General features: G+C 40.3%; 4 protein-coding genes across 16 annotated transcripts in view; 2 read left to right on the top strand and 2 right to left on the bottom strand.

Annotated features, from left to right (window-relative positions):
• LOC148676033 (gap junction alpha-8 protein-like) overlaps positions 1 to 4,469 on the top strand; it is a 15,849-nt gene extending 11,380 nt beyond the window's left edge. For both annotated transcript variants that reach the window (XM_088600642.1, XM_088600634.1), the window contains 2 exons: positions 1 to 45; positions 240 to 4,469. The exon at positions 1 to 45 is cut by the window's left edge. In XM_088600642.1, coding sequence (XP_088456768.1) covers positions 255 to 1,361 — 1,107 coding nt within the window. In that variant the 5' untranslated portion in view covers positions 1 to 45; positions 240 to 254 and the 3' untranslated portion in view covers positions 1,362 to 4,469. The remainder of the gene's footprint in view (positions 46 to 239) is intronic.
• A 40,036-nt stretch (positions 4,470 to 44,505) lies between these two features.
• Positions 44,506 to 55,602, top strand: LOC148676032 (uncharacterized). The gene is made up of 6 exons (XM_088600711.1): positions 44,506 to 45,589; positions 45,974 to 46,049; positions 46,657 to 46,965; positions 51,366 to 51,474; positions 52,123 to 52,168; positions 54,502 to 55,602. The coding sequence occupies exons 1-6, from the start codon at positions 45,584 to 45,586 to the stop codon at positions 54,604 to 54,606; spliced, it is 651 nt and encodes a 216-aa protein (XP_088456837.1). The 5' UTR covers positions 44,506 to 45,583; the 3' UTR covers positions 54,607 to 55,602.
• On the bottom strand, positions 55,566 to 84,566 carry LOC148676031 (nectin-1-like). Of its 6 annotated transcripts, none has more exons than XM_088600662.1 (7): positions 84,062 to 84,566; positions 80,994 to 81,087; positions 64,504 to 65,609; positions 64,050 to 64,152; positions 63,345 to 63,490; positions 56,756 to 56,882; positions 55,566 to 56,533 (listed from the first exon to the last, which is right to left on the bottom strand). In XM_088600662.1, exons 3-7 carry the CDS (start codon positions 64,877 to 64,879, stop codon positions 56,374 to 56,376), a joined length of 912 nt encoding a protein of 303 aa, XP_088456788.1. In that variant the 5' UTR covers positions 64,880 to 65,609; positions 80,994 to 81,087; positions 84,062 to 84,566; the 3' UTR covers positions 55,566 to 56,373. The 6 variants fall into 6 exon arrangements, with proteins under 6 accessions (XP_088456788.1, XP_088456815.1, XP_088456795.1 ...); XM_088600689.1 differs by having other exon boundaries at positions 64,504 to 65,604; XM_088600669.1 differs by having other exon boundaries at positions 80,994 to 81,083.
• Positions 84,567 to 88,413: 3,847 nt separating this feature from the next.
• Positions 88,414 to 136,364, bottom strand: LOC148676030 (nectin-3-like). Of its 7 annotated transcripts, none has more exons than XM_088600537.1 (9): positions 136,103 to 136,358; positions 113,277 to 113,370; positions 101,787 to 102,119; positions 99,078 to 99,371; positions 95,328 to 95,436; positions 94,103 to 94,251; positions 90,639 to 90,752; positions 90,407 to 90,438; positions 88,414 to 89,981 (listed from the first exon to the last, which is right to left on the bottom strand). In XM_088600537.1, exons 2-9 carry the CDS (start codon positions 113,326 to 113,328, stop codon positions 89,868 to 89,870), a joined length of 1,197 nt encoding a protein of 398 aa, XP_088456663.1. In that variant the 5' UTR covers positions 113,329 to 113,370; positions 136,103 to 136,358; the 3' UTR covers positions 88,414 to 89,867. The 7 variants fall into 7 exon arrangements, with proteins under 7 accessions (XP_088456663.1, XP_088456690.1, XP_088456700.1 ...); XM_088600564.1 differs by lacking the exon at positions 136,103 to 136,358 and adding an exon at positions 110,342 to 110,463; XM_088600574.1 differs by lacking the exons at positions 113,277 to 113,370; positions 136,103 to 136,358 and adding an exon at positions 107,058 to 107,079.
• Positions 136,365 to 144,179: the final 7,815 nt, after the last annotated feature.

The following is a 144,179-nucleotide window of genomic DNA, read 5'->3' as shown; positions in this document are numbered from 1 at the left end:
AGAAAGGCCACCACAGGCTACGTGGTTTTTCGATTCAACCTTGCAGTAAGTAGCCGAGATCAAAAACAAATTCATCAGAAGCAAATGTTGTCCTGTAGCTCTGTGGACTCCAACGTCATGATTGGTATCTATTGGAATGATTTTTCTGGTTGTAAATGAATCTGAATGAGTTCGTAGAAAGGAATTTGAGTTTCTGTAACGCCATTTTTAATATCTTGTTCTTCTTATCCCCCTGACAGGACTGAAGATCGAAAATGGGTGACTGGAGCTTCTTGGGAAACATTTTAGAAGAAGTAAATGAACATTCCACTGTGATAGGAAGGGTATGGCTAACCGTGCTCTTCATTTTTCGGATTTTAATCCTTGGCACGGCAGCTGAATTTGTGTGGGGAGACGAACAGTCGGATTTCGTTTGCAACACCCAGCAGCCCGGTTGCGAGAATGTCTGCTACGATGAAGCCTTCCCCCTCTCCCACATCAGACTCTGGGTCCTCCAGATCATCTTCGTCTCCACGCCCTCGCTGGTGTATGTGGGCCACGCCGTGCACCACGTCCGGATGGAAGAGAAGAGGAAGGAGAGGGAGGAGGCGGAGATGAACGAGGAGAGGCTGCCTCTCGCTCCTGACCAAGGCAGCGTGAGGACCACCAAGGAGACCAGCACCAAGGGCAGCAAGAAGTTCCGCCTGGAGGGCACCCTGCTGAGGACCTACATCTGCCACATCATCTTCAAAACCATCTTCGAGGTGGGCTTTGTGGTGGGCCAGTACTTCCTCTATGGCTTCCGCATCCTCCCTCTGTACCAGTGCAAGCGATGGCCCTGCCCCAACACAGTCGACTGCTTCGTTTCCCGGCCCACCGAAAAGACCATCTTCATCCTCTTCATGCTGGCGGTGGCCTCCGTCTCGCTCTTTCTCAACTTTGTGGAGCTCAGTCATCTGGGCCTGAAGAAGATCCGCTTCGCCTTCAGGAAGCCTCCCCAGCTGCAGGGGGACCTGGGTGCCGAGAAACCCTTGCACTCCGTCACCGTCTCCTCTATCCAGAAAACCAAGGGGTACAAGCTGCTGGAGGAAGAGAAACCAGTCTCCCACTTCTACCCCCTCACAGAAGTGGGGGTAGAAGCCAGATGCCTCCCCACGCCTTTTGAAACTTTCGAAGAGAAGGTCAACGACGTGGGCCCATTGGAAGACATCTCAAAGGTCTACGATGAGACTTTACCCTCGTACGGTCAGACTACAGAGCCAGAGGAGGAAGTTCTAGAGGAGGCGCCTGCAGAAGCCACTGAGACAATAGAAGACACCCGACCCCTGAGCAGACTGAGTAAAGCAAGCAGCAGGGCCAGGTCAGATGATTTAACAGTATGAGCCTGACAATGCAGCAGGCAGAGAAAATTGATAGTACGTTTATTGTAAAACAGATCTCAATTTACCAAAATGAATTTAAGCACCAGCTAGGTCCAATATTTTCCAAGAACACAAAATCAGTCTCGTTTAAAAAAAAGGGGAAAAGCGCAAGCTCATAAGAAAACTTGAATCCTTTTTAATAAGATTACTTCAGTAGCATTTTTTGGGTAACACTTTCATTGACAAGAATACAATTGGGTCAACTAAAATGTCAGGACAGCGGTAGAGTATAAGACCCAAACAGTTTTTAAATTAAGAGCTAATGTGCTGTTTTTAAAATTGCCTCCTTTTCTATCAGAAGATTTTTAAAAAAAAAATCACAGATGTCTGATGTTTACATTTTGAGTGAGTTGTGAGTAAAATGTGTTTACAGAATACTGAAGATGAAAAAGCAGGGGATTACCGTTTCACAGTCAAAACAACTAGTGCTTATGTCTCATGGATTTCTAACTCCACCTCTACATTTATTGAACAGTTTACAGCTGAATAAATTAAATTGAGTACTCCTTCTGTACTACTGTAAATAGGAGAAGATCATTCCATATTACATATTTCCATTATTAAATTATGGAAACTAAAATTACAATAGTATGCTTTGGTCATAGTTTATAAGAATACAAGAGTTAAGTGACCAACACACACACATTATATAAATATTAGATAAATATGTGTGTCTATTTATATAATATTATCTATCTTTCCACTCGGAATAGACCTTTTCTCATTTATATTGCTAACTATTGGAGCTGGAAACAACTGCCGGCTGAATCTATTTTTTTCTCCCTGCACAAACACCATGTAATTCTGACAAAAATCTGCTTAATCAGCAGAAAACACTGAAAAGCCAGACTCCATAAAAAAGACCTCATCACAGAAAACACCTTTCCCTACTGTAAAAAAATATTTTAAAATGCTTTTAATGGTTTGTTCAACCTATTTGTATTCTTTTAACTTAATGCACTTCCACTTCTTAAAAGATATATAACTGGAGATGAATCTGCTCGGCCAAAACATGTCATATCAAAGACTCCTGCTATCTGTGACTAAATACATGCTTCCAAGTGTTTTCAACTGGATAATTTTAGGAAATGAGAACACCACCAGAATGGACACCTGATATTTAATTTCTAAAATGTTTTTTAAAGGAAAGGGGCAAAAATATCTTCCTGTACCTCACAGCTCTTTTACTAAGGTGAACTGACAGAGTGATACATTAGACACAACACATTTTTCATTTTTCAAGAATGCTTTTCATACACTGCAAATTCCAACTGTGTTGCTAAGGTGTGTATGGAGACTCTGGTGGGATTGTTTCTCCTTTTCCTCATCACCTTAACTTTCATCTCCAAATGTCCCTGTGTAGAAATATTAAATAAAGCAGCTGCACTTATTTTCCAGAATACCCCCATAACATAGCAATTGCAACAGCGGGCTACCATAGAGCACTCTAATACAATCCAAACTTATTCATTTAAAGAAATATGAGATAAAACAACACATTCACCATGTCCAAATGCCTGAAATACATTTGAAATACATAGTGCCTATTTTTTTAATGAAAAAACATTGTATAATGGAAGGAAACCTTTACTAAGAGAGGACAAATGCAAAATATGTTACAATGTTATATTGCTGCTTTTTTCAAATGTTTCTTAAAACGCTTTGAAAATGATTTTCCTAAATGTTTCCCTAGACAATGTGACCATCACAAATCACAGATTTCTCTGGGAGAATTAAAGTTCTGTGTACTTATTTTTTACAGTTGAGCAAAGAGAAAAACAGACGGTATCTGGAAAGTGGTGACAAACAGTAAATGTAATTGTGTTATATATGCTCACTAAAATGTCTTCCTGAGTTAATGCAGTGGACTGCTCAGAGAGGCATACCCCATAAAAAGTCATGAACATTTCAAGTGCAGCAGAAAAGCAACACTGTCATTTGTGTCTGCTGTCTTCAGCTGATCTCAGAGCCATAACTAAACCAGGAAAAGGGGCTAGCTTCCTGATTAACCAAGACCTGAATCATTTCAAATAGAGAAGTAAGCTTGCATAAATGGTCGATTGTGTGTTCAACAGCTGTACTAAATTGTGTGCCATGACCAATTTTAATGTTAATTTTGATATTACTGCTTACACAAAGCAAAACAAAACACCCCTGTCAGTCAGCATGGCCAAGGATCCTCAGATATGTATAATTTCATTCTGTCTATATCGGAAAATGTTATTTATTTAAGAAAATATCTGCATTATTATTTATTGTTAAATCACTGATGCCTTGCCTTCAGCGCTCATTTGCTATTGGGGAATATTTATGTTGTCTGTAGGAAATATTGGGATAAACTGTTGTCTAGTCTACAGTACAGCACTTGGTAGAGCCCAGAGCTGAAACGTCTAAAAAGTAGCTGACTTGTACATTTAAAGGGAGAACAAGAGCACTTCTTCAACTGTGAACTCCATTGGGTTTGTAGTTGAAAAGAAGGAAGCAATATCAACAGCTCACTGTTAATCACATGGTACAGACATGAGTAGCAAATTATTTTGCAACAGCTCTTCTCAGGGTATGAACACCCAGCAGTATAAGGGTTGCAGAACAAGTAATGGCAGTGATCCGTAGCAAAGAGCAGACTGAGAGAACTGCAGACTGCCTCAACACAGCCCAGTCAAAGAATGTCCCAGTGAAAACCTCTACTAATTCAGTGACCTCTGTCAGTCTTGAATCTTAACATTTGTAAAATCCAGGAATCCTGCAAGTGACAGCTTGGGTAGAAGGGTAAGAGATTATACTTGGTTGATCTTTTTAGCTATATTTATGATTTATTCTGTAAGGCATCATGTGACAAGAGAATGGCATAAGAATGGTACTATGAAAGGCATTTCGATATCAAGCCTCATGAAACCCACACTAAAAGTTGTTAGACTCTTTAGAACACTTTTTTTAATCAGAGCAAAACTGATTTTTACTAACCTGTAGCCCTCTTTGATCATAGTTGTGTGCAAGTATCTTCCTTTGAAAAACTGTGAATGCAGCCAATAAAGGTAATAAAGATTATACAAAATAAAGAGTGTCATGGACAGGTGCTTCTTTGTCTTGATTTTACTGCAGCTTTGCTCCCAAAGGCCTCCTCTTGGAAACAGAAACTTGTCCAGTTAAGGCCAAGTTGATGCAGGTCCTTAATATCTGTAATGAAAACCCACAGACACGCCGGACCAGGACTAGACGGCACTGATCTTAAAGTCTTTGGAAGGAGCCAGTCCTATCACGCCTTCTACATCTAGAGGGCGCTCCTTCTCTGTCCTGTTCCTATTGTCCCTGTGCTTTACTTGTCCTTCCGGTGTGTCTTGTTGTTTGGGGCTGTACATTTCCGGGTCTGCCTTTCCCTATTGTTCGCCATTGGGATCGGTTGTCGAGAGGCTCGTCTCACCTTTCCTACCTGAGGTCTTCTGTCTCGTCCCCGACTCCGCCCGATACCTGGAGCCCGGAGCGAACCCCCGCGTATGCTCCGTTCCTGCCGCTATGCATAGGGTCTTCCTGTTCTGCCGGTCTCTCCACGGATAGCCTCCGGCTTCCGCGATAAGTCCAGGCTTTCCCTGTCCTGGATCTTGTCATTCCAGAAAAAAATGCTGCTTTTCCAATCGGCAAATTCTCACGTCATTGAACCCTTAACTGCACTAGTAATTAAATTGATTAATTGGAGTTGATTAAAAAGAATAACACAGCTCCCTACAACGTGCAGCTTTCCAGTTACTTAGTAGTTGATTAAAAACTCCTACCAGTGCAACAAAAGAAAACTAACAGAACAAAATCATCAATTTATGAGTTAAGTAACCAGCTCAGGTTGTTATGAAATCATTAGGCATTGGAGTCATGGATTCCTGCTCCAGTAAGCAACAGCAACATGACATTGTCCTGCTGTACCAAGGATTATTTTTCATCGTCAGCTGTAGGTTTTATTGGGCACCATAGTAAAGTAATTCTGTATTAATGGCCTGTAGGGTAGGACCCAGAGACTGTACTCCCGTGGGCTGAACATTATATCAGTTAAAGACATGTGAACTGTGTTCAATTGTTCCAGCTGGGCATTCATGTTCTCAGTTTGAATGAAAACCATCAGTCTCAAAATATGAGTAGTAAGTATTGTGTGTTGTGCTTTACATTCTAAGTGAAGTATCTTGCTCAAGAGCACAACTACAGTGTCCCGTCTAACCCCAATTCCATCACACTGTTGAGTTTGTCGAAACAGAAAACATGGTATATTTCTGTTTTGTGCTTTCATATCAGAAGTGCCATAACACAGATTAAGGAAATGAGGATCCTAATATAATTGCTAAAACATAAAACATTTATCTGAGACTTCCCTGAGAGATGCGAATTCTCACAATACTGAAAACACCCAAATGCTTTTCACTGCTGGGTAATCTTCTGAAACACTCAGATAATAAAAAACCATCAGGAAAATATCTAGCATATTAAGAAAAGTATAGTCTTTTAGGAAAGGAAAGTCTGGTTATATTTTGCTGAGCTGCAAACAACTACGTTTTCTTTGCCTAAAGAAGAGAAAGCTGCATTTTTAGTAATGTCTAAAATATCAGCTGTTTACTTGCACCGTGTTTATCTATCTCGTGTCTTAAAAACGTACAGTATGTGACTGCCTTGAGGAAATACGAAGTGAATTTATTTGCGGGGAACTAGACCCTGGAACACTCAAACACAGGTCGTTCTTTGAGAGGAGTGGCAGATCATTAACACAACTCTGGCCATTCATGTCATTTTGAAAAGAGAAAGCTACGAGTAAACCAGCATTGTGATCGTGAGATTATTATTCTCAAAATTTAATTCATATTCAGATACGTTTTGAGCCACTGTAGTTTTAAAAATTAGACATACAATTTACACAACACTGGTAGTGAGAAGAAAAATATTTTGAAGGAAGCATAGAGTAATTACGCCTCCAATTCCAAATTATAAAACACCGTGGTTACAAAAACACATTCAGGCCAGCGCTACACTACAATAATCCTTTATTTTTTATGTTTATTTTTGTCATGGTTGCAACATCGTGGAGAATTTCTTTTACAAAGCACGTACTGTACAAGGTTAAGTAACGTAAAAAGTGTTTCAATGCCCTCTAGTGGATCTGGATTTTTATGATGAAGGTCTTTTTATAAAATAAACACCTCTTTCTCACGTCACAAGATGAAGAAATTTCGCTTTTAATCAAATGTACTGTATTTCTATTCATAAAAACAAATACAGTGGTGAAAACGACATGCGTTTAACCCAGGAATGCTCACTGACAGGGTGTTCAATGAAGTTTTTCTGAGGTAATGCAACTTTATTTTATGATTGCATATATATTGCAAAATATTAAAGTAGTAGGTAATATTGTTCACAAATGAATGATCGCGTTTTAACGCAATACCATTTTAGGGAAGCGCATTGCTGCCATCAAGAAAAAAACTCGTTTATGCGATATAGTATCTCGTTTATAGAGAAAAGTATCTCGTTTATACGAGAACACATTTAAAACACAGTTTGTGAACAATTAATTAATTATTACACTTATATAGCGCTTTTCTAGACACTCCACTCAAAGCGCTTTTAAATGTAATGGGGATCCCCTCCACCACCACCACCAATGTGCAGCATCCACCTGGATGATGCGACGGCAGCCATAGCGCACCAGAACGCTCACCACACATCAGCTATCAGTGGGGGGGAGAGCAGACTAATGTAGCCAATTCATAGAGGGGGATTACTAGGAGGACATGATTGGTAAGGGCCAATGGGAAATTTGGCCAGGACGCCGGGGTTACACCCCTACTCTTTTCGAGAAACACCCTGGGATTTTTAATGACCACAGAGACTCAGGACCTCGGTTTTACGTCTCATCCGAAGGACGGCGCCTGTTTACAGTATAGTGTCCCCGTCACTATACTGGGGCATTAGGACCCACGCGGACCGCAGGGTGAGCGCCACCTGCTGGCCCCACTAACACCTCTTCCAGCAGCAACCTTAGTTTTTCCCAGGAGGTCTCCTATCCAGGTACTGACCAGGCTCACGCCTACTTAGCTTCAGTGGGTTGCCAGTTGTGAGTTGCAGGGTGATATGGCTGCTCATCAATACAGTAGGCTAATGTCGCCTACTGTATTAATACTGTATATTGCTTTGTACTGTATATGCAATAATATTGGCCCATGCAAAGTAGCATTGACTTTAACAACAGTAGAATATCGTCACACTCAAAAGGAGCACATGTTCTGTTTTTTTTTGCATACATGAAGTACAACGCCGTGTCAGTAAGCATTCCCAAATTAATCGCGTAATGTTTTCTCCGTTTCTCTGACAAGTAGAAATGACACGGCTTGATATGAATGCATTTTTGCATTTTAAATAACTTTGATTTAAATCAATTTTTCATTTTTGTATTAATTGTTCTAATTTGAAATTTATTCAATAAAACTGAAGTTTTTTTCCCCAATAAACTCTATATCCCCAATATATATGTACATGTATAATTATTTATATGGAACATACGTTTCTCTACCAAAACGGGTAAAGAACACAAATTCGGGTTGTGAAAATCACCTGGCCGATTCCTTTTGCTGGTCACGTGGTGCTGCGAACGTTTTAGATTAACAGTGGTTGCAAATCCTGTAGATCAGATTACTTCCTTGTGCATAAATGGAAGAGACTCCTCTTGTGCTGCTCTTTTGCACAAAAAGTAATTTCTCTAGTAGATAATGAACTTTGTGGTATTTGGTTGGCATGGTGGTGCATGGGTTAACATTGCTGCCTTGCAGTGCTGGGTGTTACGACCGCAGCCCCGCAGAATGTCTTGACTCACAGTTGCCATGGCAAACCATCGCATTCACAAGAGGGCTCACGCCAGGGCTTGCCGCCGCTCTGACCAGACCTGGTTGGGGTGACCCGACCTAACGAGCAATTCTGATTTCAATTATTCCATTGCTCTGTATCCCAGAGGCACCACTTAGGCATCGATTTGTCGTCGTTCCTTCCAGTCTCCACTGTTCTCTACGTTCTTGTAGTACTTGCCTCTACGTTCTCCATTACTCTCCCATCCCGTGGGCTGTAAGCTTCAGCGGCTTTTCACGCGCAGTCATTCCACCCTGGAGTACCACACCTCTGCAGCCCCCTTCTCATGGAGCTCGGCAACAGGAGTCCACTCCGAAGCCAAGGGGGCGACACCCCACGAGCCAAGACTCCCCTCTTCCTGTACAGGCTTCTGAACTCCAGGGCTCCTCGCCAAATACCCTCGCCCTTCTCCCCTGAGATAGCCTGCAGCTCCAGTTCCAACTCTTCACTCCGTTACACACTCCAGTTTGTACGGCGGCTCCTGGCCTTCACCCTGGAATCTATGCCACTGGCCCTCTCTTATCTGTTGATCATCCGGCTTAAGTCGGGGGTAGCCTTTGTCGTCCAGCACCCCAGGGCTCTCTCCGTGCAGTCATCCTCCCTCAGACTAGCAGCCCCATTCCCGTCCTGTAGTGGGTCCTGTACACTGGCCATCCCTCAGGCTGTCTTCACCTCTGCCCTGCCTTTATGGCTTCTCTTCAGGGAAGCCTTTCTCCACTTCTCCAGTGCTCTTTCCTTCTTCTCAGCCTCTCTCTTCAGGCTGCCTGTGTCATCTTTTTTTTTCTATTCTGTCCTTCTTAGCCACCTTTCAGCTTCCAGCAGAGCCCTTGCTTTGCTTCCTAGGGAGCCAGGCATTATGAATGCACTCCATGGCAGAAAGAGCCACACCCCGTTAGCCTGGACTGGGAGCCCCCCGCTGCTCCTGTGCTGAACATGGGTTCCAGGAGATGAGAGGGGCCTTGAGGAGGGGTCACTTTGTTACCCACTCCCTGCAGACGTCTCCCTAGGTTGGGAGTATCCAATGTCAACCAGACTTGGAGCGATGAACACAGGAGATGAAGCTGACAGCATACACCTGCCCCGGCCTGGCCTGGCCTGGCCAGGCTTGGAGCAGACCCCACCCCAAGAGAGCGCGCCTTGAATCACTGGCTCCTGAGCCCTCCACTGAGGGCGGGTCTCCTGCCTTCCCGGTATTCGGTGAGACCTCTCCTCTCAGTGAAGCCTTTTGGGGTGAAGCCCAGCTGTGATTCTAGGAGCTCGGTAATAGGAATTCGCTCTAAACGACACCTCCGTGCTCAGTGCTTGGAGGCTCCGAGTTTCTGGTTAGAGAGCCAAGCTGAACAGTTTAAATTGAGGCTGGCGCTGTGCTAGGCCAGCCTTTTTCTTTTTTCACCAGGGGTTCAGAGAGCTGGTATTTCCTAAGAACATCGCGCCTCACCTATTCTTTTTCGCCTCACTATCTTCGCTCCGCTGGACAGTATTCCTTTTTTTATTTTTGTTAATTGCCGTTCGCGTCGGCCTGACAAATCTGCCTGACTGCACCTCAGGCTATTTAGGAAGGCTGTCCACCAGACCTGTGTGGCTCTTTTCCCAAGAGCCTGGGGACAGGAATCTGCTTTGAGTGACAGCCCGCGATCAGAAGCTGACCGGCTGTGGTGGGCAGATTCTCTGATGGCTGGAAACTTGCTATGCAGCCTTTCTCATTTTTTCGCCTGGGGTTCATTCGGCTTTGCTACAGACTGTCGCTTCTTTGCCTTTTTGCTTTCATTAGTGACTGGCTAGGGTTATCTAAGCCCCACTGGCCAGTAATTGATTATTCTATTAGCAGTTCATTTCACTGCACTTTACCTCTGTCCTCTGAGCCCCAACCACTCAGGTCTCTACGGGCATCTGCGCCACTCTCCAGTCTCTTGAGCTTGCATTCAGTCCAATCACCACCCCTATGGCTACTGTATATTCAGCTGCTTAGTAAAACTGCGGTGCCGGGCTCAATTTCTGGAGTGCTGTCTGTGTGGAGTTTTTGTTCTCCTTGTTTTTATGTGGGTTTCTTCTGGGTTCTCTGGTTTCATCTCACAGTCCAGAGACATACTGGAAGCTTCAGAGAGAACTGGCCCTGGTGTCAGTGCATGCATGTCTGTGTTTCACTTCCCTGAGATTAAAGCATTCTACTTTATTTTAATATTTAAATGCACTCCCTGACTATTTACTGTATTAGTTATAGTTGATTTAATAGTTCATACTGTATATGAGTAGTGTGCTTAGTGTAACATTAATTATTAACATTATCACTGTGTTTGTACCCAGCCTTAAAAAGTGTCACTATAGAACTATTGGCAACACACGGTGCAGTAGAATTATTTTACTGTTAGGATTACACAGAATTATCAGGATTTGAGTTAAAATGCCTTAGATTGTCCCCTTCATGGAAAATGAAGGCTTTTTGTCATTTTCAGAGAGCACTGTTTGGTACATAAGTATATATAAGAATATAAAGAATAGAATTAAGATAGGGGATTTCAGCCCATCTACTTCATTTATCTAATTCTGCTGAAGACCCTATCAGTTTTTTTCTTTAAAGATATTAGTGCATTGGAATCGATGAAAGGGTTGAAACATGTTTAAGACCCTCCCAATCCTTTATGTAAAGAAGATCTCAGTCTTCACTGCATATAATTTCCTCTTGTGGCGCCTAGCTCAGCCAGAGAATGTATCTGGTTGCTGTTCTCTGGAATGTCTTGTTTGCTACAGTGCCTTGCGAAAGTATTCGGCCCCCTTGAACTTTTCAACCTTTTGCCACATTTCAGGCTTCAAACATAAAGATATAAATTTTTTATTTTATGTGAAGAATCACCAACAAGTGGGACACAATTGTGAAGTGGAACGAAATCTATTGGATTTTTGAAACTTTTTTAACTAATAAAAAAATGAAAAGTGGGGCGTGCAAAATTATTCGGCCCCCTTGTGTTAATACTTTGTAGAGCCACCTTTTGCTGCGATTACAGCTGCAAGTCGCTTGGGGTATGTCTCTATCAGTTTTGCACATCGAGAGACTGAAATTCTTGCCCATTCTTCCTTGCAAAACAGCTCGAGCTCAGTGAGGTTGGATGGAGAGCGTTTGTGAACAGCAGTTTTCAGCTCTTTCCACAGATTCTCGATTGGATTCAGGTCTGGACTTTGACTTGGCCATTCAAACACCTGGATACGTTTATTTGTGAACCATTCCTTTGTAGATTTTGCTGTATGTTTGGGATCATTGTCTTGTTGGAAGATAAATCTCCGTCCCAGTTTCAGGTCTTTTGCAGACTCCAACAGGTTTTCATCCAGAATGGTCCTGTATTTGGCTGCATCCATCTTCCCCTCAATTTTAACCATCTTCCCTGTCCCTGCTGAAGAAAAGCAGGCCCAAACCATGATGCTGCCACAACCATGTTTGACAGTGGGGATGGTGTGTTGAGGGTGATGAGCTGTGTTGCTTTTACGCCAAACATATCGTTTTGCATTGTGGCCAAAAAGTTCGATTTTGGTTTCATCTGACCAGAGCACCTTCTTCCACATGTTTGGGGTGTCTCCCAGGTGGCTTGTGGCAAACTTTAGACGAGACTTTTTATGGATATCTTTGAGAAATGGCTTTCTTCTTGCCACTCTTCCATAAAGGCCAGATTTGTGCAGTGTAAGACTGATTGTTGTCCTATGGACAGACTCTCCCACCTCAGCTGTAGTTCTCTGCAGTTCATCCAGAGTGATCATGGGCCTCTTGGCTGCATCTCTGATCAGTCTTCTCCTTGTCTGAGCTGAAAGTTTAGAGGGACGGCCAGGTCTTGGTAGATTTGCAGTGGTCTGATACTCCTTCCATTTCAAGATGATCGCTTGCACAGTGCTCCTTGGGATGTTTGAAGCTTGGGAAATCTTTTTGTATCCAAATCCGGCTTTAAACTTCTCCACAACAGTATTACGGACCTGCCTGGTGTGTTCCTTGGTCTTCATGATGCTCTCTGCGCTTTCAACAGAACCTTGAGACTATCACAGAGCAGGTGCATTTATACAGAGACTTGATTACACACAGGTGGATTCTATTTATCACCATCAGTCATTTAGGACAACATTGGATCATTCAGAGATCCTCGCTGAACTTCTGGAGTGAGTTTGCTGCACTGAAAGTAAAGGGGCCGAATAATTTTGCACGCCCCACTTTTCATTTTTTTATTCGTTAAAAAAGTTTCAAAAATCCAATAGATTTCGTTCCACTTCACAATTGTGTCCCACTTGTTGGTGATTCTTCACATAAAATAAAAAATTTATATCTTTATGTTTGAAGCCTGAAATGTGGCAAAAGGTTGAAAAGTTCAAGGGGGCCGAATACTTTCGCAAGGCACTGTATGTACAGTACCAAACCAAATTGTATACAACGTCTTTCTAATATATTGTACAACTTAATTCCTAACAATTTCTCTAGATTCAAACTCGAAGCTTTTGACTGTCTATACTAACATTTTGCTCTGTCTCGTACCTTGCATTTATAGTGCATATGTTTGCTTCTTGCATGTACCACTCCTCACTTACCTACAGTAAATATCATTTGCCATGTGCGTGATATATCTTGTCTCAGTCTTTTTGAATTTCATTTGTTGTTTCTGCTATACCTATTAAAAAAGGCAAGTTTCTTAACTAAACAAGAATGTAACAGAAATGAGGAACACTATCATCCACAGTACGAACCCCTGTGGACTACACTGAATGCATCATTATCTATTATAACAATGCAGGTTCTTGGGAGGAGCCATGGCAAACATCGGTAAAAGTCAACACCCCGTTTGAGAGATAGGAGGCACCGGTGTGAGGTTAGGAAAAAGAGAGAAACAAAAAGGGATAGAAGGAAAAATACACCACTTGGACTGTCCCTATTTAGCAGGGTCCAGACTGGAGTAAAAAGAGAATGAGTACTAAAAACTCAGCCTACCCTGGTGAGGATACATGGAGGGACAGGGGAGGAAAGGCACGGCCTGTATCAGTAAGGATAAACGACATGACAGGGGAGGAGGAGAAAAAAACAACAACGACCTTACGTTCTTTCTCCACAATCCCCTACAGGACTGTAACTCTAATATTCTTCCCTTGCAGGGAGAACTAGAGTCCTGCTATCTGGTCCCTCTGGGGAGGTGTTCAGTGTGTTCTTAAACAGTTCCCAAAGCTGTGGCTCATTCAAAATTAACCGCAACAGCTGTGGTTGTCAAGGCAACGCATCACCCTTAGCCAAGGGCTCCACTTCCACACTGAACATGCCCCACTTAATGCCACACTGTCCAGTATTTTCTATTCATGAACCATTTCTCAATCCAAATAAATGCAGAACTTGAATGTCTGCAGCTACAATTTCTATAACATTGCATGTAATTGAAGAAATATGTGACTTGACTTGGTCAGCTTGTTTGTGAGTGGGTGCTACAGTACACCTGGAATTGTCAGTGTTATGACCCCTGCACCGCACTGAATAAATTAGCCTTGATATAATGTGTCTGTAACAAAATACCTAATTTCTTATGATGTAATTTGGAGGAACATTTTGCCTTTCCATGATCTGAGGAATCCCAGACTAAATATTTTAGAATTATCATATTCTTGATTTTGTCTTACACACACATATGAACAAAACCATATTTTTTCTGTTTCAGTAGTGTTGCAATCCTTAGCCAGCTCTCGTTTTTTTTATTCCCTGACAGTTGTAAATATAGACAGTAGTTTTGCACATGCAGTTTTTCAGTTTTCTCCTCAGAGAAAAGCACAAATGTAAATTAACGAGTAACTTGTTTTTATTGTGTACAGTATATGTGCTTTTTTGCTTAATTAGACTTCTGTTTAATTTTAAGTTAGGTTTTATAGAGAGGAGGACAATGCCTATATTTGTAAGGATTATAAGGATGTTGTATGTGTTGTGAAAGCAAGTATTTCAGGTATTACCCCTATTCATGCAGGAAATTAGCGGTTTTGAAGAATAGTTACGTTTACTCATTAAGAAGCTACAGATCAGAGATCAGACATGCTCTGAAAGTGGTTTATACCTTATAGTGTTTAATGTCATTGTACTGTTCTTATCTCATCCTGCTTCTGTCCTGGTAATGTATTTTGTCTGTGTAGCCATCTGGCTGCCTGGGTTTAATTGTCTTTCAATTATTATTTTTTCTAAAGAGCTTTGAAAAATCAATTGAAGATGGAATGAGGCACTTCTGAAAACAAACTGAAGAGTATGGACTGAAATTAACAGTATTGATTAATCTCAATCATGCTTGGGTAACTGATGAACAACACCTTCCCTGTTTAATGAAGAGAACCCAAATAAAAAAATCTAGGATGGTGCACTAGCAAAAAACAGTTTTGGTAAGCAATCAATCATTCTATTATTTCCTGTTAAGTTATTGTTAATTTTTTTTTACCATTAACAAGCAACTGGAAAGAAAAAAATCCATCAGCTTAGTGCCACAGTTGTGAATAATTTCCAAGTTCTGTACCCGATTTCACCACTTGACAGTTTTACAGGTGGCAAAATAAAGGGCAGACAGTGTGCAGAATGTCAGGTGACATGGTGTTTTGTCTTCCCTTGCTCTGTCCCTGGCTTTCTCCGTGTTCCAGGTGTAGTTAGCACCCCCAAACACCTCAGGTGTCACTTCCGAGTCTGTGGGTATCGAGAATAGTTAATCAATTAATTGATGGGCATGTACTCAATCAGTTTGTCTCTCAATTTTGTAAAGATTGCTGTGTGCCATAGTGTCTGCACCAGGGCTGCAGGCAGATCCTAAAAGCATGGGAAGCAGACACAAAACAGAAAGAAACAAACTGTACCATACCCAATAAAAACACTTGGCATTGTGTGCAGGACTCAAGTGAATACAGACAGCAAGACATTGTCCTCCTTCATTTCCTTTGTGACACAAGCACTGCTCTTCCATTTGGACAAAATACGATATACAAAAGACATGCAGCTGTGACATGTTTTAGGATATTATTTTTCCAAGAACACACAAAAAAGAAGCACTCAATTCAACTAATCTTTTATTGACAAAAGTGTTTTCACTTAGATAAGATGAAGGTCTATAAAAGGCTGTATTTTTTATTTTTTAGATTTTTTATGCCAAAGTAAGAATACAGATATTTTTAGTTTTTCTCCCACAATAAGAATACTGCAAAATTCATTGGGGAGTGTCTGTTAATACCCTCCAAAATGTCAGATGTGAAGACACATGTAACTGTTTTCTTTAAGAAATAAACACGTTTTGTTCTAAAATATCTTTTCATTGATTCAATTAGGTTCAATACACTCAATAATATATCTTTTGAGTTAGATAAACGCTGATGGATTTGCTTTTGCAGGAGGAAAAATACCAAGTGAATTAACAGAGATCAGAAATACCTATAAGGCATGAAGGAGCTAAATGAGAAGTATAATAGTTCAGTCAAAAAGTTAATTTGGGGAAATAAGTACTTCTAACTTCTAAACTTAATAAGAAATCATGTGACTCATGATGTTCAACAAGTGAAGCCACTAGCCAGCACAATTTAATTCATATGGGATCACTAGCACTACTCCATTTAATCATATTTTGCAGTTATTTCTTATTTTATTCCAACATAATCTGGAATTGTCTATTTTCTTTTCTCTATTTTTTTTTAATATTGAAAGAAAATAAAAACATTTGTTTCATAAGGGTGCTCTTTTGTTTTCTTTCAAATACAATCTGGGTCATGAAAACAATTTCACTAGGAATGACAACACCCAAGATGAAAGCGTCATGGAGCGAAATTGTGGCTTAACCCGTTTCTCTGAGGGCTGATCTCCCGGCCATAGGACAAGGAGACCAGGACCCCCAAAAGAACCAAGCGAGACCCCAAACCACCAATGCAGAATTATGAAGCATGGAGGAGGTGAGAAGAATTTGTGGTGTGAACTGTGGGTAATCGCAGAAGTTGGATAGCAACTGAGGTAGTCTTTGTTTAGGGTTACTGTATGTAAAGAAGGAAGGCTTCTTCAGACCTAGGCGAGTTGCTTATTAAAATAAACACGCATGAGCAGCAAGGAGGCAGCCTTGAATTGGATGAGACGTCTGCAATAGCTGGATTTGCGAGAACTTTGTAAAAAGGGAAAGGAAGTCACTGGTATTATTAAATTGACCAAAAATGACGGTGTTATTTGAATGGATAAGGGCCCAAGTTCCCAATTGTACCCCCAAAAGCAATAATGGAAATTGGAGACTCGTTCACTGTATTCGTACTGGGAAAAGAATGAGGGACGGAGGTAAACGGTAATGTCCTCTCTCGGTATCCTATGCAGAGTTAAGTATAAGGGACTAATAGCTTGGATGCTGGAACGGAACTGAAAGTGCTGTTGACCACTCAATGAATCCATGTGGGCACTGTGGGGAGGAAAACAAAAACTCCCGTTGGGAGAATGTAAACCTCTGGGGGTCCAGGCCCGTTTGCCGAGAGCAGCCCATTTTAAAAAAAACAGGAGAAGTAACTGGTTTGTTGAACGCTACAGTAGGTGTTTTCGAAAGGATGGGTTGACAACGGTGGGTCTCAGCCTTGGGAAAGGCATGACCTGCAGATGAAGCTGGCAGATGTTGAAAAGCAATGAAGAGTCAGATCAATGGCTGGCTGGTACACAGAGAATGAGGAAATCTGCGGTTCCTGGTTGAGATCAACTGTTCATCGGAGCAGCAAACAGGAATAGTGATCGTATGGTGTCGGCAGCATCCTAGTACTATCTATACAAGGACGCACATGAGACAGCGAGATAGCGAGGCTCATGCAAGAGACATGAAAGGGAGAGAGAGAGGGATCTCGGAGGTATTTACAGTATAGTGTTTGGGAGAGGAATGGATTGTCAGGAGTGATTGCTAATTACTGACAGCTGAGTCTGATTGAATTTGGTTGTTGTCATCCCTCCCAAACTTTTGTTATAAATCCATTAAATCCCAGTTAAGCCCAAGCCTGTGCTTCAGGCCTCAACACAGCAGATCAGGGAGGAGTCATCAGCCGAGATGATGAAGTAAAAAATGAGTGGGTTGTTAAAAGATGGTCGGGATTTAATTGTTTATGTTTTTTGGGGAATACATTTCATGCGATCTTTAAGAGAATTTGTAAATGTCGGGATAGATATCAGGTGATTACGACTAGAGTGACTTTTAATTTTTCTGATTACCCTCTTTTTTCTTTTTATAATAAAAGTTTGGATTTGCCATCGCGCCGCCTGCTTAAGGGCCCTCCTCCAGAGGAGAAGGAGGACTTCCCGAACGGACTGCCCTTTTTTTTTAAAGACACAGTTGCCACAGTTGGAAAAAAGTACTGTGAATGAGACAGAGATGGATACAGTTTTGTTTAAGATTGTTTGGTTAATGTTTTTGTTTATTGTGTTTTTTGTTTGTGATGCATTATTAGAAATAAATGATGGGAAGAGGATGTTTAACAATATGAAACATTCTACCAATATTGCAATGTTGAATCCTATGTCTATCTCTCTTGTGTATAAAAAAATAATCAATCCTTGAATATACTGAATGAATAATAGACAAACCCATGATAACATTCGACGCACATTGCACATCATGAACCATATTCAACAATATAATTTAGAAGCTTCTTTGATGAGCCTAGATGCTGAGAAAGCTTTTGACTCTGTTAGTTGGAAATACCTACAAAGGGTCTTAGGTAGGTTTGGTTTTTGTGAAAATATTATCAAAGGTATTCAAACCTTATATGATAGACCAACAGCACGAATTAAAATAAATGGTTATTTATCTGATAGAATAACTTTAGAACGAGGGACTAGACAAGGCTGCCCTTTATCTCCATTTCTTTTTGCTCTAGATATAGAGCTACTTGCCCAGTGGATATGACAAAATAGCAAAATAAAAGGTATTTCTAGACAAGAGAATGAGCACAAGATAGCACTGTACGCAGATGACGTTTTATTATATCTGGAGGATCCCACTAGTTCAATTCTAGAACTAATGAAACTTTAAGATAGCTTTAGCTTGCTAGCAGGCTATAAGCTAAATGTTCAAAAAACACAAATTCTAACTTTTAATTACAGCCCTCCTGATTTTTTAAAAAGAAAATACCACCTTAAGTGGGAACAAAGTTCAAGGAGATATCTAGGGGTCCATTTACCAAAATCTATTTCTGTATAAACAACAATTAATTATGGACCCCTTATAACTAAAATTATAGCAGATATATTGAAATGGAACCTAATCCCCTTTATGAGTTTCAGTTCTAGAAATGAATCTGTCAAAATGAATCTACTGCCTCGATTACTCTTCCTATTTCAAGCTCTCCCTGTCGAAGTCTCTGCAAAACAATTTTCAGAATGGGATAAGATGATTTCTATGTTTATTTGGCAGGGGAGAAAACCTAGAATTAGATTCAAAACATTGCAACTTTCAAAAGATAAAGGGGGTATGGCTTTACCAGATTTGAAAGATTATTATTATACATCTCAAGTTAAACCTCTCATTAATTCTTGTAATCCAGAATATCAAGCCAGATGGAAAGATATTGAATTATCCCTTGTAAATAGCCCTCCAATTCAGGCATTATTAGGTAATAGGAATGTAGACAAAATTACTGTATTCAATCCATCGATAAAGTCTTAACTAAGGAAATGGTATAAGATCACAAAAGAACATAATTTAGGTAAGGCAGTAAACATACTCAGATGGTGCGCCTATGAAACAGAGTTTAGACCAAATAAATTGGATAATAGATTTAAAATTTGGATCACAAAAGGAATAACTGCATTTTGTAATATAATGGAAAAGAATCAGTTACAAGGTTTTCAGTATTTAAAGGAGAAATACAATTTGGAGTATTCAGATTTTTATAGATATCTTCAAATGCGCCACTATTTTAATAAGGAGATTATATTGAGAGATTTAGATATTGTTTATGATGGGGTAGTGAAAATAGTTACAGAACCCTACAAATAGAATTAGGTAAAGGTATTATATATAGATTATATTAAAGTTTTATATAAGTATATGAAAGATAAATGGGTGAAGGAAAGTGAAGTTAGAATTTCAAATAAAGAGTGGCTTACAATTTGTGAATTTCAATGGAGATGTACTAACTCACATTTATAGAGACAGTTTTGCTGGAAAAACATTGTTCAATTTTTCATTACTCCAAATCAGAAGGCGCACCATACTGAGGAAAACTCTAAGTGTTGGAGACAGTGTGGAAACCAAGGTAATCATTGGCATATATTCTGGAACTGCCCTAAAATAAGGCTTTTCTGGAAGGAGTTACATGAGGCCCTGGAAACTATATTTGAAAGGAATGTACCCTTTACATTTGAGGCTTTATATTTTGGTAAACTGGATTTTGTTTGGAGGGGAACTGATGAATATTTGTTTGGAATCCTTATATCAGCAGGGAAGAAAGCTATAACAAGAAAGTGGCTTCTCCCAGATTTACCAACAATGAATGATTGTAAAGGAAATATATATATTGGAAAAATGAACATTTTCACTAAAATTACAAATGAAAAAAATTGTCAAATATGGGTCTAGATGGGATCAGTACATTAAACCTTAAAAGTCGGATTTTTTTTAGATACAAAATAACTGATCTCCTCCCTTTTCATACTCATAAATGTATATATCTTCCTTATTTTGAATGTATATAGTTTTGTTTAAAAGTTATATAATTGTAAAATACTAGGGCAACAAACAGGAATATAACATTTTTGCCTGTGATGTAAGGCTGAATAATGGTGAGTTATATGTAAAATGGTTTTGTTTTGTTCTCTAAAATAAAACAAAATCATGTACTGTTCATAGGGAAATGTATGTCCCCGTATGTTATATGTTTATGTAATATAGTGTGTTTATTGTCACTGTTAATACATATTTGTTTAACCAAGAGCTACAGAATTATTAGTCTTCACCCAAACAAAGAATTCACGTGCCTCTAACTATACTAACCCACCTGGGTATCTTCTTGGCAAAATCTTTACGTTAGGGGTTATTGTGATTATTTTATTTATTTAATTTGATTGATTTCCTTCATTTTTATAACACCCATTTGTGTCTATATATATATAATATGGTTTACTTACTATTTCAGAGTAGCATCCTTTTCCCTAATGTATTTTTGAGAAGGAATGTGTCTTTCTTTCTTAATGCGCTGAGATTCAGGTTTCCTGATTCATAGATTTAATGGTTTTGGAGATACCTTTAACATTTTCAAACATAATTTTATGTGAACTAGGTTAGGTATTATTAGTTCAGAAATAAGTCCAAAGAGTGCCCCTTTTTTTCTTCCTTTTCTGCTCAAATATTTCAAAAAAATGATCATATACATCCTAAAAGATTGCATTGGTTAATTGAACAATAAAAATATGTGAAGTTAGTTTAATGAAAGGCACAAGAGTAGCAAAACAGTCTTACAAAAAATACTACTAGATGGAGCAGGTAATAAAAAAATTAGATACCCACTTAAACACATGGAGCCATGCTTAAGGGCAATGAAAAACCTTTTCAGAACTGAAAATGTGATGTACTGTATGCTTTCCAGATGAGGTCAAATTATTCCCCTGACTAAAACCTTACACAACTATTAGATTTAAACATATTTGGTTAACGAAAATAAAGACACTGGATAATCAAGAGATCTTTAAAGACATCGTAATTGATTATTACAATGATGATTGATTAAATTATCAAACAGACTGACAAATAATAAATCAATAAATCCGATACCCTGTGCTACTTTGAGGCAGATTCTCACTTACAGTATTTTGGATGTCCTCATGGGGCTGCATCTGCTTGCAATCTCTGTAGCAGTGATTGTACAAAGGTCTGGATGCACCTTAAATGACTCAGGTTCATGACCTGGGAACCTATAAATACAAGAATGCATGCAGGATCTCACAAAAAGCCTGAAGCTTTGTTCATATTCTTGCATGGTCCAGACATACTAATAGTGCCATAGCGAAGCTTTATCTGTAAGTATTCTAACAGGTGAATCATTCTATTTACAAACTTTATAACTGAAATTTCATTTGTTGTTTGGAAGATTGCTGATTTTTTGCTTATTAATGTGGAACATACTTTGGTCAGCTGAATAAAACTATGAAACATGGGAACAGAGGAATCAAATATTAATTCTGTAAGTACTGAGTGAAGACTCTGGAGACTGCCAGTACTATATTAATGAATTCATATGATGGCTTATTTTGCAGATGTTTAAATTAGACCATTAAAGACATTTTCAATGTTTTTTTTCTTTGCATTCATAATACTTTTATTCATATGCATTATGTAACATTTGATGTTACACAGATTGCTGTGTATTAAAGCTTAAAGTGGTGAAAAATTGTGGTTAATAAGAGACAAAATGAAGGTAAAATTAAGAAAACTTATTTAGTTGAACATTTTATGTCTTAGTATTTGATCTTCGTTTGTGTCCGGTGATAAAGGTTACCATCAGTTTTTGTTGTTTGGGCTGCTATGGTGAGATGATGGTCAGGACTATTGCTTCACACCTGCAGGGTCCTGGCTGTGATTTCGTACTGGGGTGCCTGTCTCTGTGGAGTTTGCAAGTTCACTTCTTGTTTTTGTTGGCTTTGTTGCATTGTTCTGAGCTTTTCTTGGTGAGCCATAATTAATGACAAATCAGACAACCTGTCCTGTTTCGAGAAAGATTCTAAACCTTCTGAGGTGGAGATGGATGGAGGTGACAGAGTCACATAAGTTAATACAGAATGCAAGCTTAATGCATAAAAGTTATTTACATTGAAAGTGATGCTTCAGTTTAAAAAAAAGCAAATTGAGTATCACTCTACTCACAGATAATATGGTGTATTAGTAAATAAATGTTCCAGTCAGAGGTAGCATCTGAGTTTCTGTGGCAGGCTGAGAATCAGATCAGAAGATCTTAGAAGGAAAGGTCTGAAACTCCATAACAAATATTATTGTTACATGTGTCTTGTTGCCAGTAATGCCAATGGTTCTGTAATTAGATATTTATTTGTTTCCTTCATGAGAGGAACCTTAAATAAATGATAAATGACAAGAACAAGCAGAGCTGTAGTGCAGTTTCCTCACCCTGCAGACAGTTTTATTAACTTACTCAATAGTTTTAGTTTCTCCCTTGGATTTTCAGATTATGCTAATTATAAATGCCAATTTATTTCTTGTTTTGTTAAATACATCAACATGTAAAAAAACCTCTTAATTCTAGCATAATAAAATAAAACATTTATTGGAAAATGCTGTGATGAATTCACCACTGCAGTCACCACTGCTAAATAGCTCAGGCTGTGTATTCATAGTGTTACAGGCTGACATACTGTAGGTGACATGGTGGTGTCTAGGTACATGTATTTAGATAAAGTGTGTAACACCTGGCAGTTTAAACATTTCCTTCACCAAAGCAGAGGAGGTGTTTGCTGAGTTTACCTTGGGTTTACCTACAGTACGTTAATTATGTTTTGGGTAAACGATGAAGTGTCAATCAACAGTCCAGAAAGAGGCCATATACGGAGAGGAAGCACAAGAGAGAGGGAAAGAGAGACCAGAACATGGAACAGAGAGGAGAGACAGGAGAAGACTGAACATAAAGGGCGTACCAGGGGATAGGTCCTTGTCCAGATCATGCGAAAAGACCAGTTTGAGCTAAATATTTGAACCTTGTTAAGAGAGCTTTCTTTTCTGTAGCTTTTAGGGAACTTGGGAGTTCCCTCGGTTTCAAATTGCCTCTCCTATTTAGTGGGTGCATTTTAGAATAGGGAGATAGGCTCCCGTTCATTTTCTGGCATCTGGGTTCGAGAGAGATGTAATCTTAGATGGTATTCTATTTAGGTTAAGAGGCACTTTATACCTTCTTTGACCTTTTTAGGCATAATTTAAGAGTTAAATACTTGGTTGCAGCCTGGGTCGTCTAGTAGTAGGACTCTAAAACACCTTGTCTGTAAACTTGTAAATATAGAAACTTCTGTGTGGTATATGTTAGGTATAGTGCAGTGTGTGTCACTGTCATTGTTAATAAACATCTGTTTAAACAAGTGTAACAGAGTTACAGTATTACTCTTTTCACCCAAACTGTGCTGGAGAACAAAGAATTCACGTGCCTCTAACTACTGTATACTTACCCACCGGTGTATATTCTTGGCAAAATCTTTACAAGGTATGGGTTATGATTATTTAATTTATTTATTGACTAATCTGCTTGGTCGTTTCCTGATTTCCTTCATTTTTATAACCCCATTTGTAACTATATACTGTATAATATGGTTTACTAACTATACCCGAATTGCATCCTTTTCTCTAATGGAATGTGTCTTCAGAAGGAATGGTGCCCAGACTGCTCCTGCCCTGTCAGTCTTAAGACACAAAGTCTCTGCATCCAGTCAGCAGCCTTAAGCGGAGTTCCCTCTGCCTCAGACACGGCTAATGTTAATTGCTGAAAGTGTGCTCATTGATAAACGTACAGTTGTGCTCCATTGAGCAAACATCTATCTGAACAGAGGAGCAGTACTGTTTACAGAACCTGCTTGTTCAGCCTCTTCTCCTCCCTACAGTATGTGCATGTGTTTGAATTCTCTTTTTGTGTTGTTTTAATGTTTCTTATGCTTTAAATGCACATGGCTATCAATTTTTGCATCAACCTGAAAGCAGCATGTTGTAATATACAGTATTTTTAATACAGTGACAGTGGCACCTATTCTGGCAGCACAGTGGTAGTGAACCAGTTCTGAATTCTAGAATTCAGTGGCAAAAAAAATGTGAACAAAAAAATACAAGGAACATATAACGAACAGTTCTTTCAGACCCTATGCAGACGACACGATCCAGGTAAAAGTGAAGAAACACGGGGAAAAGATCATGCAGGATACGGGGATGAAAACAGGGGGCGTGTCCTTGGTGCGCTGGTGTTCGGGGGAGGTGTGGCCAAAGCAAACAATCCGGGAGAAAATCCAAAGGGGAATCCAAACGAAAGCAAAAGTTCAAAACCAGGCGGTCCATCCAAGACAAACAAGATTTAAAAACGGGAACCGGATCGGAACTGGTGGGAGACAGGAACAGGAACAGAGAATAAAACCTTAACAGGACCAGGCGCTTCCAGGTCCAGGACTCGCACAATACGGAGATCAAATGCAGAGCCCTGAATAAAGTGAGCAACTGGCTTTAAAGGAGAACTGAAAGGGGGTTAGAACAGGGAGCAGGTGCAGGTGATGAGTGGAAAACAAGGAAGGGCTGGAGCCTCCTTAAGAGGAGATGTCTATGAACGTGACAGAACAGTGATGAAGTACTTAAGGTACTTTTGTTTTTTATTTGTTAAAAAGCGACATTGACATTACTGTTTGGATGTTTATATTAAGAAAACCTGAACAGCCATATTTTATTTCTGTTAAAAACAAGCACCAATAACAAAAAAATACTGTAAACACAAATATTTACAATATGACAGACTGGACACTGTTCCCTTTTACTGTCTCTACAGGAATCTGCACTTTACGGTTAAGTGATCATCTGTGTGGATTGTCAGTAGGAACATTGAACTTCTGATGATTTTTGCACTGCATGAGAAATCAGTCCCAATCACTATACAGGGACATTAGGACCCACCAAGAGCAAGCACTCCCTACTTGGCCCTCTAACACCTCTTCCAGTCGCAACCTTAGCTTTTTCACACCTGCTTAGCTTTAGTGGATTGCCGGTTGTGAGTTGCAGGGTGATATAGCTGCTGGCAATGTAGATTAGTGCACAGTCATATTACTGCCTCACAGCCAGATTTCTCTGGACAGCCATGCCTGCCTGTGTCACCCAGTTTCCATGCCCAGGCTGCGGTCACTGAGCCAGTACTTTGTCAGGATCCGTTTCTCCTTCCTATTGCCTTGATCGGATACTCGCTAGGGTGTATTGCCTTTTAAGACCTTCCTGTAGCAATCTAGTTTTTGAATGTTTGTCCCAGTGGGTAAGGTAATGTTGTTTGACTTTTTGTGGTGATTTGGTTGACCCTTTTATGTTTGATATATGTTTAGTGAGAGACAGCAGGATCAGGTCATCAGCGTAGTGAAGGAACTCAATCTCTGTGTAATGTACAGTACATAGTGTGAGGTCAGGTGTTGCAAACTATTTCAATACCTCTGCTAGCTCAAAGGTTTATTAAACAGTATCAGGCTAAGGCTGCAGGCCTGTTAGAATTTTGTTACTTTGTTTTCAATTTTCACTTAGTACAGGTTTTCCAAATACATTGTTTTTTAATTGCATTATAGAACGTTTCTCCTACCACTTTGAAAAAGTTTGTAAAATGGTCTATCCATCCACTATCTAACATTTTTATGCATCTGTTATAAGGTAATGCAGGAGCCAGAGTCTATTCCAGCAAGCAGCAAGCCCAAGTAAGGATACATCTTGGATGGTACACCATTCCATCTTAAAGCACACATAGACACAAACATGCACACATTCACACCAGTGAACATTTTCACAGAAACCAGTTAACCTACCAGTATGTCCTTGGATTGTGAGAAGAGACCAGAGGAAATGAAGGAAACTCAGGCAAACATGGGGAGAACAACACTCCAGGAATTTAACCCAGGGTTCCAGCACTGAGAGGCAGCAAGTCTGACACCATGCTCCCCTGTAAAACAGTGCTTTGTGCCAGATTGAATCATGTTGACTTTTGGAGCTCAATAAAGCAGGTGAATATTTTACTTTTGTTTTTTGGTGTACATGTTTGTTCATAAGTGCGTGTAGGGTAAAAATGTGATTGGATGTATGGCAGATTTGTTGGAAGCCTATCTGAATTTTTCTCAGGACACTGTTTGCGGTAAGGAAAGACAATTTTCGGGCATTCATGATACTGCAGAATAGCCAGATGTAACGCATTCCGCACACGTCTCTAACCAATCCCGCATTCTCACGCGCACTGTGTTTAACAAACGCTCACACCGCAAGTAATGTACCTATTACCGTTCACTCCCGTCACTATTTCAGTACCCCTTTTTCTTCACTTCCCCGCTCACTATTTCGGATTCTCCTCAAGCTCCCAAGTACACGTTATTTACTTCTACAATCTACTCGGTATCAGACCTGCCCCCTCGATAACGATTTAGTCTTGCATTTCGGATTGTTGCTCTCCTGTAGTCTCTACCGTAATCTGACCTTCTTGCTTGTTTCCCGAATAACGTTTTGCCTAGCGATTTGGATTGGTATTCTCTCTCTCTCTCCCCCCCAGAGTCCTGCACAGGATCCATACTCCCTTACCTGTCTCCTGTTACACCAGGTTACTGTCACACAGATGCCCCAGCAGTTTTTAGGGTCCAGTCTGTTTCCACTTCTATAGACATAGGTGATCAGTCCTTGATTCCAGACTATCAGGATGGGGTTCGAGAGTTTAAGCAGGGCCCGCTCCAACTCCAAGCAGCTGTGTCTCAGCATCTCATTGTTGACACCTTCGTGGTCACAGGCTTTTTGCGTTCTGCCTAGAGTTTATCTGATAGCTCCTGTTCTGTGACCAGGGAGTCTGAGGGATTTTGGCTGTCTTTTATATAGTCAATTTTAGAATTTTGCTTTTTTGTGTATGTTGTTTTTGTCTTATACTTCTGTAGTTTGGTGCTTCTGCAGAAATTTTCAAAATGGATTTTCCACTCTTCTGGTCATGATTTAAATTCTTACATTTCAACAGAAGCGTTTTTGGTCCATTAACTCCTTGCTTTTGGAGAGTTGTCTGTTTATGTGTGCATTTTTTTATTCTTAAGGCTGTGATAACAGAGTGATGAAGCCAATTTATAGAGGGGGATTATTAGGAGGCCAAGATTAGTAAAGTCCAGAGGGAAATTTGGCCAGGACATTGGAATAACACCCCTATTCTTTTCAAGAGACGCCTTGGGTCTAAGGAAAATAAAAATAGCGTCTAAGAGCATTTAGAGATCAATGGTATTAGTCTAGACTGTTTGTAGGTCATCTGTTTGACTCTTTAAAGTCATACAGTTTGCTGGGCTGTGTCAGTATGTCTTGGGCTAATGTGCTCTTTTGATGTGCAGTGCTGTCTGACAGTGGTTGAAAAGAGGAGTTCATGGCCTGACAGAAAAGCGCTAATATAGGAGGAGTCAAAGTCAGTGACAGACTTGTCCACCACATTACTGCCTTGAGCCGTGAAAGTCAACGTTCCCAGAGGATCCCCTTTGGTCCTGCCATTGACAATGTACATGCTCACCTCTTGACAGATCTGTCGCAGCTCTGCTCTGACAAATACGTAACATTATGGTGTGTTTCCTTTATGGTACATTTAACATTATTCATACTGTAACAACACCAATAATTTGAACAAAACTCACTGGGTTGATGATTTACTTATAAATGATAAACGTCTTCTAAAAGTGACAGTACAGTACACATTTATCAACTAAGCCTAAACATTGGGTAAAAAAAGGAAACAAATATATACGTTATAAATTAATACATTGTTTTACTGTATATTAACATCACTTTTTTCAAAGTACTGCAAAACAAGAAGGAGATTCTGCTGTCCACATGAATGACAACAACATCCAATAATAGATGCTTTGGAAATGTTTGAGTAGGATAGTTTTGAGTGCTTGGTTATGGGGCAGGCCCCTGGGTGCAGAGTGGAAGGCTTGAACCCCATTCAAAGAGGATTAATCAAGGTGAGCTGCAAGGTGGAGATGGGTGAAGAATTGATGCATTGTGTAGTAGACTGGATTTATTGTCAGTGACGCTATATTGCAGTATCGTATAGTTAATATGGTACATTTTCCTATAGAAAAACAAAAGTTCAGTAGAGAGCAAAAAGCATAAATCAATGTGAGGTACTACTTGTTAGGAAGTTAATAAACATGGTCTTTTTAAATATGACATAATATAACTTTATATAGATAATATATATAGCTATACAGTATATACTGTATATACAGTATAGCTTGTCAGCAGCTATATCACCCTGCAATGCACAACTAGCAATCCATTGAAGCTCAGCGGGTGTGAGCCTGGTCAGTACCTGCAAGGGAGACCAACTGAGAAAGCTAAGGTTGCTGCTGAAAGAGGCGTTCGTGGTATCAGTAGGGGGTGCTTACCCTGCAGTCTGTGTGGGTCCTAATAACATAGCACAACAACTCATCAGTCCAGACAGTTTTTGTTCAGTGAAGTGCAGCTGGAATTTCTATCAATTCGCACAATTTCATCAATGAACACAGCTGGATCTGAGTCAGAGAGACATCAGACTCCTCCAAGCTCAAGACGGCTGATTAGCTGCCAGTGAGAGGCATTCTGACTGAAGACAGAAGACATTGTCCAATTGCTTTGTCAGCATACTAATTGAATGGTTTTGACAGAATCGAGTGATCATATTTTACATGGATATGTTTTAAATATATAAACTAAATTATTTTGAATCTCTTAACAGGGAACAAGGAAGAGTAAAGTTCACACACCACTTTTTATTAAGCCAATTAAGCATCTCCATGTACTTAATATTTACTTTCTATATACTTTACACTATATATGATAGCAGTACATAGTGAACAGTTTCATTCTTCATTGCACACAATTACAAAACAAAGCTTTCCCTCTGCATGTCCTGTTCACAGTCTGTCACCAGCATGAGCATCACAGACACTGCAACAACGGTGTCTTTCATGTAGGAACAAATTGGAATTTCCCAGTTTCAAGCAGAACATCTTTAGCTAGTAGTTGGCACTTATTGTTTCCATTTTCTGTCACCTTTTCTCCTTAATAGAACCACCAACAACACTGCACCCAGACTGCCAGGCTCCAGTGTCCCAGTCCACTGGGGTCCTGTTGTCTCCTGACTAGTTCTCCAAGCAGCTGCCACAGTGTTGCCACAGTGTTGGGTTCCAGCTCCCTCAGGTCCAGGGTGCACTCTGCTATCTATACTGAGAACCCCGCTACCCCCTGGAATGTCTTTACAGCAGCAAATATACTGACAATACTTCACATGGCCATTACACAGAAAAACAGAGAGTGAGCTGGGCAAGCATGTTCTCCTTCAGACTCAAGAAGTGAATCTTAAGGGGAGCCTCATAGCAGGGTGCAAAATAAGATGCCAAAATGTTATTACAAGCATCAACTCAGTAAATATATACAGTAAAACACAGCAAACACAAAACCTGCTCAAGACATGAAAGCAGGGAGTGCAACTTTAAGTCATTTGATACTCTGACGCAAGTGTTTATCAAGTAATACTATCATGAGTAATAAAAGCAATATAACACAGAGAATAATCTGGAAAAATAAAAAAGGATTGTCATCTTCTCGATCCCAGGGGTTCTGCAGGATTAAACACAGACGTGTTTAAGCTGGAATCACACCCACAACCTTATGGATGTGAGGCACTAGTGCTGGCCATCATTTTACCATACCATACCTGAATAACATACACTAATGGTAACTTTTATCACAGAACATTAGGAAACCCTAATTTAACAATTTCATATAAACGAATTAGTAATAAATGTCTGTAGTAAAATATTGAACACGTATTAGTTATTTTACATTAAATAGAAACCAAGCATTGTAAATATAAAGTAAATTACATTAAACTTAAATTAATAAACTTTATATAACTTTAAAACCCATATAACACTGTAAAACTGTATCTAAAAATCATTTACTTTTCTACCATTAACCAAATCTTAATAGCTAAAATGTTTATTTATTTTTAACAACGGTTCTATACTTACAGTAAGTATAGCATATTTAATACTTACAGTAGTGTTGTGTGAGATGTTAACATTCTCCATTGTCCATGCATCCATGCTATGCTCCAATAATAAAAAGATATTCGAGAGACCTGAAATATCAGTAATAGGGACAGTGAAGAGAACAAATCTCTTATTGCAAGAGCTACAATTATAGAAGAGAAAATCTTGTACATTCACACTTTCAAATCAGCAAGTTGTGCAGCACTGTGGGCACTGCTTGAAGTTCTTTGTAAGACCCAGTGATCGATCCTGCATTTATAGTTCTCTACAGCTTGACCCTCATTTCACCTTCACAGTCATCATTACATATTAAGAAATATAAAGCCCCCTCTGGACCCTCCTGTATGTTTGTATATCAAGTATGTCTGCTGTTTTGACAGATGAAACCTGAATTATCAGTGAAATGATTAGTCCACTGACAAAATGTATCCTTTTAGATGATAAAACTCTAGTCTCTTACCCTCTTAAACATACTTCAACCTGACTCTTCATTGCATTAAAATTGAATATAAATTTAATTTTTATAAAAATATAATGAAAACGGATTCTGAAAATTTTACATTTGATTGTTTACTTATTGAAATGCGACTAGGATGGCACTATGCACTTTTGATTTGGACTACCGTGTATTTTTTTTTTCAGTACCGCATTTATTTTTCTATTCAACATCTTTATTGTTCTGGTTGTTGGCTTTTTATGTACATACTATCAGTATTTATTACTAACTACAGTACATTGTAGTGTCTACATTGTGTGATTCAGTCTGTTGTGCTGTTCGGCACAAATATGAATTCCAATATATATGTACATATGGCAATAAACTCTTTTTCTTTACTGGTTAGCTTCTTAAAATCTTGTTTCTGATGGTTTTAATTGTAAATTAAAACCCCCATCTCCTACATCAGTAACGTCATGTTCTCGGGAACATGATACAGGGAGAAAAAGAAAATCAAACCTCTTCACAAAAACAAGGATAGGGAAAACACAGCGAACAAAAGACTAATAATAAACTTCTCAAATAAGCTTCTCACAGCACTTAGTAGGAAAAAAAAAATCAATGATAGGAGATAAAAGTAAACTATAAAAATAAGGGTTTTGAGTGCTGTGTTAGATGTGAATTAAGTAAAAGCCCTTCCGAAGATGAGGTTTTTTATCCTGGATTTGAAAGTGCTCAAGGAACGGAACTCTCTGATATCCTTGAGGGTGTAGCAAGAGAAGGTCCTGTCATCCATAGCATATAGACGAGTCTGAAGACAGAGAGGAGACCAGAGTCAGATGAACAAAAGATTTGAAATGCAGCAGAAGTTGCAAAGAGTAGACATACCAATTAAATAAAAGCCTTTGTCAGCCTAGATTTGAATGTGCTCATGGCAGAAAATTCTCTGACGTAAATGAACTTGGGGGACAAGCAGGAGACCAGAATTAGACGAACACAGTTTGCAGGGACAAGGTCATATACTGTATTGGACATAGTCAGGAGATAGGTCTGAGAAGGATGAATGATGTTTTTACAGTCGTTTGTACATGCACATCAAACATCAAGCCTGGATCAGATATCACCCTCAAATTCTTCAATTTAGATTGAAATTCAAGTACAGTGCCAACAACAATTAACATTAATGCATTAGCTTCACAAAGTTGATGGAAGGTGATGAGACGAATGAATTCACACTTTAAATTGTGAATCATCCAGGTTTTCGTGTCAGAGATGCAATTAGAGAGTGCTGGGACAGCCACTTCAGTTTCAGGTTTAGTATGGACATAGATTTGAGAATCTCAAAGAGAAATTAAAATTTAGTCCACACAGTCTCAATAGCTATAAATAAACAAAACACACCAGAAATAAACCTATGCAGATTATCTCCAACATCCCTTCCACAGTATAGTGCACACTGAATTGCTAACTGAATAATCTCCTTTCAAAAAACCTCCATACTTTTAGATGACCTGGAATGTCCCAAAACAAATGAACAATTACCCATAAAATAATAACACAATACATTAAACAACCCATATCATATTATTACAGAGAGCTTAAATTATACACACAAAAGGAGAGTATAATAAAGGAGAGCAATACTATTCATTATAGGCATTGTTCAAGCTGCAGCTATGTTTTTTCCTACTTAAATAGGCAAACTATGGGACTGTAGGGGACTGAGGAAAAGGATTGCATACAATTTGTAATCTTACAGAATACAACGCCTAACCAGGACAACAAGATAAATAGCCTGCATCCTACACTAACAGAATAACTAGCAGAATACAACCCAGTGCTACAGTAAATATGCCTTCCCAAAAAACAGGGTCCTCGAAAGTGAATGTGAATCTACCTATTTTAAATACACTGTACTGTACATCACCAGTTGAAGATTCAACAACCAGTAACCAGTGGTTATATAGTAAAAATGTTTATGTAAGACAAGTCTACAGTATTTTGCACGCCTAAAGAGGTAAATAGACAGTTGTGGTAAAAGTTCCTTCTGTGGTTGAAAAGTGGGCACAATGAAGTCATCACCAGCTTCTACCCCAGCTCTGTTTTACACTTCAGTATAACTTTGCTTGTCTCCTCCTGTAATAACTTTCTGCATAATTCGTGTCATCATAGAAAATCCTGCGTAATCCATATTGACATAATGTCACGGAAACACCCAAATGATTTTGTTTTTATTATTCAATATGTATTTTTTTAAATGTTTAATTACCGCATATTTTATGGAAGCCCGTTTCCGCCAGGGAGAAAAATAACGCGCTATGGTATCTCGCAATTGCGACTTTGGATCTCAGAATTCCGAGTTTGTATCTCGCAATTGCGACGTAAAATCTCAGAATTACGATTTCATATCTCACAATTGCGACTTAAAATCTCGTAATTGCGACTTTACTTATCGTATTTATGACTTTATATCTCGCAATTTCGACTTCAAATCTCACAATTTTGACGTCACTTCTGACGCCAGCAATGAACGCCAGACCAGGTTGCTCATCCGGCAAAAGAAGCCCACGGTCGCGTTATACCTTCTTGCGTCTCCTTTTGGAATGCTATGTTTAGGAATATAAACTGGAAATTAGTTTGGACAATTGCTGATAGATACTGTCTTACAAAAAGTTAAAGAAATTTCATTTAAGATCGTTCATAGATTGTATCCTGAACTGACACTTTCTAGATTTAAACATGAACAAGATGACTTATGTGTATTTTGTCATAATGAAAAGGAATATTTGTTATATCTATTTGTTAATTGCATACAGTATATTCAAAATTGTTTTGGATAGATTTGCAAAATGTTATTTTATAACATTTAAAGGTCAATGTTACATTTAAAGATGTTGCTATTTTATATTTAGATCTGATTTGTATAAAGTATATGTTCTTATTATTAATCTGTTAATTATTTTGGCGAAATACTTCATCCACAAAAGTAAATGGTCTAATACTGCTCCTTCTATTAATGCTTTTAAAGTACAATTCCTTTTTTAAATTAAATTATATTGAAAATTTAAAGAATCAAAAGGCAAGACATACAATTGAAAAATGTAAAAAGTACAAGTTTCAGCGTTTATAATTGTGAATTCCTCTCAAGTGTCTATTTCTGTATCTTTTTTCATATTTTGTCTCCTTTTTGTATTTCTGGTGTTTAAATAAAAAGATTTTAAAAAGCCCACTGTCCACAATTCCATCCAGGTACTATGAAAGCCTCACTGATGGAAATGGGATTCCATAAAAACTAGTGTAATTAATTTGATTTTTATCAGGGCACTGTACAAGACCAGTCTTCAGGCCTATAGATCCTATGATCCTGTACGATTCATGAAAATAGTGTAATGGAACAGCCGAAATACAGGTTGTACGATCTGGTTGCAGTGCGGTGACGGCACCGCCCTCCCCTGCGCTTAACTGGGATGTTGGCCGGCGGGGCTCTCAGGATCTATTATATATCTGAACAATAATATTTATTTTGATTAGAGGTAAGGAGCTCAAAATTAAATATTCAATATTGCTAGCAATTGCTACAAACAAATCCTGATACTTTAAAGCCTGTCCATATTTGTCCACTGTTTTCAGAAGTGGACCATTCTATTTTCAGTTTCATTTCCAAAGCTCTTTAGAAAAAATGTTTTACAGATAATTTATCCAGATGGTCACAAAGAAGAAATGCGTTACAGAGAGAAGCAGTATTCTAACAAAAAGCACAGGAGACATCAAACTCAAAGCCATAAACTACAGTCAGAGCACGTCTGATCTGCAGCTCCATAAGGAGTAAACTTGACTATTCTTCAACCTCCTAATTCTCTGCAAGAAAGAGATATCAAACTCACTTCCATAGGTTTTCAGTTTACCTGTAACACCTGTGTCCACAACACAGCCACCTTCCTTTTGCAGTGAGGATGCAAGTTTACAGGGCTGCTGTTTTATACAGGTATTTGCCTACTCTCTATCAAACTGAACTTGGAATCAAGCGGAAGGATTATTAAGCAGAAAGCTACATACAAAAAATAAGTCTCTCACTAATTTACATTGTGCTTTTCTCAGACAGTGAAGTGAGAAAACACATGTACAGTACATAACTACCGTATACAGTATATACACAATTAATCAAAAGCCAAATACGTTAACAGTTGACAGGATTGCAACAGTGTGATGAAAATGACTGAAAATAAAAATAAAATGAATTTGTATTCATACATGTGTGCAAGAAACGTTTATGTACAGTATACTGTATGTGAATTCTAAGCTTATCTGTCCAGTCTGTTTCAAGGTCTTCCCTTGTTTGGGTTTGTGACTCTCAGGCCCTATAGTCAATAATACTTGACTAATTATTACTGAACATTTCAAAGAAACCAACACTGCTGAAACACTGGTGATAATACAGGTCACCTCAGACTGGCTTGGTAATTTTCTTTTGAACATTTTATTTAGAAACACTGATTTTAGAAATAAATGAATACTTTACTATAACAAAAGCTTCAAACGGTCAGACTGTTTATTTTAATTTTTAAGAAGAAAAATTAAACGTTGTTTCAAGTTTCATCGCACTCATGATGTGAGAGACTGGTGTACCACTCCGTCGTAAAAAAAATGATCAGATTTTAGTTATTATTAAAATTATTTTAGTTTTTAAAAAACACCCTCGTCAGAAATAATCCAGATCCACAAGAGGGAAGTGAAACACTACGATTTGACTCTAGAATTCCTATAGCTATTGATGCTCTCACTGCATTTCCACGCGGCTGTCAGAAACCTGAGGATGTAATCATGGTTTCATGGCTTGCGGGTGCCCTCATGTGGCGGTTAGCGGATATTACGGATGGATGAGACAGGGTGCCACACCAGTGATTACTGTAGTATATTGTGAAATGCTGTGCATTACAGTAGAACAAATTGGACACAGTAACAATGTGTTACAGTACATGTATCACAGGACCTTGGGAGTTATGGTAATTCAAGGTATACAGGTACAGGTACACTGTATACCTTAAATACATTAGTACTGAAAAAACACTATAGCCTACTGTAACCCTCCTCCCCCCCACCACCAACACATTTGGCAGAATTGAGAGATGACCAGCGAGTAATGATAGAGCACGACTACTTACTACAGAGCAAGAAACAGCCATTTTCAACAAGGTTCTAGCAAACAATTCTATCCAGCTTTCTGAGGTCCACAGTCAAGTCATTCAGGACAGTGTTGTATTTCAAGAAATCAATCAGGACAGTTTGTTTGAAACCCTTGATCTGATACTCAAAAGGAACAGAATGTGGATGAAACAACTATATTGAGTCCCATTTGAAAGGAACACTGAAAGAATGAGAGAACTGCGATAACAATATGTACAAGTATATTACTACAAATTCCCATGCAAACTTTATTATATTCTATAGCATTACTGTACAATTTTTGCACTCTGTGAAGTAGATTCCATGGCCTCCTGTAACTGATATGTTTTGCTCTACTTCAAATACTGGAATGCAATCAATTTCTGATAACTCAATTGATTTTTTTAGAGAATATGTGAACTTGATGCATGTGAAACCCCAAGAGATCATCAATCTACATTGATGAGGCTGGGTTCAACCTGACACAGCCAAAGAGACGAGGAAGAAACATCACTGGACAGTGGACCAATGTGCCAGTTTCTGGCTAACTTGGGGGAAATGTTCCACTGTGTGTAGCAATCAGCCGAAATGCAGACTGACACCATCATGCCTCCGTAGTCCCCTACAACAATGTCCATATAATCACTTTTCTTGGCAGTCTCTATAGTACCTGCTTGAGGAGAACTTCTCAGGAGACAAGTGGTAGTTCTGATGCCGTTTCTAAGGAGAAAAGGTGACAATAAATGGAAAAAACAAGTACCAGTGCTGGATTATGGAGAATCTACTAGCTAAATATATTCTACCTGAAACTAGGAAATTCCCACATGTTTCTGCATGAAAGACACCACTGTAGCAGTGTCTGTGATATGGGTTAAGCCAAGGCAACAGAGGGTTGTAAAGAGGTACAGGGAAAACACATACATTAAGTTATCAGGAGACTAGATTGACCAGTGTGAAAACAGGTTTCCCCTTATAAGGGATCAAGGAAACAACTGGACCCTCACTATCGAGTGTGGCAGTGAGAAGATAGGTGCTCTATCTGCAGGTTAGTGGTAAAGGCACACCAAGTCACCATCTGGAGTTGGTTTTAGATAACAGAGATGCTGTACTGCTCCTTTGGTACATTTGGGCTTTGGTATTTGGAGTCCATAGGGTCCTATGCTGATTCTATGAGTAAGTTTTGCATATGTCAAGTAGGCAGCATTAGAAACTGTTGTGTCATGGTTCATGTGAGATGGCTATATTTATGTACTGTAGTACATCGATCACACATAAGCGTAAATATATGGATTGATTTGTCTGGTCTGTGGATCAAGAGGTGGTTCTGGCAGATTAAAAAAAAAACTCATGTGGGGAAAAGGGGTTCTTTAAGCACCAATAAGATTGCTAGGTGGAGTAATCGGCTACAAAGCTAATTTTAAAATCAGTTCTGATATTTAGGGGTCACCATCCATGACCTTAAACCTGGCGTCATGGCTAAAGGTCTCTCTTTAAACTTTATAGTTTACTCTTTGCAATCTGGTTTTCCAAAAATTCCCCCTTAAATCAAATGGTGAGGCTATTTTTCACTTCTACTTCTAACAACATCTTCCATACCCGATCAAGCAGGACTGTCACAGTGTCAGTATTATGGCACAACAATCAAACGTTAAGAATAATCAGTCTTTAAAAAAATTGTGTTTAAAAAGATGGGAGAAACGATATCCCAGTCACTCCACAAAAAGGGCTTGCATCAATCTTATGCTCACCACACATCAGCTATCAGTAGGGAGGAGAACAGAGTGATGAAGCCAATTCATATATAGACATTATTAGGAGGCCATGACTGGTAAAGTCCAATGGGAAATTTGGCCAGGACACCAGGGTGGCACCCCTACTCTTTTTGAGAAACATCCTAGGATTTGTAATCACCACAGATAGTCAGGACCTTCGTTTTACATTTCATCTGAAGGACGGCGCCTTTTTACAGTATAGTGTCCCCATGACTATACTGGGGCATTAGAACTCATGCAGGCTGCAGGGTTCTATGCACTCCTGCAGCACCACCTACTGGCCCCACTAACACCTCTTCCAGCAACAACTTTAGTTTTTCCCATGAGGTCTCTCATCCAGGTACTGGGCAGGCTCACACGTGCTGAGCTTCAGTGGGCTACCAGTTGTGAGTTGCAGGGCGATATGGCTGCAGGCGACTACCTACTGTATAATACTTATGCTCACCTCTAATGTGGGGGTTGAAAACAACAAAATACATTGTTCTAACATGGTTATGGTTATTATGTATAATAGTAGTAATAATAATAATTGCTTACACTTATATAGCGCTTTTCTGGACACTCCACTCAAAGCGCTTTACAGGTAATGGGGACTTCCCCTCCACCACCATCAATGTGCAGCATCCGTCTGGATGATGCGATGGCAGCCATAGTGCACCAGAACGCTCACCACACATCCGATATCAGTAGGGAGGAGAGCAGAGTAATTAAGCCAATTCATAGTATACCTAGGAATACCCAGCAACAAAAGCTGAAATTAAGTTTCAATGATTGCAGAAGTGGTTCACCATAACATGAGAGTGAATACCTAGAAACGTATTTATAGTACAAATATAACTACTCATATTCCTGTATGGCAAATTTCATACACAAAGTGTCCTGTGGAAACTGTGGTCATGCCAGCTTAGGTAAAGATAGTTAATCTGTTGCAGCAGCCCTTGCTGCTATAAGAGTAGTTATTGTAATTGAAGATTTGTTCTCTTCAAAGTCTCTTTTACTAACAGTATTGTTTTTATTTTTGGAAGAGCTTTTGGTTACTGGAATTAGAAATGGAAGAATCTGACTTGGAGGAACTTATCATCTCACAAAACACGACTGTAAGTATTAACTAAAGAACGTCCAAGATAATGTTAATAAGTTGATATGATTGCCTAATTTGCAGGTGTGTTTTTGTTTGACTACGTAAAGTAAATGCATTTGTAAATAACTCTGTGCATTATATTTGACTGTGTAGGTTAGTAAGATTTTAATTAATAAGAGTCTAATTAATAAGAGAGAATATAATGGTAAGATATCACTAAGATGATTATTTTAATTGCTACTCTACTAATACTTCTTTTAAGCCTAAATTACAATGTTAACTTTCATTATTTGAATTGTCATTTGGGATTTTTCAAGGACTAGGCCTTAAGTATGAACTTGTTAAGACTTTATAGGAAGATGGCTTACTGAAAATTGTTGTTGTGGAAAATTATTTCCGGAAGGAAAAATGGTCTACTGTCCAATTAATAGTTATATGAAAGCCTTAGCTTACAGAACACAAACTTGCCCGATTTGTCTGGATGTACAGTGTATATCATCTATCCAATCAACAGAGTAAAGCTATATTTCTGTTTCTCTAACTCACTGTCACCGGTGGGACTGGGACTCTTCCAATGTGTGTCCCTTGTCTGCTGATCAATTGCAATTATTTACAGTATAGTACTTTTTGGGATTTCTCCAAGGACTGGACTTAAGTATATCCAAATTAGTCATTTAAATGAAGTTGACTTACAAATGTCATGGAAGCCTGTGCTCCTTATCTGCTGCTACTGTACTAATGCCTGTGTTTTATCCTGCAGGACCTCTCTGATCAAGAAGACTGCACTCCTTCTTCATTTTTCCTGATTATACTTTTCTTTATATTTCTCTTAACACTACTAATTTTAACATTTGCTAATGTATATATTGCATCATATATGGCGACTTAACTTTGACAATTCCTGCCTTCATGGCTTAAGCAAGCTTTGTGTTAACTGTGCTTTGTGTTTTTACTCTGTCAATACTTTTAGCAACATGCTTGAAGCTTATTTTTCACCCTGCTGTGAGCACAACCCTAAAGACTCACTTCTACTCTGAAGAAGAACATGCTTGCTCATCTTATCCCCTGTGTGTTTGTGTAATGCTGTGTAATGGCCATGTGAAGTATTGTCAGTGTATTTGCTAATGTAAAGACGTTCCAGGGGGTAGCAGGGTTCTCGGTATAGACAGCAGAGTGCACCCCAGACCTGAGGGAGCTGGAACCCAACAGGAAGAGCCTCTGTGGCAGCTGCTTGGAGAACTAGTCAGGAGACAACAGGACCCCAGTGGACTGGAACACTGGAGCCTGGCAGTCTGGGTGCAGTGTTGGTGGTGGTGGTTCTATTAAGGAGAAAAGGTGACAGAAAATGGAAACAACAAGTGCCGAGTACTGGATTATGGACAAGCTACTAGCTAAAGATGTTCTCCCTGAAACTGATAAACTTCAATTTGTTCCTACATGAAAGACACGATTGTTGCAGTATCTGTGATGCACATGCTGGTGACTGACTGTGGACGGGACATGCATGTTGTGTTGATATTGTGTGTAACACTAAGCTCATGCTCTCACTTTCACTATATTTGTTAGAACAGATTTAAGGAAGGACTGATAGAACAAAATCAACAAGGATATATATGGTTGCTCTAATTGCCTATAATGTCAAAAGGAAGGAAAAAAAGGAAATTAATGGACAGCAGCTATTTACAAGGTTGGTAGTGTGGTGTAAGTGTTAATTGCACTGGTTTACATTAAATAAACCTGTAATCACAGCTATAAATATCACCCCATTACCATTTCTTTTATAAGTATTAAAAAATACATGTTACTAGGGCAAGATCAAACATTTTGTGTACCGGTTCTTTCTTTGTAATGTTCACATTATCCTTTCATACTATAAGAAGGAAAAGAACCAAAGGAATACTTTTACTTGATTTGGTCATTTTTAGAAAATCTTCTTTCAAATACCAGTTTCAAAGAATACCTCATTCTATAAATCAATTCCAAACAACTCTTGCATTCACTAATATTATGTTTAGATCATCCTCATTTTGGACGATGGTCTTTGGAGTGGCTGAAGAGATCCGAAGTGTTGTAATGTGCAACTGTCCGTCAGAAGCCAGGCAGTGTTTTTAATTACCTTTCCTAGCCAAAATATACCCAAGCAGATGACCTGATCCTCTATTCGGGTTATGATATTGTTTTGTTGAATAAACACTACATTTTCAGCTCATTGCCCTGCTTCACAAAGAGGCTTTTCAATTCTATTCTAGTTACAACACAAAAGTGATGTCTCATTTTTCTAGGAACAGTAATTCATAGTCTTGAACTGTCATATATCACTAGCAGATTTTACTCCTACTTCAGAGAACTGGCCTTCACACATTTAGGAGCCTGATTGTGAAGTGTCTCCAGTGGAGACTGGGAGTGTAAAACACATAATATATAGTAGAAGAGTACAGATGCTCAGATGTTTAATCTGCTTCTATACACTACAAGAATTTTGTGTACAAATCAAAGGTTTGTCCAGTAGAGGACGCCAGAGATCAGATGTTTCTGGAGATTTCTGTGGGATGCTGAGAATCATCCTGCACCATCTTAAAGGGGAATTGCAGTACCAATTTCTCAGACAGGTTTTTAAATCTTGGTAACAAAATAAATTAATTATCGAAAATTTTACAAATTCGAGGTTAAATGTAAAATCGTGAACTTTGTGCAAGTACAGTATGGTTGCTATGTTGTCGCAGGCAGATGAGAAACCGCTGGTCTCGCCACCGGCAAGAGCAGTTTTCTGAATTGTGACTTACTGTAAAAGCGTCCCTTCCTGCTTGCTAGTTGCCGTAAGGGATTGAAAAACATGTTAATTATTGTTAATTATTATGAATGTATTTTAGTTAGTTGTCAGGTTGCATTTGCAATAGTTAAAATGTCTGGTTTAATTAAAATATTTACTATTAATATACTGTAGCAGCAAGATGTACATGGTCTAAAGCATGTTTACAATGTAATAGCGCCACTTTCGCGTCATGGGACGTTTTGTTGCCTCGTTCTGAATCACAGACAATGACGGCGCTACATACGTTTAAATGTCGTCACTTTTTGATATGAATCAGGTGTTGTGCACTTTACAGTGTACTTGGTAGTTTCATCGTGGTTTAAAATGCACTCATCATTACCATCCCCTGAATGTAAAAATAGCATGCAGTTCCCTTTTAACAGGAAAACTGCTCGACTGCCACAGTTATTAGATTTAACTGTCCATATTGTAGTATTATTACCCTATGTCACTGGGTTTCGCTATGATTGCTACTAGGGTACTAAAGTACAGTTAACGAAATTAACTTGTGTACAGAGTGTTACAGAAGTTAGTCACTGCCTTTCCCTGCCTCAATACACAACATGTATCGTTTGTATCTGTCTAACAGATAACATTCCTGTCAAGAAATGTGATTTTATATTGCTTTTATATACAGGTAAAATCCACAAAAGAGAATGAATCAAGCTGTAGTGCTGCTTCCTCAGTTTGTAAACTTTTGTGGAGGTTTGCTTTCTTGTTATATTTTATTTTTCTAAAAACATTTGAACTTCTGTCTAGAGTGTTTTGTAGTGTCCTGAATACTACATTATTCTCCAGGGGTAAGAACTGCACTCACCATCAGACAAACTGTAACTCCGTTTTTCATTTTGTAAAGTGGGTGCAATTTAAGACTTTCCATTAAGGCTTATGGGAATATGGAACACATTGCCCAGCCAGCAATTTTCAATTCTTTTAAGCCACTTCTCTGCAACAGTGCAGTGTTACAGTAGAATTGCAAAGGTGTGCAATGTCGAACTTAGAACAGAAAATGGAAAAATGAATACATTTTCTAACTTAGTTGCTTATTTAAGAAGGTATCAGTTTCTGTATCTAGCTCATTATACAGTAGATATACAGTGCCTTTCCAAAATATTCAGACCCTATGTTGTTTTAATATAAAATGTGATATGCAGGCTGAATATTTGTAAGGGTAAGATAGGTTACTGTAAATGTCAACACAAACCAAAGACAAAGAACTGGAATATTTATTTTTATATGCTTTGGGATCATTTATAGACAGACGGTTTCAAAGCTTTCCACAACAGGGTTCAAATGCCACAAAAGGACATTTGTTTTCTTATTCTTAAACCACTCCAGTGTAGTTTATGCTGTGTGCTTTTGATCTTTGACCTGCTCAAAGGTGAATTTTCTCCCCAGTTTTAAGACTTTAGCAGACTGAATCAGATTTTCCTCTAGGATTTGTTGATATTTTTCCACACCTATTTTCCCATCAGTCCTCCCTTGATAAGCAGCTACTGATAAGTAGCAGAACTATAACGTAATCAGATGTAGCAGCTTGCATTTACACCAAAAAATTCCAATGTTGTCTTGTCTAATTGCAATATCTTTTGCTTTGTAATAAACCTTATGTGGGATTGAGATGGCTTTTTTTAGTTCCATACAAACCCCCTGTGTGGAGTGAGTGGGATATTGTTGACTCATGGACATTTTCTCCCATCTCTGATCTTGGTAGCGCTTTCGAAGTTGTCATTTGCCTAACAGTGGCATCCCTGCCAGCAGCCATATCACCCTACAGCTCACAACTGGCAACCCACTGAAGCTCAGCAGGCGTGAGTATGGCCAGTACCTTGATGGGAGACCTCCTGGGAAAGCTAAGGTTGCTGCTGGAAGAGGAGTTAGTGGGGTCAATAAGGGATCCTCACCCTGCAGTTTGTGTGGGTCCTGATGCCCCAGTATAGTGATGGGGACACTATAGTGTAAAAAGGCGCTGTCCTTTAGATGACACATAAAACTGAGGTCATTACAAATCCCTGGTCTTTTCCTGAAAAGAGTAGGTGTGATACCCTGGCATCCTGGCCAGATTTCCCACTGGCCTTTACCAATCATGGCCTTCTAATAATCCCCATCTATGAACTGGCATCTTTACTCTCTTCTCTTCCACGCTGATAGCTGATGTGTGGCGAGCGAACTGGTTCACTATGGCTGCTATCGCATCATTGATGTAGGTGGAAGGGAGTACCCATTGCCAGTAAAGCACTTTGATTGGAGTGTTGAATAGCGCTATATAAGTGTAAATAATAATATAAATAATAATGATAATTATTATTATTATTATTATTATTATTTGGGTTTTGCTTTGAATTTGTGGGGTAGGTTGTGAATATAACAACTATTAATTGTTACTTCACAGAGTCATTACTACAAGTTTTAAAGCAACAAAATGCAATAACCTATGCAAGAGTCTGAATCCTTTTGCAAGGGTATACAGATGGTAGAGTAGGGAATGTGCATCTTTATTTAACATGCACAAGAACAACTTTGACTGTGGTTAGTGATTCAGTGACATGGAGGGGTGTTTAAGATAAGCAGTGGTTCTAGTTCAGAGGACAAACCAGTGTTATTTAGCTGCAGTCAAGAGACAACCTTCAACAACCAACCTTGGATGTTTGTTTTCTAGAAGCTCCAGATTGCTCATCCTCACCAACAGTGTGAACATTTTGTTTTAGCATATAATTCGCTCTCACTGTTGCTTTCTTGGGTGCTCTGTTGCCAAGACTAATTTAGGTCCAGCAAAACATTTTCATCTGAAAAACACATTCTTGCCATTTCTGTTCTTATTCACACTGGTTTGTCAGTTAAAAATGTTAAGAAAACAGTCATTTAAAATTAAAATAAAACACATTCATTTTAAGAGTGCAAACTCTTTTTAATTGCACTTAAAATGTGATAAGGGAGGCTGCATTATAATCCCGAGGAACATTATATCACACTTATCTACAAGCCTGCTGAAATGGAAATCTAATAAGTAAATTGAATCTTAAAATGTAGAGAGCTTTGCAAAAAATATATATTGGTGCTTTTAGAAAATATATTTCAAGGATGTAACTGCTGTGCTACAGTACGTGCAGATTTTTAGAAAACAGTGCGTCAACAAAGTACACTGTTTAGGTTACTTTAGAAGACAATGTACCAAAACAATATATGCTGTCTGGGTCATTAGATTAGCCTAAAGTAATTGATAAGCTTTGATAAACAAATCTAGTGGTGCTTCTTCTTTCGTTTTTATGATGTGATCTGTTTTGTCTTAGGGCAAGGGGAAGTGTTAGAAGGGACAAAGTGCTGAGCTTTCTCTTACAGCGCAACATCTTATAAAAACCCTGTACTGCTTGCAACAAATTGAGTCTCTGATGCACTTTCCAGAGTGACAGCAGGGCTCCCAATATTGCAATATTGAAATAAAGACCTTACTCAACTGAGAACTCTCTCTTGCGGCTTCTTTGATAGTTATATTTCTATGACACTGCTCCATTAGAATTCAACAAAGCCTATTATTTTCATTGCCAGGATTAATGGATATGATATCAATGGGGGGATGGTAGTGGAGGCGTGGAGTGCAGCTGTTATATAATACTACAGCCAATGTCTTCAGCTCTGTGCAATTTCACTTCAGACTTTTGGGGAATGCTCTTTGTGTTCTCTTTCTAATATCACAAAGCTCTCAGTGAATGCTACTACAAAAATATTTTACAAACTTATTAAATATTTTTTTTTAAAAGTTATGGAGCAGAGAAAGAAGAATGCACAACTACAAAGAGGGAAATTTAACTTATCAGGAGGTGAAATAGCCCTAATTGACTGTAGTATGAGGCAGCAGAGAACCTAGCATAAACCTTGTGATGATATTCACTTGTAGAACACACCCCTTTTTATGGCGAGTTCAGAGATTTGACATTTACATACCCGCAGTCTTTGACTCAAGATCTTCCTGTAAAGTTTCTGTCAGCTTGCCTTTGTGTTTATTGTATGGTCAGTTCTCCCAGCATATCTGTTTTTTTTTTTACGGTTCAGGAGGTTCTAGAGGTGATTAGAATTTAAAAACATACTGAAAAACATGATGCCATTCTGGACTATCTGTGCTCAAGAATTTATTTAGCAGCAGGACAGCTCTCTGCTCTGTAGCTAATGTTTCGTAACGGAATAAAAAATGTACTAATATATTAAATGTTCATTATATTAATTTATTCTCACCACTTACAATCAGATTTATTCTTAGAATAAACTGAAGTTAGTCCTTCTGTTATTAATTGAAGGCGAAGGAGTTTTCCATGCAGGTAAGCTACGAGAAATCTTTCTTTAAAGAGAGCTTTGTTAGGATTATGATTTACTACAGAGAAAGTACTGTACACTTTTTACTTTCACTTCTGTCACATCTTTCTGATTACTTTAGGTACAAGTGAAGGTCAGTTGTTATTTTACTGTAAAATTACTTCACATATTTTATAGATTAATATATAGAAGTCAAACGTAAAGGCCTTTATTGCTTAAACACACAAATGTTTTGATTGAAATTAGTCTGTTTGCAATACAATTAAGAGTAATGTTTGCAATGTTAATTTAAAATGATAAAATATAATTCCAGTTTTATACCATTCAGCTTTAGGTTATTAATCAATTGTGATCTTTTTTGTCTGTGTCAAAAAACCTACATTTTCAAGAGGACTATGAGGTCCGTTTGCGAAGTTGTGTATGAAATCATTCTACTAGCGTTCGGCATCTGTGAAGTTTATTCAGGTAAAGAAACACTGAACTTTTTGTTGTTTTGCTTACCAGCCATTTGTCTGAATGTGTGGCTTAAATACATCACGACAGCAAAAAATATTTTTATTATTGTATAAAATATTTGTAAAACTATAAAATACCTATTTATGTGAGGATCATTATAAGATTTATTTACAGTATCTGGCGATAAATATTTAATAACATATAAGTTGTATTAATATTAGTATAGATTGTGGTATAAGTTTGCTATAGAAAGTAAACCTGCTCACAAGTCTGTTAAAACAATAATGAACACATACATTAACCTAACCATAATAAAACAATTTTGCTTGTTCGTTAATTTATCTGATGCTCGTATTAAGTGACGTAAACGGTACCCAGTTGTACAGCAGGATATTTTACAGAAGCAATCAGAATCAAGTTTGTATGTTTAAGAGCACAAGTATTCTCCACCTGGGATCCAAACGCGTAACCTTCCAGTGAGGTCCAGAGCCCTTTTCGCTATCCCTTATTCAGAGCGTTTCAGCTCATTACCAGACACGCAGGTCCCTAAAGGTCAGCTTTGTTTACCCAAGTTCATGGCTAAATATTGTAACCCAGAGGACTTTTGTCTCCACAGATACAAAAGTAGCCAGAAGAGATATCACAGCCATCGCTGGCACAACAGTGTCTCTGCACTGTAAGAATGAATCCCTGAGTCTTTTGACACAAGTCACCTGGAAGAAAGACGGGCATCTCCTTGTCAGTTACAGACCTGAGAGTCCACCCTTTTACAAAGAGAATACTACATTAAAATTTCAGCCAAGTCAAGACAAGCTGTATGGTGTGCAGATTCAGGATGTGGTCACCTCAGATGCTGGGAACTATTCGTGCGAAACCACGACACAGTTAGGGATCTGGGAGGAATTCTGGGAACTTCTTGTCCAAGGTATGGTGGGCATCTTTTTTCCATTTAATTACTGTATTTCTAGGGCAGTGCTGCTGAACCTTTCTGGTAACAGCGACCAGCTCCCTTAGGTCCCCCCAAAATCTGTTTTTGACTAAAAACATTCAACAAATCAATGGAAGAAAAAAAACATTGAATTCATCCATTCTTACTGTCTCTCTCTGGCTCTGACTGTAAGGTCCGCAATTAGTCTATTAAGGGTCTGATAAGCATTTATTCAGGGAACGTGGTGGTTCAGCAACATGGTTCTAGAGTATATTTCTTTAAGATACAGTATAAAATCTACTCAGATCAGATAGTAGATAGTTACACCTTGACCACACTGCCTCATGTATTGTAGCCTCACCAGCTGAAAGTAACATGGCTCTCCCTGTGAAAGGCACTGAAGGCCACGTGTAAAGTGAATTCTCTCTGTAAACACATCACTGAAAGGTGGGAGGAAACCAGAGGTCCCAGAAAAAAAACCCATGATGAAAAGCATACTCCGGACTCTGGAGCTGTGAAACAGCAGTGCCAACCCCCCCCCCCCACACACACACCTCAGTGTGGTTATTTAGAACTATTTCATTAATATTGTCCAAATGCACAAATGCAAATAGAGTGTACTAACATAGCACACAACATTAACACAGCTGGAAGTGTGTATAACCTGTTGAACCCAATTTTATTTTGTCTCTTCCCTTTTGTACAAAGCTTCTCTAAGCTAGACAGACGCTGTTATTAGACTCAATTATCCCACTATTCACACTACAATAACATTACAGTAAAAGCTTGCAGAATGTTTTGGTAGGTACCAAACCTAGATCCTATAATCTATTAGGTTATCTATACCTAATTTCCTCATTTTTAGCTTACCTAATAATTATAATAATTTGATAATAATAATAATTACCTTACCTCCTCTTGTTTGTAATCTTTCTTATGTGCTTTTGCTCTTATCCCTAAGACTGAACAAGTTTTAAACCAATTTCCATTGCATATGCATTTCAACCAGTGAACTTTAGTAAACAAAAATGATCTGATTAAATAAGTGTCTGTTCATTCTTTATCCAAGGCAATGAACAGCTGATCAGTCCGATAATGTGTTTGTGGAGGAGCTCTGTATGAATTAGGTGTCCACCATTTCTGTGTATTAAGATTCTCTTTAACCACATCAGTGCACTGCACTGGGTTCACAATGGTCTGAGTCTTCACTTTTCTTTCATATAGTACCTTGATAAGGTTTTGGCAGGTGTACACAATTACTTTTCACAAACTTTGTTGCCTGTTCACTGGTGTCTTAGTCAAGACAAGGTGTCCATTGACAGAAATTAAATCCAGCCAAGTTAATGATTGAGAAGCCATTGTTAGTGTTGGTACTTAGATGTGTTTTAGAAGTGCGTATTTATGATATTACAGAGGTTTCTTTCTCTTACATTGCTCATGTACGCTCTTGCCTTTCCCAGGCCAAAGCAGAAAAGGCATCCAGTGTTCTTGTGAATAGACCACTGCAAAGCTGACTGGTGTTACAAAATGTTGCTCACAAGATTCAGTATGTTCAGAATTCAGCAGGCAGGATTTTACCTAGAGGAAAATATGACATTAGCATAGCATTGACGTTTGAATGAAACAAACAAAGATCCTGTATGGTTCTTAAAAACTTTGATGATTATTTTCCACTGACAGCAAATGGTGGGTATCCTGCCCACTCATAAACCACTGACATGGCCAATTTCTGACACCTTTTCATGAGGGTTTGTGTTGCCTGTGATCTTAATTCATTAGTTTCGAAGTGGCTAAAGGTGTACTGGAGCTTTTTAAGCATGGCCCTCGTATTTCATGTTTTATGGGGGGTTTGGAAACTGTTAGATTTTAAATGCTGATGTATTGTAGTAGCAGCTTGTGTGGAGGTGGTTGTGTACTGAACAAAATATTGTCCTAAAAACTGAAAGATGTTTTTTCTTTAAACATGCTTCCGTTTCTCTTGAAGATCACTTCCGTTTCTGATCTACAGTGGATGCCCTCCCCCCCCGCATTTCTCGCTAGACAATGCTGGCGGTATTCAGGGTCTTTGTCCCACTTTAGTGTCAAAACCACTACAGCAGTGTTGGGTAGCTCTTTGCCTTTCAAATCATTCTTACATGTCCTGTTGCTCGTGTTCTTGCACTTCTGTTATTTTCTTGTTTCTGCTCTGTTTGACCACCTGGGTACAGTTTCAGGAATGACAACTTTTTTAATGGAGGTCAAAGGACGTCTTCCTTTGAGCTCTTCTCTTCATTTGTTCTTGTGCTTTTTCAGCGTAGGGATACACTCGTTTGTGCCTACGTATGCAGGTAAAAAAACAGTTTAGTGTAGGAGCGTGGGATGGGGTAGACATTCAAAGCATCAAGCAACAGCCAGCATGGATCACATCTTCAAGTCTTGTAAGGCACCAACAGGAACATAAAATCACCTCACATTTTCTGCTAAGTGAGAGGAAAGCAAATGTCCTTATTAAAACATTACCCTAAGTGTCAATTGTCCTAACTTACAGAGCTGGGGTAGAAAGACTGGGGTCAGCTTCAGCTTCAGTCTGTCAGTGTAGAATATTCCTTTAAGGCCCAGATTGTATCTTGCTCTTCTTTGGACTGAGAGCAGTATTATCTTTTGTATGAAAATATATTTAGAAAATTAACTATTCCTAGGACCATATTTCCCATTTACACTATGGCATAGTTCTAATAATTGTTTCCATATCCTGAATTGGTGTACCATATATACTGTATAGTGCAGTCTGTAAGTATTTGGACAGTGACACATTTTTTGTTGTTTTAGCACTGTACTAAAGCACATTGGATTTGAAAGGTAACAATGAGGTTAAAGTGCATAATGTCAGCTTTAATTCGAGGGTATTTATATCTATATTGGGTGAACCATATAGGAATCACAGCCCTTTGTATACATAGCCCCCCCCCATTTCAGCCTCAAACACATAAGAACTTCTGAAGGGAATTTCTAACATGAAAGAGCTTATAAATCAATAAATAATTGTTTGCCCTCTTCCCCCAGGACCACGTTGCACTTGCAGTGCAAGAAGGCTATTTTAAGAGTCACTGTTTAGCCTCAGCTCACACCAACAGAATCCTGTGGTTAACACTGGTAGCAGTAACTGCATATCACTGGCTGCATTGCTCCTATTAAGCTTGCAGGCCACCTGCACCTTCACTTCACTAAAACACTGCAGGATACAATGTGCTTATACTGAAGCTCATTCTTTCTTTCTTTTTTTCAAAAAATAGTGCAGGAGGGGGATGCCATCAGGTTCTGCAAAGTTCAGGTGAAGTTAGAATAAAGGGTCTTTTGTCAAGTAAGAATCTAAAGCCACTGTTCGCAGCGTACGTTCCATTCTTTCCAATACCGATGTGACAGGTTTGACTGAAAGCATTGGGGTGGAATTCAAGTTAATAGCTGAAATTAAACGCTGCCATGAATTGTTTAATGGAGCAAACTTCCAATGTAAACAATACAAACAATTCCTTCAAATAGAAGGAATACCAGGACTTTAAAAACTAGGTTTTCAGGCCGGATTCAAAGCTGCAATTAGACTCATAGTGTGTTATAGCCTTCAGAATTGCATTGTGCTCCCCCATAGTAAATAAAAGGAAACCAAAGGCTTGATACATGAGAGTGAATACAAACCCATGGAAATTCTGGGATTATAGAGGCTGTGGAGAAGTGTAAAATGGGGATAACTTTTAATGGAAAACAGAAGCTGAAAAGATCTGGACATTGAATATGCATAAGGGAATTATAAACATGATTTTGAGAGGAGCCAATAACTGGTTAGAAGTGGATACGTGATGGATGAGACCACCATATAAGTAATTAAAAGCACTGATGCCCTTTGCACACCACATACAAATACCTCAGTGAGAAACTAAAAAGGATTCTTGTTACCATGTTGTTGCGAATGACTTGAATCTGTTACTGTCGTCACTTGATGCTTTAAATACATCTATATTCTGTACCAAAGTCAGTGTGGGACACTCCTCTTTTCAATTAAGTTTTGTGTAACTGGTTAAATACTTCCTTACAGACCACCGCCAAGTTATACCAACATTAAACATGTTATATCAACATTCATTTATGATTACCATTCAAAATCACAAAAGCAATGCAAGTGTTTATGACATTTGTCAAAGTGCATACTATTTATTATGTTTCAGGTTTAGAGCTATGATTTAAGTTAGGATTAGGGTGAGCTATTATTCTATAAAGAATTCTGAAATGAAATTCAAAGAGCAGCACTTTCTTTAGAGTTAAATAAGAGTCACACCGACTGTCAGATTTCTGGATTTCCTCCTAGTCGATAAAATTTCAGTGCAGAAGACCCTGATAAAATAATAAATTATTATGTGTTTTAGGTCACGTGGAGACTCCAGTACCAAACATTGCCATCTATGTGGTTCCTTCCATTTCATTTGCTGTCTTTGGGGCTATAGTGATCATTTTCTGTAAGAAAAGATGCAGACGGTAAGTTAAAATAGTCACAAAAATTATAAAAGCAAGTGTTCCTTAGACTTGTCTTTTAATTGTTTCATGCTTGTTGCCTCAGTGTGAAGGCAAGATTTAATTGCAGGGATATGTGTTGAGATCAAAACACTAAATCCTTGTTTCATGTTCCTGAGATTGACAATATTTACTGTATCTGCCTTTTTATCCAAAGCAACTTAAATTGCACCCATTTATACAGATGGGTATTCTACTGGAACAGTTCAGTTGAACACCTCACTCAATAATACAACAGCAGTCTCTCAGCTGGGATTTGAACCCATAGGCTTCTTTTTATAGGAACAGAGCCCTGCTTCACTGCTCCACACCAGCTTTAGCAGTTAGCTCTTAAGGGTAAGTTAATCAAGTCAAATCTCAAGAAAAACAACCATGATCAATCTGTGAGCAGAGACAATTTCTTCCCACAAACTGTCAGATTACGGAAATCTACCCTTACCACCGTTTTTTTTTTTGTTGAATGTTAGTTAACTTGTTGATGTTTTTGGAGATTGCTTTAATGTCTTTGTTTTGGAGCATACATGCAATTAAGCATTTCACTGGACTTGTGCATATGACAAAAACTGAACTGAACTGTTTGTGCTGGTCTTTTCTGTTGTTGCAATAATTTAGACGTCAGAGCACAAGGGGAAATGAAGCACGTCCCTTCAAAAGAAAGGTAAGTTGCATCCAGGTCTCACAAGCTTTTTTTCCACTGAAAATCGTTACTGCCGCATCAGACTTCAGTCCAAATCTTGTCTGAATGTAAATGTGAGTGCAGGCCAGAGCCATTGAGTCCTGAGTGCATCCCTGTGCTGCCCAGTTCAAAAACCCAGGAGCGTTGAACATTTCACGTACCCACACTCTTGTCCTACAGGGGTCGCCATTGTGCCTCTCTCTTTCCTAGCGTTAATTCCGCATCAGCAGGGTCCGCTTGTCGGCACACCAGTCTCCATTTGGTGGTTTGAACCAAATATTTTTTGAGCTGACGTTGCTATTAACTGCGACCGAGAAATACTCCAACCGGCGCATCGCTCCGCCTGCCATCGGAGTGGGGGGGAGGAGAACAAAGTAATGTAGCCAATTCATAGAGGGGGATTATTAGGAAGCATGGGAAATTTGGCCAGGACGCCGGGGGTACCCCCCTACTCTTTTCGAGAAACACTCTGGGATTTTTAATGACCACAGAGAGTCAGGACCTCGGTTTTACATCTCATCCGAAGGACGGAGGGTTCGCCATTGTGCCTGTACAGATTTAACCCCGGAAACAAACTGCCTTGTTACCGTACAGTTGACTCAATAAAGAGGAATTACCAAACGATTGGTTCTATGTACAGTATGCTGGGCCTGTGTGATAAGGTAGTTTCCAATGAGGGTTTGCAGATGTGTTATGAACTACTTAGGTCAACTTATTACTTAGTTCCCACTAAAAAATCAGTTTCCTGGAACGTTTTGTTTTTACGTGTTTGATTTACATAAAATAGATAGCAACTTCCTGCATTAAAAGACCATTGTTGTGCTAATTATACCTTTACGTTGTTCGAAAGATGGGTCGAATCTTTAATTGTCCTTTGAGTCGCCTATGTATTTAAAATGGACACGATGAAAATCTGAGGAGGTAATCAGTTTTACAAAAATATTGACACATCTACAAAGTATAAGACGTGATTGTTAAGGCTTTTTATAAGAAAATGCAATTGTTTGCCGATGCTGGGTTTTTAAGGTTAAAACGGCAATATTCGTGATAACAGTATGGTGCTAGAGACAAATTTAATTATCCTGATATTAAATGCAAAATCAACTACCGCACCCTGGAGAAAAGGATAAACAAAGCTGCAAATATTGTAATCCCCGTATCCAGTAATTCAGTACCTGAACTGTCCAGACTGTTACTTCAGGTCACATTCACCGTGCATGGTCACGGGATTACTGGAATAAGAAAGCGCTATATCTCGGGAAGGAAAGCAGTAGAAAGGCTGCTTTCAATGGCACTGACTGGCACTAACGAATGCGGTGGGTTTCACCGTTTCTGTTGTTTGTAGGGGGGGCATCTTCACAGAACTGCCTGAGCATTGTGATAAGTTGTAATTCCGTTATACACCGTGAAAGTAGCACTGGAGAAATAACAGCTGAGATTAATGACAGCTTTGTTGGAGACGTGTACTGTAGGTTTCTAAACCTTTTAATTACTGGTTTCAGCTGAGGTGTACACTTTCGTGGAAGGTTTGCACCTGCCCAGATGCAAGACAAGCACCTGAAATTCCTTTTTAGTATCTGTACCGTATGTCTTCCAGCTCCCTGCTCATTCTCACTCTGTATTCTACATGTACACTTCTGTCACAGTAAATGGACCAGTTTGATGATGCCAGGGCGCTAATAAATCAGAACGTGGTATCAGAAAGCTATTCAACACCTGGACATCCATCACATTTTTTCACCTACCAAAGTACCCATTTCTTACAAGTCCACAACCACTTCAGCTGCAATATGACAGCTTGGCTATGCTGGCAGGTGTGCACTACAGATCCCCCTTAAGACAGCGAAATCAGCAGCTTCTGCTTGATGCAATGAACACAAAATGATTGGTATCTTTTACTTAAAGGAATAAAAAAAAACAGAAGGGACTGTGGTGTAATTATCCTCTTTTGCTCAATGAAGGTTCTGCTTCTAAAAGGAAAAAAATAAATCTCTTATCAAGCCTCATGTATGGGATGTTCCTGCAGAGGCACAGTTTGCCACAAAAAGGGACACTCATATTCCAAGGGTTTTTGAAAAATTCCACGTGGCTCATGAGTGCAGTTTCCTTTTGTGACTACGGTATTGCCACACTTTGTCTTCCCAAAGCTATAATTAATACTGTTTACGGGAAAAACAAAAACTTTCAAAGTATATTACTGAACTAGAAAAGTCCTGTTTTGCTTTGATGTTTTCCTTCCTAAACTGGCTCTAGATGTGCTCTGTATCTGTAAATGTTTTGGCATGTTCAATCATTTTAATTCTTTGTTTTTGCAGATGCAAAGCAAGAATGAAGAAATTTATGCGAATTGTCTGATGCTCAAGTCCGATCTAGATCTGGCACAGCAGCAAAAAGGATGTAAAGAAACATGCTTCTCGTAAATGAAATGCATGATTCTTAGTTTAGATGCAGCAGGGATCTGGGAGAACTAAAAATGTTATTGGATGGCAGTCTAACACAGGCCTTACATTGAGATACCTAAACCCAGTTTTATTTTCCACCTTGTATTTTTAGCATTCATACATACTGTACATCATAGCTCTGTGAAGCAGGCTTTGGAAAAACTGAGGTAACCACAAATGCAAAGTGACAATATAAATACAAGCGAATTGAGCTCATTTGCTTCCTGTGAGGCTTAATTTAAATCGAGTGCTAGGCAGCACAACAACATGGTGGAAATTGCTACTACTGTACCTCACAGCTCCTTGGTCCCAGCTTCAATTCCAGACTGAGGTGCTGGGCTGTGTGGAGTCTGCATGGTTCTCCATGTTTGCAGGAATGTCCTCCCACCTTCCAAAGCCCTGCTGGCTGCACGCACCATAAATCCAGTACCTGTTCATGCCCAGTGTCTTTATTGTCCTGGACTGGGCTCAATCCTTACCTCTTTAATGGAAGAATGAAACCAAGGATCATCTGCAAGTGTCTCTTCTCACCTGTTTCAAAGTCAAACCTTTGCTTACAGATCGTGTGCTGTAGATGGGTTTGGAAAAATACCAAACCAGTTTTGGTAAAAGAGATAAATGTCCCTGCAAAGCTCATAGAGCTCATAGACTTTAATCGGCATTTGCAAGTTTAAGTGGTTCTCTATGTGGATTAAAGTATTAATTACGTTGACTTGCATGTACTTAACCTGGCTACATAAAATGTTATTTTTAAAACATAAACTATGACTTTATTTATGTAACAGTAGTTTTAACATCCTTATGTATGACACATCTGTGTCAGTTTTTACCTGTCTACTGCCATGTTCGTTCCAGGTGCAATGTGTATTATGCACGTGCAATATAATAAAAAGGGTTTCTGATTAGACTTTTGTTTAAAAAAAACAATGTAATTCATATGAAATAAAATGAAAATTTATTCGCACCTGATAACAACATCTTGCTTGCTATTAAGTATTGCCATCCATGTTGTTTAGAACCCCATTCCGGCAGCTCTGACATCGTACAAGTACTGTACATCGTCGATTTCTAAATATTTCGAACACTTTAATTGGAAGCAATTAAGCATTTTTTTTGTTCAGGTAATTTAGAGTCACTTTGGAATCTAGTTCTAAAACTCTGGATGTCCTTAAACCCTTGGGTTAAATTGCAAGGAAGTGAAAGCATCGTACTAACTGGAGTTCAAACCCTGGTTAGCACGCAGCTCCGTGTTCAACTAGAGCGCCTATTTAAAACCAATAGCAACGAATTTGTCTGCTGGAGTTAGCCCGCAGCACCGTACTAAACCTGTTCTCAGTTGCAACAAACCCAAAGTAACAGCTGCTGCCCTCTAGAGGTTACTGAAGTACGGGACTAACTTAAATACTTTATTGATCCCGTGAGGGAAATTGCAGTGCAACAGCAGCTTTACACAGACAACACAGTCACAGTGTACAATATACAATAATAATAATAATAATACAATACAATCAGTACAGTGAGGGGTGCAATGAAAAAGTTACTCACAGTCCGGACACACAAAGAACAAAATTAGAACAGAACAGTACGCAGAAAAATCGTATCACTCATGAATATAAATATAGATGTAAATATAGATATACATATAAAGGTATTGCACGGGTCCCTGGCATATATTGCACAAAAAACGGTTGTAAACAGGAAAAGAAAAGAAAGAGAACAGATGTAGCAGTGGATGTGCAGATGCGTTCAGTCCAGAAACAGGTCACTGTCAATGTTGCCTCTGCCCAGACGCAAGGTGGAGGCGTTGTACAGTCTTATGAGAGAAGGCAAGAATGACCTCCTGTAGCGCTCCCTGTCGCACCGTGGATGAATCAGTCTATTGCTGAACGTGCTCTTCAAACCACCTCTTCATAGTGTAATTAAGTACAGAAGTATTTAAATAGTCTGAAAGTCTTAAATGTGTTCTGTTACATCGGGGCCTCAATTGAATAGGTTTGTTGTATTTTATTGCGATGAAGTCTATACTTTTGGTTCTCAGGGGAAAGCAGGGTATTGGAGATTTGGAGGTCTAGTGAAGAAGATGCGTAGGCAAATGTAAGGGTACGTTAAAGGAAAAAAAAAAACTTACCGACAGCTTTTTAATAATGAGTATCGCAGTTCTTCGGAAAGTCTCGGAGACAGAGCAGGCGGCTCACCCAGGCGATACCAAGGTTGTCTTGGACCGCACACGCCACAATGACGGTACTGGCTCTGGACTGGGTCAGATAAACAGTGAAAAACCGAAATGACCTAAAAAGATCTGTAACGGAAGTCTAAACCCACCTTTTAGAACTACAAACATATATATTGTACCTGTAGATGAAATAATCTCCCATGTACTATCACGTTTGATCGATATTGCTGTTTAAAAATAAAAATTGCTAACCGTATTGAACATTAGCTGGCGCTTTTTGGTACTATTTACATGTAGTACACGCGTTTGTCAGTTATTATTCGACATACTGTGTTCCTACCCTCAACCTCAAACGGAGAAATTGTAGCGCACAAGACTACCGCAGAAACAAAGGTAACTATACATAAAACCGAAATAATGGTTCGATTATACATAAAGGATCTCCGAATGAATCTTTATCATTTATCAACGGAAATAAAAGCGCCTATAGTATGATACATGTTCAAGGTCAGACCCGCAGCAGCTGTACTCGTTTGTATTGTAACTAATACTGCGTGCCAAATCCGAAAGTTCATTATAGTTGACACCTGAGAATCAGAGTTCCCTTTGCAGAATAAATTACTTCCTTTACTGATCAATTAAGTCCCTAACAGGTGTTCTTTAGACATGAGTGATTTAGAGTGCCCAATAGGATTAAAAGTAGTCACATAGGACCATAGTTGGACTACTGTACAGGCTCCATCCACAAGCTTTTGGTATTAATACCATGTGTCTTCAATGTTAAAATCAAATTCAAATGTACTGCATGCAAGAGAGTGATACAAAGATGACTCGGTATCCTGTCAGTAATTACTGATCATTAAGCACCCAAAAAGTATTAGTCCTAGTCACATTATCTCGTATAACCAATGAGAAAACGAAGAAATGTATATTAGTGTAAGCTACAAACTGAAACGGAGAATTCTCTAGTGTATTACTCAAAATATTTTAAATGCGTAACTGAATAAAACAACAATAACACGGGACATAAGCTTACGGTTTTAAATCTTTTTGTATCTTGTCGTTTTTGTCATTAAAAAGCGAATAATTGTTCAGTGTCACAATAAACACATTTTGTACATTTAATTAAGAAACATATATCAACTTCTTCAAAGGAACGTAGAAAAGATGGGTGATATTTCTGCACACGAAGCTTAGTATCCTTACCCGAGGATAAGGAAAATTACACATTCGTACATGTCTAAAACAGAACAGGGCCGGTGCCGTATCGGATTCAGTATACCGCGGCCATCTGTATCCCCTTTCAAAGTACGCATGTGCACTGGAAATCAGAGCGTGAGTGTGTCTCGGGACCCGCGGAATTTGCGTGGAATACCAGATCCCACATTCGCTCACTGCGGAGAAGTGGATCATGGGTTATCATACGAGTGAGGGTGGCTTACTTAAGCAATCCTGAAATTCAGAATTACGCGATGCTTGTGTGAATCTTTTTTGTTGTTCTTGTTGTTCGGGACATGCAAATTATTGTAATACTTACCTGAAATTTAGAATTGCTCGTTTGCTACAGAAAATACGAAATGTGTGCAAGAGCAGGCAGACAAATCATACCTCTAATTTCCAGTGCACATGCTCACTTTGAAAGGGGATACAGATTTCCATGGCATACTGAATTCGATACGGCCCCGGCCCTGGGCACAGGCGAACTGGGCGACTGTCTATGGTCCCCTCGATGTGCAACCCAATATTTTTTTAATCTGAACATTCAAATATGAGTGAGAAATTTCCTACAGCGGCTCTTTCTGTTGCTGCTGTGAATTATCCCAATGGAAGCAAAGTAGTAAAAAAAAAAAGACCACTCATAATCGAGTACGTAATGTTTCTGAAGCGCACAAAAGAAAAGTAGTTCAGGTGGGTACCTTTACCTTTGCCTACTGCCCTGTCTCTCTCACACCTGAAGAAGGCTCCACGGCCGAAACGTTGTGTTCTCTTTCTTCTTTTTTTTCAGCATGGAATAAACCTATTACTTGTCCAAAAGAAAAGTAAACGATCTCAAAACAGAGGCACGCCAAGCAATTTGTAAAATGTGTGCTTCTTGTTCTTCTCTGAAACTTATTTATGTGTTCTCAGAACTGGTTTATACGTTTTCTAGTTATAAAATTAATTTAATTGTTCTAAGTAGTGAAAGTACATTTGGGTGGGAGCTGATAATAGTGTATGTGTAAATCGTGATCTTGGAGGGCCCCCAGAAAGCTAGGGCCGGGCCTGAAACAGACCAGAGTGCTAATGAGAGATTTACATACAACGGCTGGTTTTCATTATAGGAATGCTGCTATAGCCAATTCCTTTTCTCTGGCGGAATTGCCATCGGCTCTAGTTGGGTGCCAGACACAGGGATGGTCAGTAAAATAATAAACTTCTGTTTAGTTTTTTACTCAATAAAAGTAAAAAAACTTAGAAAAAAGACCTAGAATTGGTCAGTAGATGGGGCCATTGACACACTTTCGGAACAGCAGCAAGCCACAGACCCCGGTCGAGGCACGAGTCTCACGCTATTGACTTGCGAATCATGTCGAAACTCTTATGTACTGTGTGTCCATCTGACTTCCTGTACTTCAAAAAAGGGATTATGGGAAGTTTTAAAAACAAAACGTTTAAGTTACGTTGTATGTGTACTGTAGGTTTATTCCATGCTGAAAAGAGAAGAAAAGAAACACAACGTTATGGAAAACATAACAAAAAATCAGTCAAGGGACCAAGCTGTCCATGAAGGAATATCTGAATACTAATGTAAACACTTCCTGTTACGTGTGTGACATTTCTTGCCGCACACTTTAGTTAAGATGTTTATTTTATTTTAGTGGGGCTACCACTACACGTAGAAAATCAGTACAGAAAAAGACAAAGTGCTGTATCTGACGTTTAATCATTTCTATTCATTTGCACCTTTAGCTGGACTATGAGAAGAACTCTAGGATTAGACAAATATTATTCCCTAGAATTGTAACCCCAATCCCAGAATTCCAGTTCATGTTAATTCTAATGTAGCATTCTAGAACATCAGGAGCATTGTGCCGTTACAGTAATTGAATAAAACTCTGAGACAATATACTGGATTAAAATCATTTTATTTGAAGTTAGCCAATTAAGCCAAATCAAAACAGATCGTTGCAAGAAGAAAGGATGCTGATGAGATCAAATAAAGAACAATCAGCAGGAATATGGATCTGTTTCATCAGCGTCAATTCTGCCATGAGCCTCAGCCGGTTTTGCATATAGGCCATTCCACAGCAACAGCCCACAACCCTGCAGCCCTCCTGGGCAGATTACCAACATTTCCAGCTGAGTAGCACAAGTGTCACAAAGACTCAAGGGTGTAAGAGACATAAAAAAGGATGAAAATGAGCGGAGGCCATTTGCACCTGTAGCAGGTTGGGTTGCTAGGAGGTAATTATACCAAGGATCTCTCCTGGGTGTCCATTAAAGGTAGACAGGCAGGGAATCCGCATCAGCAAACTACATATCTGCATCAGAAAGAGCATTTGAAGAATCTAGGATTTAATATACTACTAGCAACAAAATCTGCACAAAGGGCCATCTCCACTCTTCTCATCTGTAATCTTCTTATGTCCTTGTTTTTATAATACTTTTTCTGTACTAAATAATAAAAGAAACATGTGCAGGGTGATACTGTAACTGTAGTATGGCCTAAATCACCTTAACCACAAGATGGCCTGTTGAGTCCCTTTTTATTTGTGAGAGGGACTGCAGAGAAAAACAAAGCGCATGTGTTGGCCTTATTTTGCACCACGTGACCCAATGGCACGGAGGAGAGAAAAAAACCCTTCTGAAGGGAAAATCTCTGGGGATCCAAGGCCATGGGCTGCCCTCCCTCCAGGCAGGCTAATGTGGTAACAGAATTCCACTGAGGCTCAAGGCTGTCTGCTCTGAATTCAAGGCCCATATGATCAGTAAAGAGGCAGCTAAGCTGTTGTGGAAGATTCATATTAAAAGAGGTTTAAAAATACGAAGAGAAGACTGGATCTGGAAGCAAAAGCTAGAAAAAAACGTCATGTTAGCTGCAGAATAAGAATCACATGGTAATAGCAGAATACAAGTCACATTAGTATCAGAATAGAAGTACTGGTAGTATGAGCTTTTCAAAAAAGCTGTAATTGTATGTGTGAAAGTTTATCTGAAACTAGGAACTATTGATTCATAAAGGGGAGAAAGGAGCCGCTTGAAAACCTAACCATTTTCTGCCTGGAATTATTACCTTAATGATATTGGGTCTGTTTTTTTAATGGGTCACTGACTCCATTAGATAATAAATACATTTTATGGCTCTCTCTGTAATTCAAGATTTTATATAATGGTCAAATAAGTCAAAAGTTCAGACAGAACCCTATTTTTTCTTCCTCAGTTTTCTTTCAGTTTACAAACTAACTCTAAATGGAATGTCAGCAAGTTGATTATGAGCTTCTCTGCAGTTCTGATCAAGAGTGATCACTTGTTATCTCAGAGTGTGGATATCTCTTAAGATACAACGTCTGTGCCTATACTTATTGCATGTACACTTACAGTTATAATACTAAGCGTACGCTTGTATTATACAAGCAGCAATAGAGTTATTAAAAAAATAAGAATACACAAGAGACACAGAAAAAGTTAATAAACCTGCACTGTTGCCACAAAAAATAAGATGCGTCAGGACTTCTTGTTAGGGTGACTTAGAATATTCATCTTATTTATATCTGAAAAAAAGAACTTACTTTTGAACAGGAATTAACAGTTATTCTAAGAACACTGCTTCACAGAATGCATCAGATCTTAAAGATAATCAAAAATATGTCAGCTCTCAATAACAGTTTAAGAATTGATTATTTAAAGTCAGATTTTTAATGTGCAGACATGCACATTTGAGAGTGAAGTAAAAAAAATAAACCTGTGTTTTCCTGTTACTTTGAGGATTTTCTGTTCTCAATTCCTTTGCTGTAAAATATCAGAAAGCAAGCATCAACTGTAACATCAAAGAAATACAGGCATCTATGAAGGTTAAAAAAAGATTAAAACATAGAGCAAATTATTTGGCACAATTCGCAGTATTAGGTTGTAATTATATCACATAACAGTTCACAGCAAATGTTCCACTTACTGAATCGAGTTCCCCCAGGCAGCTGGAGAGGATACATATTCAACATGGTGGAAACATGTGACCATGCAGGAGAAGTCTGACCCATGTGTAAATGGAACATGTACTGTATCTCTCTGGAGGACCCTAGTTAGTCCCTAGTGGAAGTCTAACTGTTAGTAACAGACAACTCTCTTACTTTTGCGTGAAAAAAAACCAATATGATGATTACTGAAAGGAGCAGTATAACAGCAAGAGTGAACAAAGCCATATAATTAGTTGAAATTCCTAAAATGAAATAGAAAAATGAAAGATTGTTAGTCAATGTGTAAAACCATAAACTGTGAAATCCTCAGTTTAACAGGCTTTGGATCTAATGGATAAAATCTAAACGGGATTGTCTGTGAAGTCAGAAGCACCAGACTTTACCCGCAGTAATGGAGAAATGCACATCTCACAAATCAACGTAAACTTAAGGACTACATAGATTTAAGATTCAGGAATATCAGCGATATCCTATATGGGTAGGTCAGTTGCTTACAATGGATGTTGTTTGTGTTTTGTATGCTTTAGTTAATTTACAGTATGTCTATGAAACATGAAAGAAAGAACTTGTATACTTATGATAAAAATAATAATTTTTATTGACTATGTTGCTGGTCGTGTTGAAGACTATGTTGATTTTAAATGTTAAAATTAAGTCAAAAGATCCAGAAAGCATATCTGATATATATTATATGATTTTTTTTTGTCATGTAATAGTTTCTGCTGAAAAAACATCCATTTGAGATTTTACAGCCATTCGGCAATAAGTCCATTAACCCAAGGGGATTCTGTACTTTAAAATACTGTATATGCTAATTTAATATTATATAGTATTTTTTTTTAGCTTGTAAGATCAACAATATGAAACAAAATTGCATTGACAATCAAAGCTCATCTTTTAAAGGGAATGCAGTTTTTGGATGTTTACTTATTACCATATAAGTAACCTTAAGTGTATTAAATCTGTCAGAAAAGTGTTCGTAGCTGTTTCACTTGTGAACATTCGGGTAGTTATTCTGTCAACACAAGCAATGTTTTCTCTCAAGACATCAGTTGAGTCAGGTGTTTTCAGAACCAGCATGACACAGCAAATGTGCAGGTGTGCATCTTCACATCAGTCAGCTCTATCTGTTTTTACAAACAATTGCCTATTTAAATCTGAGGTGTACAAATAAATGGTGAATAAGATTAGGAAAATAAGTACAACATGCAATACTGGCCTTAATTGTTGAACTTCTGCACTTTAAATAATTGGAAAAACGATCAAACAAAACTATATTCCGTTCAAAAACTAAAAATGTTGATGAAATATTTTGAACTTCTAAATAATGAAAAGGTAGTCTCTTTCTTAAATAAAAAAGAATGCATTACCGATTTGGAGATAAAGCACTCCTGTTGCTGTGGCATTAGGGGTACTCGCTCTACAGTAGTAGAGGCCACTGAGGTCAGGGGTGATGACAGAGAACTCCAGCTGAGCTTCAGTCACAGCTGCCCCGTCTGGGAGGACCTCGTTCTCCCTACAAACACCAGAGAGGGTTCACAGAAGGGACTTCTCTTTCAGAGCTGCTGAGTGTTAGTGAAAAGAACCCATGTGACACCGCGCAGTAAGAAATGCTACAACTCTACCATGTCTGGCTGCTTGTATAGCAGCACATGAGACCTAGGGCAGGTTTTTATACCTCAGGCTAATGTACAGCAGGGTGCTGTCACAGATGGAATTCTGATTGAATATGTTCGCAACAGTAAATCAGCCTGCATGTTTTCTGTTACAACGCTCTTGCGATAAAAACAGGATATCACTTGCACACCACAACCAGAAACTCTCACACAGGAACTAAACCAGCTCAGCAGTAATTCAGAAGAAGTCAGCCATTTGGTTCTTTCTATTTCTCATTTTGTTTAGCTGTGCAATTAAACAGCAATCCACTAAATACACACAAAACCAGAACACTGAAAACAAAGATTTTTGCTCTTCTTTATGCCTGCCCTTATAGTGCAGGGTATTGAACTATGCACTGGTTTGAAGTGCAATTCATTCTTGGTACTGTTGTCAAGTGCCACAGACGCAAGACATACCTTTTCCAATCATATCTGTCCACGGGGGGGTTAGCATCTGCTTCACACTGGAAGGTGAGCTTAGTTGGTGTGTTTATTTTTGTCACAACAACAGAAGGGGGATCTGAAAACCAAACAAAACCTCATTAAAGAAGCACCACATGGACATTTACACTCTCTAGTATTCAAAACCAGTGGTCCCAGATATCATAAACAGTCTGATGGGCTGTAGCCACAGCTCACAGAATACAATGCAAGGTGACAGCAGACAGCGGTGTCTCTTTGTCACTGTGATGCCACAGGTGAAAGGTCACTACGATCACGGCAGCTTTCTTTCTCCACAGAGCCCTTTGGAGGTCATCTGCCCTGAGCCAAAGACATGTATTTACCCATCACGAGCAGGCTAGGGACCCTGAAAGTGAATGCATGGCAGGTGCAAGGAATGGAGTGGAGTGGAGCATGCGTGACTCCTTACACTGCACGGTGAGCTTGGAAGAGACCACTTCTGGCTGGGCCAAAGACAGGTGCTCCACCACGCATTGCACCTCCTGGCGATGCATCGAGCGTGCTGGGATGGCTCGCAGCTGGCTCTCGATGGTAATGGTAAGGTCCTTGTGCATCGATGAGCTTTCCATGCTTCCAAGCGTAGGAAAGGGAGTTCGCCAACTGATTTTAGCAGCCGGCTTGCCATTCTCTGCCCTGCAGGTTGCTATGCGACTTTCCGTTTCACCTTCTTCAATTGGGTCTTCTGTAAAAACCGTGATCTCAGGCTTCACTAGAAAGAGAGAGTGTACTGCTGGGTTACCTTTCTGACCTACAACCACTGTCTGACGGTTTTTCCATTTGTGCATATCATTTGTGCTTTTTGTGCATAGGATTCAGTGGTGACATGCAGTCTATAATAAGATTCATAACTGCACATTATGTGAGAGGGTAGTAGGCTCAGACAATATGGAGATTATTGTCTGACCTACATTCCCCAGAAGGCTGTGGGGAATGAGATCTCATCCTCAGTCACCTGACCAGCTAATATGAGACAGTCATATTTAAATAAATTGTTTTCTTCTTGATGCCTGTCCATGACATAACTATGCAGAATAGACACTGTTGAGATGGTCTCTGTGAACTTTTTACATACTTTTTTTGCAGAAGCTACAGTAGTTGATAAGGTGGACACACAGAACTGGTTTGAATTGGACTCTACTGTGTGATTCTATACTGTTATATAGAAATGCAGGCTACGAAACTAAGTAACCAATTGTGTTAGAAGAAGTTATCTTTGACAAATAGAGAGGAGGAAGATCTGTGTGATTTTGGAACACTGCCAATCTGATCAGCACATGGAAGTGTGATAGATAAAAGTAAAAATATAACAGGCTGGCTGAGTCAGGTGTATTGAGGGTCAGTGAGACAGAGAATGCAGCAATTCTTGATGTCCCGCTGATGGTTTAACCTTCCCCTTAGCTTGTCCATCTCGTTGGCCAGCAGGACACTCAGGAGTGGAGTCTGGTAGCCACGGTGCTTCACTCTCGCTTGAAGTCCTCACCGTCTACCGTATCTACCGCGTTCGCTGGCTCTGCTCTGGGTCAAGTGGGTCAAGATATACAGATGAGGAGCAACACGCAACACGTCGCCACTCTCCGGCGCCATGTTGGATAAGCAGAGAAACATAACCCAGGGTCTACAGAATACCTGTCTGCACACATTGCTAGTCTAAGGACACTAAAATACATTGGAGGAAATGAGAGATGTACACAGACAAAAACATTTTGAAAATGAACAAACTAGGCAACTGGGCCAGGCCCTTCAGTTTTGCCCATTTAAGGATCATATAAGTATATGCAACTGGTGTTATGATGTCAACACAGGGATGTTCATCTGAACTTCCTTCCAATACTTTTGGAATCAGTACTGTAGCAGAGCTAGTCCAGATAGTGAGAACTGAAAGTCAGGATGCCTGCCTGCCTATTCACCACTTACTACTTCGAAGACCTTAATTTTAAAAAGATGTGCCATTTTAAGACTTGCTTCTAAGAAAATAATCCTTCTAGGCTTTTTCATTGGAACCTACATTGAGATGGGTCTGGATTTAATATGATGATTTCTAAAGAGACTTTTCTCTTGGTTTATCACAACGGGTCTTACCTGTCACGTTCGTAGACCCCTCCTCTTAAGGACGCTCCAGCCCTTCCTTGTTTTCCACTCATCACCTGCACCTGTTCCCTGTTCTAACCCCCTTTCAGTTCTCCTTAAAAGCCAGTTGGTCACTTTATTCAGGGCTCTGCATTTGATCTCCGTATTGTGCGAGTCCTGGACCTGGAAGCGCCTGGTCCCGTTAAGGTTTTATTCTCTGTTCCTGTTCCTGTCTCCCACCAGTTCCTATCCAGTTCCCGTTTTTAAATCATGTTTGTCTTGGAAGGACCGCCCGGTTTTGGACTTTTGCTTTCGTTTGGATACCCCTTTGGATTTTCTCCCGGATTGTTTGCCTCGGCCACACCTCCCCCGAACACCAGCGCACCAAGGACACGCCCCCTGTTTTCATCCCCACATCCTGCATGATCTTTTCCCCGTGTTTCTTCACTTTTCCCTGGATCGTGTCATCTGCATAGGGTATGAAATAACTGTTTTTGTTACATTACCATTAACCATGAGTCTCACTAAGCGATGAAATGGGCCACTGGGAAAAATGGTGAAGATGCAAATATATGTGCCTTCATCTGAGGGGGACACATTTTGTAGGATAATGGAGCCATCCCACTGTCCTTTTCTTTCAAATCTGACTCTTTTTCCCAATTCGTTGACAGGAATGGGTCCTCTGTCAGGTCTGTAGACGACGAAATTCAAATCTGCTGATCTCTGCCAGCTAATCTGCGACAGGTCTTCTAAAGGGTCCTCCACTACACACCCAAGATAAGCATCCTCACCCGCTGTGCTCACAAAACTGGTGTTGCTTATGAACCTCACTCCTGGAAAGTAAAAGGAAGAGGTAATCCATCGATTAGACACGTTGCCAATTTCACACACATTTACCTTGGACTTCCTTGTTGGTACTTTGTAAGTGCTGCAGGGAAACATCACTGAAAAATGAATCAGTTTTCAAGGCAAAGGGTTATCAGATAACTGGGGTCATTGTGTATGTAGTCCAGCATCTACAATTCAGTACAGAATGAAATGCATGCAATGGATTTATTATATAAGGAATATTCTCACAGGACAGGTGATCAGAAAAGAGACTGAGAAGGCTGATGATGATTTATTTCAGCTCATACTCGATCTTAAATAACAGCAGGTACTGAAACAATTTGGGTGAAATGCCATGGGTGCAACAGCAGTGTCTCACCTGGGATTTGAACCCAGAACCTTCCAATCAGGAGTTCAGAACCCCGACCTTCTTTGATCGGCAGCATCTCTGTAAGACTTTAACAACCTCGTCTTACCATTACTTGACCAATGGCCCACAAATAAAGTAGCCTGCTAGAGAAAAACAGCCCCCAAGAATAAGCAGGGTAGGAAAGTATTAGAAAGAAAACCTGTGGGGATTAAGTGGAATGTTTTATACTGTATATATACCTTGGTCAGGAAGAAGCACAATCCTGCTGATTCAAAGCACTTAAAAGTAAGCAATAAATCATCAGTTTGTAAAGACTTTGATTTTTACTGTGATCAACTAAACAGTTAGTTTAACTGTGATCTATTAAATTGGCGATTTATTAAATTAATTGATTGACATGTTTCAGCCTTCAAAAAGCAGAAATATCCCTTATTTGAACAGATTACTTTAATTATATAATTGCTCAATAACTGTGAAGTGTACCTAGTCTAAATAAGCAGCAGATTTAGGGTAACCCGCTGTATAAGACGGGGGCTCTCCAGAGCCAGATTCAAGACCGCTAATCTAAACATGACACATACCTCATTAAATGTGTCAACAAAATAAATGCAATGATTCTGATTTGAAAAAACAAAAGATTATCTCAACAATTGCATTACTGAGTTGGTAAGCTACATGCTCAGAAATGAGGTGTAACATGGTAAAGAAAAGCAAAGATACATGTGTAATACTGCTATTTGCATTTAAATTAACTACTGTCTTTATTAGGATGACAGAGTACCCATTGGGCATACCTAATCCATGGGCTTGGTGATTTTAACGCAGATGACCTGTGCTGTTGTGACTTGTAAATGTGAGAGAGAGCAGAAAGAGAGCAAGACACTGGCAACAGAGTATGAAGTAATTGAACATGGAGTCTACATGTGTATTTGCAGTAAATATAAATACAGTGTCATCAACACACTCTTTAGCCATTTGAAAATCTCACAATTTGTATAGCAGGTACTTTTCTAATTTTGCTTTGATTATTCTTTTGATTTGGAAATAGATGAATATTTACATTACAATTTACCGTTTTTTTGCACTTAAATAGATTTATTTTGAGATCCAGTTGAGGGTAAAGTTAATGCTAGCTCTGCCTGCCTTTAATGTCACTGTGGTTGAAGTGGGACATATACAGTATACTGTATATATTCCACATATCCAGCTCTACAATATTACTGCTGAACCACATTGTGGAAGGTATTAGGGTAATTTCTGGGATCTGTTAATTTAGCCTTTACCAAAAAGTATAGTAAGACAGAATATACAGGTCATGTGCAACCTTTGGCACATATGGAAGGACAGGACATTCACTCATAAACAGATTATAAAACAGGACAAACATACCATCTCATCTCTGAGCCTGTTTATAAAAGCTAATAAACTTTTGATGTTTGTCGGGTTTTGGGGCAGACTGTCACGCCTGACATCCCTCCCTAGAGGGCACTCCATTACTCCCGTTATTGTTCCTGTGATTGTTGCTAAGCTCCCCAGGTGTACCTTCTTATGTGTATTTAAAGACTAGCTCCTCCAGTCCTTGGGGCTCATCATTAGGGTAATGTTGTGAGGCCCGCCTAGCACCATGAAACCCTACAGCCGTCTCCTGAGGGTGTAGGCCTCATCCCCGACACCTCCTGCTTCCTGAGCCCAGGGTCTGGAGGATCTCGCCCCATCACCCTTGGACCTCCATGTTTTGTCTGTTCGTGTTTTCCCCTTTCCCGGGGATTTTAACCTTGTCGCGTCCCAGGATGAATTACTCGCTGCTGGACTCCAGGACTCTGCCCTGACCTGCCTTCCGACCTGTTTGGATTTGGATGGCGTTCTTTGTCTCCCCCATTCACTGTCTCAAGGACTGTCACTATTATTTTGCGCATTATTAAACCCCTGTGTGTTTTCTTTTATCACACCTCCTGTTTTCTCCAGCTCTTCCCGCATCGCATAGGGTCTACTACAAGACCTGGCACGCACCTCAGTCTGTGGTCGTAACACAGACCTAACACGCATTACTGTACTTATTGAGCCTCAATAATAAACTGAATCTGCACAAGACTGTCCTCCCCCTCTGATGAAGAATTTCCCACAAGAGTGGTTTTGCATGCTTTCACAAAACAGATGTCAACGTGGATAAACGGATTTACTGGTTTTTGCAAGATTTATGTTACCCACTAAGGCCTTATTTTAGATTTCACACTTCCCTTCCAGTAAAAAAGCTACAACTGTCAATTATGATAAGCTCATAAAGCAGAAATACTTTTGTGCTTAAATGGTGGTCTGGAGTTCGAGGGGCACCTGACAAACTGACAAAGGAAGGTCTGGCATATACTGTACTTGCAATAGGTATCGTTCTGTGCTAGCTCTGGCGCAGCCCAGGGTTTCATTTTATAGCTCAGATGTCAGAGTTGGGTCTTTTCCACATTAAAGAGACCCTGGCAGACTATTAAAGGGTGAAATGTTTCCAGGAATGTCTCAATAAGTTACCCCCCTGTTGATCAGCCTTGCCTGTCTCTGGGCTTGCGTGTGTGAGCTGGTACAGAACATTCCTGTGTTCCTCCCTGCAGGTTTGTTTCAGCCTGTGGCTTGTCTCGGTGGGCTCTGGCGCCGGGTCTCAAGCAGAACCGAGCTTCTCCTTCTCAACCTTCAAGATTATAGAGGCCGGAAATTACTCTCAGGAGAAACTCACTTTCGCAAGCTCATGATTTTCATTAAGGTGGTCTTGCGGTCTGTTTAGCCTGGTTGCAAAAAACAGAAGATCTTTGATGCGTTAAACTTAATAAAAATACAATTCATCTGTTTTTTCTACATAAAAATTTATTTCTTAAACATTTTTTGGCCTCGCATCATGCTAATCTCCATACCTGGAGAAATGTTTTACTAGGCATTCTGAGATGCTGAGGTAACATTAACACAAAGAGTGTAGTGTTTGATCTCACATTTTCCCAGAATACAGGTATTTCATTTGCAGAAGTGGTATCAGTCATGGGCTGGTTATTAATTTACAGCACATTTGGGCAATGGTTATTCATTTACATGGGAACAATTTACCTTTCATGTCCTCAGGCATGTTAGTAACCTACTTTAAAACTTAAGCAGTTTCACAGTTTATAAAAATATTGTTTAACTTCAGTAATTCCCGTGCATCTAAGCTAGAAACATCAAAATGTCAAACCCATGCAATAGTGTGAGTTGTTGCTATGCAGCACATATCCAGGAGTTCTTAGTATACAGGATATGCAGAATGTCAAATGGGATTTTGTTTTAATGCATTTCACAATACACAGATGGCATGCCATCACTTTATTTTTTGTGAGAATATGTGGTACTTTTGTGAAAGGAAAAAGGCCATTATTCAAACTTTACCTCTCATACACACACAAATTGCTCTAACATACACATAAAATGCACTCACATTCACTAGTTTTGCCTCTCATGTTCCCATTGTGAAGGAGTGTTTTGTGTGTATGTGCGAGGTAAGACTCGTGCATGTAAGAGCGTTTTGTGTGTATGTGAGAGGTAAATTTGAGAGTGAGAGCATTTTATATGAATGTGAAAGTTAAAATGGAGAGTGTGAGAACATTTTGTGTGTATGTGAGAGGAATGTGTGTGTGTATGATAGGTAAAGTTTGAATAATGGCCTAAATGGCACCTCATAGCTGAAAAAAGTCCACCTTACTAAAATAAAATTCAGAGCAGGATTGTATATTTAACAGAAATCGGTGGATTTTGCAATAGTGACTGGGTTTTAATCAGACCTTTCAGATTGAAGTTCTTAATGCCTGTGAGCCACATAAAAAGTTAGGACACCTCTAGGAAACTACTCCAGGATTTCAGTTAGAGCTTTTTGTTGGCTAACTCAATTACAGTGCCTTTATCTTATCTGCAACTCTGGCCGTTAGGATTGTTAATATTTTGGTTAGCTAGACAGGAATAATCTGGCCCATTCCCCTAATTTCACAAAGATAACTACACATCCACCTGTCACATGGCACTCCTTAATCACGCAATGTCTTGCTGTGAGGAAAATATCTGCCTTTTTACTTTGAATCTCAGCTTCTGGTACCTGGAATAACAATGATTGTAAATAAATTGTGTAAAAAGAGTACTGCGTTTAGAACAGCTTCCTTGTATTTGTAGTTCATGCTGTAACATTTTGTCTATTTCAACAAACGTTCATCAGTGAATTATTAGTGGAATTATCCATTCACTGAAGCACTTAACCTCCTACTGCAGGTTAGTGTGCATCTAAGGTTAAAATTGGCAGCTGCAGATATGAAGACTCAAAAAAGTAAACAACAGGCATTATGTGTTGTCCACTTACCGTGTTTGTCTTGCAGGTCAACTTGCAAGACATAATACATTGCTTTGTTTTTCAGTCCTGAACTATAAAGTGCAGAATAAGCAGAGTAAATCCTGATCTCTCTCGAACCTTGTTCATGAGTACTGTATGCGACTTGTATTACTTTTACACTCAGTAGACTCCAGCCCAGGCTCTTAACAAGAATCTGAAGAACGCAAATTATAATGAAAACGACTGATGTGCTGGAACATGCAGGTAAAATAGACAAGAGCATTACCACCTACCAGCTTTATCCCAAAAGTTATGATGATGTCACTGCTTGTGAAAGCGCTCAAGACTGAGGGCACCAGGACTGAACATTGAGAGAGGCAATACATTAGTGGCATTACTGCCTTGTAGAATGATCTTATCAGATGGTAGAATATAAGTAGGCTTGATCAGTATTGGAATGAGAGACCTAGAGGAAAAAATGTTTTGCTGCTGGAGTCCCAATTCCTGCCTGGAGAACCACTTTCCCATAAATGCACATGAGAATTCTTGCCCTGAGGTTACACTTTGTACACATAAAAATAGCACATACTGTGTATTTGTTCAAGTCCAGTCATGCAATCATAATCCTAGCTTTGTAGACTACAAGTACACGTTTTGTGATGAAGCTAATTACCTGATATGTGATATTACATCAATATTTTTAGTACAATATTTATCTGTAATTAGCTTGGTATTTACACATAATTAGTCACTTTAATTACACTTCTGATTTGTTTTCTGTTTCAAAAAATTCCTCATTCCACAGATGCGTGCAGTGTAAGTGAAGCCTATTTACACGAATGAACCTATTTTTTAATTTACTGCTTATTTTTTCACCAACGGACTGATCAGCCCAGTGATGGGGTGGAGCAGTGGCTCTGTGGCTTAGGATCTGTGCCTGTGGCTGGCAGGTTGCCGATTCAAATCCTGTGGCTGGCAGAGGAATCCTACTCCGTTGGTCCCCTGAGCAAGGTACTTAACCCCAACTGCTCCAGGGGTGTTGTACAATGGCTGACCCTGTTCTCTGACCCCAAGCCTCTTTCCCTGTCTACATGTCTCGTGGAGAGCAAGCTGGGTTAAGTGATAAGACACATTTCTACTGAAAGAAATTGTATATGGCCAATAAAGTCATATTATCTTATCTACTGTATATTGTCAGTGACATCTGCCACATTGCCTTTACAGTTTGTTTGTTCCGCTTTGAGGAGAGCACCTGCTCTGTTATCTGCATACATGTTATCTGCGAGAGTTCAGAAGTTCCTGTAAGGCAGCAGATGTTCTTTAACGGTCATTTCTTTGGCTTCAGACCCTTGTTGGCATGACTGATGAATTACAGAGTAGCCAAGGCATAAACTATTAACACAACAATTACAGACAATTTACATGAAAAAAGCAGTAACTCTGTTGCTGACAGAAAGACTTCTAAAGCTGTTTTATGCAAATATTATGTCTTATAACATTATTTGATAAGATTTATCACTTGTACTCTATATCATGCTCATTTTGTTCCTTATTACTTCTAATAATTAATAATATTTATAATATTCATTGCATTTATACAGTGCTTGTTATCATTTTAAATACAGGAGGGGATTGACTTCCAGGTGCAGACCCATCTGGGAGACCACAGCACCTATTCTGTACCAACAGACCCACCTGGGAGACACACAGCAACCTTCAGCACCCGCAGACCCACAGCAACTCAGAGGAAGGAGTGAGAGACTGACTTAGGGAGGACAGGTTGTACAAGATCAGAGTGGAGACAAGCAATTGCAGACTCATGTGTTTGGGTTTAGCTTTTGGTCCTAATCTCTTACATTTTGAGACTCCTGTAAATTGCAAACTTCATTCCTGCTGAGCAGCAGTTCTCAGAGATAGAGCTTTGAGTAAAATATGCGTTTTTTATTTCCTTTTAATTATATTTTTATTCGCTCTTTCATTTTAACAGTGTAGTGCTCTTTTGTAATCTTTTCAAAAGGGCATAAGTGGAAACTTGTGTCTTCCAGCTTACTAGAACGTCTTGCTGCATTGGTTATATTTTATTCAAACTCATTGCGTTGATGCTTGTGAGTGACTTATACAGTGAGACTTATAATATTACCAATGTGTACAGGATGGCATTGTACTGGAGCCTCTGGCTGAAGGAGCTTGCTGAAAAATACAATAACAGTGTCCCACCTGAGATCTGGACCCACAATCTTTCACGTATGAGTAATGTGAAATACAAAATATCCTCTAAAACCACATCTTCTACCATCTTCCCATGTGCTCCCTATCCCAACTGTCTGCTTTTTTGTATCTGAGGGTAATTTCCATTAACTGATGATTAATGTTGACACTGACACATCCTGCCATGATATTATTATTATTAATAATAATAATAATAATAATAATAATAATAATAATAATAATAATAATAGCTTACACTTATATAGTGCTTTTCTGGACAATCCACTCAAAGAGCTTTACAGGTAATGGGGACTCCCCTCCACCACCACCAATGTGCAGCCCCACCTGGATGATGCGACAGCAGCCATAGTGCACCAGTACGCTCACCACACACCAGCTCTCAGTGGGGAGGAGAGCAGAGTAATGAAGCCAATTCATAGAGGGGGATTATTAGGAGGCCATGGCTTGTAAGGGCCAATGGGAAATTTGGGCAGGTTACACCCTATTCTTTTCGAGAAACACCCTGGGATTTTAGAGGATGTGATCTTAGCTGACTTATCTATTCAAATAAAGGATTTTCATATGTTTAACTCAAAGAATAGAATACAAACTCATTTTGTGTAGTTTCAAGGCGGGACTTCTGCCTATCTCACTGAGCTGCCTCAGTGCTGTTTCCTGAATTGAGTACTAAGGCTTGACTGACTCTGTGTGCTCTATACAGTGTAAGCTTTCCTACTAACGTTTTATCTGGGCTGTTTAAATAATACAGGGTGTGTAGTGTGCATTTTCTTGATCGACAAATTCCTTAAGTGAGAAATTTGGAAAGTTTCAAACAAATCCTTCTAGAACTGGTAAAATTATTGATTCAATTGGTATATATATATAAATAAATAAACAGTATAATTATACTCAGAAAAACTGAAATTAAAAATGTCCTTGATTTGTTATGTCTGTGAAAAGTACAAGGCAGTTGAACCTGCTACATTTAATGTATTTGTAAACATAAGGTGACAGTTAAAATTCAAAGCAGTTCAGTGCCTGAAACTGGTTTTTCAACCTGCATCTAATGTCTTTAACAGATAAGATAAAAATATGAGTGGAAGTGTAAAACTGCTACAGTTTTACTTTAAACCCCCCAAATAATTACACACTTTTTTTCTTTTAAGGTAAACATTTTTTTTAAATTAATCTTTGTAGAATCATCAGTTATTTCTCCAACTTCCCTCCTGAATAAAAATTATTCGTTTTGCTTTATTTATATATTCCACACATTTTGTGCAGGTATAGGGTTTGATTTCTTTGCTTATGGTTACATTCTCAAACATTTTTAAGGCTATTTTAACATGAAAAGTGCTATACAAAATGGAGTATGTACTCCCACAAACCTTTGTATAAAGAAATGCCTACTGATCTCAGTTTAAAATGCACTTCCACGTACAGCAGTTTCCTCTGTATAGTTCTGGCTTGAGCTAGCTGGGACTCATTCAGTAATATAGTACATAGTGCAAACTGGTCCTCAGTGATAAACCACACTCCCACAATGCAGTACAGACGTATACTAAGGAAGTTGCTGAGTTTTGTCCACGTCAATACTCTTAACAGGGAGGAGTAAAATGACATACCATCCAAAACTTCAAAGCACTATAGTAGCCATCAAAAGTGTTTCAGAGGTCCATTATTAATTAAACATTTATAATGCCACTTGTAGATAATGCTGTTTCATCTGTAAGAAAATAAACCTTCTGAATGCTCTCTTGCTCTGTAACTGATATTAAACAAAATCTTTACCTAGTGTAATGCTCCTCAATGTCTCATTACAGGGCTACTGTATTATGTCTATTTGTATAAGGGTAGTTTGACCACATATAGTTTAGGAGTTGTAAAATTGCACTTAATAATTGGATATTACAAAGTGGATTGGATAATATAAGAATTTGGCATCATACAGGTATCCCTAAACATAGGCATAGATAGGTCACTGAGGACATTCATCTGAAAAAATAAATGTATTCATACAAAGCCATCACAGGTGAGTTGATTAAACAATTCCATAAAATTTATGTAATATATACAGTCAACAATATGTTGTGCAGTATTTATGTAATTCCAAGATTCAGGTAAGTCTATTGAGGACTGCATGGCTTCATTGATATGCACATTAATGTACCATGGAAAGCGTATGGTTCAACAAAATTATAAAAAGATTTTTTAGACAATTTGTATAGAAATATAGACAAATGACAATTAATCCTAAGTCCCTTATGGCCCCATTGATTCCATTTCTGAGATTCATTTCACATTTTCATTTCCTAATTGTCACGATTATAGTCCCCCCTCCTTAAGGGTGCTCCAGCTCTTTCACTTTAGACTTCATTCTGTGCACCTGATCCCTTTTACCCAGCCCACCTTAAAAGCCAGGCGCTGACGCTCATCCTGGCTCTGCATCTGGTTTCCGCACCATGCGAGTCCGGGACCTGGAAGCGCCTGATCCCGTTAAGGTTTTAACCTCTGTTCCTGTTCCTGTTCCTGTTCCTGTTCCTGTTCCTGTTCCTGGTTTTTAATTCCTCTTGTGCTTTTGGATACCCTCTAAGGATTACTCTCTTGGATTGTTTGCCTCGGCCACACCTCCCCCGTGCACCAGCGCACTTTGGACACACCCCCCTGTTTTCAGCCCCGTATTCCTGCATGACGGTTTCCCAGTGTTTCCCCACTTCTTTGGATTGTGTCGTCCGCATAGGGTCCGGAAAGAACTGTTCGTTACACTAATTAAATTAACACCACCTTCAGTTTTTGGATCAGGAATACACTATTAAAAAATTAATTGTAATAGTGTTATACATCATTAAAGCATGTGGCTCAGATGTTGTAGGTACAGTACTGTATGTTTATATTTAGAATAAGTTCAACACTAGTCTTTTTGCCCAAAACAAACAACCACAAACAAAAATGAAAGACTTTAAACTGAAACATTACTGACAAATTCAGAATTGGATTCACAGACTTGTTCCACAAAAGGTCTGATAAACGACAAAAGTAAATGTACAAGCAATGTACAGTAACTGGCACAATGTCACTACAAGGATATATAATCACTGCTGGTCATTGAATTTCCAGTGGATCCAGTAAGCCAGCATTTTTGATTAACAGGATTCATGTTAGCTTGGCTTGGTGCACAGAGATGTGTCCGTAATACTGATTAAGATTCAGGTTCCCATATGTCCTGAGCCAAAGACCACTAAACAACTGCCACTCCAGTACATTTCACAGTCTACTAATGCCACATGTCAGGCTGTGGCAAAGTTACTGGTATGTGAGAGGTGGGCATCTCCAGGTGGTGATAACATTTGAGCTAACAAATAAAAACATCACACAACTCTGTGGGTGTACGCCTTATCCAAGTCTCAGTCACAGGACGCATGTCGACAGTGTCCTTGTGTTGCTGGGAAGTCAAGGAAAAACAGGAAAGCGAGAAAAAACTTTATTGTGTTTTTTTTCCCATGAGAAATGATACCCAACTAATTTTAACTGTAGTATTTTAAGGTGACAATTAAATCTTTGTCTCTTATTCTTTATTATTTTTGGAAGAAATATGATCATCTAATCTGGGCAGGAAAATGTATATCTCTCATCACTTAATCATACAGAAAGCATTCAAATGATGATACATTCTATTTTAAAAACTAACTATGCAAGTAGTATTAGTTTCCCACTAGTTTCCTCATTGTTATTTGAAAGTCTTTGCAAAGAGACTGAATTTCTTACCTCCCCAGGCCTTGATAGCTTTGTAATAAACTTCATCTGAAATTTGAGAAAGTACTTTTGAATACCTACCCAGAGGATAAGTCTATACTAGGACTGTATACAAAATGAGAACAAAAAGACTAGATCAAACTGCAACATTTTCAGAAACAGTTTTATGTGTCACCCACACATGAAATACATTTACCCCTTTAAAGAAGTGTACAGTCTCAGAAAAAATGTTTTGTGTTTTTTTCTGATATTCTTACCTCAGCTTGTGCTACTTTCCTCTCCTTTGACCTAATTCTTCATTAGACTTCTGTCAACACCTGCTAAACTCTGAGATTCCGGTCCTACTCTCATCCTTCTCTTCTTACTCCCCTGTACATATCACAACTGTCCTCCCCTCATTCTTTTTCCACTGGTGTCCCTCAAGGCTCCATCCTGGGCCTCCTACTGCTATCTCTCTACATCCAGTCCCTTGGTCCTCTAACCTCTCAAAGTCCTTAAACTCTAAATCGCCGCCAATACTTACTTGCTTCTTACAAACTATCATGTTACTCCAGTCTTGCTACTGGCTCACTACTGCCGAAAACACCCAATTCAAAACCCTTGTCTACTTTTGGGTCAAGCACTCTGATACTATCATTCTTCAATCTCTTATCACTCTTTACACCTCATGATAAGGACTCCCAGTTTCTCTGCTCCTTCTCTTCCACCTCATCTTCCACACTTCCCTTCCTTCTGTTCTCACTTCCAGAGCCAGGCCATTGCCCAGCCTCGCTCCTCAGTGCTGGAATGAGCTACCCACAGTAGTTAGAGCAGCTCAGTGACTGGCATTCTATGGCAGATTGGGGCTCCTCTCATTAAACCTCTTACATTCTTCAGTACTTGCATGGCTCTCAAGAAGGCAGTGTGGATTGCTTCTTGCACCTTTTTAATGGACACATGGGGGACTGTCACAAGGTTGCCTTCGTTTTGTATCTTTTTGTACCATTCCTGTGACAAGTTCCCCCTAACCTTGCGAGGAAATGTGAAACCAGGAACAGTTCTGGTATAAAAACCTTCTCACCCCAACTTGGTCTTTAACCCGCTTGTTTGTCACCAGCCTCATCTATAAATCAGGAGAACAGCACGGTGCTTCTCAATCCGATAATACAATTTTAACTGTAAAGGAGAGTGAACCCTGCTTTACCCTTTTAAAACCTACAGGATAGCACTTGGAAGAAACCAGAGCATCTGGAGGAAATAAACAGAAGCATGCTGATTCGACAGAGACAGAAGCCTGAGACTAGGATTAGACTCAAGTCCTTGGAAATAAGAAGCAGCAGCACTAACTCCCTCACTGCCTTGTTACTGAAACTCTTAATTGAAGGATTTTCTTAAATACTTTTTAATTGTTTATTTCTGCACTCAGATGTCAGAAAGTAACCACCCTTAAGTGTTCTGAAGTATTTCAAGTAAGTAGCTGCATCAGCATGCATAGGCTGCAAAAGAACAAGTAAAGGTTTATTCCATGCTGAAAAGCGAATACAAAACACAGCGATGTATTTCCTTTCTTCTCTATTCAGCATGAAATAAACATTTACTTGATCCTTAAGTGTTCTCCTGCCAACACAAATAGAAGAGGACAAGCTCTGATCAGTCTGTTATCAGCATGTGTAGTACAGTACATTCCTACTCTGTAGCTGTCCTTTCATCATTATTATGAGCCTCTATCAATCTCCTACTAAAAGAAGGCCAAGATAATTCTCATAGTTCCATCTATCTGGGTACTGTATGACTGAATAATATCCTCTTGCTATTAGAAATAACTAAAAAAGGACATTCTGGGTTCCAGTTCAGCAATTTCCTGAATTACAACAACGACTTGTTCTTCTTGTCCAGTCTTGACTCTGATGATAATTTCACCTCCTTTCGATTGTGCTTTAACCCACTCAAGTTCCTGTATTTTTCCATTTGTTTCTGTGTGACGTGTAGTTCCTGTGTACCAATCTTTCATCCATTATTTTGCATCAACATGTTAACACAAGCAGCATATAAGCAATAAAAAGTTACTTTTAAGACACAAAGATATAATTCCCCTAACAATCATAATGAATCTTCAAAAGAACTATAGTCTATTTCTCCTTTTGCCTTATATTATTTGTACTACAGGTCATCTGTCAAAGATCCTAACTGTTGAAAATAATCTTTGATCAATTCTAGCTAAGCATCATTTACAGCAGTTTCCTTGAGAATTGAGCATTGGTTAAAAATCATTTTACTTTCTGTAAGTTCATTTTCAGGCCTGTTTTGACACCATGTTCATTAAGTTACTGGACTTGTAAGTTATATCTCCTCTGGGTTATGAAATTATAAAGCAGACCCTTTGTAAAGCACATTTGTAGAGACATGTGTCACGATCCGGTTCGTGAAGACACAGTAGGAATAAAAACATGCAGGAGAAGGGATGGAGACAGGGGGCGTGTCCAAGGAGTGCAGGTGTTCAGGGGAAGTGAGTCCGGGGCGAACAATCCAAATGGGAACTCCAAACAGGTAATCAGGAACAGAAACAAAAGTCCATGGCCAGGCGATCCATCCGGGGGGGGATAGGGAACATGAACCGGGTCGGAACCGGCGAGGGGAATCGGGAACAGAAAGTTTAAAGCATAACGGAGCCAGACGCAGCAGGACCCCGGGCTCTCATGAAATGCGATTCAATGACGAACCTCGGCTGACGTCTGCGTCTGGCTTTTAAGGTGGAACTAAAGAGGGGCTGGAATAAGGCACAGGTGTGGGAAATGAGGTAGAACGAGGAAGGGCTGGAGCGCCCTTAAGAGGAGGAGTAGCGATCGTGACAACATGCAAGTCATTTATTTTATGTGGAGTTAACAGTCCAAATAATGTTTTCATTTGGTTGGTATCAGAAACACAACTCCTGACTTTTCCTTATTTATTTTGTGGAATAGTACATGGCAAAATTCACAAACATGGATTAAAACATTTCACAATGACACATTAAAATTTATGTCATTGTTCCTGTAGTAGAGTTACTGCATATTTGCAATGTAGCAAAAATGTTGCTATCAAAAACTTGTTTAATTCCATTTAAGCTTCCATTCTTTTTATTAAGGGTTTTTTGGGTATTTGAAGATCGGGAAACACAGCTCATGCATTTAGGAAAACAGGATGTTTTTCCACAATTCCCAGGCACAACCTTTTCAGTTATCCTTAATGTTTTCAAAACATCTGACCGATTAGAAATGGTAAATTATTGTAGTTGGAATGAGTTGCTTTTATAAAGATTCTGTAATATGGTATGTTACCCCCCCAGTACACCAGCACACACAACTTGCTCAGCATTTCCCCAGGTGCTTACCTGACAGAGGTGAAATCTGAAGACACAGAGTAACACAAGCAAGGATCGGAAGGATTTCCATCTTCGCTGAGTCAGACAATGTATGTAGACCTGTCTACCAATGGAGGAAAACAAGTGCAGACTAGTCAGACATACAGTTTTATGCAAAAGTTTGGGCACCCCTGGCCAAATTACGTTTTGTTGATTTTCAAAGAGTAAAGAAGTTAACACAACCTTTGCAGCGAACAAACTTAAACTTGACATATTTCTGCAAATATTAATGCACAGTTACTGTTTATTTGTGAAATTTAAGAGATTGAAAAAATTAAAACATTAAACGTGGCATGTGCAAAACTTTGGGTACCCTCCCAATTGATCTACTAGTGTTATTTTTTTGTAAGGTCTCAGAACTTAATTGACTTGTTAGGCCTTAATCTAAGTCAGGTGATGACAATTCCAGACCTTAATAAATTCTCTGACTCTTCGAAGCTCTCAGGGTATTGTGCTTACACTCAACAACCATGGGCTCCTCTAAGCAGATGACTGAGGATCAGAAAATAAAGATGGTTGACTCCTACAAAGCAGAGGAAGGCTATAAAAAGATATCTAAATGCTTCCTCCTTGCAATTTCCACCATCCAAAATGTCATTAAGAAATGGAAGTTAAGGGGAGCTGTTTAAGTCAAGACAAGATCTGGAAAAACCAAGAAAAATCTCAGATAGAACTGCTTGTAGACCAGTCAGGAATGCAAAGCAAAACCCCCATATCACTGCAAAGGACCTGCAGGAAGATTTAGCTGGCACAGGAGTAGTGGTGCACCGGTCCAACATTATCTGCATGGAAGAGTCATCAGAAGGAAACCTTACCTGAAATCTCATCACAAAAGTCAATGTCTGAAGTATGCAACACAACACTTAGATAAGCCAGAGGCATTTTGGAACCAAGTGCTGTGGTCTGATGAAGTGAAAATTGAACTCTTTGGCTCTAATCACCAAAGGTATGTTTGGAGAAAAAAAAGGAGAAGCATTTGAAGAAAAGAGCACCTTGCCAACTGTTAACCATGAGGGTGGATCTATTATGCTTTGGGGTTGTGTGGCAGCCAGTGGCACTGGAAATATTGTGTGGGTAGAGGGAAGAATGGATTCTACTAAATTTTAAAAATCCTGGAAAAGAAAAGCTGAAAAATAATTAATAATGATAATTGCTTATACATATATAGCACTTTTCTGGACACTCCACTCAAAGTGCTTTACAGGTAATGGGGACTCCCCTCCACCACCATCAATGTACAGCATCCACCTGGATGATGCAACAGCAGCCATAGTGCGCCAGAACGCTCACCACACACCAGCTATCAGTGGGGAGGAGAGCAGAGTAATGAAGCCAATTCATAGAGGGGGATTATTAGGAGGCCATGATTGGTAAGGGCCAATGGTAAATTTGGTAATGGGAACTCCCCTCCACCACCACCAATGTGAAAATGAAATCCACTTTTCCTGTCACTTCCGGATTATACAGTGTGCAAACGGTCCTAAACTATGCACTACACAGGAGTCATGACCGGCTCCCTTGACAGTACTGACTGATAGGGTGCCAAAACTTGCACATGCCACATATACTAGTTTTTTTCAATCTGTTAAATTCAGAAAATAAATAGTAACTGCGCATTACAATTTGCAGAAATATGTCAAGTTTAACTTCTTTTTTTTTGTGTTAACCTCTTTTCAGTTAGAAAATCAACAAAATGTAATTTGGCCAGGGACGCCCAAACATTTGCATAAAACAGTATATATTCAATTCCAAAAACCTTTACATACCAATCGATATAAGTTCAAGTTAAATGTATCTGGAAATTATATTCTATTTCACGCAGATGGAAAGTTAGGGTGTTTGAATAAAAAAAATGGATATGGAATAGGAAACAGAGAGCACAGATAGGGAATGAATATTCAAACTGGGGTGATGTACTTTGTGGAGTACCACATGGATCTGTATTAGGACCACCGCTGTTCCTAATTTATATCTATGCTTTAGATTCTGGTATAGTTACTAAACTAGTCAGGTTTGTGGATAATGCCAATTTAGGATGTTTAACAAACATTGGAGAAAAAGCAAATGAAATTCAGAAAGATTTGGAAAAAAATCACCACTGGGTAAAAACCTGACACAAATTCTGTTTAATGTAGACAAGAGCAGGATATTGCATGCAGGTAGTAAACATATAAATACAAACTGGGAAAAACTGAGACTGAAGACGTGAAAATAATTCTTGCCAAACTACTGCTGCAGCCACTTTAAGTTCTTGTCTATTCCTGGGGTGTTCTGACATCAATGTTATATTCTTTTATTATGTAAAATGCAGTTCCAGAAGTAGCCATGCATACCTCAGCCAAGGTTTTGTTCTAATACAATGAAATTGTTCTAACGCATGAAATTTAGCAAAATTCTTCTTCCAATCAGAATTTATGATATTTAAGAATTAAAAACTGCCACTCCACACCTATATTATAAGCACTGTCCTGAATTCTTGCTCCTATTTTTCTGGAATGTAAACAATTGGGTTACAATGGCAAAAAAGCACCAAAAAAACACAGACATGATAGTCGCCCATCTGTATTTAGACTGAGATCCAGGAAAACACATTGAGTGTTTTATATCTAACACCAGCAATGTGTTCTGTATATTTATGTACAAAGATTAACTTAAATGCTTCACCACATACTCCACAGAAATGCAGCCATGATTAAAAGACTTCACCTGTAAACAAATTTGTTTTATCCCCAGGGGCTAAACTGTATAAAACTGTGTCTCATGCAGAAGTGCAATCAACTTTACCTTCTCATTCCTTACATGTGTAGTCTTCTGATTGTAGTACACAATCAAATCTTTGTTGGAACACATGGAGAAGACACATTTATCATCACAAGGAGATCAAAAATTTACATTTAGGAGATATTTATATACAGTAGTTACATCGATGTTGAGTTCCCTGAGCTAGAACGCAGAAAACAATTCACAATTATATTTAAAACTGCCTTTTAAAAAAAGACAATTTTCTAAAAATTAAACCAAAAATAAACATATCTTACCTGCTACTGAAGCTTTAACAACTGGCAGATGGAATTAATGAATGCAGACACACCAACACGCAGATGCAAAGTCCAGACTTGAAAGGACCGTTAATACGTGCAGATGCTTGCAGGCAATAGGGAAGCAGGAAGCACATGTCAGATAAAGTACTCTGTATTTTTTCTTTTGTGATTGTTTTGTGCAGACAACTGGGCATAGCCTGTTCCATTTTAGGCAGGCTGAATTGAATTATGTTTTCAGTGAATGATCATTCATGACTGTTATGATGTTCTGTGATTTTTTACTTTTATGTAAGCACTAAATCACTTTATTAATCGCTGGTACAAATGAGGAGATTATTTAAACCGGGGTGATGTACTTTGTGGAGTACCACATGGATCTGTATTAGGACCACCGCTGTTCCTAATTTATATCTATGCTTTAGATTCTGGTATAGTTACTTAACTAGTCAGGTTTGTGGATGATGCCAATTTAGGATGTTTAACAAACATTGGAGAAAAAGCAAATGAAGATTTGGAAAAAAATCACCACTGGGTAAAAACCTGACACAAATTTTTCTTTTGTGATTGTTTTGTGCAGACAACTGGGCATAGCTTGTTCCATTTTAGGCAGGCTGAATTGAATTATGTTTTCAGTGAATGATCATTCATGACTGTTATGATGTTCTGTGATTTTTGACTTTTATGTAAGCACTAAATCACTTTATTAATCGCTGGTACAAATGAGGAGATTATTTAAACCGGTCACAATCAAGACAGGAAAACACAGAAGGAAACCAGTATGTCTACTGACATTATGTCCCAATGTCATTGTGGATGTTGGAGTATTGACTCAGCTGTCAGTAATTCGCAATCACTCCTCCTATGGCCAGGAGGTTAGCCCTCAGCCAAGTGGGTTAAGCCAGGTTTTGACTAAAGACTCCATAACTCTTTCAATCCTTTCATTATTGGGAGTTGTTATTCCTAGAGAGGTTGCAGTTGCATACACAATGTATGGGAGCAGTGACCATCCAGGGCCTATTCCCAAGGCAGGACTATACTTTGGAAGGGACACTGGTCCATCGACACACATACACAGGCCTGAGCTCAAGCTGATTCATCTGGACATCCCCTCTTTGGAATGGGAGAAATACAGCTCACCTGCAACATACTGTACTGTAGTGGTAGCAGACTCTTGCTAGTCCCTTGGCTTAGAGAGTACCAGCAAATGGAGAAGGAAGCAGCCAGAACAATAAATTGCAAGATCACAGGGCTTTATTGCCTTTGATCATCAACAGGTGCATCCTGGTCTCTGAGAGATTAGCATTCACTATCACCCCCATGGTAAAAGTAAGCAAAATGTCTACCTCCCCTGTCTGTATATGGTGAGAAGGGCAAAACAGTTGGCATAAATGGCATGGCGCTAGCCTGGTGCTCTAGCCCAGCATGTGTGAATACTTGCTGTTCTGTTCAGACTTCATGTGCAGGAATTCATGCAGAGCAAAACAGAGAGAAACCAGAAGCTGCTAAACTAGTTGGAATTATTTTTCTTTTGGCTGGCCAAGTCACAGCCCCTTTTACATTCTATTGTTCTGGAGGGAAAATGTTTACATGACGTTTCATGCTTGGAAGGAAGTGCATTCTGGGAAATCAACTGGATGGAACTCTTCACTAGCAGGTAATTGCCAAATATTATTTTTGGGAACAAATATGGGACAGACCGTTCAAAAGATTACTGTATTGTTGAATTCTGTTGTTGTCTAAAATTCTTATTGTTTATGCTGCCAGTAATTACGTTGCCAGTACATTGACGTTTTGTCAACCTTCTATTCAACACAAAATAAAATCCATTTACTTACAATATTAACCTTAAATACAGTAAGTGGATTCTTGTAGAAAGTCCTGATTCATGGTAAATCAGATTTGGGGTAGGTCAGCTACTATATTAGACATAATTACAATAATAAAAATAAACTGATAGGACTGTATACAGTACATACCTACTGTATGTGCACCCCACTAAAAACCAGTTACAGAGTATTTAATGTGATAGATTCACATTGTAACTGGTTTTGTTAAAAAATAAATGAAAGTCAACAGTTGAAGACTGTCTCATGCTTCAGAGACTCTACCGTGATGGACATGTTGCTACTCATTCTAGTTTCCCTTCGTTTTTCTCCCGGAGCATGAAAAATGAGCTCTGTTCATGGGGAAGGAGCGTGCTATCTCGTAATCTGACCTGATGCATTGCATGGCAAGAGATAAGCAAGTCTGGACCCTGTCTGTATTATGCTTGAACGCCTATTAGAATAAAAGCATTGCATGAGGTAAGGGTAGATCAGTAAATGTCTCTCTTCCCTCTGGGCCCGAATTTCCAAATCAATATTTCAGCATGGTGATTCGAGACGCTGAGTGCTGGAAGGTGCTGTCTTTCAAAGGAGACATTAAACTAAGGTCCTGACAACCTGTGGTCATTAAGGATCCAATGGCACCATTTCTTTTGACTTTGGGCTTGCACTATCTGGTTTCACTGACACTGATGGTAAATAGAACTAGTACGATATGAATCTTTTGTCCCAAAATTGCATGAATTAATTCTCAAAACATACAGACTGACCCCAGTAATGCAATTATGGAGACATTTTATTGATATTGTGGCTTTAATCTTGGTGTAACAGACAACTACCTGACCCCATGGATGAGGAAGGTGGAAGGTTGAAAGAAACAAGTACACCCCACACGCATCCATATCACTACAATATCAGGAATTAATATCATGATACCACAAAGCTGATACTTTTCTGGCCATATCAGTAATAATATACACTATTCTTACTGGCCAGCAACCATATCACTCTATAACTCACAAGTGGCAACCCACTGAAGCTAAACAGGTGTGAGCCTGGTCAGTACCTGGACGAGAGACCTTCTGGGAAAAATTAAGGCTGCTGCTGGAAGAGGTGTTAGTGGGACCAGCAGGGGGCGCTCACCCTGCTGTCCATGTGGGTCCTAATGCCCCAGTAGAGTGATGGGGACACCCTGAGGTGAGCACAGGGTAAATCCAAAGCCAAGTCAAAACACGAGCAATGTCCGTAGCCTGGGAGAGAACAAGAGCACAGAGGGAAGTCGGGAACAGCGAGACTAAAGAAATGACTTGCCAAGACAAAGTAGAGATGACTGGGAAGTCAGGCTTTAAATATCATGTGTGTAACTATGGCTGTGTCCCAATAACCGAACTTGTGGACTTGCACCCTTCATATGAGCATTCCCGCTCCAATCTGCAAGGGTTTAGGGTGTCCCATTTCTCATTTTGTGTTTGACAAGGGGGCTCACAAGCAGCCACAAAGCGCCCTTCTCTGAAGTCCTCATCAAAGCAGACGCCGCTGAAGAGAATCACCCCCAGTTCTTTGTGGAATGGTAACGTTTCATGCTCTATCCTATCAAAGCAGAGAGAAGTTGCTATTGAGAATAAGTTATTATTATATAAATTATTCAGGTGTTAGTAAAATCGAACTTTTCATAATTTTAAAACTCATAATTTTTTATATAAAAACAAAATGTCATTAGGTTACTTTGGATTCATACTATGTAGTATGTATTCTAGGTACAAAGTTTTTGACACAAAAGTTTCATTTTGTCACCCCGTTTCGACTGATGAATACTCGTTTACCTGCGGTGTATTTTGTACATGGAATATTTAATAGTATACGTATTTAACAGTACAAAAGGTTTGAGGTATTGCTAAGTTTACCTTATTTAGTTTACTTTGAATGAATGCGTTAGGTTCCTTGTACAGTCATTTTTGCACTGGGACAAATAAGATGTATTTAGTACAAAGCTTGGAATAAAGAGAGGTATTGCCAAGTTTTCGTTACGTTTACTTTGCCTGTTTTGAGTCGAGCTTGCGCGACATGAATGAACACAATTGAGTCACTACTTTCGTGTAGGGATAGATGAGATGAAATTCAATTTAATCAAACTTAAGAGTGGAGAATGAAAAATTCTTTTGAAAACATTCCTGCCGACATGCACTTAGCCTCTGGAAAAGAAGCATCAACAACAGACATTTTCACTGTGAGCTGCCTCAAATTTTCAGTGTTCTTCCATCAATGACCTTGATCGTTTAAACCATTTGTTCAATAAAGATATGGCAATGTAAAATGTTGTGTGTGTTGTTTGTTAAATAAGACTATAATTATGACTTAGATGAAGATCAGATCACATTTTAGGAGCTATTAGTGCAGAAATCCATATGATTCCTAAGGGATCACAAACTTTTTCTCACAACTGTACATGACGCAGACACCTGGTGAGTTTCCAATACTGACTTACTGTAAGTAAAAGGTTGTTGCATATAAGAAAGATTAAAAAGCTAGCATTATCAGGTTTAATTTATGAAAACATAAAACACACAGGAATAAATATATTATTCCCCATAAAGCTAAAGCATAACACAAACGTTATAAAACAACTCTTGAAATGATGACTCTCTTCGTGACAACTTAAATAACATCATTTAAACTAATTTGAAAAAAGCTGCAAAGTACATCTGTCCCATTTAATGACAAGCACCTGTATAACACTGTACATTACATCAGTGCAAACAATGTACAGGGTTTCAAAATTGAAGTTGCGTACCTTTTGAGCTAGATTACAGAAAACGACCTAAATCTACATTTCACACAACATTTAAAAGAGAGAAGGCAGGGGGGAAGGATATAAAGATCTCAGCAAAAAAAATTCCAAACAATTCGTATTCTACTCTCAATCACACTGCAATGAGATATTTAGTGACCAAGTAATAGGATCCCTATTGTCATTCGTACCTATTACATCATCTCCTGCAGCTCGATGCCCCTGGACAATTTACTGGGGCAATGGCCTGGCGATTCTTGTCCAGTGGGGAAACCCCCTGTGGGTTCACCAGCATCATTTAAAGAAGCAACCTGGCTCTTCAGTACTGACCAAGCTCTGGCCCAGCAACAACCTACCTTTGCTTAGTTTCTCAGATCAGCTCTGGGGCTCAATGGCTTCAGTACCATTGCAAGTATGCAAAAAGATCGATCTTTTTTTACCTGACCTGAAACATCACTACTGGAAAGGCAAGCATTGAGCTGGCACTTTAAGAAGCCAATAAAGAAAAACAACATGAACATGAACTGGAACAGCCGAATATAAGTGCACATGGAACACGAGACAAAGATGTCAGTCCTCATTCTGGAGAGACCTCCAGTGTCTGCCATTTTAATTTCCAAAACAAATTCTCAAACCTGCTTGATTAAGGCTAAATTATTAGGGAAACTTGAACTCAGCTAGAACAAAACCCAGTATACATGGGGATACCGTCGCAATTTGAAAAGTCTGAAATGGATTACTTTAAAAAAAACAAACAATATTCAGTCATCAATACTTAATGTGAGAAGTAGTGTTAGTGAAATTAATAAATAAGTGTCTTCTTGCATCTATAAACAAAAATGACATCATGCTTTTCTATAACTTTTAATTACTATTATTTAATTTAATTTAATTTAATTATTATTATTAGATATCACCTCCAAATAGACCTCTTCACACAGCAAACATTTTAGCTAACTTTCTCACACTTAAACCCAAACTCCTCCCCATATCTCCTACACCACTACAATAAAAGTAACAACATTAGGCTCCACCACCATTTAATGCACACAAGGTTCAACATTAAATATATTGCTTATCAAGTAAGTTCCCTCTTCATATGACTTTTCACACTGTTATTAAAGTCCTTCTTCCTTGTGACATATCAGCTGTTCTGGACTGTGTCTGAGTGCTAAGCTGACTAAATCCAATATCAGTGGGAGGTGATCTGATCATCCTGTGGATCTCTTGGAACTGCAGAACCTTGGTTTGATAGTGCGGACATTGGCGTTCTGGCATCTCCTTCATTCTCATCTGAGTAATTAGACTGAAAAAGAAATAAACAGAGGATGAGTTTTTCCAAAGTGACACCTATGTACACCTAGTTCAGCACTAGCATCAATCAAATAACATAAAGCGGACAAGTGTTTCACACAGAGTCTCTATGCAGTAAATTGGAGACATTAAGGCACTCATAGGGTGCACATACTGTAGCCTCTGTCACACAGAGCACTGGAAAGTCATAACTGGTTTATGCAACACATGGCTGTATGTACAAGCTATCCTTCCACATGAGTAATTGGGGAGGAACCTTTCTGATTTGTAGTAGCAGCCACTGAGGCCAAGACGTGGGTCACTCAGCTTTTAGCACATAATCAGTAGGAGACTCCTGTTCTAATACTGCTGGCTATACAGTGTAAACGAATACAGACTCAGTTACATGAAGAAGGGTGCAAAAAGAGGAACACTTACCTCTCTTCTACAAGAGAAACAAGTCCAAGACCAGTAATATCAACATGGGAAGAGAAAGAAAATTTTTTAATAGACATTTACAGTCAATACTTGTGTTGTGTACAAGAATCATTGTAATACTGTGTAAACAAGTAAAGTGTACAAGAAATCAGTATTCTTTTATTTCTTACGGTAAGCATCTACAGTTATAGAATATAAAAATATAAAATATAATCAGTATAAAGCAGTTACCTTTCCTCCTTTTGCCGTCTGCGTTTGTACCAAGTAAATATTAATACACCTGCTGCTGCAAGGATTAACACAATTCCTGCTATGAGTACCCCAGGTGATGTTCTTGAAGTCTTTGCTGAAAATGAACAGAGGGATATTTAATATCTGCTAGCAGACTGCTCTACTAGATTTGTCTGTTTTCATGGGGATACATCTATTGTTAACATAAGAAAAAAGAAGAGGGAACCTAAATTACAAAAAACAAAACAGAGAAGGCCTCTTGGCTCATTAACCCCATTGGGAAGTTTATTGAAAGAAGCCATAGCATCAGTTTCAACAGCATGGCTGGGAAGTTTGCTCCACACTCCCATAACCCCTTGGGTAAAGAAGTACCTCCTGTTCTCAGTTTTAAAAACACTTTACAAATGTCAGGAAACATAACAAAGGATAGTTGGGAAACCTCAAGCAGCTTTTGCATTCCTGCTACACGTTTCCTTTTCAAGGATTTTTTTTTTTTAAGTTTCAGCTGTGGTTCCCATTGTTGTCCACAGCAAAGTGACAGGCTTTAGCAGGATGTGTATCAATAAATCTTGCCGAAACAAGTAGGAGGGTTTCTGCTTTGAAGTATACATTGCCCATGCTGTAATCCTCTTTTTTACTCTGTAACGCCTCTGCTTGTTTAAGAAACAGCAGCTGAAAGACACCACCTCTTAAGCCCTTCGCCCTGAGCACAGGAGATTCTCACTGTCTTATCACCTCTCCTTTACTCTTTGTACAGAAATGACTATTATTCGCATTCAGATGCAGTCAAAATGTTCAAGTTCACTGATGATGCTACTCTCATAGGGCCTAAACAACCTGGAACTGAATGTCATCAAAACGAAAGGTGGAACAAAGGAGCTTCAGGTTAGGTGTGGTGGTGAATTTTAAGTTCCTGGGCACCACCATTTCCAGCACTCTAAAATGGGAGGTCAACACATTCATTATAGTCAAGAAAGCTCACCAGAGGCTGTTCTTTCTGAGACACTTAAAGACGTTTGGAGTGTCACAGGAAGGGATGGCCCTCTTTTACAGATGTCACTGACACTGTTTTGATCTTCTTCCTCACTCTGTGGTACGGCAACACTTCTGCCCAGGACAAGAAGCAGCTAGACAGAGCTTCCACCCTGCCTTTAGAATGCCACCTTCCCTCTGTGGCTACCACTCCCTCTCTAGACTGAAACGCAAAGCTCTAAAGATCCTTACTGACCATTCCCACCCTGCACAACCTGATTACTTTCCTCCCCACTGGTAGGCTTAGGTCTGTCAAGACAAGGACTACCAGGTTCTGTAACAGCACCTGCTCGGGTGCTGTGAGATGCATAAACTCTGCACTTTCACTTAGAAATCTTTGCAGGGCTCAATGTTATTCTCTCACTGTTATTTATTTTATTACTGGTGGGTGACTAGAATGGAATGGGAAGATGTGTTGGGTGGATGCTGTCTATTATCGGCTTTATGTCGTTTATTTGTATTTTATGTCCTTTAATTGTATGAGCTTACCAAACCAAATTCCATGCAACTAGCTGTTATGGCTATAAAGTACCGAGCTTGAATGCCTGTAAATGTTCCGTCAATTGTTTCTGCGAACAGGAATGTATATATCTGTCATGATAATACGGCTCTTTGAAATTAAATCTGAAGAGAAGCTGAGCACAGGAAGATGCATTGAAACAAATGCAGAAAGAGCCTACATATTAAGAATTGTTTTATTAAACAAAAACCCAGCAGCTTCCAGGGCAGTTAACAGTGATTCTGAAATTTTTAACTCCCCAGCCCATAAGCTTCTTATTAAATAGCTACACAATTGTTGTGCAATGCTAATTGGCATTAGTGATAGAAATTAGAGGCAACTAAGGTCATCAGATGCATATTTTTCTCAAACTAACATTGCCTCTCTCATGTACTATTAAGCTGATTTGTGGTTATGTCTACTCTAACCATGAATACCATCACTGACCTAAATCCAAGGCAGCCTCATACTTTTTTAAGAGTAGACTGACCTCCTGTCATTTTTAATGTACTGTATGTCTGGCTCCAGTAAGCTGTCATGCCGTTGTTTCTAATCATAACAGCTCAATATGAAATCCAATCATCCATACAGCTTGAATTCAAACTAAGGAAAAATAAATCATTGTTTAATTTTGAAAATTTTTAAAACTAAAAAATAACACTGAGGCCAATTTTGTAATGTGACATAACACGCATATAAGAGCAAAGATTAATTTCACTGCTGTAAGAAAACGTGTGAAGAAAGCACATTTTCAACACCCGGTGCACAGCATCTCTTCTTTTTTTAACCTCTACATGTTCCTCCAAGGCTGTCCACAGGCTGACATGGTTCCCCACTCTAACCTCTTCCTACTTTGGGTCGAATTGAGCTTCCCCACAGAGCTTCCTCCTTCCAACTGAAAGAATCAAGTGGTCCCAGCTTTGATCCACCTGCCTCTGCTTGAAAGGTACAGTACCAGCTAGTGCACAGATCTCTACTAACTCTGCAGGGTCAATCAGATGCTTGGGCACAGAGCAGATGGTAACACTGCCTAGACATCAAGAAATAAAGGGATTTTACTCAATGGTATTGTCCTGAAATTACATGCTGTTTTTAATCAGCTTAAACAGTTCTGTTTCCAAAAAAACATGAAAAGACGGTGACCTCCTGCCTCAGAGTCCTGGACAAAGTGCCTCCTGAATGCAGCCCAGGACTGGTGGTTTCTACCTCACTGAGAGGAGTCTGTTTACATTATGGTGATACAATCTCAATTAACACCAAGCTACAATTAAATACATATTACAATCAAATAAACAGAGTCAATGACTATGAGTACCTAGGACTTGTCATGGACAAAAACTAAGGGGACAATTGTTGTGACAATGTTCCTTATTTTACATAATAGGAAAGAGGAATTTACACTCCTCCCATCTAGAAGATCCCTCTGTGCCCCTAGGTATAACACAAACCTTTCATCAAACTCTCACTAGCAAACAATATAACTGATCTCCTGAAACATCACTGTATGGAATTTTGTTCTTGTTGGTTTGTTTTTGTTATATTGTTGTGATGTACAACAAATGTCCCAGCAACACTGCCTTTACTTCACTACCACATGGGCTAGATGGGCTGAATGGTCTGTCGTTTCTAACTGTTCTTATGTTCTGATGGTAAGTGGTCTGCTGGAATAAGTGCATTATCAATGCTGGCTGGGTTGAGCATTCAGACAAACACAGACTGGAAATGATGGAGCAAGGGTCATGACACAACACCAAGGCCAATGGGAGGTCCAACAGTAAGGGTCTGGTCTAATCATTTGTAGTAATGGGTGGCAACTAATGACTGGCGACAGCATGGTGCTACACTGATCACTGCTGGTGTAAGTGAGAAGTTACTTTCTATGTCCAGTATACGTTTGAGAACAGAAAACAGTATGTAAATTCTGTATTATATACCTATATGTATATACAATGTCCCTGATGCTTTTCCATACTGGTTTGACACTTCACAAATGTATAACCCATTTAAATCAGGGCTCTCATCCAACAACTGCAGTCTGTTCCCACTGATGGTGATTTTGTCACTGGAAAAGGCCTGGGTTGTTCTAAAACAAAACACAGACAACATTACTGTCCTTAGTGTGACCTTGTTAACGGTTCTGGAAATGAGACAGAAAAACACAAATTCTAGGAAACTGTTTTAACCATCGAGTCTGCACAGTGAACATGTGGTTTTCTGAAATGAAGTCTAGGTTTAAAGTATTCAATGTAAAATAAGCCTCACAATGGCTGCCAGCCTGAGCATCAATCCACATTAACACTTCAGTGTTAACCATTATTGTTTATTAACAACTGACAAATGTTCAGATATTTAAAAGTACATAGTGAAAAGATGCAAATATTTCAGTCAGAAAGTGACCATCCTCGGTCTACAATGCTAAAAAGCAGTTCACCAATCTGTGATTCTGCCTTTGGGCTGTGGGAAGAAACCGAAGTACCTGGAGAACAGAGACTGGCTTCCCTATGCCAGAATCAGGACACAAGGACCCACAAGCTGTGAGGTGGCAGCACTGACTTGCATGCCACTGTGCTACCCCAAAGAGACCGATAGTTCTGAAAACCTTTATCCTAATATTAATAGCTATTTTTCTAGAGTATGCATCCTGACTTGAGCAGTCAGTAACTTATCCAGACTTTATTTAAGCACATTAGTAGAGAAGATGACCTACATATGTCACGGGGCTCATTTGGTACTTGAGCCTGCAACAGTGACGTCAGCCCCTGGAACTGATGCCTGCTGGGTAATCTCACTGGTCTTTTAGACCAGCAGATATGAGAGTTACTGGGAGCATGCAGGTGTGGGGCTCAGTCAGTGCCAACAGCAGTGTGAGTGCACTGGGCTGAGGAGTGATGCAGTTCTTACTGACAACACTGCAAGCCCACACGTCTGCACAAAGGCCACAGGGGCTGCTGCACGCCTGGGAAGTCCAGAAGTGTCCAGATGTGAACCATTTCTAGACTACAGGCCCAACAAGCCTTTTGAGAGCCCCAGGGGTCTTATTGAATTCTAGTGGTTATTCAGTTTCAGGCAGAGACTGCCATATTAAATATAAAAGTGAGACTGAATGAATATGCCAATTTTAAAAAATTAAGGAATAAATACTATAATTGAGACACATACCTATTCCACGAATAGCTGGTTGGGACAGGGTTAGCATCAGCCTGACAAAGGAAGACTGGATTGTTGGACGAAGTCTGCTCTGGTATTATGTTTACTGACTGCGGGGAGTCTGAAAAACAAAAACACAGTAATTACAGAGAAACTGACTTTATTGTTCTGAGAAAATACCAAGCTCACAAGAATATTTCCAACTACTCATGTGCTCACATTCATCAAAGTGACACGAATAAAGACGTTATTCACAATATTAGCCAAGTAAAACTCTGTTAAGTAGATACAAAGCAGTGAGCTGCTAAAATTATAGTCCCACTTCTAACTGTTGCATGCTTCTCCCAATTTAGCTGTAACGCTCCACATTGAAGACCTTCAGCCAATAAATAAAAATAGCACATGATCACATTCACAGCTAGTGGTAGCTGGTTAGCCAGATGATATCAGTCCAAATATAGCTTCGCTCCTAGACTGATTGTAGTTGTAGTTACAGAAAGATAAAAGTCAAGTAAAAACACTTGACAGTTGCAAAATATAAAAAGGACCTTTTAAAATATTCACAAACCTATTAAAACAACAAACAAAAACAAAAGCGATTTTGTAAACATGCTTTTCTATTCTGACAAAGCACACCCTGTAATAAACACTTAGAAAATGGAAACTCCCTAACCAGTAAGTGTCTAAAAATACTTTTGATTTTACAAACAACTCAACAGTCCTAGTTTCTAATGTCAAGCTCTATAAGAATAAGGAATTTACAGTTAAAAACCCATTTCCCCAACTTGATCTAACAGCTGCAGGCTTTCATTCCAGGTCAGCTCTTACTGAGCTCAATCCACTCATTACTGGCTTGATGGGACCAATTTAACAGCTTCTCCCAGCTCCGAGTGCTGGTGCTTTAGAGGGACCTAGAAATCCTGCAGACACACCAGCACTCCAGGGGTACAGGACTGACCACTCTATGCTGGGACTTGTTTGCACTTGGACCTCTCCATCCATCTGGGTGAGGTGTCTCTGACCTGTGGCCTCCCAGATGGTGGATTGTGTTTGGCTCCAACATCCCATCAGGTTAGAAATCGCTGGTTGTGAACACCCAGACTGCTGACAACAGTGCAACAGCTAAGCCCCATGTCCAACACACTGAGGCCATGAAGACAATGTGCTCTTGATAAGCGTGTCACATTGGTTCCATTCTGTGTTTTTCTGGAATTTCACCAGGCTTGACATTGATAAGATTAAATCACCTAATCATCACTTGTGCCAAAACAATTTCCTCACTCAGATAGTTTAGAGCTTATGCAACAGATTAAATAACTCACATGCATCACATTCATGAATTAATTACTTAGAATAATGCCTCAAAATGTAATCAATATCCAAAAATGTAATACCTTTTCTAAAAACCTGGCTGCACACATAAATCAATACATTTCTTTTTATAGTCAGTATACACTGTAAGAGGACCTGGGGAAGGGTCATCTCTAACCGGTATTTCAGGAACGAAACACTGAAAATACTAAATATGGACCTTAGCAAGATGGCGGCCAAAAGGAATCAGCTGACCAGGAAATGGAAAGGGTCTACCCTGAGAAACAACAAGACACAGCTGAGCCGCATCAGGAGCCGAAATATAAGTGCCCCGGAGGCAGTGAACAGGGTGGAAGCTGGTAAGGTGAATGCGGTTTGGAGGAAAAGAGAGGAAAGAGGTGCATGTTAAGGATCGGTCTAAGGAATACGGACTACTGAAAGGAGAAAGGGTTTATGGTTTTGAATTACGGACACTGGTTAAGGATACATCGCGGATTGGCTTTATTACGGACTTTTGGAAATCGGATCGGATCAGGACTAAGGGAACGGATTGCGGACTGTATTCGGAAGACAGTTGGAGGAAGAAACGGCACGGATCTCAGGAAAGGAAAGTGTGGTGTGAGTACTACCGTCATTTACATAAACTCTCCCCAGGAGACACCACAACACCTTCAAATGAGGTTTGCTGTAGCTTCGGTAAAGATTTCTGGTTTCATTTCCCTGAGAAGTCCATATGGGTCTGTACAACTGCAGAGCTTAGAACTGCAACCCTGTAATTTAAGTCATTAATCACTTCTACTGCTACTTTAGAAATTAAATAGTACATAAGGAAAGTATAGCTGACAAATAGTTTACTCAACCAACACAATACTGTAGTACCTCTTATTCCCAGTGACACATTTAGCCAATGTCCGCCTGGAATTTCCTCCCCCTTAAACATTTGTTATACTGTATCTCTGCAGCAGAACATAGCAGGAGCCTGGTTCAGGTCTTAAATTGAAGCTAATTTACTATTTATCACACTTCAGATATCATAGCTTTTAGATATAGAAGGGTGATATTATAAATCAATAAGACACGTTGCTGAATTACATAAAAGAAATACCGTGCTAATGTTTAAATTATGCTCTGTAAAAAACAGTCTAAAGGCCATTTGCTTCAGTTAAAATACTTCTGTAAAGTTTTACACACTCAAGTGAAAGACATGGAAGTGAGAGAGGTGACCATGCATGCCCAGAACATGACATGAACTCCACCATGCATTGGAACTACAAATACTAGCCAAGCAAGCAAAGTTTTATAGGCAGCGCAGACCAAGATAAACCTGTACCAAAGTGCTGGAGAGGTTACGGTGTGGAGAAACAAAGGAACCGCACGTGATCTACTGTGATCTACCGTGATCTATAGAACCAGCTCATCTGTGAGGCCTGGCGGAGAGAATATCATGGCCTGGCTCTCTCATCTCTATTGATGACACAACTAATGTCAGCTGCAGAAGGACTTCTGAAGTTTACAGAAATATTTTGTCTAATTTTGTCCCCTACAACATGATACTGGCACCTCCACGCTTGACAGCTGAGATGGTGCTGACTGGGTGATGTGGTCTCTTGGGCTTACGCTAAATTTAAGGATTTGCATTTAGAACTATTTTATCTTGACTGACCATAAAACCATCTGTCGTATACATTCAGCCTAACCTTTATGAGATTGAAGGTGCATTTTCTTTTTCACCTCTCATCCATACTGACCAGCTATGAGCAGGGACCAGGACCCTGTCCAATTATGAACATTGCCTGCCTTTTCGGACACAACTTGCAAATGTTTCAAAAACACTGTTGGCTTCACTAACCGGTTTCCTGATACCCCTCTGCTCATTTTGCAAGAGTGGCCTGTCTAGGTAGTATGGCACACATCAAATTTCTTAATGACTAACTTCACTGCACTCAGTAGGATAAATAACCTTTGTCCTGAGCTGTGTGCCTCTCAACCACTTCATCCCCAATTTATTTTGAAAAGTCCTTGGTATTTGTGGCCAGTCTGTACCATCATTTAATGAGTTGTGGCTGAAAATGAAGTACTATTTGAAGGAAATTATGAGAGAGAGATATTTACCGTCAAAGAAGTCAAGTTAAACCAAATTAATTACCCGCAGACTGAGACTAATATATTGATTTTGTGACATTTGCACCCAAAGTGATTTAAGGTTGCCGTAGAAAGTGATTGTGTAGAGTCTAAATATGAAGTTGTCTTTCAAAGCGTAATGATAGCCAACTCAGAAGACAAGAACACACAGTCACTTTTTGGTGGCTGTGTCTGTATCTTTAAACAAGTGGACTAGGACACAAAAACACAACCTGCCAGCAGCTACAGAGTACAGGACTTCCAAACCACACAGCCACAGGGCGACCAGTCTACAGGTCTGCCCGGAAGAGGAAGGAGGGCAGAACTCACAGCGCACGTCCAGCCTGTGAGAGACGACCAATTCCTTCTCCAGCGCCGGGTGCGTGACGACACACTGCACCTCCTCCTGGTTCAGGGACCTGGTGGGCACGGCCCAGAGGTGGCTCCTGACGGTTATCGTGCCGTTCTCGTTCACGGTGAAGTTCACGTCCTCGACTTCGTGGGGGAAAGCGGCTCTCCACAACACCTGGGTCTCCGGCTTGGCGTTCGCCGCCGTGCAGGTCGCCACCATGCTCCTGACGCTGCTCTCGTCCACCCCCGAGGACATGGTGACCCAAGGAGGAACTGGCAGGGCATGTAACACACGTCAGGAAAATACCAAACTTCATTCGACACAATCTTTTTCATTTGACAGAAATATTTAGTGAGTTTTATTTTTATTTCCATGTGAATGATGCACCTCTTTCAGAAGAGTTTCTAATTTATGCATTATCTAGGTATCTTCAAGTTTTAATTAGAAACTGGATATTGGTATTAACGACATACTGTATACTGTACATGAAAAAATTAATACCACAGTACAGGATCATAGTTTTCATTCACTGAACCTTGTTACACTCAAAATGTATGTATTCTGTTTGGTGAAGGTGAAGCAGGTGAAGTACAGAAAGGAATTGTGCAACCCAGGGCCGGCGCTACGGGGGTGCAATGGGTTCAACTGCAACTGGGCCCAGATCTAAGGGGGGCCCATTGCTAATGTCATTAAAATGGCAGCTTTTTTTTGAAAGAAAAGACCATCCGTAAAATAAACAAACGAGAGATCATATGTCAGGTATGGAAGCCCATTTCCGCCAGGAAGTAAAAAAAAACGCGCTATAGTATCTCAGAATTGCGACTTAGCAACTCAGAATTGCGACTTAGCAACTCAGAATTCTGGCTCTATATCTCACATTTGCGACTCCGAAATAGCCCATATTTCACTGTCTGTCCTTTTGCTATTGTAACGGATTCAGTATCTAGGGCGTGTGCCCCCGCTGCTCCCACCCTAGTTCGTGCCTCACTGCATTGGCTCGAACCCAGGTCTTGCCAGCTGAGCTAAAGAACTTCTTTTTTAAGTAAAAAAGGACATACAATGGAAATATGTAAAAAGTATACGTTTCAGCTTTTATAATTATAACCCGGATGGAATAGTGCATGGTGGGCTTTTTAAAAAAGTTTTTATTTAAACACCAGAAATACAAAAACAGAGACAGAATATGAAATAAGATACAGAAATAGACACTTCACATCCAGAGGAATTCACAATTTTAAAAGCTGAAACTTATACTTTTTACATATTTCCATTGTATGTCCTTTTTTACTTAAAAAAGGTCTTCTTTAGCTCAGCTGGCAAGACCTGGCTTCAAGCCAGTGCAGTGAGGCACGAACTAGGGTGGGAACGGTGAGGGCACAAGCCCTAGAACTCGAATCCGTTACAATAACAAAAGGACAGACAACAAAATACGGGCTATTTCAAAGTCGCAAATGTGAGATATAAAGTCGCAATTACGAGATATAAAGCCGGAATTCTGAGAAACTAAGTCGCAATTCTGAGAAACTAAGTCGCAATTCTGAGATACCATAGTGCGTTTTTTTTTTACTCCCTGGCGGAAACGGGCTTCCATAGTCAGGGGTGGGGAACACGGTGTATTATCAAATAGCAACATTAGTCTGGCATATTTTAAAATAAAACACAATGATGGTTAATTGGTCATTGGCGCGTTCATTCCAAAAAGTGTTTCGGATCTGTTCCCCTGCAAGACTGAGCAAGAGACAAGCTTAGATTTAGCTAAGTTATGTTAGTTACTGTGCAACATGTAAGCGTTGCAGAAATATAAGTCGGGTAGTGAGAAACGCAAAGAACAGAAAAGACAATTAGAAACCCTTTCCAAACACAGTGACAGCATGTCAAGTGTTTTGAATAATTCCAGTTGCTGTTGCCAGTGCTGAACGCTCATTTAGCAAACTGAAATTGATCCAAACTTATCTAAGGTCCACCATGTCACAGGAATATACAGGCGGGCTTCTTGAAGGAATAAACTTAGTCTGGGTAGTAACCACCACCATCTAGATATCCAAGCTAGACTACTGAACTAGCTTGCAAACTAATTATTTTATTGTAACGGAACAATATTATTCTGAACAAGACATCATTTGGGCACAGGAACTTATTTGATTATACATTGCATTTCATTTGATTAATCAAAAACGGAGGCAGCCCATGATAATGCCTGTGGCAACTTTGTGCTTGAAATGCGCTGCTCTTTGCGATCTTCCGTATGTACACAAACATCATTGGAATATTTTTGCTAGTGAGGCGCTGTTTATTGTTTTACAATATTGAGACAATAAGTCTTTCTTCACTTTGAAAATCAAGCGGTAAGTAACCAAGAGACAGTATTTGCCTGTGAGGAAACCCTGAGTTTTTTAGGTCTTACTGGCACAGTTCTAAAGGATCCAAAACCCTAATACATGACAATTTCCAACTAAAATTGTGAACACATACTACCATTGTAGTAAAATTCAGCAGTGCCAGACAGCCCACCTGGCCTGTATATAGACCCTGATATATACTTTGGATATATGTATAGATATTACCATAAAGCTTTCATCATTTAAGATAGAACTTAACATACTGTACCTGTTCATACAAATCTTAAGCAGATTAGTAATATACAAAAATAAAAAAATATTTTAAAAGAACAAAAACTACAGACTTACCAATTACTGTAAGTGGAATCTCGTGTTTGTACGGTCCAGATGGAAATATTGTGAAAATGCAGATGTAGATACCTTCATCAGAAAGCGATACATTTGAAAGCTGAATAGATCCATCCAAGAATTTGTAATTTCCCACAAATCGGACTCTTCTTCCAAACTCATTCATGGCACGGGGGCCTTCGTCAGTGTATATGAAAAAGTTCATTGGATCTGAAGCCGTTTTTCTCTGCCAAGATATCTGTGTGAGTTTTTCTTTAGTGTCGATTAATCTACAGGTTAAAGTGACATTTTCTCCCAATACGGCTGTTTTCTCTCCATCTATGACTTGTATTCCTGTGGAAACAAAACAATACAAGCATCACTGTGAATATGGCATTCTAAAATAATTATATATTTGTAAAGACATGTGTTAGGGATCACGGAGAGATTTTGTTTTCCAGACTCACTTGGGCCACAGCTTTGAGCTGGCAGGATAACAGGATGTTTAACAAATCTGTTAAAGATTTGTCCTATTAAACTCTGACAATTTCAGGTAAACTGATCATTTCAATACCTTTGCCAAAATATTGGGACCAACAAATTAAACTGTGATGTTAGCTGAATTCATCAAACACTATCCATGAAGTAAAAACATGACTGGTAAGTTTAGCTCCTAAGTATTTTATTTAGAATAAAATCAATTCATTTCTGCCTTCTCTTGTCAGAACCTGTTCTACCTTCTTCAGTCAATTGAAAAAATGATAGTGTTCATCCTTTTTTACAGAAACATGCAGATTTGGAAAATTGGTTCAGTGCTACTTGTTAGCGAGATGTTTTTTGTTTGGGAAATTAGGCTCATAAAAGAACTGTGAACTTCAAACCCTTTGACATCAGAGCTCAGTGGATTTGAAAGCCAAATGAAAACCAAAGATCTTTCTGTAAAACAAAGGCAGGCAATTTTAAAGTTGAAAGAAAAGAAAAAAGCAGAACCTTAGCAAAAGAGACTGGGCATACCCAAAGTCAACAATCTGGAAAAAACAAACCACTGGTACACCTACTGAGGAAAACATCTGCAGATAAGAACAGCAAAATGATTAAAGTAGTCAAGGAAAGCCTTGAAACAGCCTTCACTGAAACTGCAAACAGCCAAGAAAATGCTTCCATACTTATTGAGCGGTGCTGAACCATACAGTATGAAAATGAGCCAGAACACATGGCTAGTGCAAGCAAGAATGGCCAAGTCATTTAATCCAACCGAACTGCACTTTACACGTTTAAAAAAACTGGATACACAACACTCCCAAAATAGTTGAGAATTCCAAGGTGGCAACTGCAAAGTCTTGATAAGGCATTTCAAATGACTTCACAAAAGGTTTAGTGAGGTCTGCTTAGTTTTTGTTCCAATCTGATCTCAGACTCATACTCATAAAAATAAAAATTACAAATAGAAATTGCTCAAATAGAAATTACTCGATTGTGAAGCACAAATATCCATTTTCACTTTGCTGGCCTAGTATTGCTGTAAGGTTTCTCAAAAATCATAATTATACAAAAGTTGTACTGAAAGTTATTATATATAATATGTTATTCAAAATGGCCATAACTGTGCTTGTCATGACAAACTAGACAATTACAGTTCTAATTATATTCAGGTCTGCTTTACTGAGCACATCTGAGATGCTGAGAAAAGTCCAGAAATGAATTAGATGGTAGGAGAGAGGAATTCTAGTAAGCATCTTTGTCAGAATAGAGTAAGGGTCTCCATCTCTCATCCTGGAAAAGCATCAGCCACCAGGGTTTTAGGTCACTACTGAATCACCAGTTTCTGAAAACTCTGAAACCACTTCATGGTGATCAGCTAAGCAGGTGACTTGTTAAATTATATTAGATATAATTTTGGACCCAAACCTGATTGACTTCACAATCTTCACAAACAGGTGACTTATAAGAAAACCTGGACTGGGGCTGCTTTGTAGCAGAGCTCTGTAGTGGGACTGCGATCCAGAGGGTGGTGGAGCATGTTATCTCTGTTGTGGGCAGACTGGCGTAGAACAAATTTACTGCGTTATCGATGGGAACAGGTGGTTAAATATTCAACGATTTGGTATAACACAAGTGTTATCTAATGAAATTCCGAGAACAAGCGCATAATTTGGAAAGAGTATGTCGATGGCGCACACAAACTAACACACCCAACCCAGTGCAGACAGCAAAGCTAGTCAGGAAACACAGTTTTATTCATAGTACCTTGAAATAAACTAGTGGAAAGATCTAATTTTGTTACATTTTTTTATTTAGAGGCCTATACAGTACATTAACAACAGGATCATGACCCATGACTTTTTTTCTTGTCCAGAGACTAAACACCACGCTTTGTGGGAAAAACAGGGGCGTAGAAAGACATTCTGCAATGTTTCAGGCAATGTATTGAATTGTTAATGTCAAGTAACAATTGTCAAGGGAACATAAAATATTATCTTGTGGCTTTGGCAGTTAAAAAACAATAAAGTCCTTCTTTGGAACTTTCACACTGCTAACTGATGAAAATTAAGCACAAGCGTATGGCCATGCTGATAATGCCTCAGTACTGCTCTAATTGGAAGGAGGGGTAGGAGATAAAGCATATTTTGCCAACTTATCTTTGCTTTGCAGAAACTTCAAAAACTGTCAAAATATTTAAAAACCTTAATGTTTTGTTTTCAATATAATTAAGATACAAATACATCTCTAACATCTGCATTGTTTGTAATTAGAAAAATTACTAAATTAAAACATACTTATATTATTAAAAGACATTTAAAATCTTCACAGGGTAACAGGCAAATTATTAATGAACTTTGATAAGTGATGCATGTTTTCTGAAAACAAGCATTAAACTCACAATAAATTTCCTACATTAACTAAAATTCCCCTGTTATACTGAGAAACATGGCAATGGAAAGTGAAATCAACACTTTTAGCATGCAGGAAAGTACCAAAACTGCGCAGAAACCCAACAGCACCTTTGTGCAAACTTCACTAGTGAAATGCATGAAATGTAATTTATGATGGCTATGCTAAAATTATTATTATAAGTGTTTTCTTAAACAGGATTTGTTTTGCAAAACTAATGTTTTAGTTACTGCAGTCCTCACACCAGCATTACCTCTAACAAAATTCTTACCAGTTTATCAGGCAAAGGAGAGACTAAGACTGAAACAAAAGCTGCAAAAGAAATGTCTGGGCTGTGGTTTCATGACCTTCACATGATCCACAGCTCTTCTCCCAATTTCTTTTTGCCAGGCATTGAATTATCTCTCTTGTGGGAACACTAGGACAGCCCAGAACGAAAATAATCTCTCTGCAACTCATAATAGCAACACAATACAGAATGGAAAGTTGTTCAGAACTCCAGAAAAGTGAGAAGTGAAAAGTGTGAAAAAGAAGCACCTTTAACAAAACTCTTAACGGAATGAGGTTATACTCTCATGCAGACAGGATATGACAGATCAATATCAAGGGATGCAGAGGTGTAGAACATATCACAAAGCCATGTTGTCTTCGGTGATACCCTATTTTTTTCCCCCAAAAAAGGCTGGATGAGACCCTCAAATCTGTTTGCTACTAATTACCAAACAAGCAACTGTAGGTGCTCCAAATGCCCTTCTCTAATGACAACTATTCTTGTTCTATCTTGTTTTGCTGGGGCTTTTCACCACATCATGTTCACTTAACCTGAACAGAACTGCCGTTCACTTCCCGTGGTGCTGGACATTAGTCTAAATTCTTAATTCTTAATTATCCCACGCAAACACAGACTTTACAATGCAGCATGAAAGGTCTTATTTAGTTTAATTTGAATGTGAAGAGAGTGAGTGTGAAGTTGTGTAGCAACAAAGATCGACAAAATAATACAGGGCATCATTCAAAGTCAGTTTGCCACAGATGGCCTCTATATGCTGTTCGTAAGGTTGGAAAAAAAATTATGGGTTGGAGGAGGAAGGGCATACGGCATATACATTTACAGATACAGTATATTTCCATGTGGTTTACCATCTACTGTGCTGGAGCTGCCTGGCACCCACGTCTGCGAGGAAGAAATCTTTTTATGATAGAAAACAAACAGAAGCCAGGCGTGTTGCCATGACTACATGAACCACAGCACCATGGGAAGAGCGCCTACCTCACCTTGATAAGTAGCACATTTAGGCCCTGACGCACATTTACCATTTCAGCATAATAGTATTACAAATCACTAAGAGACCGAGAGCTTCTGAAATCCAGTTAGTCTTTCTCATTATGCTTGTTTTTTTGCTGGATAAAGAACCTCCCACGACAAAAAAATCCTAAACATGCACAACACACCTGCTTTTTTCATCCAAAACTGTATCTGGCTTCTTAAGTTTAATCACAAAACACTTGTGCAGCTCAAGATTTACTTTAACTACAACCAAATACAACATCTGACATTTTTATCAAATACAGGATGCCTGGGAACATTTTCTTTTAGATCTAATGTGGGTTTTGGTGCTGCTCTTCAGCCTGCAAACACCACTTGTAACTTGAAAAACAAAAATATTATTTTCTGCCTGCTGATATTTAAATTAAGGTCACTTTTTACAGTACGCACTTGAGCAATCAGCTTGGTACAGCTTGTAGGAATCCAATTACTGAAAATTGATCACTTCCTAGATAAGATTCAGAACAAACTGTACTAGACCTTAGAAAATATCTCTCACATAATCAACATGGGGTCATAAATTAACATCTTTATTTTGGTGAAGAGGTTCAAGTAGGTAGGTAGCTGTATCACCATACACAGACTGCAAAAGAACAGGTTAAGGTTTAATCTTTGCTGAAAGGAAGAGAAAAGAGACAACACTTCAGCTGCAGAACCTTCTTCAGGTATGAGGGAGAGAGGGGAAATAGGAGATAATCAAAGAATGGGGAAACAAAAGACAGGGTAGTTAAGAAAGAGTATGGACACTCAGGGAGAACAGGAGGAGAGGTGTGAAGTCAAAACCTGCAATTGAATAGACTAGGATTTAGCAGTAGAGAGGGGGAAGGGTTGATCCAAGTTTCAGGATAATTTTGGTTTCGGATGTCTTTCTGAAACCCCTCTTGTGAGGACACAGGTGGACAGATCAGTACGATCTTGGCATTAGAGGTGACATGAGGAACTATCAGTTTAGAGAGATCTTTTACCCTTACAACTCTGAAATGATCCCTGCCAGTCTCCTTCCTGCCTCACCAGTGTAAAGAACTGGGCATTTTCTGCAAGAGACACAGTAAGAACATTTATTTTGTGCTTACCTTTCAGCTCGCTAGTTTACCTCTGGTTCATGACCATCCAGGAATTCTGTTTACTAAGCAGGTTGTTTTTCAAGAATGTAAAAAGTAAAAAAGGGGCTGTTTTTTTCTCTGTATACTCAAAAAATTATTTTCTCCATAAAAACTGCCATTTATAAAAATAACTGTTCTTATAGCTATTTCAGTATATTTTCTCGTGTATTATAAACAAGTACTCCTTTTTTAAATTTCCAGTCCATTTTCAGATTTTTGTGGTTACAGCGCCTGGTTCACAGAAGCCTTAAGTGCTCATGTTACGTCCCAGTGTGTGGTCTGTGTGTGTTTTTTTATGTTCCACACTGCTGACCCTTGATTGTTCTCCCTTTCCCATTGGCCCACCATCACACCACTGTTTCAGTATGATGTCATCATCAATTAGCTCTCAGCCAATCAGAACACATCTTATTCAGCATATAACAAGGAGGTTTTCAAAAATGTTTTGTTTTGTTTGTGTATTTTCGTATAGCTTTGGCTTTGTTGTTTTGTTGGTTTTTGTTCGTTTGTTTGTGCTTATCCTTGTTTTGCCATTACCTTGCCCTAACGTGTTACATGTTCAACTTTTGTGTTCTTTTGTACCCTATTCCTGTTGATTACTCTTGTTTTCCCTTATTTGTATTCCTGGTTCACTTATGTTTTGGTGTTTAGTACGGGTGAGTGCCATTTGTCTTGTATGGTTTTGGGTATTCAGTGGAGGTTAGCTAGGGCGTTGAAGACGCCAAAGACCGTGTGTTTTGGATTTTCTTTTGTAGTCAGATTAGCTTTCCCTCACTTTCCTAGCCAGCTCCATTTTGTTTGTTATTTTCTTTTCTTCGGCACCACTCTAGTTCCTTACCATTGTTATCACGCTTCCTAGTCCCTCACCAAAACCCACCTGCTTCCAAAAGAATTATCCTAAATGTTACACCCCTTTACCCCTAGACACTTGGGGTTGTAATAGCTCATTAACAAATTATTCAGTAATACAGAGAAAGCAATATATACTGATGGGGGGGTAAGAAATGCAACACCTCCTCCTCCACACTCTGGCCCTCCTGTCTGCGTGGAGAGGCTGAAGAGTGACTCATCTGTGAAGAGGACCTGATGCCACTGCTGACGAGTCCATCGCAGCCTCTGTCTGGCCCAAGCCAGTCGGGTGTGACATCTAGGAGGTGTGAGCAGAGGGCCTCTGAGATGTTGCCTTGCTCTAAGGCCAGCAGCATGGAGCCTCACTGTCCAGTCACTGACGCAAGCATTGTGTCTACCAGCAGTTTCAGCAGCAGTATGGGTGGCAGATTTGAAACGATCTCTCAGATGGACCAGTCGGATGTGTCGGTCCTGCTCTGGTGTGGTCACTTGAGAGTGACTGTTGCATTTCTTTTTTCCATCAATATATTTTACGAGACACAGATTGTTAAAATATATTATTAAAGTTAAAAAAATTAAAATGTGTCATCATTAAATTATTCAGGCCTCTGCTCTGCATAGAAAATCACATTTTTGTGTTCACATAATGGAATAGGCTCCTGTATAGAGAAAGCTATATTTAAGAAAAACACAACTATAGGGTTGTTTTTTTTAATACTCTCTAATTTGACACAAACTATCATTTAGTCACTTCTGATTATAACTAACTAAGCGTTTATCCTGAGACTGGTATCTACACAGAGATTGTAGTAAACAGTGCTTGAAGACAATTCTAGCAATGGTTTGCTTGAAGATGTTCATAAGACATCTAACAATTCTAGGCTCTAAAGCCATCAGTGCCTGTAACCAATTTCAACAGTTTTTTATCTGTTTTAAATAAACAAATTAAACAGCCTCTGAAATTGTGGTGAGAATGGCAGAAGTCCGTTTTGTTACCTGGCTCTGCCTAGCACAACACCCACTCAGACTCCGGATTTGGAATTCATGACCATTTTTGTGCCACCTACAAATCATTATAATCTCCCTGAAACACCTCTATTAAAACATCAACAGCTGCGCAGCTGTTTGCCGACAACAAAACAGAAAAATAATGTTTACAAAGATGGGTTTAGGAAGAAGGGAAGATCGCAGGTGCTGAAGGTCTGCAGTGCTTCCTGTGTTTGGACTTTTTTTATCCTCATCATTGCTCTTGTGAAGCCAACTATGATGGTACAAAGAGCACCAAAGCACAATGAAATTTATTGCACTGACTGGACATTAAGCTGCACTGTTTCACAAAAAAATGACTAACAAGGAACCTAATAAATGAAAGACTAAAGTTTCAGGTGCAGACCCTTTTTGATGTGTGAAGGTATAAAAAACAAATTATCCTCACATAGCTCAGATCTTTTCGGGTACTGAATGATGAATGAATATTTTTAATAATGTTATTTTTATTTTTTTTATAGTCTGAAAATGTGCACGCAAGCTTCATGAAGTACATCTTTGAGGAAGATTCCGAAAGGAGAAGTGGACTTTCAAATGAAAGTTGAGGAAGTGATCAAACCTTAATTTTACACACTTCTCCCTCAGCTCAGTGTCAGGCACTTAAGTGCCCAGTATTGCCAGAGACAATTCCTGTCATCTTCAGCTGTGCTATTTACTCTCTTGCACCTCCAAACTGAATTCCAGTGGCGTTGCCACACCCAGCTAACTCCCTGCCCTGGCCAAACTCTTTTCCACTATCCTCCCTTGAGGCTCCATATTTCCAACCATTCTTCAGTCCCAGATACAAGCACCCCACGCATACATAACACAGCCTCCTAAGCCTACACTTTCCTGAGCTTTTCTACACGGCCCCTACCTGTCACACGAAACCACTGGTACACCACATTCTATTTATCAGTCTCTGTCATCAGTTTTCAAGATGTTCCTTACTTTACAGAGCTGCTTCAAGTTAGTATAAACAGGTCTTCCATAACATTTCAGTGTTGTTTATGTCCAGACTCGACCAATCAAAAATGCTCTATTTGTACTTCAGCTATTGTGTTATAGATCTGCTTGTTATACTCAAAACTATTGTCTTAATACAGCTTAATATTATTATTAATAGGTGGCCTGACATTCTTATGCAGAATATACTGATACAACACTGATTTCATGGTTCCATCAATAGTTACAAGCCATCCAGGTGCTGAAGCAGTAAAAACCAGTAAAAACCATAAAAATCCTACCAGCATACTTGATGGTCAGGATAATGCTCTTCTGTTGGAATGAACTGTTTAGTTTTTACCATACAAAATGTTTCTCATTGTGGCCAAAAGATTATAAACTTTTTTACTTTTCTGTCCAGAGAACATTCTTACCATAGTCTTGTGGATCATCCTGGTGCTCTTTGATGAACTTGAGACTTGTGGCAATGCTCTTTTTATATGAGCAATGGTTTCTTGTTGTTTATCCTCTCATGAGCTATCCTCTCAGTCTTTTCCTGATGGTTGAGGCAAGACCACTGACATTAGCCACAGCTAGATGATATCCTTAGATGATATTAGATTCTTTGTAACATTCTGGATAATTTAACAGGGTGCTCTAGGGGAACTCTTGCCAGGATGACTTGTTCAGAGTTATTAGTGGTCAGGGATACTTTAACTTTGAAGACTCTCTGGCAGTAGATGGAAGGAATATTTAGAAATTAACAAATTTGACGCTCACATGCATCAAACTACTTTTTATGAGTAGAATTTGAAATAGATTTGAATTTCTGTCAACAAATCCTTTTCATTTTCCACTAACTTGTATGATGAAGACCAAACTTGGATAGTTTCTAACCATTAAATAGGACAGAGCTACCCAAACTCAGTTCTAGGTTGTCACCCATTTAACCACTTTATTTTAATTATCATATATACACAGAATACACAGAAATACCCATTCTGTACTTTTGCCTCACATTCAATTTTTGAACAAAAAGCTATTCTGACTTCCTTGTCCCAGTACTTATGGCAGGTATATACAGTCCTACATCTATTTCCCTCGGGGTCTTTGATGAGTTGGAGGATGAATGGATTCCTTGGCGCACAGAACATGAATGTGTAATGTAATATTTTCATATAGTCTTTCAGCTGAGGTTAGGCCCATAAGCCTCCAGCCTAACAGTACCCTACACTATAATGACACTCTTTAAATAACTTGCAATAAAAACAAACCACTAGTGAGCACTAGGAAAACTAGGGGACTTCCAGATCTATGAAACAGTTATTAACAATAGTTACTGTGGTTTTAATATAAATATAACCAGGCCTGGCCCAAAGCAAATACAAAAACTCGATTGCCTATGATCTTTAGGTTTGTACTGTGTACGTTTTCTTCTTATATGAATCATGGTTTAAATTCTGTTACATCTAATTCACTAGCTGAGATAATATGCAAAGCAGAAATATGAGATATCCTCAGTTTTTTTATATCCACCACACGTATTTGAGTGCTAAAATACTTGGAAACTCCAACATTTATTCTTTGGTTAAAACAACCCAAAACCCATGAAGTGTTTTTCAGTGTGTTAGTCACAGTTTCACCATGCAGCCTTAAATAACCGAACTAAATTTCCCAATTCTCTAATTACAAATAAAACAGATCTGAAATAAATGTGTGAACTATAAAATGCTCACAACATTACTTTTTAGTAACTTAACTTATATTACAAGTTCCTTTTGCAGCACAGAAAACACCACCCTTCCCATGATTAATTAGGTCAGGCAGCCCCTGAATTCAATTGCAATGCCAGTCAAACATTTGCTATGGGGGAGTGGTGTCCAGTGTTTAGAAACTCATATCTGGACACACAAGCAGATGCTTTGCAAATCTGTTTGACCTCCTTTGTAAGAAAACCAAAGACATCTGGACTTCTCAATAATTTTCACACAACTCTGAAAATGCTGAAATGGAAGCCCTGATGGGGCTTCAACCACTTGAAACACTATTAATTATAACACGATCTTCAGACCACAGAAACTGAACACTCAATGATGTACTAAAAACAGTAAACATTCACAGTATCTCTACACACCTTAACATGAGTGTGACAATATATTTATATTAAATATTTTTAATACTGAACATTTTTTCATGTGCAATACAGTATTGAAAAGGAAGCTGTTTAAATGCTTGCAGAAGTGCATGCTGTGACTGCTGTAAGGGTGCAAGTTCAGATTTTCAACTTGTAAACTGTGAAGCACAAACACACTGATCTTTAAAACTCACAAAGTAACTGTTGCTCTATAGAGCTCTAACAGGGCTCATCTGGGGGTAGGCCTGTTGTAGTGATGTAACCCTATGGAACTTAAAGACATTGCATACATGCTGGGTCACATGAAGGCCTTAAGGCACAAAGAATTATTTTACTTCCTGACCTGCATGAATCGATGGATCAAATCCCGGCCACAAATGAGTTATGTGACATGACTTCACAATATCTTACAGGAAAGTACATTGTCCTTTAAAATAAAGCCTTGCCCATTCTATATTTTCTATCACATCTTAGTTAGATAGAATGTATTACATTCCTGGTCTACACGAATGTACAGTAATATGGCATGTGCTCTTTTCATGTCAGCAGCTCAGCTTTTTACATGGTAAATTAAAGAGCTTAAAATATTCACTAAATATAGAATTAAATGATCACCTGGCTCTCTTACAGAGAAAATGGGTGTTTAATGATTTGCAATTCAAAGTAATTAATATTCTCTATTTCTGTGTGACTGGATTTCCCAGGGTTTACTGTATGAGCTCAATACACCAAAGAGATAACATCACATGAGATGCTTTTCGCAACATAGTTTACATTGCCTCTATCATTCTTTCAAACACTTTCTTTTGGATAAAAGTGTCACTCCTTCTGCCTATCAAGATAAATCTACTTTAAAATGGACGTAAATAAGACCTACTACACATAAGTTTAAACAGGACAGATTCCCATTTAGACAACTGATATGCACTTCCAAAAGCGATAACATTTTCATGATTATTTTTCAAGCAATGTGAAAGTCATAATCTCAGTGTCAGGTAAGCTCTAATGAAACACAGCATTCATAGATAGATAAATACATAGATAATACTTTATTAATTCTGTAGGGAAACTGATGGCCAAGAACAAGAAATATTGCCCTGGTGAACAATTATTCATTTTCTTCTGCTTCACGGTCTGAATAAAGGACAACATAATTACAGTATGTTCTAAATTTCTCCCTTCTGCAAAATGGTAAGGGGAAAAGAGCACCCCTCTGTGTAATGAAAATTCCTTACCTTCCACAGGAATGTGTAGTAGAAACAAGATCCAAAAGGCAGCTCTCTTCATAGCTTAACAAGACTGGGACAACAAACATTTTCCAGAAAATGCCTGCAGACAAAAAAATGCAGATTAAAAAAAACTATGTTTTTTGACAGGACTTTGATGGAACAAAGCTAATAAAAAAGATAGCTCAAGTACAGTAGGGAGCTGCGTCAGCACGCTTAGGCTGCAAAGGAACAAGTAAAGGCTTATTACATGCTGAAAAGAGAAGAAAAGAAATACAAATGTTTCGGCTGAGGAGCCTTCTTCAGGTGGACACACACAGTATAGGAAAAACTACAATGCTTTTAAGGAATAGTAAGCAATATTACATAAACCATGACCTGGGAAGAGATTTTAAGAGCAGTTTAGGCTTTTTAAGCTGTTTCAAAATGGGTCCTCCTGTCTGATTTGAGGACATCACAATTTATTCCCCACATTTGCCTCAATAAGGAGTGGTTCTGAAATCCGGAAGAAAAACTACAAAATACTAAGTTTCATAGCTTTCAAGCAGATGACAGTGTCATAAAATTCTGCAGAAGTAAAGCATAAATTCTGCAGACATAAAGCAATGTTACAAAACATACAGTATGATAAGGAACTACAGTTAGCAGTTCCTCACTTATCAGATAGTGTTGTTTTATGCAGCAAAAGACTTGTCAAAGCTTGAAATAAAAAAATGCCTTATTTCACGCAAGAACAAAATCCATAGCTCAAATTCAGATTTTCAGGAGAAAATGCTTTACGGATTTGGAGCTACTTTTTAACAATGTATTTTGAAATCAGGTCACAGATCCCCCTTTTTCAATCCAAGCAATTTAAAATCAGAGAAGAAAATGTAGGTCTTAGTTCATGGAGCAGTATTAAAATTAAATTTAGAATGCCTGGCAAGTAGAGAGCTGTTGCCTGTAATGATTTTGAAAACATGAGAAAAATGAGAAAACATTGCTCAAGTAATAATTTTGGTGTTACACACAAGACTCTCATGCTCTACAGTCTTTGCTTGTGGTTATTTCCTTTCATCCTTGTATATAATGATCTAATTGCACAGCTTTGCAGATCCTCCTTGTCTGGGTGGTGTCTGGATTGTTCATTCCACTTTGCCACATTATATTTGTCAAGTAAATACCATGCATGGTAAACATTTAAGCAGAGATGGAAAACACAGCTGTATTGGTGGTTCAGTGGTAGAATTCTCACCTGCCAAGCTGAAGACCTGAGTATGATTCCAGCAGCCATATCACCCTGCAACTCACAACTGGCTAAACAACACTGAAGCTAAGCAGGTGTGAACCTGGTCAATACCTGGATGGGAGACTTCCTTGGAAAAACTAAGAGGCTGCTGCTGGAAGAGGTGTTAGTGGGGCCAGCAGGGGCCGCTCACCCTGTGGTCCATGTGGGCCCTAATGCCCCAGTATAGTGACGGGGACACTATACTGTAAACAGGAGCCGTCCTTCTGATGAGACATAAAACCGAGGTCCTGACATTCTGTGGTCATTAAAAATCCCAGGGTGTTTCTCAAAAAGAGTAGGGGTATAACCCCGGCGTCCTGGCCAAATTTCCCATTGGCCCTTACTAATCATGGCTTCCTAATAATCCCCATCTATGAATTGGCTTTATTACTCTGCTCTCCTCCCCACTGAGCGTTCTGCCGTTGCATCATCCAGGTGGATGCTGCACATTGGTGGTGGTGGAGGAGAGTCCCCATTACCTGTAAAGTGCTTTGAGTGGAGTGTCCAGAAAAGTGTTATATAAGTGTAAGCAATTAATAATAATAATAATAATTATTATTATTATTATATTGATTCACAGCACATCCTTATTGCTATTATGGGAATAGGGAATAGGATATCCAATCATGCTGATAAAACTCAACCCTAACGTCTTTCAAGAAATGGCTGGATGAGATAACTAGATCCATTAGTTACTAACTGCCACATGTACTGTATGTGTAATCTTCCGTTATAAAACTGATCAATGAACTGATGGGCAAAGAACCAGGACCTCACTGAAAAACTGCTACTGTGCATACAGGACTTGTGATACTTGAAATAACATTTAACATTTGTTAAATATAATTTAGTTTAAATTATTCATTAGAAGCATATAATACTTTGCATTCCTTAAACACACCATGAACACTCTATAACCAACAATACTGTCAGCCAGACTCTTGTAAAATATGTAGGCATGGAAAGATAATAAGTTAACATTGTGTAGCTGTATAACCACACTCCTGGAGTGGTCAGCAGTTTCCTAGACTAAAAGAAAGCAATTTGCCTTGTTTTACATTCTTTTTTGGAATAAGAATTTTGAAACTAGTTTGTTCAACAAAAGCACTTCTCTTTACTAGAATTCAAAAGTAGTTATCTAAAGCAGAAACTTCTGAAAGCTTGTTAACTTGTGGTCATCAGACCTGCTGCCTCACAACTCTTGGTTCCAGCTTTTGATTCTGAACTGTGGGTCTTGTGTGGGGAATTTGCATGTTTTCCCCCAGACTATTTGTGTTGTCTCTGTGTACTTCTCTGTTTCTCCCCAAAGTACAAACACATGCTGTCCACATTAACTGGGTTTCCTAATTGCTCTGCAAATCGTATGCATGTTTGAGAGGATGCATGCATCAGCCCTGTAACGGACTGATGTCCTGTCCATTGAGTATTCTGCCTTGAAGCTTGTGATGGACTGATGTTCTGTGCAAGGGTGCATCCTGCCTTGTGCCCTGTGATGGACAGGCATCATCTGCAAGATTTGTGCGTGTGCTCCGTGATGGACTGGTGTCCTGTCCAGGGTGTGGCTCTTGCCTTGTGCCCAGTGCATGCAGGGTTAGGCTCTGGGTCAAGGTGACCCTGTGACATGAGAGACTGCTGCGTCTTCTGTTTCACTGAATCAAATCACTGATACAAATCACCACAGAATGGATCACACACCTGATTCTACCAGCAAGGGAAAAGGAGGTGCTTTATGATTAATAGGTTTGGTGCACTGATATAGAGATTCTCAAATCTTCTAATCTGGAATACCTCACTATCAAATGTCACCCTGACTGCTGAGTATATCCGTATGATTGCCAATGCTGAAGTGAGCTGTACAGCATCAGCAGAAAATATGAAAACATGCATACTGTACAGAAGCTGTCTCTATCTTGGCGAGGCACTGTAATCTTTAAAAAGTACAATTAAAGTTCTTTCAGCACATCTCTGTTACCACAAGTAGCAATAACACACCAGATCACTGCTACACTACCTTTAGAGGAGAATACCATTCCATCTCACATCCACACTTTGGAAAGTCTGACCACGCCACCGTGCTCCTTCTTCCTGTTTACAAACAGAAGCTAGAGTGCACCACCTGAGGTTAAGATGATGCCAAGCAGGAACTCACAGACTGATTTGAAATGTTTTGAAAAACTGTAAAAAAATTCAAGGTATGACCTGGAGAAAGCCATCAAGCTATCAAAACAGGATTACAAGGACAGATTAGAAAAACAGTTTGGGGGCACCAACTCAAGCTGCATGTGGTCAAAGGTTGCAGACTATCATGAACTATAAAGGCAATGTTAACAATATTTCCTCCACTGGAAATATCTAACAGATGACCTGAGCCTCAAAGTGGGTGTAGAAGGTATACAGAACACCAAGTCCGACATCAAGGCTCCCAACAAACCATAAAATCAGCTAGCCCAGACAGTGTTTTCTCTCATGTCTTTAAAACCTGCGCAGGTCAGTTATTTCCTGTGTTTACAGGTATTTTTAATCTCTGTAACTGTCAGTCAAATCAGAATGCTTCCAAAATTCCACAATTGTGCCACTGCCCAAGAAGATCAAGATAATATGTTTGAATGATTACCGCTTAGTGGCTCTCATATATTGCCATATACAATATAAACTCCACTATCTCAGACTCCTTCAACCCGCTTCAGTTAGCATACTGCTCAAATACATCTACATGCTGTCCTCAAACATTTAGACAGGCAGGGGCACCAATGTTAGGATGTTATTTATATATTACAGGACTACTGGATTTCCTGATGGGCAGACAGACCACAGGTGGTGAAAATTGGCAATATCTCCTCTACAGTAACCCTAAATACTGGAGCTTCCCAAAGTTGTCTCAGCCCTAGGCTGTGCTGTTTGTTTACCTACAACTGTACAGTCACTTACAGCAGGAACCACATTATTAAGTTTGCTGTTGACGCCACGGTAATTGGGCTGATCAGCAACAGTGATGAGGTATAGGAGCGTGGTAGAACATCTGACAACAAGCTAGCCCCTGAATGTCAACAAAACAAGAACTCATTGTAGACTTCAGGAGCCCCTGAGGGAGTCACATGCCAATCAGTATTGAAAGCACAACAATGGAAACTGTCAGCTGCTTCAAGACTGCAGTTCTCCGGCTTGGCCTGGTCTCAAGTAAGCCAGTCTGAAAAAGGCACAACGGCGTCTCTATTTTCTGTGGTGCCTCTAGAAAAGCGGTATGGGGAAGCAGTTAACTCATGAACTTCTACCGCAGCACCACAGAACAGTTGCATCACTGTATAGTATGGTAATATTTCTTATAATTCAAAGACGTTCTACAAAGGGTTGGAGCAACAGCACAGAGGATTATAGAACGTGACTTAATAATAATAATAATAATAATAAAATAATAATAATAATAATCGCTTACACTTACATTAGTAGTATAAAGCGACACCTTTCGTCAAACTTTTGACAGGTACCACGCCACCTTTTTCTAGCCAATGGGAGTCAGCGGTGGGTGGATGTCCCGCCCCCTTGCCAGCCAATGCATGTTGTAATGTGTGTATGTCCCGCCCCCTCAGGAGCCAATTGGGTGTCGTTAAGGGTCGGAACCCCCGCCTTCCCCCCCGGCCGGTCGGTCCGGAGCCTCAGGGTCCCAAAGCCCCAAGGCGGCGCATCCCTCGCTTTAGGTGTGTGAAAGCGTGTACTGGTTTGGAAGGGGACCATGTCTGCAGCGGGGTTGAGTGTGCTCTATTATAAACCTAGGGAATCGGGTAGTTACGGCGGTGCGGGGAGTCTGGTGAGGGCCGCGAGATCCTGGGGTGTGAGCGGCGCCAGCCGCGGCCGGGTGGCCGAGTGGTTGTCCGGCCAGGCTGCTTATACGCTGCACAAGCCGTGTCTCAACACAAGCAGCAGGGTTGTAAGCACACACACACTGATTGCGTAAAGTCTCACAGAAAGAACTCGCAGGACAAACACCATGTGAAATGTGAACCGCATTATTTCAACAGTGGGTTTTCAAACACAGAAACAGCGCAGCATCACTTTTTACACAAGTTACAGTCTCCAGTTTGCAAGTATGTGAAATGTGAACCGCTTTATTTCAACAGTGGGTGTTTCAAACACTGAAACATCGCAGCACACACGTGTTACCGGCTCCTGTTTGCATTCAACAATTAAATGTTGGTGCAGAAAATTAGTTTGGTACACGTAACCACTACCCCAACATTGCTGAGAAACTTTGAGGCATCTGAAAAAGCATTCATAACCCCCTTCTGCTCCCCATGTCTAAAGCCATGCGAACCACACTGGGCGATCCGATCTAGCAGAGCAAAAAAATTTGCCTGCGTAATCAGGTTCTGTGCAAAACACGCTGTATTTTGGAATACACACTGTAGGACCCCCCCAGGCTTCCGTTTCTGATCTGAAAACATCAGATCTGCAATAATTTCACTCAAGTTCTTGACATACACATCTATCTCTTTAACAAATTTAAGGACATTAGCATTCGACTCTTTGTTTTGCATATCAAGCTTTGTAGAGAGAAGTGTGTAAACCACTCTTAGTAAGAATTCAGACGTATACATTTGAAATTCTTCATTCTTCGGACGATGGCACACCCGGGTCTGTAAAACAGAGTGAAAGCTGTATTCACATTTTACATAGATCTTTTTGCGTCTGTAAAAATAAGAATAGTGTTTCTTTTGCAATGCATCAAAAGTCACGTCTACTAATTTTTCATCCAGCTGTTCAAGTATGGTGTGTACATGCTCGTATGGGGTATCGGTCCTCAATTATGTTTTTCAGCAACTGTTTTATGCCCCGCTCAGTGTCATTTGTAATGGTTTACGAACCCAGACACCTGGCGGTGTACAGAACAGACGATAAAATTCGGGCTAAACTGAGAGACTCATAAATTTCTAAAGCGGCAAACGTCACATCTTCAAACCCATCTGTGTAGCCAACAGACAGGCATGTGTGACCCCGCTGACCGGGATGGTCAATCAAACAGGCCGGGCAGTCATCAACCAGGACCCCCTTTATACAGTGTTTGAAGATGCAATAAACTACTGCTTTCACAATCTGGGCCATAACATCGGGCTCATTAGGGACATCGTAAGCTAAACCTGGTTGGGCATCAGCTTTATTAACATTTGGCCGAACACACAAGCATAGACACGAAACATTCAGTTGTCCTGGTAGTCTGAAGATTGACCCGTCCACCTCCTCTTTATTCTATTAAAGGAAAAAGAAAATGAAGGCTTAACAAAATAGACATGCTTTGTATCTAAAATATCGAGCATTTAACGCACTTTTGAGCTAAGGTTTTTAGTTAATATTTACCATTTGTAGCGTGGTATCATCACTAGCACCCGGCAGTTCTTCAACATCTGGTACCCCAGCTGAACTCACACACCCGCCGCTGTCACATGGTGCAGAGGGCGGGGTCGGGTTTTGCTAAAAAGAAGACCAAGTATTAAAATGACATACGCTAAGCGCTGATACAACAATTCCACGATCAGAAAAAATATTTTAGCCGCCTACCTCTTCACTTTGTAGAGTAGCGGTCCCCGATGTTTCTCCACACAAAGAAGCCATCTTCGCAACTCCCAACAAGGGGCGGTGTCTGACAGCTCTAGGGACGCGCTGCGACCCTGTCAGGCCGGAGCATTTAAGAATATGCACCAATGGTGTAACCACGCCTACATAACAAAAGACATTTTTCAATTGGTTGTGTTGCTTTAAAACGACCCCCCCCACCCCCATTGTTTTATCGAGAGCGAAAAGTATTCATATATCAGTTTATAAGTTTTAAACTTTAAAAGTATTAACACACAACGCAAACACAAATGATGTTTGCCCAGAAAAGAAATTTTAAACACGCGGGGTTGGTCTTAAAGTTTTTAAAATAATGTAATAAGACACAGTTTATTTTTAATAACACATTCGCGACAGCTTTTTCGAAAGTTTGAGATAAATTTCCACACACCGCAAGCGTAAAAGTCTTTAAGGTATTAAGGCAACAAATGATGGGGTGTTGTTCTTTATACTTGAACGGGTTGGTCTTAAAGTTTTAAAATCACATATTAGAGATAATTTGAGATGTTTTGGAGACGTGCGATGTGGGGGTTAGTTAAAGGCTCTGGAATGCAGAGTGGGGGGAGGGGGGCTAAAATTGACCACAGGAAAAGTTTATAAACATTTTATATTCATGTAAAGTTTTCTAATTTATAAGCACCACATGTATTTCACGCAAAAATGTTCTTAACATCGCATCGCGAAAAAATAAAACCTCAAAACGTCAAGTTTGGTTTGTGAACACGTCGCTTTAAAGAATAGATACATTTTCTTATACCGTTAATAAAAAAACATTTTGCTTGATAATATTCTTAGTGGTCTGTTGGTGAATCAAACACAGACACCGAGGCACATTTTCACCGCTATGAAATTTAGACACCGTTGTATGTCTTAAAATAATATAGATTTTAACATTATAACGGTCTTAAACGTTTTCTAAAATGTTTCTTAAAATAATTTCTACAGACCAGCACGTGCACCCCCAACGATACCTAAGATTAATGGTTTTATGGGGGAGCCATGTGTGTTTCTTAGAAGAGAATGTTTATCGGTGTCAAAGTTTTGGCTGGATTCCAATTCTTACAGTCTTGCGTTATCGCCTAACTCGTCAGAATGGATCACGCTGATCAATTACAACAGTCTGAAGATGGTCTATTTACAGACTTAACACTCTCCATTTAAACGTGTCTATAATAAAAATCCCCAACCGTTTTTCTATTTTTTGGTCATTTGCGGTGTTGAGTTCTTTCACTAATGGTATTTTCCCTCTCCGTGCAGAACCCGAACCTTCAAAAAATAAACTGCAACGCCGTGCCAACACGTTAACTGGGTCAACGAGCTCAAAACGTCTGAAATCAACAATCAAAGGTTAATATAATTTAAGCGTGGTCAAGATGTGTTATGAGCCACTTACGGCAAACGTTACTTCTTTTGTTAGGCTGTTAATTCGTTGAAAGATCCTAGTTTGCGTAGGTTTCTGTTTGGGAGTGTTAAAAAGCCTTATTTTAAAACTGCTTAGCTTTTAAAGTTAAAAGCGACTGATCTGTGCCAGGGGTCTATAGGCCGTTAACCATGCCGCTTGACTCAGTAGCGCCACCACAGTCTTAAAGGAAACCGGTGTAACAATATGTCCGGGTAACTTGTTCCATTCACCCGCAGCCCTTTGTGTAAGGATGCGCCACATGTGTGGCGTTCTTATCCTAGTTATCGTAGTTTTCTGATTTTGACCGTTTAGATTGCATTGATTGATGTGTTGAAAAGTCTTTTATTTTTATCATAGTGTAGTTTTCTGATTTTGAGATATGGCACACTGGCATTGGTATTAAAAAGTCTTTTATTTTTATTCATACAGCCGCTGTATCGACGAGGGGTGGAAAAAGTGTGGTGGAAACGTCGGGCCCTAAGGTGGTGACAGCGTCGAAGACGGCCGTTAAGACGCTGACCAAAGCCAGACGTGTCAAGCCTTCGGAGAGAAATCATAACGCGCCTAAAGACTTGGTGTTTGGTGATGTGCTAGATTCAGTGCGCTGTATTACACAGTCACTATCAACGGCGATCACTAATGAGGTGTCCAAAAAACTAGCTTTAGAGCGTCTGAGAGCAGTTTTAGCCGGTGTACAGACCTTGTTTCCAAAACAGATCCAGGTTTTCACCGCTTACCTCTTAGATATAATTTCTACAGAAGATGCAGCTCTAAGCTCAGGAATTCAGACCATGATGATGATATTTCATGCTTCATTGGTGCAAATCCCCGGTGATAAATGACTAAGCATGGGGTCTAAAAAGTGTTTAAAAGACCGACCGCTTGCCACCATCAAGCGTTTGTACATAAATAAAAAAATTAAACTGGCAAAAGCATGTTTGTTGTGTCGTCAAAGATTCAGAGAGAGGCATCAGATTTCCCAAGGGCCGCCCGAACCACGCAATGAGAATGCAGTGGTAGAAAATAACTTAATGCCCGCGGGTGCTGTAGCGGAACAGGATGTCGGTAACTTTGAAAACCGAGAACCAGTTGTACTGAACGATCTGAATCAGGTTGGTGGCGGTGCAGGGGCGAATAGAGACCCCTTAGTTTTCCTGGAGCGTATACGTAGTTATAACAGGTCTTATAATAATTTTAGAGCAACAGAGCACCATGAAGAATTTCGTTTTGTTAATCTCAACAGAATAGCCTCGTATGTACAGGCTATAGACGCTGTGCATGGTGCAGTCCAGAGAATATTGGATGAACTTTCTCCAAACATCGGGGCGAATGATTTTGTACAGCTGCATTTGACTGCGGGTGGTTTTAACAAACCCTTGTTCTCACGCAGGAGACAACCCGGAGAGTTAAATGCTGCTGATTTTTTAAGCCACATCTCAGACCTCTTACAGAGCCACACAGAAGTTCTCACCGATGACAGCCTCCGATTAGTGGTGACGATAGTTAGGAATATGCAGGGGGGTGCCCGCAGAAGATTTAAATCTGTTCTGTACAGCCGGGTAATTGCTCAGAAAAAAGCGCACCTTATCGACTTACATTACACAGGTGGTAATCTCTGTTTTGCCGGGAGTGTGTACGGTTTGTTGAATGAAGGTTGTACCGATGGGGAAATGTTACAGGGCGCTAAACGGATGCACAAAGAGTTGGGTTTTCCAGAGAATCGGAAAATTAGTTTGTCAGACATTACCGCTTTTGAAAAACATTTAAAGGTGGTCATTAAAATTTTTTACCAAGACCAGGGTGATTGGAAATATTTTACAACGGGGCCCACACCACCAAATTCTAAAATACTTTTTGTTCTACTGCATGAAGAGCATTTTTATGGGGTTTTAAATATAAAAGCTTTTGTGGGGGCGGCGTATTTTTGCACTAACTGCCATGCGGCGTATAGCCACAAGAACGCACACGCCTGTGTTAAAGCTTGTAAAACCTGCTTAGATTCCCAGTTTTGCGAAATTGATGCAGAAATTCAGAATTGCCCGGCCTGTAAGGTCTTTTGTCGTAGCTCTCAGTGTTTGGCGAGACACTTTCCGAATGCGGCGACGGGTGTTAGTAAGTGTGAGCACAGGGTCTTTTGTGAGAAATGTGGGGTTTATAACCTCGCAAGTCACAAATGTAAAGAGAAACTGTGCTCGCGTTGTAACAACGTGATCGACACCCCTGACACACATTTGTGCAACATACCGCCTTTGGACAACCCCCCAAAAAAGTAATTTTTTTTCGACTTTGAATGCATGCAAGAAACGGGGACACACATACCAAATTACGTCCATGCCCTTCATATTAACAATAAACGAAGCTGGGAATCTGGTGAAACTTGTCTAAAGGATTTTGTGTGTAAATTTATCGATAGACGTTTCAAAAACCATACGTTCATATCGCACAATGGCAAGGGATATGACAATTACCTAGTAATCAGACAGTTGTTAGATGAAAAGATGGACGTTGAACTAATTAATCAGGGTGGTAAGATAATGTGTATGACCGTAAAAGCTCTGAACATCAGATTTATCGATTCTTTAAACTTTCTACCTATGAAATTAAGCAAACTGCCGGCCGCCATGGGGTTCCCCGGGGGTAAGGGTCATTTTCCACACTTGATGAACACTTCAGAAAACCAACATTATGTCGGCCCGATGCCGCCGCCAGAACTTTACGGCGTTAACTACATGCTGCCGAGCGAGAAAGCCGAGGTTTTGGTTTGGTATGAAGAATGCAAGGGAAGTGTGTTTAACTTACAGAGAGAGTTTAAACGTTACTGACAGTTGGATGTGGCAATTCTAAGAGAAGGCTGTGTCAGGTTTCGGGACGAGGTCATGAATATGACCAGACAGACACGCGTGACTGAGTCAGGGGCCGCCTGCGTTGTGTGCATCGACCCCTTTCAGTTTGTGACCATCGCTAGTGTCTGCATGGCCATTTCAGACTTATGTTTTTACAGGAAGAGACGATAGCGTTGCTACCCCATGACAATTACCACCGCCAGCAAAAACAATTTTCTACACCCAGCATTCAGTGGCTTATGCACATCGAACACACAGAGCCCATTAAAATCCAGCCTTTGAGTTCAACGGTTGCTTTTTTCACGGTTGGAGCCTTTGTTATTGTGAAAACGATTTTAATCCGCTGACAAACACTACTTTTGGTTGGTTGTACAGAAAGACGATGGTGAAAATAAATTTTCTCAAAATGAGAGGTTTTAACGTGCGTGTTTTGTGGGAGCACGAGTTCAGAGACATGCTTGTTGAAAATGGAGACTTGGGTAAATTTCTAACAGCTGCGCAGTTAAAAGAGCCTCTGCAACCGCGCGATTCGCTTTTTGGGGGGAGAACAAATGCGATTTGTTTGCATTACACAGCGCAGCCCGGTGAAAAAAATCATTATTATGATTTCACCAGTGTGTATCCGTTTGTGAACAAAACTAAAAAATACCCACTGGGGCACCCCCAAATAATATATAACAACTTTGGAGATATAAAATGGTATTTCATTTTAGCGAAGGTGAAAGTTTACCCACCCAGACATTTGTACTTTCCAGTTCTTCCAACCAAAATTGACAAAAAACTGTTTTTCACACTGTGTCATACGTGTGCTGAAACAAAACAGACCACTCCCTGTGAGTACAGTGATGAAGATCGCGCCTTGACTGGTGTCTGGTGCACCCCTGAATTACAGATGGCCTTAGATCTGGGGTATAGAGTGTGTAAAATTGACGAAATTTGGCATTTCGAAAAGGCCTCACACGATCTTTTTTCTGACTACATCAAACTACATCTGAAAGGGAAACAGGAACCTTCGGGGTTTCCAGAGTGGTGTACAGATGTCGCGAGACAACAAAGATATATCAGCGAATATTATGAAAAAGAGGGTGTCCGGCTAGACCCCGGCAACATTAAAAAGAATCCGGCCAAAAGACAGCTTTCAAAAATTGCCTTGAACAGTTTGTGGGGCAAGTATGGGCAAAGACACAACTTACCACAGACCACCATTGTGAGAAACCCCGATGAATTGTTCAGGTACTTATTTACGCCATATCATGAGGTGTCAGCCTGCGAGTTTATCGATGAAAACAAAGCCTGTGTTACGTGGAAACACACTAAACACCACTATACAGGCCATTCAAACACTAACATTTTCATCACTAGCTTTACAACTGCCAATGCCCGCTTGGAATTATACAATCTGCTAAATGCTTTGCAAGGCTGCTGTCTGTACCACGACACAAATTCCGTTATCTTTGTGAGCCGGGAGGGTGAGTGGAATCCGGGGCTGGGTGACTATGTGGGTGAGCTGACCAGCGAAATCGCTGCTGGACAACACATCACCGAGTTTGTGCCAACAGGACCCAAGTCGTACGGGTATAAGCTGTCTGGCGGGAAAGCCTGTTTAAAGGTGAAAGGCATTACGCTCAATGTGAACAATTGTGAAAAAGTTAACTTTGAGAGTCTGCGGAACTTGGTTTTTGACTATGGCGTTAACCCTTATGCAGAGTGCCGGGAATTTAAACACATTTCTATTCAACAGCCGATGATCGTGCATGTTAAAAAGGAGTGGCGCATTGAGACCCGGAACTTAAAGAAAACCCAGAAGGTGGTGTACGACAAGCGGGTGCTGCAAGAAAATTTGACATCGTTGCCCTACGGATGTTAACACGATGGATGTCAGGTTAAAACACCCTTTTTCATGCATTTTGTCCGGACCCTCGAATTGCGGTAAAAGTTATTTTATAAAACAACTCTTGGAGAACGGTGATACCGTTATGACTCGTAAACCCGAAAACAGTCTGGTGTTACAGCTGCTGGCAACCTCTATACGCTGAGTTGCTTGTGAAATTTCCATACATTCAGTTTATAGAAGGAGTACCGACGTCGTTTTCCGATGACCAGCTACTGCCGCCGGGTAGAGTAAATTTGATTATAGTTGATGATTTGATGGAGTCTGCGTGTGAAAATAATGAGATAGAAAAAGCTTTTACCAAATACGTACACCACCGAAACCTCAGCATCATGTATATCGTCCAAAATGTGTTTTGTCAAGGCCGGAAAAGTAGAACCATCGCGTTAAATACAAAGTACACGGTGCTGTTTAAAAACCCTAGAGATAAACTACAGATTACAACCCTGTCCCGGCAGACGTACCCCGGTAAAGCCAAATTTTTTTTGGAAGCGATCGATGACACTACTAAAAAACCTTTCGGTTACTTGTTGGTGGATTTAAATGCCGATACCCCAGATGACTATCGCTTGCGAACAGGTCTTTTCCCTCCAGATGTACCCATGGCTTATGTATTTAAAAAATCTAAAAGTCGGTGATCTCGCAACCACAGACTCAGTCGAAAAAACACGTTCGGGGCGTCGTCATGTCTTCACGCGTTCGGAGAAACCTGACTCTCTTACATTTTCTGGTAAAAGCCGCCCCCAATCAGCGGAAAGCTATTCTCTGCGGGGCTACAAATGATCTTTTACAGGCCATAGCTGAAATCGCCTTGAATACCTTGAAAGGGAACATACCGTTATCGGCTAAGCAGTTTGGGACCCTGAAGAGAAAGTGTAAGCTTATAAAGACTTTGAGTCGAAAGGGTCTTTCTCTTAAAAGAAAGAGACTCTTGGTGAACCAGTCCGGCGGTTTTATCGGGACCCTGTTGAGTATTGCAGTACCACTGATTACGGGGCTTCTACAACGTCAATAATGGAGCACGCTGAAAAAATGTACCTGGTACCTCAGAAACAGCTCGATCGACTCCGAGAGCGGTCTGGGTTCGAAAGCGATGTAAGAAAAATAACAATCTGTCGGTTGGATGATGAAATGCGAGACATTCTTCAGAACTCGCATCTGGCCAAATATGAAAAAATGAAATTGTACAGTCAGGTGTTACAACGGTATTTGACATTAGTACGCCAGGAGACTTCCGAAAAGGGGACTTTAACTGTTATACTACCGGAAAATGCAGCCGCCGAGCTATCACGCACGTTAGCACAACCGCCATCATCGAGCGACGCTGACTTTGCATATATTTTGGACAGCGTGTCTCAGCGGTTCCGGAGAAATGCAGAGATATTGTTAAAGACCATGGCCCGCAACGAACCATTAATAGCCTGGAATGAAAAAGGGGAATTTGTGTACAAGTGGGCACCCGTTGAGGGGTCTCACATGATTGATCTTGTCAGGGCTCTCACGCAGCAGCAAGCAGTTGTGGTCGGTAAGAAGCCAAAAGGTTGGGATGTGTTCATGGAGGCTATGGCAGAAATCAATGTGCCGGGCACCTTGCTAGCCAACGCTGGTAACCGAGAGCTACTTGAAAAACTCAAGGCTGCCCGGCTGGGGTGTGCAGCGTCGGTCAAAACTTTAAAACAACCGGTAGAGTTGTCGACGGTCGACCCGGTCTCTAAGATAACCGCTGAAAGGAGATGATCATTAATACCTAGACCCACATGGTTGTCTTTGTAACATTTTTTCTCTGGGTATGTGTGTTTGTGATAAATGACTTGAAATGTATATTAAAAAGCATGAGCAATATAGTTAAAAATGTTTGTAATAAATTGGCTTGGATGTAATATGTATTAAAAAAAGCTTGAGCGCTATAACAGTGAATGTATAATAAAAATATTGTACTGATTTTAATTAATGTTTTGTGTTCTTTTTAAATAACCACACAGACGTCAAAATTGTTCGATTTCATTTTTATTTTAGACGGTCGATTAACATTTATGACATATTTTAAATTGTCCTAAACACCCGCATAATTGAACATTCGTATTTTCAAATTGCTTAAAAGGGTACAGGGGTCTCCGTCTCACACGGCGTCGGTCTTTCAGAAACATTTCCACCATGCGGTCATTCTGGATTGCATTCGTAGAATAAAGTTCTAAAATGTTTCTAAAAGATAAACCTTTACATCTATGGTATAGAAAAAAGACGCAATGTAGACCGCAGGTCACCGCAGAAGAATCTTGCAATTGTCTGTTGCTGTAAAATATGGAATTAGCATTTCTGTTTAAGAAATCAAGAATGTTCTTGGGAAAAAAAAAGGCTTTGGGTGAAAATCCGTAGGAGTCAAAAAATTCTGCGCCCTCGTCGTCGGGTAAGTAAATAGCAAGCCAGTGTTCACCGGGGTGGTCGTGTGGGTGAGTATTAACTATTAAACTCAGAGGGCGCCGCGCCAGTCTCTCGCGCGGTAGGACATCACTGGGGAACACACCTAGAAAACTGTCTCGGGTGGAGCAGTCTCAGGTTTGAATGTCTTCCAGCTGTTTGGTGTTCATCTTTATGTGCAGGTTGTGTGGCCTCCCGTGCTTTTTAGCTGAAGTCGTAAATGACTTGACATCTCATATCCAGCTCTATCACGTTGTCGAACAGAGCGTACACAACCATGTTAACTGTAGTGGGTAGCGGTAGTGCAAAGCGTATTTCAGCTCTCAGATTACCCGTTTTGATAAGTGAATAATGCCCTGTGCACTCTTCATCGGGGCTGAGGTTGAAAGCGAACAATGTGTAACCGGGTGACACTCTGACTCTTTTCACAAACAAAGATGCAGAGTACGCTCAGTTTGTGTTCTCCGCCGTTGTTTGTTAAGCAGAAGCATCTCTGTTGCGCGTGAGTTTTATTTTCAGGTCTATGCCATTCAGTAGTAGTTTGTCCTGAAAAAACAGGGCTGTGTGAATGTGACCCAGGAGCTCCAGTTTTCGGCTTTGCGTCGTGTATGATGCTCTTTTTCGGAACCCCTGATTGGGACCATCCAAAATTGTGGACTCGTGTTGCCCGGCTGTGTCTTTGTAAAAGAGCCCTGTTGAATACTGCGTCTTCAGCGTCTCTTCACCGTAGTTCAGGACAGACTATATAAAGGCTCTGTAAGGATAGCAGTTGTTGCTCTGGCTGATCAATCAGTCTCCTACGGTGATGTCAACCTGGCTGAAGATGGCTGCGATGGGGTAATTCACCAGACTCACACGAGCTGCCGCATCAATGTCCCGACCGTCTGCTTCCGTTATTTTACAGGTCAAATAGAGCAGGGTGTTGTTTAAATCTAAATAATCTTCTCCGTTGCCTGCGACGTAGAACTCCAGAGGTGCGTTTTCCGTTAGGGCCGTGAGGGGTGGAACTTCTATGTAAAAGCTTTTCTCGATGCTTGTTTGGGTAGGTGCTAATTGAAATATGTCCAGCTCCGACTTGGCGCATTCTGCAGACCCGCCGTGAACAAAAGCCATATTTAAAATATGTCTCGTTTCGTGTCTCGTTGATTGCGGTGTGTCACGCCCTTCTTGGTCGACCTGAAGCTTTTATGAGTTGACTGTCTGCGCTTAGCCGTTCTTTTATCAGGTTTCGGAGGCCCCCAACGGTGAGATGATGACGTCTGTCTTTTTCTCTTGACACCCCTGCGGATGTATGCTAGACCCGAACCTTCCTGCTGATGTGCAGCCACTTTAGACATGACAGCGCTTGTCACGTTTCTGACCACGTCTTTGGCGATGTTTTTAGCTGCCGATGCCATGTGCGGCTTAGCTATTTCAAACCCGCGTTTCAGAAAAGGCATGGCTTTTCCAAATAGCGCTCTGAAAATACCCCCCGATACCCGCGCCGTACTGAACCAGTAGCCCTGAAAATCCTGGTAATCCATAACCAGCCTGTTGTTTGTAGTAGTGCGTATAGACAGAAGGATCCCCGTAGCTCTTGATGACCGTCATCCTTTTAGATGTTTGTCACTTTCACAGGTCTGAAATGCAGCTTGACAATGACCTCTCCAAATGCAAATGACACGTGTTCGTTTTGATCCGTCTTTATTTCAATAGTGATGTTGTTAAAATGGTCAATGCTCACCGGCACGTAATGGGGTTTGTTGTACAATACTGTGACGAATTCACCATCCACGCCTCTGAAGGGCGCACAACGCAAAAGCGGTGCGCAAACGTCGCCTATTAACTGGTGTTCTATGTATCGGTGTATATATACATGGTGTTAAATCCGCCAGTCATATCGACGGGGTGCAGTGATTTTACACCCCCGACACCCGATTTGAAACCCAACATCCTCGCCAGGCGGTTATGCACCTGTATAACAAACCGTTTATCACTAACAATCCTTACCGACTGGCTAATGGGGTTGTATTTAAGACTAACAGCCATTAACTTGGATTTTTCCTCAGCCCTTTTCATTTCATGCAAGAGCTGCTCGATGTTGCTGTAGTACCCTCTCGGTAAGGTACAGGTCCATATAGTCTTGAGCTCATCGCTGACGAACAGAAAAACTTCGTCTTCATCAAAAGTGTTTAGTGAATGCGGATAGTGCAGCTCGGCCAGGCCCACTTCCCAGCTCCCGTCCAGGTCATTCGCCTTTGCCAGATGCTCTGTGAAGCACGCGTTGGTGTTCTTTGGAAACATCTTTGAGGATGAATTACTGGCCAGCATCACATAGAAACCATTGGGGTTCATTTTTCACCACCTCTATATGTCTCGGACCTCGGAAGACTTTACTCAACTATTGAATTTATCGCTCCAGCCGCGCCACTTTACCAAAAGTGGTTTGTTTTTGCCACGACCCCTGGCTGCTAAAATCGTTTGGATGCGGTAGACGTTCTCAACATCAGGGTTTATCTTCTGTAGCTCTTCTGCATAGAAGGAGCCCTTAATGTCGTCGCCTGCGTAGTCCTGCAGTTTGTAATAGGTCCGAGGTCCGCTCTTTGACAATGAAAATTTAATCTGTGAAGGTCTGTTCATATCCATTCTCAAACACTCCCTTTATTTTGGACACTCGCACGCGATCACCCACATTAAATGAAAACTTTGACGGTTTTCTCTTAAAGTGCTCGTCATAGACCGTTCTCCACACCTCAAGGGAGTTGTCGGATGTAACAGAAGCCGGGGTTTGTTTAATAGTCGTGTGGTAACTATGGTTATAAGCGTAAATAAGATCTGAAAGGACGTCGATATATCGAAAGGTGTTTTTTGTGTGTCAGGTACCTCCACATTTTTGTTTTAATAGTTCTGTTAAACCTCTCGACCACGCTAGCCTTCACATCGCTGGCTGTAACGAAATGTTCAATATTCTCACATTTGAGAAAATTTTGGAAGGTCCTGTTATGAAATTCTTTACCCTCATCCGTTTTTAGCTTTTTAGGAGCACGCCCCTCTTGCAGTATTTTTCAGAAGGCGCCTGTCACGGCCCCTCCAGTCTTGGTTTTCAGCGGCACGGCCCAAGCGTATTTAGACAGCATGTCTATACACGTTAAGATGTAACAGAAACCATCGTTGAACTTGCGGTGTTCTCTCATGTCCACCAAGTCGGCCTGCCACTGCCAGTCCATTTCGGCTTGTGCAGCGTATAAGCAGCCTGGCCGGACAACCACTCGGCCACCCGGCCGCGGCAGGCGCCGCTCACACCCCAGGATCTCGCGGCCCTCACCAGACTTCCCGCACCGCCGTAACTACCCGATTCCCTAGGTTTATAATAGAGCGCACTCAACCCCGCTGCAGACATGGTCCTCTTCCAAACCAATACACACTTTCACACACCTAAAGCGAGGGATGCGCCGCCTTGGGGCTTTGGGACCCTGAGGCTCCGGACCGACCGGCCAGGGGGGAAGGCGGGGGTTCCGACAAACTGTTCTATACTCCACTGTGACAAGTGGTACCGCAGCACTAAAGCACGAATCACTAGGCTTAACAATACCTTCTACTCTACAGCAGAGCACATCATTAACAGCTCCAGTAACTGCATAATTCCTCAGAACTCAAAACACCACTGCTCTCTGCACTGCATGATGGTTGGGTCTGGCTGTCATTATTTATCATTTTGTAACGTACTCTGTACATTGTGCGGCATTGTCTATTGTATTTTACATGTCCCAAGAGAATGGTGCAATTAAGAATCCCAGTAAATATGGCAAATAAACTCCCTTCTGTTCTCTCTTTCTCTCTCCACCTCTCCCTTCTCTAAGGGTAAAGCAGTTACTAAGAAAAATTGGATGATGTTTCAACATTTTATTTCTCAAAAACCCATACATTAAATCCACAGACTGAAAATGAAGGGTGCGGCACAGTCTTGTCTTGCAGCTACATTTTTTGGTTACTCCACACATTAAGTAATACATGAATACCTAGACAGTGGAAAAGACAGGAACGTACAAAAATCTTTAAACTCGCCAGAGGCCTACCTGGCAAATTGTGAATATGAAAAAAATGGAGCTAAGCCAACAAAGACCCAGATTCCTTACTAACCCATCAATGAATCCAAATATGAAGAACATGGCAAAATTCCAAACCTTTTTTAATTGCGTTGTTGTTTTATGTTGGTTTTAAGGCCATAAGAACAGTCACAAGCAAGATCAAGCCATTCAGAGCTAGTGTATCTAGCTCAGCTGTACACACATTTTGGAATTTTGTTTTTGATCAGTGTTGGATGCTTTAGAGAGGAAGAACTATCTCTCCTTGATGAAAGATATTTCTCAATCAGCTAATGGAAAGACTGTAGATATGTATTATAGTGTAAAGCAAAGCTACTTGCTTGGTTCCTCAAAATTTAAACCGACGACTACTGTGGCAAAGAATTGATTTAATCTAATTTTTAACTATGTCATAAACACACTTGAAAGACCAGCCTTAAATTTTCTTTTTCAAGGAACACAGAAATGAACTTCATATGGATAACAATGGGTTCTTTAAGAACGTTAGGGGGAGTCTCCATCCATCCAGACTCGCACAGGCTCATCCTTGTTCTGGAAACATGAGGACGGTGAAGTATAGAACTATAAATACCAGAAATAAAGACATCAGACAACAGTAGAATACAAGGACGAAGCGACAAGCCTCATTTATAAGACTTCCAGAACAAAGTCTCTTTTTTGTTGGAGTGATGGATTATTAATGCAAAACTAAACAAACAGTAGTCTTCACTGTCCTCTGATCACTCTTGTGGTGGGAGGAGACACCCAGCTCAGCAGAGGAAGAGTGTGTTTTTCAGGTAAGATACCACCAGGTACTCATGATTTGGTTGGCTTGTTTATGAAAATAAGGCCAATTTGTGCTATGGTTTTATTTTCATAAACATAAAACAAGCCAAACACATTAAAACTGAACTTACAAGCTTCAATTCACACAGAGAGGATTTCTTTTTTTACTTATGAAGCAATTTCACCCCACTCAGTTTAGAATTAAGCACATATAGAAGGGCAATGAAAGGGGCAAATGGAGGTCCTTATCTTGAATAGTCTGTGGGTGTTGAACGACAACCTGCTGCCAACCTGATCAGTCAGACAAACACAACAAGTCAGGTGACCTTTAAAAACCAGGAAGGGCAGGCTCCAGGTGCTCCAGGTGTGAACAGATGCTGTATAATTTATTACATCAAGTTGAAAAGACCAGCTGACTGCTATAGGGAGTGAGAGTAAACAATATTTATATCAGTAAGCAGAATAGCTGCCTGGATCATTCATTGGTTGGGCCCTAAAAGAGTTTAGTCACTGCTCTGGAGTTAGACTTCATTTTATGTTTGTATTCTCTGTGCACTGTAATAAAAGCATATTTTCACCTGTACCCAAACTCACAGCTTTGAACAAAATACAAGCTTTATAAAAATAGTAACTAATAAAAACATAAGCCCTAATAAATCTTTCTGTGAATAAATAAACAATTTAAGGGCATCTCAGTGTCTACCAAAAATCATTAAATATTTTTTAAGCTTCAGTTAGTTTTGCCCATCTACTGGGTGCAATTTCTCTAGCCATGTATTGCATAAACTCTGAGAGTGTAATAGAAGTGCTGATAAACTGTGCAGATTTAAAGTGGATTCGCTGGTTCTCCAAAGAAGAGAAAATGTTATCCCATCCTGCATTCCAGCCAGAGAAGAGAAGAAAAAAACACCCAAAGAGGGCTTCACAGCCAAAAAATTGTCTCTTTTCTTCTTCTCTTTCCAGGATGGAATAAATCTTTACTTGTTCCTTTGCAGCCTACATATGCTGACACAGCTCCCTACTTGAACGTTATTTTAAAACTACTCTTTGTAGTAGAAAATCCCTAGTTACCTTATTGTTACATCAATCAACAACAATACAAAATACAAAACAAAATACAAAAACTACAAGAGGAATACATAATTTTGTCTACATTTTATGTATGTTTATATGTATTTTATGTATGTTCATATTATTAACATATATAAAATGTTAAATATGTACTGTAAACATAAAGCCCAAATTAAATCTTACATTTTTATATATTTTAATCACATATTTTAAACAACTTCCTATAGAGAGAGAGAAACAGCTCAGGTGTATTAAGAGAGTTAACTGTATAAAAAAGGACTCGCTAAGGTTAGCCCACAGTATGTATTCCTACCTAGAAAACAGAAAAACTATTCCTAGGTAGGAAAAAAAAAACTAGAAAAAAAGCAGCTACATGTTAACCTATTAACACACAGGGCTGGCCCTAGCTTTCTGGGGGTCCTAATTAAGACCTTGGAAAGGGGCCTCTCCCGATCACTATTTGCACATACACTACTAGTATCAGCTCCCACACCAACCTTATTTTACTAGTTAGAACTTAGAAATTAATTATCTAACTAGAAAACGTTTATTAATCAGCTTTTAACACATAATAAATCATAACATTAACACAGGTTACACATTTAATAAAAATAAGGTATTGTAACGCAACGGGGGCTCAGGCAGGCGCCCTTGCCGGATTAGGTCGGCCCCCCACCGTCGGGAGCTCGAACCCGGGACTCCCGCGTCTCTCTGCAGTGACCTAGCCCCGTGAGCTAAAGAGAGATCTCTCCACAGCCCAGTAGCTGTGGTCCTGCTATCACAGGGAAGGGCGGTGATGTCACCTGTTCTGGTACGCCGGCTCTTACACAGTGCCTGTCGGCCGTAAGCGTTACAGTATTTTAAAATTGAAAGTAATAAAAATTATCATTAATAACAATAAATAATAATAAACAGGATGTCCTTTACTCCCAAATTTTAGCAAATCATCATTTACAACTTACCACATTGAAACCTTTGTAGAAATGAATTGCAGAAATAAATATGAAATCAAGAAATAAAAAGTGTACACAATAACAAGGGAGAAGAGATCAGTAAGGCTGGGCAGAAGGAACATTTTTATTTAAAAAAGTTCTATACATCATAATTATTTTCACTTATTTATTACATTTGATTATTTATCGACCTCAACTATGTTGTAATCAACTTGAACTTTGAAAAGGAAGGAAAACAATGCCTTTTAATGCCGATTACGTGTAAATGATGAGCAGTCTTTTGTACTGTACATGTGCTTTCATGCTTTTGTTTGGTCATAATCCACAGCTGCAAAACAAAGAGCTGCTTAAGGGAATTTGTCAATTTTTGAAGTGAAAAACCCTATCAAAACACTAGAAACATTCTGGGAGGACACGATGCGTTCTTTCAAACAAGTGATGTACCTACATATTTGGATTTGAATTAAATATTTGGATTAAATGTGCATGGAAGAAATCCCCCCCAAAAGCCAGTCAGCACTGTCTCGGGCACTCACCCCTTCTCTCTCTGCAGTCTTTGGACGCTTGAGCAGAAAGAAGCTTATTCTTGGTTTAATTCCAAAGTGGAACATTCCAAAGCGGAATGACTAAACAAAAAATTCCCGGAAAAACATCTTTGAATCCTTCTTATTTTCCACAATTCGCTTTCTAATCTTACAGCAACTCGGTCAAGCATTCACAAGATATCTACGCAATACAACACGACGACCTCACAGCACCGTGAAGCGTGCAATATAAACATACGAAGTGCTTTCCTATTGGCTGAAAAAGGCTACACACCCGAGCCGTTGTTTCTCGCATCTCTTTTCAGCATGAGGGTAAACCTAAATGAAAGTGCTGCCTACTCTGCTGTAGATACAGACCGAGATAAAAAAAAACATTTTATGTACAGTACTATTAAATGTGAGCCAGTGGCTGGAAAAACACTGAGACATGGTTGCAGTCACGATAAACAGCCACAGACCAGAGAGGCAGCAGAAGGGGGATTTTTGCCGTGTGTGCACCCTGGCGACTAGCCAGGTGTTAGTGTTAGGCAGGTTATAGGTTGTAGCGGTAGTTCAGGTTAACAGAATGATTATCGTGTTGTTTCAACGCCTGTATCATGTAAAGCACTGCCCGTGGCCGGTGACAGGGAGCCCTCTGTCACAGTGATACTCAGCAAATATTGAATTAATTCATCCATCCTTGTTCCAGTACTGATCTCCTGTACTGATATCTTGTTTCTTGTAATAATAATAATGTAACGCCCTCGCCTGGTGGTGAGGAGGAAGCGCCCCTAGGCGCTCGTAGTACCGCTGGGCATGCTGGGAGTGGTAGCCGGGGAGAGTCTGAGGGTCAGCACGATGACCAGCGCCTGACCCTACCTGTGTAAATAATGTCCTAGTAGTTCTAGTGCCCTGTGTCGTCTTGTAAAAGTATAGCGTGTTGTTAAGTAATTACCACCCTAAAATGTGTACGTGTTCCGTCATTCTCTTCATGTGCGTGTATCTTTTGTGTGGTTGTTAACGAATAAAGCTAATGTTTGGTTTGTTAATCGCGTCTCCACTGGTCCTTTGTTCTGAAAAGAACCTGTAAATGCTACAATAATAATAATGATAAACTTTATTTTATATAGCGCCTTTAAAGGTGGCTTCTCAAAGCGCTTTACAGGATGACAATAACAATAAATGAGAAGAGTATAACAATAAATAAGGAGAATACACAAGATAAGACATAATTACAATATATAGAGGAGAACATGGATGGTGGTACTAAGAAGAGCAGAGGAGTGAAGAATGGAACCAGTTAAGTAAAGGCTTTTCTGTAGAAGAGGGTTTTGAGTCTGGATTTGAAGGAGTTTAGAGAGGGTGATATCCTTGGGAAAAGAGTTCCAGAGCTTGGGGGCATAACAGGAGAAGGCACTGTCACCCATACAATGTAGACGGGCTTGGGGGACAGTAAGGAGGGCAGAATTTGAAGAGCAGAGGTTGCGAGGTGGGGAGGACGACCATGTGACACTTGAACAAACTCTTTATTATTTAACCTGTAACTCCGAACCCGTTAGCTCCTACTTTCACCATGGTCTGTTACCCTGAGTAACCCTTATTCCCTTTTAGCCCTCCACCAATCAACATGCAGTTTCACAGCTGACGCACACAAATATTGCAATAAGTATAGGAAAGAAGTAGCTGTTATGCTAGAGAACTTGAAAGCATTTTATTTTGTGGAAACAAAAAGTAACAGTGTGCTGCATATGTTTTCATCTTTTCAACGAGGTGTGTGTGAAATTAAATTTTAAATCAACCCAACACTTTGAGCCACAAGCTGACATGCTCACCCTGTGTTTCATTGCATTTAGAAAGAAATGACTGCAGAAACTGTAGACCACTTCCACTTCATATTTTAGGATATTGCATATCAGTGAGAAAGTGTGGTAATACTTACCACATACTTACCTGGCAGGGGCGACACCTTGATCAGCCTGTAGGTGGAGTAGTTGGATTGTTTTCTTGTTTTGTGGAAGCAGTGTTTGTTTTCCAATTAAGGAAATGGCAGCCTTTGGATCCCGCAAGAATGCCGTGCGTTTTGAGCTTTGGGGTGACCTCTTCATGGACCGTATGCAGTTCAGCAGAAAAGTGTTGCAGAAGGAACTTGGCTTTGAGCCTCGGCACTTGGATTTCATCTTTGCTCTCCCATGTCAGAAAACGTTTGAGGTTGTATTTGCTACCTACCCTGTTTGAACAATGTGTGGATGTGTTTGAGGCAAAAAGAGGGAAAGTTCCTGCCCTTGAGAAGATCCACATGCAGCCTCTGACAGAGAGAGAGGAAAACAGTGCATGTTGTTATGTTCTCAGAACTGGCAAAGACAGAGGACATTCGCACCTGGCTTAAACATTACTGCACCGTCCACCATGAAACTGAGGTTAGAGATTTTGATGGTATAAAAACAGGAACAAGGAAATTCGAGGTGCACTTGCTACCGGACAATGTAAATGGAGGCTTAAGGCACCTGCCCTCTACAATCCGGCTGAGTGCCTGCAACGGCTATGTTTTTTATGTGGGACAGCCAAAGGTGTGTCGGCGCTGTGGTGCTGTGGGACACCTGGCATCGTCCTGCACTGTAAAATGCTGTAAGACCTGTGGCAAACAGGGACATTTAGCCTCTGACTGTTTAAAGCCTACAAAGTGCAATTTATGTGGCTTGGAAGGACATGTTTTTAAGAACTGCCCTCACGCCTACGCCAATAAACTCAAAATGAAAAAGGACGAGGTAGTGCTTGTTTCAGCCAAACCAGCCCGAAAAGCCAAAGCAAATGACAAATCAATCAGAGAACCCTTGTTGGACAAAGACTCAGCCTCCAGCCAGGATCAGTCCTGCTGTGGCTCTGGGGCCAATGGAAGAGAAATCCACCATGAGCCCACAACCGCAGACTGCACCAGACAAGCACCAGGGTTTGAAAACCCCCAAGAACAGAGAGGACCCCTCCCCCTCTCCTGTTCCTCAGAACGAGGGCCAGTGTGGGGCCCCCCGGTGGAGCGGGTCCAGCGAGGACGCCCAGGATTCAGCGGAGCTGCTTTCTCAGGCTCTGCAAGTGCTACAGATGCCCTCTTCTCCTCCATCCAGTCCATCACGGAGGATCTGCAGGTGGTGGGTGAGGGGAAAGAGGAGACTGGTGCATCGGCTGCACCCCATTCCCCTTAGTGCTCCCCGGAATTGGACTTGAGGAAAAGGAAAAATGACTTTGTTTTCTCCCCAAGCGAGGAGGAAGGAGAGCATGGCGATGGGGACAGCTGGAACCCCTCCACCCCTCCCTCTACCCCCTTCCTTGAAACGGACTCTGTGAATGCTTTTGCTGCTGCCACCCTGATGAAGGCTCATTCAGATGATGGCTGGCAGGAAATTGGTAAGAAGATAAAGAAACAGTAGAAGGTAACAGGTGAGACAGAAGAGAAATGTGTTTTGTAAACACTGGTTAGCCTTTCTTATGTATAATGGCTCTAAACATAGTTTCTCTTAACACCAGAGGTATCAATGACAGAGTTAAATGCCAGTCTGTCTTTGATTACCTCCAGCAGAGAGAGGGGGATGTGTTGATGTTGCAGGAGTGTGCTTTAGCCTATCAAGAGAGGTATAAAAGCTTTGAAGATAGGTGGGATAAAGGGACTTCTGTTTGGTCACGGGACAGTAACAACAGAGCCTCTGACGAGGATGGGCTTTCAAATTGAAAAGTATTCAGAGGGTCATAGATGGCAGGTTGCTGTGTGTGGATGTGGAATGGGGGACCGTTAACCTGCGTCTAATCAACGTGTATTGTCCTACTGACGGGGGAGGAAGGGTGGAGCTACTCAAGGCACTCTCTCCCCTTTTGTTATGTCGCACAGATGTGATAGTGGGAGGGGATTTTAATTGTATCTTACAGCACACAGACAGGCAGTCTAGCTCTTCGATAAAATTGGATTCCAGCTCAATGGCCCTGCAAAACTTAGTTCAAGACTTTAAACTCTCAGAAACATATAGATGCATATATCCCACAACAGCAGGATATACATGGTCAGGGAGGAATAGCAGCTCCAGAATTGACTATTGCTTTGTCTCAGAGAGAGTGAAGGTTGTTGGGGTCACTCGTCAGCCTGTCTTCTTCTTAGATCATCAGGCTTTAGGGTGTAGAGTGGAACTCCGGGGCGGGACTGTCTTTGGCCCAGGCCTCTGGAAACTCAACTCAAAACTGCTAGAGAACGAGGGGGTAGTATCCCGCTACAAGGAGAAACTATCACAGTGGCTGTCCTTGCAGTGTCTGTACGAGTCAGTAGGAGAGTGGTGGGAAGAGGTGAAGGTGAGGACAAGGGCCTTTTTCATGGCTGAGGGGAGGAAGGCCGCTGCCAGACGGAGAGGAGTGCTAGCCAGGAAACAGAGGCAGCTGCAGCGTCTCTACACGATGCTGCACAGTGGCTTTGATGTGCTCGAGGATATCACCCTTTTAAAAAAGGACATACAGAGCATAGCGGAAGAAAGTAGTCGAGGTGTGCTGTTAAGAAGCAGAGTGTGGTTCTTGGAAGAAAATGTGAAGTGTACTTGCTTCTTTTTCAGGAAAGTGGTTGGCTCCAAGTCTGTCATCGAAAGTGTAGTTGATGAGGAGGGAAGAGAGAAAACAGACCCTAGTGCTATCCTCTCCTGCATCGAGGCCTTCTACTCAAGACTGTACAGCTCTACAGAGGTAAAGGATGAAGAAATTCATTTTTTTACCTGAAAGCTAGAAAACGTTTTGAGCCAAGAAGATAGGGAAGTACTTGAGAGAGATTTGACAGTAGCAGAGCTGAGACAGGCTATGGAGAGCTTACAGAAGGGGAAAACTCCGATTGACTCCCAAAATCGGTGCTGATGGACTCCCAAAATAATTTTCTTGCACTTTTTGGGATCTGCTTAAGGATCCGCTACTGCTCCTATTCGAGGAAAGCTTTAAGACAGAATTGCTGCCTGACTCCTTAAGGGAAGGCACTATCTCTCTTGTTTAAGAAAGGAGCAAAAAATGATATAAAGAACTGGAGACCCCTCAGCCTGTTAGGCGTGGATACTTAGATCCTGTCCAAACACTTAGATCCTGTACTCAGAGGACCACTCCCTCCCTCTGTGCATTTTGGGTGTAGACCTAGAAAAGGCCTTTGACCACCTAAACTGGCAGTACCCTATATCGGTACTTGAGCACATGAAGTTTGGCCCCATCATGAGAAAGTGGATTAACCTGGTGTACAGAGGTAGCAACAACAGAGTAATGGTTAATGGCAATAGATCACGCCCCTTTGAAGTCTGTTCAGGGGTGAGGCAGGGCTGCCCATTATCCCCCTTGTTATTTGTATTGGCTATGGAGCCCTTAGCCTGTGCCTTGTGCCAGGAAAAGGCCATTAATGGGATACCAGTGCCTGGAAGTGGGGGAGGAGAGGTAAAGACGTCTCTGTACATTGATGACATCACCCTGCTGCTCTCTGACAATGCCTCAATTAGCAGAGCTTTGCAGTGCTGTGATCGGTTCTCTTTGGCTTCCTCTGCAAAAATTAATAAATCCAAGAGCTCTCCGGCTGCGCCTTGGAGTGGAGGAGGCGCCGGACCTGATGCGGGAAAGGCTGGCCCTGTGGCGACGCCGACCAGGAGAGCGACTGGGCCCGGTCGTCGCTGATGTCATGTTCCTCACCCGCCGAGGATACCCAGCTTTTCCCCGGGAGGCGGAGTGGGAGATGGCTCCAGGCCTTTCTCAAGGCCCTCTCACCCGAGGAGCTGCGGCGCCACGTACAGCTGGCCGTGCCGGCCTGCTGGAAGCGCCAGCAGACACAGTGCACCCTGCTGGCTGACAGAGGTGGCGACAGAGGAGTCTAGCGAGAGGGAAGAGGAGCCAGCCTGCACAGCGACCCCCGCGGAACAGCCCCGCAAGCTGTTTTGCGAATGCTGCAGGAAGAGGGGACACCGAGCCCGGGACTGCTGGGCCCCAGAGCCTCGCACTCCCGGATCGGCGTCGGGAAACGGGAACGGGGCGGCTCAGCGTGGGGATGGCCAGCCCTTGAACACCTCAACCCCCGCTCTGGAGAGCGCTGTGAAGACCGGCACCCCACATGCCACCGTGGGGCAAGTCGGCTGTAGCCGGGGCCTGTACCTCCACTGCCAAATCGAGGACCAACCCTGCCTGGCCTTGCTCGACACCGGTTCATCGGTAACCGAAGGCACCAACACCCCAGGATGGGAGGCCTCCGGCCTGTGGCTTAGGACCGTGATGGGACAGCTTGCTGCAGTCCAGGGGAAACAGGTGCTTGCCTTCCGTCTGGGTACAGCGACGGTGCGCTAGCCCTGCTACCTTGCACCCATCCAGGAGGACTGTATCCTGGGGCTGGACTTGCTGCAGTGGGACGGGGGCCAGTTTTGACTTGGGCCGGCAGGAGTTGGTGTGGCAGGGAGAGCGACTTCACCTGGTGGAGGGCAGGCCCAGCGAAGGCCGAGGGACGTGGCTGGAGCCGGGGGAAAAAGAGGCATTGGTGGCGGCGGCTGCGGCAGTTGCCGGGGCGGACGGGGCTTGCGAGCTGGGGAGCGAGCGTGTCGGATCCTGCCCCTGAGTCACCTGGGGGGCCAGACAAGGCGGCGGTGGCGGGGGCCAAGCGTTGCGTGGAAGCAAGGCGTGCCGTTGAGGACCTGTACCAGCGAAGCTGCGAGGGCCTCGATCAGGACCAGCGGCAGCAGCTCCAGGCGCTACTTGGCCAAAACGAGGACCTCTTTGCGGCGAGAGATGAGGACTGCACCCGCACTGCCCTGGTCCAACACGAAATCAACACTGGCAAAGCTCAGCCCATCCGCATCCCACCGGGACATGTGGCTCACGCCAAGCGGACCGCTGCCGAGGAAAAGATCCGGGAGATGGCGGCAGCGGAGTGATTGAGCCCTCTGCGAGCCCGTGGTCGGCGCCAGCTGTACTGGTCTGAAAAAAAGACAACTCGTGGAGGTTCTGCTTAAACTACCAGAAGCTGAACGAGGTCACCCGGAAAGACTCCTACCCCCTGCCGAGGATAGACAACGCCTTGAACTACATCACCGGGTAGACCTGGTTCAGCTCCCTGGACCTCCGCTGCGGCTGCTGGCAGGTACCGCTTGCTCCCGATGCTCACCTGAAGACGGCCTTTTCAATCGGCCAGGGCCTCTGGCAGTTTACTGTCATGCCTTTTGGCCTGTGCAATGCCCCGGTGACGTTTGAGAGGCTGATGGAGAGGGTGCTGGCATCGGTCTGGCAGAACCAGTGTGTGCTATATCTGGACGATCTGCTGGTTCATGCCCAGGATTTCGACCAGGCCTTGACGAATCTCCAGGCGGTGCTGGCCTGCATCCGCCATGCTGGCCTGAGGCTCAACCCCTGCAAGTGAGAGCTCCTGCGGCGGGAGGTGACCTTCCTGGGACATGTTGTTGGACCGCGAGGTATGGCTACAGACCCAGGTAAGGTCGCCGCAGTGAGGGGTTGGCCGCCTCCTTGCACTGTTGCGGAGCTGTGCAGCTTTCTAGGGTTGGCCTCGTACTACCAGAGGTTCGTCCGGGACTTTGCCAGCATCGCTGCCTCACCGACAAGGGCCGACATTTTCGACTGGGACTCGGGTTGTGAGATGGCTTTCGGCTGGTTACGTGAAGCACTGGTGGGGGCCCCTGTGTTGGCCTAATCCGATCCGCGGTTACTGTATATCCTGGATACCAACGCGAGTGACTCGGGGGTGGGTGCAGTGTTGGCGCAGGAGGGGCCAGATGGGGAGCGGGTAGTTGCCTACTACAGTCGGGCTTTGAATAAGGCTGAACGGAACTACTGCATGACCCGTGGCAAGCTGCTGGCGGTGATGCCACTTCAGGCCGTACCTGTTCGGGACCCGGTTCCGGTTGAGGACCGATCATGCGTCCCTCACCTGGCTGCTCCACTTTAAGGAGCCGAAGGGGCAGATGGCACGAAGGACAGAGGTCCTGAAGGAGTACGAATTCATTGTCGTGCTACGTGTGGGGTCTCGCCATCTCAATGCCGACGCTCTCTCGCGGCGCCCCAGTGAGGCCGCAGAGTGCAGCTACTGCGCCCGGCAGGAGCA

The sequence above is a fragment of the Lepisosteus platostomus genome, chromosome 2, assembly GCF_059453375.1.
Source record: "Lepisosteus platostomus isolate fLepPlt1 chromosome 2, fLepPlt1.hap1, whole genome shotgun sequence".
Classification (NCBI taxonomy): Eukaryota; Metazoa; Chordata; class Actinopteri; order Semionotiformes; family Lepisosteidae; genus Lepisosteus; species Lepisosteus platostomus.
Note: the sequence above shows the minus strand (reverse complement) of the source record. Positions and strands in the feature narration are given on the sequence as shown.

Bases quoted from the DNA above. Each gene is read 5' to 3' on its own strand.
- LOC148676031 (XM_088600662.1), bottom strand. From the start codon at position 64,879: ATGCACAAATGGAAAAACCGTCAGACAGTGGTTGTAGGTCAGAAAGGT. The intron at 64,153-64,503 runs GTAAGGAGTCAC...TTTGGTTTTCAG, and splicing joins TTCCAAGCTCACCGTGCAGT to ATCCCCCTTCTGTTGTTGTG. The intron at 56,883-63,344 runs GTAATGCATTCT...TATCTGACCCAG, and splicing joins AGTGCTTTATCTCCAAATCG to TCCAGAGCCAGTACCGTCAT.
- LOC148676030 (XM_088600537.1), bottom strand. From the start codon at position 113,328: ATGAAGAGAGCTGCCTTTTGGATCTTGTTTCTACTACACATTCCTGTG. The intron at 102,120-113,276 runs GTAAGGAATTTT...TTGTTTCCACAG, and splicing joins ACTACACATTCCTGTGGAAG to GAATACAAGTCATAGATGGA. The intron at 90,753-94,102 runs GTATATAATACA...GTTCATTTTCAG, and splicing joins GACATTGTATATACATATAG to CAAAGACTTCAAGAACATCA.
- LOC148676032 (XM_088600711.1), top strand. The intron at 46,966-51,365 runs GTATGGTGGGCA...TATGTGTTTTAG, and splicing joins CTGGGAACTTCTTGTCCAAG to GTCACGTGGAGACTCCAGTA. The intron at 51,475-52,122 runs GTAAGTTAAAAT...GCAATAATTTAG, and splicing joins TGTAAGAAAAGATGCAGACG to ACGTCAGAGCACAAGGGGAA.